Source organism: Eublepharis macularius, chromosome 18 (assembly GCF_028583425.1).
Source record: "Eublepharis macularius isolate TG4126 chromosome 18, MPM_Emac_v1.0, whole genome shotgun sequence".
Classification (NCBI taxonomy): domain Eukaryota; kingdom Metazoa; phylum Chordata; class Lepidosauria; order Squamata; family Eublepharidae; genus Eublepharis; species Eublepharis macularius.
Window position 1 is genome coordinate 11,063,582 of NC_072807.1, and position 142,625 is coordinate 11,206,206.

At 46.3% G+C, this 142,625-nt stretch overlaps 4 protein-coding genes across 6 annotated transcripts; 2 read left to right on the forward strand and 2 right to left on the reverse strand.

Annotated features, from left to right (window-relative positions):
• Positions 1-1,340: 1,340 nt before the first annotated feature.
• PHC1 (polyhomeotic homolog 1) lies at positions 1,341-36,345 on the reverse strand. Of its 2 annotated transcripts, XM_055002811.1 has the most exons (15): positions 36,141-36,345; positions 25,496-25,654; positions 24,516-24,626; positions 21,954-22,031; positions 17,420-17,569; positions 16,388-16,543; positions 14,895-15,396; positions 13,613-14,358; positions 12,749-12,911; positions 11,068-11,276; positions 7,845-7,959; positions 7,025-7,133; positions 6,430-6,577; positions 2,860-3,091; positions 1,341-2,362 (listed from the first exon to the last, which is right to left on the reverse strand). In XM_055002811.1, exons 2-15 carry the CDS (start codon positions 25,607-25,609, stop codon positions 2,208-2,210), a joined length of 2,988 nt encoding a protein of 995 aa, XP_054858786.1. In that variant the 5' UTR covers positions 25,610-25,654; positions 36,141-36,345; the 3' UTR covers positions 1,341-2,207. The 2 variants fall into 2 exon arrangements, with proteins under 2 accessions (XP_054858786.1, XP_054858787.1); XM_055002812.1 differs by lacking the exon at positions 16,388-16,543.
• Positions 36,346-43,094: 6,749 nt separating this feature from the next.
• On the forward strand, positions 43,095-117,504 carry CARM1 (coactivator associated arginine methyltransferase 1). Of its 2 annotated transcripts, XM_055002698.1 has the most exons (16): positions 43,095-43,267; positions 61,894-62,019; positions 64,886-64,992; positions 65,701-65,805; positions 67,233-67,343; positions 70,299-70,476; positions 72,198-72,288; positions 75,847-75,928; positions 80,910-80,995; positions 89,417-89,506; positions 91,133-91,270; positions 93,658-93,747; positions 104,381-104,493; positions 106,767-106,844; positions 115,227-115,295; positions 116,033-117,504. In XM_055002698.1, the coding sequence occupies exons 1-16, from the start codon at positions 43,117-43,119 to the stop codon at positions 116,167-116,169; spliced, it is 1,752 nt and encodes a 583-aa protein (XP_054858673.1). In that variant the 5' UTR covers positions 43,095-43,116; the 3' UTR covers positions 116,170-117,504. The 2 variants fall into 2 exon arrangements, with proteins under 2 accessions (XP_054858673.1, XP_054858674.1); XM_055002699.1 differs by lacking the exon at positions 115,227-115,295.
• A 6,817-nt stretch (positions 117,505-124,321) lies between these two features.
• TIMM29 (translocase of inner mitochondrial membrane 29) lies at positions 124,322-125,529 on the forward strand. The gene is made up of 2 exons (XM_055002683.1): positions 124,322-124,589; positions 124,688-125,529. Exons 1-2 carry the CDS (start codon positions 124,499-124,501, stop codon positions 125,296-125,298), a joined length of 702 nt encoding a protein of 233 aa, XP_054858658.1. The 5' UTR covers positions 124,322-124,498; the 3' UTR covers positions 125,299-125,529.
• Positions 125,530-129,594: 4,065 nt separating this feature from the next.
• On the reverse strand, positions 129,595-135,525 carry LOC129345713 (homeobox protein NANOG-like). Its single transcript, XM_055002938.1, has 4 exons — positions 135,360-135,525; positions 133,913-134,187; positions 133,139-133,228; positions 129,595-130,056 (listed from the first exon to the last, which is right to left on the reverse strand). The coding sequence occupies exons 1-4, from the start codon at positions 135,523-135,525 to the stop codon at positions 129,595-129,597; spliced, it is 993 nt and encodes a 330-aa protein (XP_054858913.1).
• Positions 135,526-142,625: the final 7,100 nt, after the last annotated feature.

The following is a 142,625-nucleotide window of genomic DNA, read 5'->3' on the forward strand; positions in this document are numbered from 1 at the left end:
AATTTCCTCTTTGCCTCCCAAAAGGCTCTGTCAATTATTAACAAACCCTCTGAGAACCAATCTTTGCCGGCTCTGTCGAAAGAGGTGAAATTCAAACTACGCTTCCTGGCTAACATTGCATCTCCCTTCACTTGAGCGTCCTCATGTAATTCATCTCTTAGAAGAGGCATCGGACATCCTTTGGGAAGCATTCAATGTTCCTGTAAGGCAGTATGAAGCAGCTTTGTATTTGGTGAGGTCTGCGCCTCTTGAGCATCCACAGGTGTTCCTGTCCTCCATACAGCTGCCCTCTTGTTGATGCCACAGAACCAGTCCCACCCCCAGCACCTAACCTCATGCATGTACAACACAACATTTTCCTCCCCTCCCTTGCAGCCCATATCACTGTAATCTAGGTCCAGTGAACTAGAACGCCAGGACACTGGATTTCAGTACATACCATCATTGAAAGCACTTTTTGCCTTCAGTTCCTTGGTAGATAAGACAACTGGAAGGGGGAGGGGGCAGTCAAGCAACAATTCTGTCCTATAAATGATTATCTCTGTAAGCTACTAGTAGTAATGGGCTATAGCTTGTTCTGCAAGCTATAGGCCCAGTCCAATTTCTAGAGTATCGTTTCTGGCCCCATCTAAAATATAGTTCAAGCAACCCTTTTGACTGTTGACTGTTATTTAAGGATTACAGCCCACGCTCTTGTAAAGTGCACTTCCTCTGCTGTAAAACAGTCTTGCCTTTGTCACAAAAGGAGAAGTGCTGTAAAGGTGGTAAGACAACATGGAAAATCTGTATAGTGGATCCAGTTACCTTTGGTTTAAACTTCCTTACTGCAAGAATCAATGAATCTTCCTTTGAAGTTAAATTATTAGTAGATTTCAGTGTGAAGACACTACAGTTGATTTTCTAACTACAGATACTAATCCTATTCTTTATTCTAGACAGCCAGCACACCTCCTCTCAAGTTACATCAGGTCTTAAGTATTTACATGATGATTAAGGAGTAAAATAACCCATCCTCAGCCAGAAAACTTGGCTAGCAAGCAACTGTATGTAACCTTTGCCAGTCCCCTGCCATGTCGTTCTTTATTTTCTTACATTCCTCACAGATTACGGTGACAGTAATGGGCATACTTATTTGATTGATTCAAAACAAAAAATGAATGGCACTACCTTTGGCAGAGCTTATAGAGGCCGAGCACGCTCTGCAAAGCTGTCGCTATTTTGGATAAGCAGTGCCTTTGTTTTGAACATGCCTTTCGAAGTGAGTGCGGGCTTCTGTAGAGCTGCTTTTTGAGTAACAGTTGAGACACATTGCACGAGCATCATGTAACACAGCGACAGAATGAGGACGAACAGCTTATTTTTAATGATTCTTTTTACTGAGGGTATATTTCTATAAAACAAGCCCCTGCCAAAAGGATACAAACCTGCTTGCAGAAGCTTTGTCTCGTATGCTCTCTTGTAGGGAGGACAAGATGCAAAACTGAAAAAGGGAACTGTAAAATGCTAGACAAAACAGTTGCTGCCGCAGTATGTGTGTATTCACCTTCGGATCTTAATGGGTAGATCCTAGCCCCAGAAGACACACGTGGAATTAAAGACCTTTTTTAAAAAAGGTGGCCAGACATACATACCCTTGATGTGCTCAGGTTATCTGAGGAAGGCTCCAACTGGGCACAAGCAAGCCCCAATGTTCTTTCTGTAACATCTTTCCCCTTCAGTGTTTGAGATGGAGGCTTATGGCTACTCTCCATTCAACATAAAACCATGAACTGGAGCACTGTAGTGTGTGCATTTGTGTTGTGTGTGTGGTTGGGGGAAGGGGAGATGGTCAACTTCTCCCTATTTATTAAGACAAAGTCTGACCAATGTCGATTGACCACTCCCTCCTCCCTGGGAATCTAACGCTACAGAGGTGGGGGAAAAGGCAGCGCAGGTCAGAGAAGAGAGAAGGTTCTCCTTGCCCCTTTCCCTCAGGAGCCTCCAGAGCCTATTGCAGGAAAATGCTCTCTGTGTAGCCATGTTAGCCTCCCAACAGTTTGGAGGCCAGAGAACGTGCAGGCAAGCACAAGGTGTTCTTCAAGAGAGATGCTTTCCCCTTACAGCACTGACACAGGCTTACAAGAAAGGTCTGTTTCCCTCCATTCAGTGCCAAGAGCTTGAAGAAACGGCCTCAGCACGGAGAGGATGCAAGCGGGCTTTGCATGCTATTAGGTCTCTTTGAGGACGTTGATCTTGGCACAGATCTTGAGGGCAGGGCCGAGCTTGATGTTCATGGCAGTCATGAGGTGCTCTTCCTTCAGCAGGAGCAGGGCCTGGCCATCAATCTCCTGTGATCGAAACTCCTCTGCAATCTCCTGGCACCCTGCGGGGTTTTAGAAATTGATCACACAAGGTGGTGTTCGAGCAGCCTACATTTTAATGCCATTTGAGCAAAGGATGCATGCATAAGAAACACTATTGTTCACTACTATCAAGGGTAGAAAATGTTCCTCAATCCCCAGGCCTTTGTGCTATGGTTGCATTATCATATGGCAGATGGGGGCTATTTATTAGAGAAAATAAATCAGTTGTAAGCACCAGCGGCTGTGCACCAGTTGTGGAGGTAGGGATGCCACTATCAGAAGGCTACCAACTGAATCCTTGGACATGCCAATATACCTGGCTGTCCAAAGGACAAACAATCACTGAGCTTGGGCTGGTGCGTTCACACCTAGAATGCTTCCCTTTACAGGCTGGCTGCGATAAACTGGGGGAAGAGAAAACAGGAGACCATGTCCAGATTTCCTTGGTGGAAGGGCATGATAGGCAGAGGCATGCCAGGAAAAGCAGGAGGACGTGTTGACAGAGTGCTAGCCTTACCTTGCAGGGATGCAATGAATTCATACACTTCCTCTACACTCCAGCGGCTGGGGTTGCTGGACAGGAAGACTGGGTTGATGCCATGAAGATCAGTGGTAGGCAGAATAATGCTTGAACTGGTCAGGTCTCTTTCTCCGTGAGCTGCTCTGACCGAGAGGGATCCAGGAGATGTGGGGGACAGCGCTTCATCGTAACTGGAGTTATCAGAACCTCGGCTGGAGTCTTCTTGCCCCTGCAAAATCCAGGCACCCAGAAATGAAGCAATAGGAGAAAATGTTTAGGACAGAATGCCCATTCACTGAGAAGTTTGACAGTGAACGGGATACAGTCTACAACACCACCGTCACTTGTACTTGGAATGCTGGAAAGTCACCACTGTGTATGCTGGACCTCAGAGGTATCTGCTTAGAGAATCCAGCTCCCCAAAGGAATGGTTTCTGGGCCACTGGAAGCCTCTGGTTGAAACAGAGCCCCCCGCCCCTGGGTTCGAGTTTCTAGAGACACATCTCATGCCAACCAACATTCTGGACAAGCACACCTGACCGTCTCCAGGTCAGCTATGACAACTCTGCAGCTTCGAACAAGGGGAAGAAGCTGAAATCCAGCACCAGGGCTGTATGCGCAGGCATAGTTGCGTGTTGCCACAAACAAAAACGTGACCTAGAATTCATCATCCCATAATACTTGGTTTCAAAAAACAAAAGCAAACTTTCCAGCCACAAGTTTCAAAATTATGTTCAAGAATGAATGGGCAAAATCATGCAAGACAGAACAGTAGCCTGAAACAAGATCCTCACAGGCTGAGGAGGAGGCTGCAAAGGCTGACCTGGATTCTTGTCCTTCACACCAGGGCTCTTTTCGAGGGGGAACGCACTGGAACAGCATTCTGGCAGTTCCAGTGCCCCGCTCACCAGACTTTAGGGCCGTTTAGGCCTGGATTGGGGCCAAAATGGCATGGATCGGGTCGGTGCCAGACAAGGGAACCTTCCCCCACCCGACACCAACCCAATCCCAGCTGTTTTGTCCCCAATCCAGGCCGAAACGGACCCCAAATGGCAATTTCCAGCCATTTTGGGCCCATTTTGGCCTGGTGCCAGTTGGGGGAAGCTGCCCCTGCTGGCACCGACCTGGTCTGGGCCCCTTCGGCCCTGATCCAGGCCAAAACAGACCCAAAATTGCCATTTTGGGCCCATTTCAGGGCCAAAGGGGCCTGGATCAGGGCTGAGCGGGGGAAGCCTCCCCCGCTGGGCACCGACCCGGTCCTGGCCATTTTGGCCCCCATCAGGGCCAAACTGGGCCCAAAGTGGCCATTTTGGGCCCATTTCGGGGCCGAAGGGTCCTGGACCAGGTCGGTGCCTGGCGAGGGAAGCCTGCCCTGTCAGGCACCGACCTGATCCTGGCCATTTCAGCCCCGATCTGGGCCAAAATGGGCCCAAAATGGCCATTTTTGGCGCTTTTGGGTCCAGATCTGGGCCGAAAGAGCCCTGACTGGGTCAGTGCCAGGCAGGGGAGGGTTCCCCTACCCAGCACCTACCCGATCTGTGCCGATTCGGCCCAGATCTGGGCCTGAAAGGCCCGAAATGGCCACTTTTGGCCATTTGGGGCCATTTTCTGCTGGAATTGGGGCCAAAACAGCTGGGATTGGGTTGGTGCTGGGCCGGAGGAACCCTCCTCCTCCCGGCACCGACCCAGTCCTGGCCCATTTCAGCCCTGATCCAGGCCCAAACAGCCATTTTTGGCCCGTTTTGGCCGGGATCAGCACCAAAACTGCCAGGATTGGATCGGTGCCTGGTGGGGGGGCCCCTCCCCTGCCCAGCACTGATCCGATCTGGGCTGTTTTGGGCCCGATCCAGGCTAAAATGTGCCCAAAATGGCTATTTTGGGCCTGTTTCAGCCTGGATTGGGGCCAAAAGGGCCATGACTGGGCCACTGCCAGGTGGGGGAACACTCCCCCATCTGGCAGCAGTCAAATTCCGGCCATTTTGGCTCGATCAATGGGCGTGGCACATGCTAATGAGTTCCTACAGCTCTTTTTCTATGAAATGACCCGTTCACAACTATCAAAATACGCACAAACTACATACCGGTTAAAGAAATTAGTTTTTCTTGCTAAAAACGGTGAGCTGTGAATTTTGTTGTTTTTACTTGTTTAGCTCCATGAGGCCACACACCTAGTTTTTATTTTACATCCAAAGGAAACAACATAGGTAGATTTGAGCCTCACAATCTCTCATCAGAGTTCCCTCTCTTCTGGTTTTCCACAATCGATGCAAAACTGAATTGTTTAAAAGGGCTTTTTACTCAAGACAGGAAGGCTGTTTTGTATGGAAGTGGGTCTCAGAGAGATCCATCACTAAAGGAACAGAAAGGGACCATAGACTATTGCTGTAAGTATGAACCTACCAGGTAGTTCCTATGTTTAATATAGTCTTAGAATTGCTTATGCTCAGTTTCAGCATTTCTTCAACTCTTTAATGGATTCTTGCTGGTTTTAAATCTTTGCAAATTTGCATGTATATACCCTTATTTTTGCCCTGACCTGGATAGCCCAGGTGAGCCTGATCTCGTCAGATCCCAGAAGCTAAGCAGGGTCGGCCTTGGTTAGTAACTGGATGGGAGACCTCCAACAAAGACCAGGCCTGCAGAGGCAGGCAATGGCAAACCACCTCTGATAGTCTCTTGCCATGAAAACCCCACCAGGGGGCACCATAAGTCAGCTACGACTTGAGAGCACCACACACATATACCCTATTTTTATTGACATGACTTTGAAACTGTACTGATTCTTGCTGTGTAATCCACCTTGAGTCTCACTGAGGAAAAAAATTAATTCACATAATATAAACAAAAACAAGACAGGTGTTGCTTATTACATCTGAGGCTATTGGAAAAGTGGATTACCACACACTAAGAGGTTGAGGAAGAATGCTGAGAAAAGTTCAGAGTGGTGCTGAGCAAAGAAGAGCCCAGGAGAAGCCAAGAAGCATTTGGTGCTTGTACAAGGCACAACGGTTCCTTATATTTATATTGCTGCTTGACACGGGGTGACGGTGGGTCACCCAAAGTGACACCCAAAGTGTCACCCACTGGCTCATCTTCTATTCCTGTGTTGTTTACCTGATCTTTGCAAATGGCTCAATACTCCCATTATACATACTGCAGAACAAGGATATTTATTTGCCGCCAGCAACTGCCCCTGGCTTCTGGTTGAGAGGACTGACTTTAGTGGGGTGGAACACGGAAACAGAAAGGAAGCCCGGAACGAAGCAGCCTCTTCCAGTCTTGATGCTAACTACCACCTATTCAAGAATATCCCATTTTAAAGGAATGAGCTTCTGTTGTTAGAGCAACACGTTAGGGTACATGTTTATATACGACATACCTAAATAATAATAATGGATATGTTTTAACTCAGCGATCAATAGATGGACCTTTTTATTTTGCTCACTGGCTTCATTTAAATGGCCTTGTCTTAAATCAAGTCCACCTTGGTACAGAAAGGGTTAGAATAACGGCCGAAGGTCTTCACTGGCTCAGGCGTTAAGCAACTGGGCAGGATGCCATCCTCACCCGATGGCGCTTGCCCTGAATCTTGGCTCGGGCAATCTCTGAACTGCTGCGCCGGGGCCCACGCCGTCGACGGGCGTAGTTTGCTTCCTGGATCTCCTTCATCTTTTTCCTTTGCAAGCGAAGCTGGTGGCTGCATCCCACGTTGTACCTGAGAGAGGGGAGTACCAAGTCATACCCCTCCACAAAAATGAGTGGAGAAATCTTTTACAGGCAGCAAGTTCTGAAACCTTCATCTTTTCTCAGTAAAATGGTTTGAAAGGTGGAGCACTAAGACCCCATACATTTGCATAAAGGATACAGCCGTTTACCCGGGCACACCAACCCGTCATAGACATAACATCTGTCCTAACTGACCACATTTACAACCCATTCACATCTTGGCATGAGGAAGCCTGAACATAAAAGCAAACATTAATACCAGCCAAATCCCTTTGTCCTACCCACTTTACTGCTGCTGCTAGGGCCATGTTTCATTTCCAAGAGAAATCACCTTGGATGTGCCTCCGTGACAGTATCACAACAGCCCGTTTGAACTCTAGTCCGCTGATCTTATGCCTCTTCAATGTAAATCTCAAGGATGCCCCACCACCATTACCTCTTGGCACACGTTACAGAACAGAATCTCTTAGAACCACGGAACTGACTGGCGGGGCCGTATTTCCCACAGAATTCGCACTTCAGCAGGTTCCCTTTTTTGTCTTGCTCTAAGGAGATGAAATGCACAGGGAACACTTATAGCAACCAAAGAAACCTTCAGAAACTAGTCGCAGCACAATGCGTGTTCAAAGTGTTCTGTACAGTGAGTGATCTGGGTATAGAAAAGCCAACTCAAACTGGAATTTGGAACCCTTTTCTGTTCAAAATTATGGCATTCGATTTATACACCACCCTTCAGGACAACTTAATGCCCACTCAGAACATTTTACAAAGTGTATTATTGTTATCCCAACAATAACAATCACCCTGTGAGGCGGGTGGGGCTGAGAGAGCTCTGAGAGAGCTGTGACTGACCCAAGGTCACCCAGCTGGCTTCAAGCAGAGGAGTGGGGAATCAAACCTGGCTCTCCAGATTAGAGTCCTGCCGCTCTTAACCACTACACCAAACTGGGTCCCTGAGAGTCCTGTCAAAAGTTTTGGTTTCCCTTCCTAATTCAACACAAAAGTTGGCAGTTCATTAATAGAAAAACCAAAGGACAACCACCCTCTAACAGTTCCACCAAGACACAGATGCATCTCATCTGTAGTGTTTCTTTCCCCCAGCCACCCACTCGAGAGAGGAAACCAATCTAAGTGCTTAACTCAGCAGTTAAACACACTTAAAACAAGAGAGAAATAGGGTTGGAAGTAACTTAGCGGGGAAGAAATAGTTAACCCTCCCCTGCCCCAGTCTCCTACAGCCCCTCATGATTACTCACCTGTTGTCAAGCTATCCCCTCCTGGGGAATTGCTAGGCTGGCTCTCCGTCTGCCGAGAAGAAGCCCCTCCCTGAAGAGGCTTTTCAAACTCTTTCAGGAGCTGAGAACAACCCACCTGCATGGAAAAGGTAAAGCAAACTTGGAACACAATAAGGAGCCTGACCCAAAGCATTCGTACTCAGCTGGTCAGCATGCACCTCCCTCAGTGCACCTCAGTGCCTGCAAACTCACAAACTTTTCTCCAGATCGTGCCCCCAATTTCATTTGATCTCCAGTTTCCAAATCGGGTTAGGCCATCCAGTTTATGGCATCTTAATGTTTCTTTTCTCAATGATTAAACTTCTCAATGTTGAGAACACAGATGAGAGCTAAGCTTTCAGAGCATTTTAATATTAACCAAGGAACTGCTAGTTTCAAAAGTTTTATTCTTAATAGTATAGTAAGGGCAAAGAACCATTAGAAAAAGACTTGGAAGCATTGCTCTCGCTTGATGTTCCATGTTTAGAGTGGCAGAATGAACCAGAATGGTATAAAGCTTTTTCAAATTTTTTAATTCCAAAATTATATCTACTGTATAATGAGATTTTTGAGTCCCATTTACAGCCAGCATCGCTGCAGGATGTGTATATTACTGTGATTCCAAAGCCTGGCAAAGATCATACTCATTGTGCAAACTTTCAACCCATTTCTTTGATGAACGCAGATGCTAAGATATTAACTGCCATTCTTGCTAACAGTCTTCAAAAGGTTATTCGAACTTTGGTGCATATAGACCATGTAGGATTTATACAAAGTAGGCAAAGATTATCTTCACTCGGTCGCTGAGGTGATTAAACAAAGCAATCTGAGCAAGCTGCTATTCTTTCACTCGATGCTGAAAAAGCTTTTGTCAAAATATACTGGAATATATTACCTCACAGACTAAATCTGATTTCCCTCACAAATTTTTGAAATGGATTAGAATGCTTTATTCATCCCCCCAGCTCTCGCCTACAGACCACGGGTATCTTTTCCGCGCCCTTTCCTCTTGAAAGGGGTATCAAACAACAAGGTTGTTCTCTTTCTCCTTTTTAATTTCTATTTGGAACCACTGGCTTGTATTATTAGATAAAATAATAATATAAATGGCTTTATATATAACTTTAGATTTTAAATATTTTACATGCAGATTATAATTTTTTATTTATTTCAGAACCTCAGTCTTTCATTCCTGTATTAATAAGCTTGATTTATCATTTTGGAGATTTGTCTGGCTATTCAATTAATTGAACAAAATGAGAATTGACATCACAGAGTAATTACTAATGGACATTTTTGATGGTGCCCTGATGTCATTACTTATCCTGGAATATTGATTCCAAGAAATATTAAGAATATGATTTCAACTGAATTTCGACGAGTTGATATCTGATATACAAATGGGCAACTCTTAATCTGTCATTATGGGTGAATATTGTATCTCAAAATATTTTTGTTTTGCATGCAATCCCTTTCTATATACCTTGTACACATGGCTTTTTTTCAGCAGGAACACGGTGGAACGGAGTTCCGGAACCTCTTGAAAATGGTCACATGGCTGGGGGCCCCGCCCCCTGATCTCCAGACAGCGGGGAGTTGAGATTGCCCTCCGTGCCGCTCAGCGGCACGTAGGGCAATCTAAACTCCCCTCTGTCTGGAGATCACGGGGCGGGGCCACCAGCCATGTGACCATTTTCTCCAAGGGCAACCCACTGAGTTCCCAGAAAAAAAAGCCCTGCTTGTACATATGTATAAAATTTATACATATATGTATAAAATTAATACCTGTTACGGAAATTTACATGGAACTCATCACTAGCTCAGATTTCTTTTAAGAGGATGCAGCTTTCAGTTAATGAAAGAGGATTTAGTTTTCCAGACCTTTTTTTTTATCATCAGGCATATCTGTCAATGTGTACAAAATTATTGGGATCACTCCTCTCTGACAGATTATACATATTGGGCTCTATTAGAGGCTTCTTGTTTGGAGCCACTTTTTAAATGAAATGTCTTAGGATCTACTTATGTTTAAAATTCTGCTCCTCCTGCAATTTTGCAGTTGGAGAAGTATGGCACATAGTAACACGATAGTATCAATTTGACCTGTTCTCACATACTAAACTAACATTATAGTCTAATACTGGGAGGAATTTTTTTTTAGGAAGACTTGGACAGACAAGGGAATTTTTACTTTAGATTAACTGATGAGTTTGTCATTTTCTCAGCTGAAGTCTAGATATGATTTGCCAACTTCTGCTGAATGGCAATATTTACAATACTAACATTTATTAGTGTTCCAATATGGCCCAGCAGCTTTGAGTGCTTCAAAATCTCCTCCACTTTTGGAAACTCATTGAATCCACACAGAAAACAAAACCTACAATATTTCTACAAATCTACAATATTCTATAAATATTTGATGTCAGTCAATAAATATTATATACAGAAATTCAGAAATAATGGAATATTATTCTGCCAAAGCAATGGGATAAACCTTTAAGCCTTATACCTGTTGCTGCTATGGTCCTTAAGCTGCAACTTATTCAGCAAAAAATTATGTTTACCATAGTACCCTTTTAGTAAAGGATTAAGTATAGTGTCAAATTGTTGGCGGTGTAACTTACAATATGCGTCTCTTTAAGCATGTGTTTTGGACATGTCCAGTTATTCAGTGATTTTGGTAGGAAGCCATTAACCATACTAATTTTGTATTAGAATCCTAATTTATTTTTGAGGATGTTAATGTACTTTTAAACGATTTACCTGTCTCTCGGAACCTAACCAAAGATTAACAGAGATGGACTCTCTGTGCCCCTGCAGTCACTAAAAGACTTGCAATTACAACACTGGAAAGACAAAAGCTCGTAACTCATTGGACCTTCGACCTTATAAACTTATCAGCATTTGAACATATCACATATAGATGGCAACTGAGTACAGACTTATTTTTTAGAAAGTTGAAAACCTTTTATAGAAGCCTATGTATTGATTTGCCAACACTGATTTTGTTTCTGTTGCCAGCATGTTTTCTCTCCCCCCCCACCCGTTTTTTTGGGGGGGGGAGTTGCAATAATAAATAACAATTTTTAAAATTATTTTGAAAATGAACTTTTCTTCTGGCTGCAGCACACACCTGCACTAATGAGAGCAGAACAGCCACCTGGCAGCACCAAGAGCAAGAAGAGAGGAGTCTCTTGACTCTTACCGGAAACGGTTCTGCCCCTTCCTGGATGACAAACCCCTCTATGATGTGTGTGAGAATCTGGGGTTTGACAATGGCTTGTGGGGGCTTGGAGTCTCCCAAGTGACGGGACACCATGGCCAATGTAGACGAAGGCGTAGATGAAGCCATGACAGAGCCTGGGTCACTTGGAGGTGCGTTTGAGGCGGCACTGGGGGCGGACTCTGATTTCTCTAAAAAGAACAGAAAAAGTGCCAAGAGTTAAATCTACATGAATTCAGTAACCAGGTTGCCTACGTTTGCTGAACAGGTAACATTTGCTGTTGGTGTCATCTGTGGAGTACAGGTGTTCCTGCCCCTTGGAGCCTGCACAAAGAAGAGCAAGTGAAGACCCAAGGCAGCTGCCGAAGTCCATGGAGATGAGAAACAAGAATGGCTTCTCCCGGAAAAACGCTAGCGACCAAAGAGCGGAGACCTACCCGGGAGTAGAAAAACTATCTCAATTAGTCAAAAGAGTGACAAACTCATATAATTATACAATATACACAAAGTCCATGGAGAGGCTGCCTCTGTTGATACAGCTTCTCACCACAGGTGCCACATACTCATAGGCCGTCACAAGAAAAGAGACAAAATTGCTGAAAATTTTGAAGCCATGGGAAAAAACTTTTTATTTTTGGAAAACAATGGAAATTTGAGGGGAAGCTGAAATATATGCAATATTTCCTTTTCAACTGGTTATTGGCTGAACTTAAGATGCATCATTGATAATTTGCATCATTTACAAATTATAAATTGCATTTATAAAAGGCATCATTTATAACGCATTTATATAAAATGCATATGAAATTGAACAATGTGGCCTACTTATGGAATTTAAAAATATAAATGTATTAGATTTCTATAAGAAAAATTACAAGTATGTACAATACTCGATAAAGAGTTGCAAACAGGTGCACCCAATGCTATCCTACCACATGTATCTTTAATTTTCGCTATCTGAGAGGTAGGAAGAAATAAAAGCCGAATGTAGAAAAATTTTACAATAAACAAAAGCAAGCGCGTTATTTGGACAAAGCCTCTCTCAGAGCCCCAGTAGGTAGGACTGCCAGCATGTTTGGGTATTAAGCTAAATTTATAACACTGAAAACTCAGAATTGTTTCCGGGGGGGGGGGAATGTCCCTGCACCCCAAGTTTTCTGATTCTTTTCTGGGCCCTAACACCTCTCTCATCACAGGAAGGCCAGTGGTGGAATATACAGAGCAGGGGCATTCCTGAGCCAAAGAAAGAGCCTGCCTCAATCCCTATCCTATTCCCCCACTTCTGCCGGAACATAAGCTAATCTATTTTATTATTAACTCCCCCCTCCCATGTAGAAAATGAGACACTTTTCGCAGTGGACTCGGGGCCCACCGCAGCTGTAAAAACACAAAAGAAAAAGCTATCAAATCCAACTGTGGCGTCGCAATCCATTCATATCAGTTTCACAAAAGTGCAATTCTATCCTGCCTCCTAAATTCCAGCAAAAAGAGGCCCCTCTAGCCTCCTCTGGAAGGCTATTCCATGAGAGCAGATCCTGAAGGCTTAGTTAAAGAAGTATAGAGCTGTACGTCATCAGCTGTGTGCGGTCACCCATATCCATCTATTCGTCCCACCAGAAGGTCCAAAGAGATGACTGCTCTATTGGAAGTGTGAAGAACTTGCCTCTGTTCCCTTCACCTCCAAGGCCGCTCTTCTCTTCTGTGACTTTGGGACTCTCTGCCACCGGAGAAGACTTGGCGGGCAGGAGCGAAGATAGCATACTGGGATCATCTCTCTCCTCTTCAGATTCTGCCTTGCGCTTGACTGCCAAGGTCTGAGGCTTGCTCTGTGCAGGGAGAAGATGATAACTCAGAAGAGAAAGACAGTCCATGCTAGAGGCTACTTCAGGGAATTGATAATGGGACCCTGCAGGCTTCCTGAGACAAGCAGCCCCCATCCTCACCTAAGCGGGCAAAGGCACCAATGACTAAAATTCCACTAAGCAGAAAAAGAAAGAATATGCTTTAAACAAGCTCCAGAAGAAACTTTACATCTAAGCAAAGTCTGTGGGCAAGCCAGAGCCCAATTCAGGTTGAGACTGTGGCACCAGGACCACGGAGCAAGGGGAGAGGGGGGGCATTCAGCCTCCTCCTCCACCACCATTTTCCTGAGCTGGGGAAGACACTGTGTCCCACTGTGGGGCTGTGCATGCACTGAACACTGCACATGCAACCCCACAATGGTGCAAATGGTACCACCCCAGAAAAATGGCACAGCGGGGAAGGCTGAAGCCCCTCTCCACAGGCGCATGGTCCTGGGCGGAATGAGGCCCCAGAACGCTTGCAACATTTGCTTAAAGATGGCCATGTTGTCGGCAACACTGTCTGAGTCAGGCTGAGGGAGCTCCAACCAAACCTCGTGCCAAGCGTCACATCACCAACATCAGCTTGGCTGTGGGTGAGCTGAGGCACAGCACATCTCAGCCACCGGTGCAGCAAAGTGAGCCTCGCCCTCTTTTCCCCAGCCCGATCCAGTGGAGTCACTTACCGGCAGCTGAACAGGTTGCACATAGTAGGCTGCTGCTGGCGCCTGAGCCACGACAGGAGAGGAAGCCATGCTCTTCACCACCTGCGTGGTGCCTTGGACCTGTGCCACGTTGAGCCCAGGGGTGAGTGGGGGAGGGACTTCTTGAGGAGGAGGAGGAGAAGAAGAAAAAGTGGCTGAAGTGCCTTGGGACAGCAAGGGTGTCGTGTGGGCCTGGGACACCGGCTGGACGACCGCAGGCATTCCCCGGGAAGGCTGGGCAGCCGTGTTCATCTGGGGAAGGCCTAAGGCCTGGGCCTGGGCCGAGCCCTGCTGGCGGCTGCCCACCACCTGCACCGGGATGTGAGGCGGGGGCTGCTGGGAGGCTGACATTTTGGCAGCCCCCAGCTGGGGGGATTTGACAGTGGCTAGAGGGGGCTTGGACTGAATGGGGACGGGCGCCTTGGCCACCGCCTGGCAAGGGCTGTCCTGCTGAAGCGGCGCTTGCTGAGGCTGGGGCTGGAGCATGGGCTGGACGACGAGGGTCTGGGCGGGCTGCGGGCCTTGGGGAGGCGGGGCCGCCTGCTGCTGCTGCTGCTGCTGCTGGGCCAGCTGCAGGTGGGTGGCCGTGTGCAGGAGCTGGGACTGGCGGTGCTGGAACTGCTGCTGGTGGTGGATGGCGATCTGCTGCTGGATCACGACCTGCTTCTGGAGGTGGATCTGCTGCTGCTGCTGGATCAACGAGTGGGGCTGGATCTGAGTGTAGGTGGCTGGAAGCAGCAAGAGGAGGCGATCAGGGCGCGGCGCTCCCGGGGCGCTCGGGGAGGGAGCCTTGGTGGAAGGGGGGGGGGGCGGCAAACCTGGGGAGCTGCGAGTAATTGCCCGTGCGTGCACTTGGGGGGGGGGCGGGGGGGCGGAGTGCAGGGCACACACTTTGCATGCAGGAGGCGCCAGGCCCTGTTGCTCAAACTAACTCAGCCTGCCAGTGATCAGAGAGAGTTCCAAGAAGACCCGCTTCGCTTAGCAGAAGGCAACTTGATATGTCCACAGTCGCTGCTGCAATGACCCATCAGCCCACAATAAAGAAAACAAAGCCGGACAAATTGGTCTTCTCTCCAGGGGAAGAGACTTAAGTGGGGGGAGCCCTTCGCTTCCAAGCCACCAGCCCCAGCAACAAGACAGGCGTGGGCCAGAGTCCCTCCAGCAGAGGGCAGCGGATGGGGCACGCACAAGGGTCGAGGCCACCCGGGGAAGCATGCATGGGACAATGTGCTTTCTGGTTAGCAGAGCCGCAAGAGTTACCTACCAGAACTGATCAAGGTCTGGCTTGGGGCTGGTGTAGCTGTCCGGGTTAAGTTCATGCCCACCGTCTGTGGACTACTGCCATCGGCTTCAGCCTTCTTGGCTGCTGCATTTTCTACTTCTGTCTGGCTCCCCTGGCTCACCGTGACTGCCTGTGCAGCAGAGGCTACTGGCAATGGCTGAACTACACCAGTCCCTTTCCTCTGGCAGCTGCCCCCTGGACCAGATGGCGTTGCCTGGCTCAGACTGGTGGGAGCTTGGTTTCCCACTGAGGACACCACGCCCCCAGAGATGCCGTTACTTCCTGCTGCCCCTTGGCTGAGATTGAGGGACTGGCCTACGTTGCCAGAAGAGGTCTGTGTCACCGTCAATGTCTGGCTGGCATGTGTTGCCTGGGGCTGAGCTGACGCCTGGGAATTCCCAGGCAACGCTGCCTTGGGAGCAGAAGCTTGGAGCTGAACATTGGCAGCTGAAGTCTGCTGACTCCGGACAGCCAGATTTTGCACCTGGAAAAAACAGAGAGAAAAAGCAAACTGTTAGCAAAGGTTGCCAGGATGGAGGCTAACAGAGGCAGGGAGCCCAGGATTACACTCTGGCATAACCGACTGTGACACTGAGTCAGCCGGAAAGCTGTTTGGAAGCTCATCTTTGCTCTTGTCGTGGCTTTTCTTTTTCTCCTGTCAAAAAAAGAGTGTTGGCGAGTATCAAGAGACTCCCCACAGAGACGAGGACCAATCCCTTAGAAGAAATGCCAGCCTCAGCAACTCTCTCGGGTTGAAAATTAAAGATCTCATGGCACTTTCTGGACTCAGCTTTTTATAAAGAAGCTTGGCCTCCCAGTACAGGCTCTAACCTGCCAGCACGGGTTCACTGCCTGTGTCCCAACACACTTCCCCTTCTACTAAACTTTGGGGACTTTCGCCAAAGAAACATCAGTGAAGACGGAAAGAAAGCAGGTGCAGACTGAGGGCAGAGAACCTGACTCTGAAACGCTTCCCAGCGTTCCTGGGGAGAGAAGGAAAGGCTGCGTCACATGCAGCCCGAGTAGCACCACCGAGCCTCACAACCTGGCCAGTCCCACGCCACAGCTATCTGCCCAAGCTTCCCCTGCGCTACCAGATTCCTCTCTCTCTCTCTCTCTCTCTCTCTCTCTCTCTCTCTCTCTCTCTCTGTGACATTCCTAAAATGCAAAAAGCTGTCCAATCGAGGTCTGAATAAGCCTAGCAACCAGGTGCACTTCTTCATTCCATACAAGTTAACAAAAGAATCACAGAAAAGAGGCAGCTGGTCCACGTGAACGGCAGAAACAGGACTCACTCTCGAGAAGAAAAAGGCCGCTGAGTGGAGTGCGCCAAAACGGAACGGGTGTCGCCCTGAATTCCACCTACAGTACAGATTTCATACCCTACTTAAGGGAACATCAATCTGCAAAGAACACACCCCAAGACTGGGCCAGGCTGGTCATGGGGACCCCAGGAAAGGGCGGGCATCACTGACCTGGTCCGTGTCTGCGTGGACCCCAGGAGAATGAGCGGGCGGAACCTCCTGCTGAACAGCAGCCACAGCCCCGTTCGGCATCAGGATGAGCTGAGAGGTAAGAGGCACATTGCGGCCCAAGGTCCGGTTCACCTGCAACAGGTTCCCCAGCTGCGGCTGTCGGGGGGGGGGGGTCGGGGAGCGTGAAGATGGGAAGAGCAGAAGGGAGAGAAAGGAGGAAAGAAAGCGAACCACAAGCAAATCAGGTTACAACGTGACTTGGGGCGCCCTGCAGACACTCAATCCCTTCTCAGCAGCGTCCTCCTCATCACGCCCTCTTTGCCAGAGATGGTGAGGGGGGATTACTTATTTCTAGAGGTTAAATCCCAGCCATCTCTCCATAATAGACCAGCAGCACAGATTAGCGGAGAATGGACAACGGTGGGGGGGGGAGCGGGCAGGAGAGAAGAAACGCTATAGCTTTCCATGCCAGAGAACTACAGCTAAGACTGATCAAGGTCAAAACCTGAGGCCAACTCAGTTAAAAGGAGGCGTACAACTACAACTCAAAGATGACTGGGGAAATAGGGAAATGCTGGAGAGAGTTTTGTTTCTCGTTAAGTCTTCCTAAGAAGACAGAGTTCCCTCCAGACAGAACGTGCCGAGACGAACTGGGCTTTCAAACTGATCCACGTGAGCCATATTTCAAACAGACCTAGATCCAAGGCCCAGGTTTGCCAAGAGAAGGAATCTACATTCCAGCTCGTTACACAAAATCCTACAAAAATGCCATGGGATCTTTAATATTCATGTGAAAGAAAACCTGCAAAGATAGTCACTGAGTATCTTCTATCCCTGTAGCACACCCACATCGAACTGCAGAGCCGAGAATCAAATGGACGCACCATGGGACTCAACTTACGGCTGAACACAGATAGCAGAATAGCAAAACACCAAGTTGAAGATTGGTCCAGAGAAGTGGGGCATCCCCAAAGCAAGCAAGGGCATCCAAGTCTTTACAAGACATGAAATTAGCGTGTGTGCATCACTTACCCGAAGATACATCTGAGCTTGGGACTGGTTAAGAGGTGGTGAGGTGGTGTTCCCCAGAAGCACCGATTGTGTTAGGGTCGTGGCACTAGGTGAACTGACACTTTGTGAACGGCTGATTAACTGTGCAGCTGATGTTGTAGCCAAATTCATCTGTTAGGCAGAAGAATAAGGGGGAGGGGGTGAAGAAGCATATCAATAGAACAATCAAACTGCAGGCGCATGATACCTTGCAGGGAAGGAGAAATCCCACCCACTTCCTCATTGGCTCTTTGCCCCACACTAGCTAGGCACACCCCTCCCATGCCACCCTTACCCCCCCTCCACCCCAACTTTTGCTGGAACCCCACTCTGCTTTGGGGCTCATTGTCCTTCAGTCTGTGTTTTCCCCCTCTTCACTTCTCCTCGCCATCTCGCTATGGCTCTTTTCTTTGCCCCCCCCCGGTCCGCTTTCCAGAAACCCGCTCTTTGGCTCTCTTTACTCAGCTTCCCCCCATGACCCCCACAATTTCATCTCATCTCCCCCAAGATCCACTTCTTATATTTTGATGATAGAGATCTCACAAGGCCTTCTTGGAAGCTTGGTTATCAAAGGACTTGGGGTTTGAGGAGGGCTTTATTTTCTTTTCTTTTTTAATATATGTTTTTTTTATTTTCTAAACAATAAAAAGGAAACAAAACATAAATGGAAGAGAAATACAAATTATACTAAAAGAAGATTAAGGTACCCATTACGAAGATTGTCTAGAATATAATAACCATATATCGTTTAGATATCATCTTTGGATTTATGACAACCAGAAATGTTTCCTCTCTCTATTTTACTATATTTCACTTTAAAATCAAATATTGAAAATATCATATTTTAGAGTACTTGACGATATTCATTGTTTTGGGTTTTTTAAAGTAAGTTAAAGTAGACAGCATTTCTATAACCTCTGTTAGTCAAAGCTCATGTCCAAATTTACACGGATAATTCATATCTTTTATTTCTCATCTTTATCTATAAGAAGAAAAGTAACTTTCCATTTCTTTTCAAATTCTTTAATGGGTCGTCTATTTATATAAGGAGGGCTATATTTTCTAACTGCTCCCCTACATTTTTTAAAAAAAATTTCCTGCAAGCCTGAAGGTCCCTCCGAGTGTGTAGAAACCGCTACACAAACCCTGGGTTTGTGTATTTGTATAGATTTTTTTGATGTGCACAATAATGCCACAAATAAATGTATTTATTTATTAAAATGTTTACATCTTTCCTTTCTATCTGGCTCAAGGTGGCTTAAACACAGTTAAACATCACAACCGAGAACCAAAATAAAATAAAAATAAAACCCGAAATATCCCCTCTCCTCAATTGATGCTTGCAGTTTATATCCCATTAAAAACCCTTGCAAATAAAATGACCCTGCAATGTTGACTGAAGGTGTCTGGCAATGGCATTCCCCTCACCTCCTCAAGGAGCTGATTCTCGAGTGGGAGATACAACAGAAGAACAGGCTCCGGTGGATGCCGGGGCCACCTTCACTCGGGGAACAGCTAGTAGGTGGCTGCCTGACTACTCTAATTGGTGCACAGGGATGCATGACAGGAGACCATCGAGACCACCCATGCTGCAAGGGGCTTTAAAAACCATAACCAGCACTGTGAACAGGCCTCAGAAACAAACTGGCAGCCAATGCGGATGTTTTAAGATGGGTGAGAGATGTTCCCATTGATCAGCCATATCCCGCAATTTTTGAGTTGTCTTCAAGTGCAGCCCAAGGTAGAGCCCATTACAGTAACACAGCTACAAGATCTGGGAGACCCACGTTCGAATCCCCCACTCTGCCATGAAAGCTTTGCTGAGTGACCTTGGGTCAATAACACACACTCAGCCTAACCTACCTCACAGGGTTACAGTGAGGATAAAACGGAGGAGAGCACAGTGTAAGCCACTTTGGGTTCCCACTGGGGAGAACGGTGGGAGATAAATGCAGTCAATGAATAAAAGTATGGATCTATGTGGCTGGGTTGGCTGAGTCTACGAAGAAAGAAAACCTGGTGCGGCTGACAGAAGGCATTCTTGGCTACTGCACCAAGCTGGTTTTCAAACAGCAAGGCTGCGTCCCTGAGCACCCCCCGCCCCACACACACACACAAGCTCTGAACCGGCTTTGCAAAGGCCAACTCCATTCCGCCTGTATAGATACGTGAAAACTCAGTGCTTTCAAAAGGTGCAAATGTGATCTCACACCACTTCGGGCTAGCCCAGCAAATGCCTGTAAGAATTAAAAGGAACCAAACAGTCCAATTTTTCCAGCAGCACCGGCATGCTTCAAAAGGGGCCTAGGGGTAATAACTGCTCTGGCCCAGGACATGGTCAATATGAAATTAACCATTTCCAAAATAGTTAACAAAAAGCAGTCCAGCGCATAAGGTCCAGAACCACCAAGGTATGACTGCCCCTTCCCCACGCCTGCCTGCTTCCCCTTCATGTGCTTCTTCTGCAGGCTACTCAACCTTCAGGACAAGAGAATGAGCTGTTGCCATGAAGCATCAGCCTTTATCGGCTGCCTCTAAGTCTGGCCCAAACGCTCAAGCCTCAGTCTGGCAATTGTGGAAGCTGTGGAGTACTTGCCACATTCGCTCTGCTCTTTGGGAGTGGCACAGACCCCGGCAAAAGACTGGGGCCTGAAAGCAGTCCCTTCAGTGGGCCTCAGACTTTTTGAAAGGGGACTCATGTCTCATTTGTTTTGCTTCTGGGAAGCCACTCCTATTTCTGCCGGAGTCTCACATCAGTGAACACTGAACACGTATACATTTTATTGTTTATCTTGGTGGTGGTGAGTGCCCTCCAATCATAGTTGACTTACGGCGACCCCCAGTGGAGTTTTCATGGCAAGAGACTAACAGAGGTGGTTCACCATTGCCTGCCTCTGCAGCCCTGGTCTGCCTCTGCAGCCCTGGTCTTCCTTGGAGGTCTCCCATCCAATTTCTAACCAAGGCCAACCCTGCTTAGCTTCTGAGATCTGACAAAATCAGGCTCACCTAGGTTATCCAAGTCAGGGTTATCCATTGTTTATCTTAGTCCTTATAAATACATAGCATTACTAGGCAACTGGCGGATTTTCCCGGCATTCTGCATGTCAGAGACGGATACCCAGATTTGCCATCAAGCCTCATCTCTCAGTTTACCCTGTTCTTCCTCCTCCTGTTCCCCTCCCACACCAGGCCTTGCAACCCACTTGCAAAGGGTCTTCACAACCAACTCTGACATCCTGACCCACCACATTTTAAAAAGAAGTTTGCTTTCCAGTTTGCTTTCCATTTAGTAGGAAATAGTTGTTTATTTGGTGGAATTCCAAGTAGATTCCAAATTTTGAATGTGTAGCCACACTGTCAAACTCAAATTAGGAATCTGAATTTTAATCCTGGTGCACATCCCTAATCACTAACAGATTTTGCTCTTTGAATACAAACTTCTACCTTTAGAGCATTTTACCTTCTGCCCACTTCCATCCCCATTTTGGGTCACACATTCCAGCTTTTTCTTGCCCCCTTTCAAGCTCTCTTGTACAGTAAACTATGTTGGTTGCCTGAAAGCATCAAGTGGTAGCTGCCACATCAAGGTTTTACCGGAACTGGGCCCTTGGCTGAGTCTGGGAGTGAAGGAGGTGGTGTTGGAAAGGCACGAACACATTCCCAGGAGCTTTGGTTTTCCACATCTGCCTTACCCAAACAACACTAGATTACTGGTGGAGAATATTTATATCCCACCTGAGCTCCTTACACTCAAGCTAGTTAAAAAAGCAACAACGTGCAGACACATGAAAACAACATAAAAGGCCATCAAAAATTAAAAACAACACAGCCAGCTCTGCCAAAATACTCCACCCTCCACTAAATGCTATTTGAAATAAAACCATTGCACGCGCATTCCTGAAGGCAGAAAGTTGAAAGCACCCTTCCCCACCCACTCGGGTAAGCCAGTCCAAAGGACTGGTCCCACCACAGAAGAGCTCTCCACCTGACTGCCGTTGAATGGACCATCCTAAGACAGGCTGCCAGAAGGATGCTCCTGCCACATGAGGACATGCTGGAAGATGCAGTTCAGTAAGCGGAAAGGCCCCAGGCCACGGAGGGCTTTAAAGGTAGTACCTAGCATTTGGAACTGAGCCCAGAAGCAAACTGGTATCCCAGGGCAGTCGACAAAGCACTGAAGTTTTTGTCTTCCAAGTGACTGTCCCCAGGAGGAGAGCTGCTGCTGCACTTTGTGCCCAACACAACTTCTGAGAGGATGTCAAAGGCTTGTAGAGCGTATTCCAGTGGCCTAATCTGGAGGTCGCGGCAACACAGACCAGCATGGCTAGGCCAGCCGATGAGCAGGAGGTAACTGAAAGGAGGCCCTGCTGACAACGTTTTCTCTGCCCCTGGATATGATTTCTTCATCTCCCCACCAACAAAACATTCAGTTCCCAGTTCGGCCAGGAAACCAGCCCAGGAAGGGCAAGACAGGGGAGGGCCAGGCAATAACAGAAGCCACAAGGCAATGACTTACGGACGCCTGCGTGGTGGTCACTTGCTGCGGGGTGCTTGTGTTGGGAGAGCTTGCCTGTCGGCTGGCTGCGATGGTGGCCTGCAAGAAACAGGGTCAACTGTTAGCCAAGAAGCCTCCATCATTCCCATCCTTCCTGGCCCGAACCAACCACAAGACACTGCCGGTGAGGATATTCCTCAGGTTCCTGAAGCTGCCCTGCTTGCTAGCCACAATCCTTCTTGACACGAGACCGCCAAAGAAGTGAGAAATCAGCCTGTGGATAAGCACATGCTCACTCTTGACGAGGCTGACTTCTGCAACGACTAGGCAGTACAGATCTGGGGATTTGGAGTGAGGGGCCACCAACACACAGGTTGACACCCAGCTCTATTTCTCATTAACGGCTATGTCTGTACAAATCCTGACCAAATGCTGGAATGTGGCAACGGGCAGGATGAGGGCCAGTAAACCAATGCTCAAGCCAGACAACAACTGAGGGTGTGCGATTCTCCATGAACAAGGTGTGTGGCTTTGTGGGGATGGTGGATCTTAGACTTAGATGGAGGCTTGCGGGTCTACTCTGTGGCTGTCCCTTGGAAGCATTACTGGTTCCCAAGCCAAAGAACTCTTTGCGCTGCTCATTCTCCAGGGAGCTTGAGACGACAAACATGATTCCCACCTGCTCCAGCCCCCACCCACCCGATACACCCCCCCCCCCTGTGAACCCAGCACCACAGCAAGGCAGAGCCCATTTTGCTACAGTCCTGATCCATTCTGTGCGCTTTTTTCTAGAACAAACATTTTTAAAGCTGTTTGGCTGCCCCAATTCAATGACTGCTACTGTCAGACCCATTGCTGGCTAGAGATGCCTACGAGGACAGAGCAGAAAGAAAGATGCTTTCCTCAAGAGGCACACCGAACTGACAGGTAGACCATGTTCTATCTATATTTCAGTACTGACCAGCTGTGGAAAAAATATCACAACGCTCTCTGTACAGGGCTCAGCATGAATTATGCACGTTCTTTTCCCAGGGAAAAGCTAAATATCCATACATTTAAGACTGTTTCTGAGCACTGATCTTGGAGTTGCAAGAGCTTCCCCTGAATGTTACCCGTCTAGAATAGAACAGCAGAGAAGGGCAAGGGAGAGATGTATGTGCATGCACGGACAAAGACCCAAACAAGAAATTCTATTCTGAGAGCTCGAGAACACCGGGGGGGGGGGCGGCACAGGAAGCTCTTGCAACTCAAACTGAACTAGCAAAACCGCAATGTTGGTGGGTGGGGTGTCTATGTATGTAAAGAGCGCTTGTGTATTTGGTAGCTAGAGTACAGATTTTCCCTGCCCCACCCTGTGTCCCACAAAGGACCCCTGCTAGGAAATGCCAGGCCACCTAGTTCCAAGGCAGCAAACTACGTTTCAACCTTATAGTGACACCATTTTCAAGAGCAGCACTTTCCTGTTCTTCGGAGGAGTGAGTGGGAATGGCACACGTGTGTCAGGCGATCAAGGGACACCAGTGGGGTGGAAGCTAAACCTGCTCCCTCTTCAGGTGCCTTCCAGCCACTGGTGGAGAACTGTGTCCACGCAAGCCTGCCCTCAACTTGGCCACAGTGGAATGTGACAACAGAGGGGACTGACATACGAACATCCAGATCCACCTTTCAGCCAATCTAGACATCGACTCATCTTTCGGAGGCATATTAAATGATTAAACATAGAATCTTGGATATTGAATTCCACAATCTATACACTATGGCTAACAAAACCTGCTCTTCTTTGAGTTTGGAGAGTCCATTGGCAGTGGGTTGCATGGCCCCATACTTTTATTCCCTGCAAATTCCACAAAAATGCAGAGCTTTTTCTTTAGCTAGATGTAATGCTTTGCCAGCTGTGATTTTATACGGCAGATTTCAAAAGAGAGCATGTGTGGCCAGGCACTGTCTTTGCAATACCAGCGACATTAATTCCACATGTTCTTTTCTATTATCCTTGTGATGACGATATTTGTTTTAAATATTTAAGCTGTATTTTAGCTAATACGACAGGTTCTCCTGATTCCCACAAGGTTTACAGTCTTTTAAATGGTTTCTCCTCTTATATAACTGAGAAAGCAGCAAAGTTTTTACAACTTGCTATAAAGCTGTTTCAGGAGAAGTTTCAGAAATAAACACTGATATCATTCAACTCTTTTATATTATATTTTGTTCTTTTTCCTTTGTACCATCCTGTTTTCTTTGTTATATGCCTATAAAGGCGGATCATATCGGACCCATCTAGTCCAGAACTGCCTACACAGGCTGGCACCAGCTCAGCAGGCTCTCAGGCAGGGAAACGTGTCTTCTAACAGCTGATTCCTAAGATCATTTAACTGTAATTGGGACATTCTGCTTACAGCTTATACACTCAGCCATTGAGCACAGCCAACCTATTCAACCTATGAAACCACAACGCTGACAGGCAATACCATTCCTTCCATCCACCCACCCTCCCACCCCTTACTTGGGAGCTCTCTATCCCAAACCTTGTTTCTCCATCCCAAACTATGTCCCCCGATTTCTCCCCTGGGCAATCCAACTTACCTGCTGAACGGCAGCCAGGCTGTGGAGCTGTGCGCTGTTGAGCTGCTGCTGGAGCATGAACTGGTGGAAATACTGGGCTGCATTGGGCTGCCTCTGCAGTGCCTGGAGAGCCTGCAACAGACAGATGGTGTGAGCCCCTTCAGAGACTCATTCAGGGACCACGGAGGAGGAGCACCCCGATGGCACATAACCAGAGAGGAGCAGAGCTTGGGACTAACGGGCACCACCTTGTATAATAAAAGGACAAGGAGCATGAGAAGAGACACGACAAAGCAGGAACCGCCAGCTAGCAATTGGCAGGGGTTGCTGCTCTACAAACCGATGTCTCTACACCACCCCTTTTAACTGGCAGTTGTTTCCCTCGTTTCCCAGATGGGTCTGTAGAAGAGGCAGTACCATCACAGCCACACCTGGCCCCTCCCACTGGGAGACCTCCAGGACTGCACACACACTAGTGTGACTTTGCTTTGGGGATAAGTTACAGGGAACAGGAGAAGAAATGGTGCTGAAGATGACTGAGCACTATCTTGTGTGATGAGAAAAGGATCAAGACTGAGCGACTGCTTGGTTTAGTGGTTAAGAGTGGCAAGACTAATCTGGAGAGCCGGGTTTGACTCCCCACTCCTCCACTTGAAGCTAGCTGGGTGACCTTGGGTCAGTCACAGCTCTCTCAGAGCTCTCTCAGCCCCACCCACCTAACAGGGTGACTGTCCTGGGGATAATAATAGCATACTTTGTAAACTGCTCTGAGTGGGCGTTACGTTGTCCTGAAGGGCGGTATATAAATCAAACATGATTATTATTGTTATTAGCACAGAAAATACCAAGCACAGCACTGCCTGTTCTGGCAGGGGCTTGAACGTAGTATCTGAGGACTTCTAAGACCAACAGTGGTATGTGAGTTGGCCGTCTCAGCCAGGCTTTGGGGAGATGGATGGATGGATGGCTCTGGCTCAGAGAACGCAGAGGTGGCATCTCACCTGTACTGCCTGCCGTTCATAAAGCGTCATCTGCGATATCTGAGGGCGGGTACTTCCACCAGAGCCCGAGCTTCCGCTGGCTGAGTTAGAGTTCTGCTCACTTTCTGTCTCCATGGTGTCAGGTCCAAGTGAGATACCCCTGACTTTTTATCTTGAGTTCTAGACAAAGGAAATGAGAGGTTATTGCCCTGCAAAGAACCAGGCTCCCTTGTTCCCATAACGTAGCATTAAGGTTACATTATGCATTTATGTATAATATTAATTGTCCATCTTTCTCACTGAGACTCAAGTTGGGATGCGCCGTGTAAGTCAAACACAATCAACGTGATGGGGCATCCCGTCAACAAGTAATAAGGTTCGGATTGCAGAAATCTAAACACACAGGGAGATGAAACAAAACTTAAGGATTAACACAACATATTAAATGAAGCAGGGACTACTCGGTAGAAGCAGGCAAAATCAACAGCTGCCCATAAATGCACATTCTTTGTAGTAGCAGCCACCTTATGGAGCAGCCTGCCTGGAGACTTCACGAAAGCTTCCACTCTCCCGGCTTTCCACAAGTTCTGCTAAACCGAATTATTCAGAAGGGCTCTCTTACTCCAGTAATAGGGTTGTGCTGTGAGGAAATGGTTCAGAGAAATGCTTCAACAGGGGATAGGGACTGTAAACTGTACTACTGTGCAACGGCTGTTACTCTTTATGTAATGTACAATTGTTTATGGTTTGTGTGATGTTTTGCATGCAAATAAATTTGCGTGTATTATTGTGGAGGGTTTTGAATATTGGTTCTTGTGGCTTTAAATGCATGCCTCTGAAGTAAGGGGGAGGGAGGCTGGATGGGTGAACGCAGCGTGACTGGACAGTAGCTGTACTGGGGGGCGGAGTGAACTGCAGCTTTTGGTCAGCGTGTTGAGAGAAAAGTGTTCAGTCTCTCTAGTTCAAGCAATCTCTGTGGGAATCCGACTGTTCTGCTTTGTGGATGAACACAGCCTAAGTGGCAACAGAGGGGAAATCTAGCTCAGTTAGGCAACCTGTATGGGAGCCTGAGAGAGTCTGTGTGGATGAGTCTGCAGATAACCGTTTATTGAATTGAAACCACCAATTTTATGAACCTATTCCAAAACTAATATGCTTTTCAATACTCTGTAACCATCAAATGTATGTACTTATAAATCAATTCTATTTTTGGTTAAGCAAAATGCTTGATTCATCTGATATACTGGTTTAGGTTTGGTTTAGGTTAATTTGATTTTTAGCCCACCCTCCTTGTGAATGGGCTCAGGATCCCTTTTTTTTAACTCACAGCCACCCTCACACGCCGATCATTCTGTCATGCTACCCTCTGTAACTAAATGGTCCTATAATACCAGTTAAACTGAAGAGATCTAAGGCAAAAGCCTTGGACAGCAGTGAAAACCTTCTGGGAATACTGAGGGAGTCAGAGAGGCCAGAAATATATAGGTCATACTGGGTGGGGGGAATGCCGCAGGTGGTGCTAGCAATGGTATTCAAACCCCAAAGGGTCAGTTGGTATTGGCCGTACGCTCCTTTCACTGGGATCTAAAGACAGATTAGATGTTCTGTTTGTTTACCGACCACTCAGGTCCTCAGTAAGCAGCCCTTGTGAGTTGGAGGTGCTTTCAGATGGTGTTGGAGATGCTCAGGACTGATTGTTCTGCGGGACTTCAACATTCATGCTGCATGTTCCGTGTCAGGGCCAGACTATGCCAGAAACTGCCAGTCTAGATGCCGCCTCAGTCATATGATGCAAGTAAAACTAATCTATGTAAACATTATGTGAATTTTCCTAACTATTCATATCTGGCACATTATTTAGCTCTTTTAAAAACCAAGTTAAGAAAGCACGTAAACTAAGCAGGAGGCGTGAAATGTAAGACTGGCTCTGCACTGGGACTGGAAAAATCGTTCACATTCTTAAGCATCAAGGTCAAATGTTTAGGCAGCTCCGATCTTTCCAGCTTGTCACTGCACTTAAAGGGAAAGATTTCATACTCAGCGTCAAGACTGTACACACAGATTGGTTACTTTCGCAACAGCAGCGCTAAAACAAATTCTACATTTGAATTAAAGTATCATATTTACTTCTACTTTTACTCATATTCAAATAAATGGTATGAATATTTGCTTACTGTTAATCTGAGGCTGAAAATTTTGTTTAACATCAGCAGCTGGGTAAGGAATAAGTGACAGACGGGTAGTAGTAGCAGCTAGCTAAGCTCACAGCTTTTCCACTGCAGGTTTATCAAGTCAGAAGCCCCAGGCTCGACTTGCACTTACAGGATTGCATTCTCTCATCCTAGAGCATTTTTACCCCCCCCCTTTCCTCTCCAAGGAGCTCACAGCTGCAAATATGGTGACCACTCCACCATTTCCTTCTCACAATACCAAGAGTGGCTGATCCAAGATCACCCCATCAATATCACGGCAAACATAGCGATCTACAATTCTGGTAAATTGGCTTTAAAGCCAATGGGTGTAGAGGCGTGGGTTTTTTTTCCCCAAGAAAAAAAATGACAAGGGGCGGGGGAGAACTGAAATATACGTAATACTTATTTTTCTATCAAATCTAAACTGATTTTACACCTTTGGCCTAAAATGTGTTGTTTATAACTAACAGTGCAATCCTACGGAGAGTTACTCCAGTCTAAGCCAATTGACTTCAATGGGCTTAGACTGGAGTAACTCTCCATAGGATTGCACTGTTAGTTCATTTATAACAGTATTGTATAGTGGTTACAGTGCTGGACTAAGGTCTGGGAGGGTTAGTTTTGAACCCCTACTCTTGTTACGAAGCTTGTTACGTGACTTTGGGCCAGTTACTCACTCTCAGTCTAACCCACGCCAGAGGATTGCTGTGAGGATAAAATGGAAGCATGGACAGCAATGTGAGCCACTCTGAGTTCCACCCGGGGAAAAGGTGGAGTAGAAATGAAGTAAATAAATACATTTTATTAATGGCATGGTCAGGGAAACACATCTCCAAGCAAAACAGCAAATCCAACCCAGCACTCGCGCGAGAGCCACAAGCTTCTGTACCCTATCCTATCTTAGCACATTTTATTCCAAAAGAAATTATTTATTTCACAGAAGTTCTTTCAGTACTCCCTCAGATATAGAATATGAAAAGTCCTCAGACTCAACTCTTAACTTTTTCATTTGTTCAAAAAGAAAAGTTATTCCAGTAATGGTTTCTTCAGCGCAGCCTCTCAATGTCCTATTTTCTCCCATCAGAAAAAAGAACGGTATACATTGAGTAAAATCTTGCCTTAAAATGCATCTTGTTCATTCCAAAAGAAAAATTTATTTCTTAGGGGAGGTCTCCCTCCCCACCTCCCACCCCTTCGTGCTTCCCAAACTTCCCAAAAGTTTCCACTGGAAAAACTGAAACGGGGAGAACACAGGCTTGTTCTAGTTACATGCACTCAGGTGTGGTGGTGGCAAAGGACAAGACGATGGTGCCAGGGGCTTCATGGGAAATGTAGGCTTTCAGAAAGGTATCTGAAGAAACATATTTATTAATTTGTCATTTATATTCCACATTTCTCACTGAGACTCAAGGAGGATTACCTAGTGTGAGATTAGTACAATTAGTGGCAAGGACAAGGGCAGGCATTTCCACACAGTGTCAAGAACATTTCCATAAACAATGTCATCGGGGAAATGAATACAAGTTTACAAAGACATAGCATTAGCAAGGATCCAATACAAAGTTGAAGAATTGCTGAAACAGAACATAATCAGTTTTAGGACTTACCTTAAACAACATGAAGCTCAGGTAGTATATAGGATACATATTTAAAGCAACAGACAATATGTAAGACAACATAATGGTGACGTCTATGGTTCCTAACTCATTAGCGAAACATCTGGGACCCCTTTCCTACAATACCGCCCTCCTAGCTGAGAAAAAAACCTTTTTGAATAATTTGGTTTTGCATTGTTTGTGGAAAGCCAGGAGCATGGGGGCTCTCTTGACCTCCTCAGGCAGGCTGTTCCATAGGGTAGGGGCCACCACAGAGAAAGCCCATGTATAAACTACTGTTGATTTCACCCATGTGCAGCCTGGCACCTGCAAGAGACCCTGTTCACATGAGCAAAGCAGCCATGGAGGGACATAGGGAGGGAGGCAGGCCTGTAGGTATGCTGGGCCAAGGCCGTGAAGAGCTTTGTATGTAATACCCAAAACCTTGAATTAACCACGGTAACTGATAGGTAGCCAATGGAGTGACTGTAGGATGGGAGTGATGTTCAAGCTCCTGCTCGCTCCTGATAATAGTTGAGCTGCAGCATTTTGCACCAACTGCAGCCTCCTAGTTAACTTAGATGGGAGACCAATGTATAATGCATTACAATAGTTAAGTTTTGATGTTACCATAACATGGATCCAGGCGGCCAGGTCGGCTGTGTCAAGATAAGAAGCCATTTTCCAGGCTAGAGTGAGATTGTAGTAAGCATTTTTTGCAGCTGCAAGTTTTTCTACTAGTAGCACCGGATCCAGAATAACCCCGTGGCTCTTAACTGAGTCTGCAAGGGTCAAATAAACTCCATCGAAAGTGGGGAGTACAATGTCTTTCGGGCATGACTTACAGTCTCTCCACACGAGATACCTCAGCACGTGTTCATCAATGTGCTCATTCATCAACGTGTTCATTCATGTGCAGGGAAATGCAATGTTAGCTGGAAAACCTATTTTTAAAAGACAGAGCCTGCCATCACTCCTCAGAGGGTTTGTTAATTTCATCTTCCAGTCCCAGAAGGCTCTGTCAATTTCCCTTCTCCAGTCTAAAAACTGTGAGGGATGGCAACCAGAGAGCAGCAAGGAATGGAAATGGTTTGGAGCTGCCTTCCAGAGCCGGGCTTGGACTTGGAGGGGTTAGAATGGGCTGAAGTTTCCCTTCTGGCCTTTCACAGCCCCTTCACCCAGTTCCACTGTATAGTGAAGCCTTTACCCTGCTGCCGGCTCTGTCTTTTAAAACCACCTTTCCCAGCTAACATTGCATCTCCCGACGCGTGTTCTTCACGTGTCAGGTGTCTCATGTAGAGAGACTCCAAGGTGGGAGACAGTGCAAAAATCTCTCGATTTGGCAGAGGAGATCATAAGTAATTCTGGTGAGGACACTCAGGTGAGGGGAAAGGGTGGTAGCCATATTGTAAGGGGTAAAGAACAGAGAGAGAATTGAGACACTGGAAACAAACAAGGAATCTGGACTCCCTTTTATGCCTTCTAGCCACTTGACCCCCGCAATGTGCTCATTTCTTATATTACAAACATTCCTGATTCTACCCAACCAAAAAGCAAGCACATATATCAGCCAACCAAGACTTCTGGAGAGGCCTACTACAGCCCTATGGGGCTGCCTACACACTTGTCCCCTGGCCAATCACCAGTGCTCTGCTACCCACAATCTCAATTACCTGTGCAGCCCAGCGCTGCCAGGGAAGAGCGTATGAGCGCTCTTGGCAGCCATGGGTGCAGCACTCACAGCTGCACGTACCACCTAGGGGAAGGGACTGTGGCCTCATGGTCCTTTTTCGCCCACCCTCACCAGACCTACAACTGGTCCTACACATGTACATGTAAGATTTAGTCTTCAAGTAAATTCTCTCTTAACATAATGGCCTATTTACAAAAAGGCAGCGAAACCATCTCTAAGAAGTTTTACTTCTAGACTGCAAAAATGTATGAAAAAAATCGGATTATGCTTTCAGGTTGTATAGAAGCCTTATTTAAGCTACAAACAGCAATTAATTAGTATGCAAGCTTGGAAACAAAGAAGAAAACTTAATGGGACCTTTTTTCTTGTCCATTTAATGATGCAGTCTTAAAGCTTAGTATATCCACTTAGCTCTATGGCCAATATAACTCTTGAGACAGTCTGGCACAGCACCCCACCAATGTAGATGCTAGCATTATCTGTGCAGCTGTATCAGCATGGAGATCAGAAATGGGGTGGGTGGGAATATACTGGGGGATGAGAGGGGTTTAATCAGTGTCATAAATCCCCTCAATCCCAGGCTATGAACTGAAAAAAGACCACACAGAAATGGTGGGTGGGGCAATTTTCTGAGGAATTTTTTTTTCAATTTTTCCAATGGGGGGGGGGGAATACTCACGAAATGCTTTTCTAAGACAAGGTTTTTTCCTCACTCAAAATGTATACCACAAAAAGTCTAAGGACTTTCTCACTGTTTCTAACAGAAAAAAATGAGGAAATTTTGGCAACACTCAAAAAAACACCTGTGACTTGGAACGGGTGCGTTTGGAATAAGTGAAATAAGTTTCACGTGGGCAGTTGTGTTGGTCTGCAGTAGAGGAGCAGTATTTGAGTCCAGTACCCCTTAAAGATTAATGAGATTTTTCCAAGCTTTTACTCAAAATGAAAACATTTATGTAAGGTAGTCTACAGCATTAGATAATGACAATTCTAGAATATACTTAAAGACATATATAACTTCTTCGAAAACACATCTTTGTTTAAATCTAACTAGTTTGGCAACAATTTAATATGCTATAAGAGTCTAACAATAACACATTATTAAAGAGTTTACAGTTTTCAGCGTTATAAAGTTTAAATTAATATCCAGATATACTGCATATTGTGAATCTATGAGTGTTTCAGTCCAAATAACACACACTTTTGTTTACTACAGAATTCTAACTTCAACTTATTTTCCTACCTCTCCAAAAGTAAAGATAAATGTGGTACAGTAGCACAAGGCGCAGCAATTTCGTGAGTACTGCCATTTTTCTTACAGAAAACAAAGAAATGTATACTTTTAAATTCCATAAATATTCAAAATAGTACAATTTTATATGCTAAGTTAGAAATGGTGCATTTAATATTGTTCAATCAGTAAAAGTTTTGATAAGAAAGCAAGTACCGCACACGTTTCAATTTTCCTCAGAAATTTTATACCTCTACTCTCAATACAGATGCAGCACAACTGGAGGTACCAACTAAATTTGCAGCCCATTTCCAAAGTACTCCATAAATCCTAGTTAGAATTTCCTTTTCTCGGGAACAGAGCACAGCGCAGGGACGCATGCCACCCCTTCTGCACTTTGGGGACAGGAACTCTAAAAGAAAGGCAATTTACCCAAACAAGGAATATCTGTACAAACAACCAAGGTGACTAATGAAGCTGGTCAGAGCATATTATTAACTTTGCTCTCCTCAGATCCCTACAGGTACTTTACCTCTGGACAGAAACATTAACCAGGATCTGGGGATACAAGGACAATGCACCCCACACAAGCAGCGGAGAGGAAACCCATGCCTAAACTTAGATTGCAGCAAGTGTCTCCCTCTCACGCCACAACCCTACTGTATATTGGCTTTTCTCTGTCTCCTTCATGGTGAAGAAAAGGGTTCTCCTTGGAGATACGCTGACATATTATCACCGCAATGTTATGCAAGTGTAACCTTACATACGAGTCAGGGAAACAAGAAGCACAACTACACATCTGGGTAAATGCCACTCAATTCTATCACTGCCGCTGCTGACCAGCCACTCATGATGCCTTCTACCTTACCGAATTCAGGCCCCTGAAGGAGCCCCAAGAGACACAACAGAGGTCCCCTACAACAGATAAGCAAGTATTGGCTAAATAGCTACACCATCACTTCTATCCCACGGCCTGGGGACCCTCAAGCTCTACCTGTGACTGCTTTCCTTTCAGAACTTCATTCCTGAGGCTCCTGAATAAAATCTTTGGCTACTTCACAGCTGTCTGATGGTGGTTTGGTCAGCAGGGATCAATTCCCACCCCCTGCTCAGGATTAACCTCAACCTCAATTATATATATTATATAACCTCAATTATACAGAACTCACATAGGAAAGGAGGCAGAGTACATCCACAGCCTGTACAGCCGCACTTCGGCAAGAGGAAGGCTGTTTCCTATATTTATTTATAATATGAGCATTTTTGCCCAGTGGGGAGATTGAAGATGATGGGGATAACTGTCGACAGGCAATTGTGTTTTCCACTGCTGCTGGCCTACTGTCTATGCCTTACTAAACGATGCTTCGAGGGGTAGTCTTTCCCCACCCCTCCCCCAAAACCTAAAGCCTTGCCTAAGTGAGACTCTGGAACTCTGTAGGTGGTTTCCTCTGTTAACTGGATTGCAGAGGCCCTTGGGTGATCTGGCCAGAATGGCCACAATTCCTTCCCAGTGTGCTCGTCTGTCAAAGGGAAATCAACCCCCCCCCCCACCCTTCCCGCAGAGTTGCTGGAAGCAAGTCAGATTTCTTCAAGTCATGCCATAAACTCTTTCTTCCAGTCCAACTTTCCTTCTTGTGTTCTGTTTATAGGTGAATGCAGACTGAGTGACATCAGGGAGGCGCACCAACACACATTGGCTGGCTGCATCCATATATGGCTGACGCCATCCTGTGACTGGTGGATGTCAACAGTGCTGTGCAGTTCATGTGCTTCCAATTCCAACAGGCATTTTAAAAAACAATAAAAAGTGTTCTCTGCCATGTCCGCATGGAGACCTACTAGGCATGATGGCACAGCACTGGCTTTCAGGGCTTAGGCTGGCTCCAGCACCTGTCTTTCTTAATCAATTGGGCTTAACGTGCTACTTAGTGGAAACATGCCAATCTAGGTCTTACCAAGTACTACCTGACCAAACATACACAGGAACATTTCTATTCACTTTTTTATTGTTATTTTTGAAAGTGAACTTTTACAAAACCTGCTGGTTAAAAAGTTAATGACTATGTCAGGACAAACTCTTGGAAGAAAATCATATATATACACAGGGATGTATTGGGTAATGAAAGCTCCTAGAAACATAATGAACTTGGAAAACAATCCTAAACAGGACTACTCAGAATCCTACTCAAGTCTACTCCAAGGGGCTTACCCCAAGGAAAGTGTCCTTAGGATTGCTCTGTTAGTACACGAGGCTGAGTGATCTCTGCCAAGCACTCTGTGCAGAGAGAGAAGTAGAAAGGAGCCTGGCAGAATCTGTGCAGAACATCTCTCAAAGCAAAAGTCAACTCCCAAACTGGAATTTCTTTCAACTCAAAAAAGGGTCATTTCCAGGGTTCCGTGATCGCATGTTGCAATGCGCTGTCAACAGCCCAGACGAGAGGCCGTTTCCTTAAGACACCTCCAGATCAGCCCTTTTGTGACTGGCAGTGGTTGATTCATTGTTCCATATTTTTTTCCCACTGTCCAAATTATTCAACAGCCAGAAAAGAGATTTCTTAGGAAGTGGCTACTGAAGTATTCGGCCATCCCTGACCCTTCAAGATTAAGATTTACTTCTGGGTAGCCAGTGCAAAAGCTGCATTGTGGACATGGCAAACTTCTGTTTTACTGTAACTTTTAGTTCATAAATTGTTTTATAGTGTGTGGCCTATAGGCTGTTAACCGTGAACAAACTTGAAACTTGATCTGTCAGCTCTTGCATAGGAAGAACTGAACCCACTGTAGCAATATAGTTGTCATATCAGAACCCTTGGGATTAGATCAAAGGCCCAGGAGCCTCTCTATACAAGATATCTTACATGAGTATGCTCACATGACATACCATCTGTGTGGTCTTATATTCAATTGCACTCTATCTCCCTGGCAGCGCACGTGTATCCACAATGGGAGAATAAGTGTAAGATCGTTCACTTGATCCGACTGGTGTCAGTGTCTCTCTACACAAGACATCTTACACGGGGACGCCCAAGTGACTTACTTTTCTGTGTGGTCTTATATTCAAGTTTGCTCTGTCTCCCTAGCAGTGCATGTGTATCTACAACGGGAGAACATGTGTCAGATATTTCATTTGAGCATCTCTAGGGCTAGAGACCCCAGGTACTCCAGCATCCAGTTTCCTACAACAGGCAACCAGATACCCTACCAAAGCAGCCAGGCTGAACCTCTAGCCCTCTGCTCCTTAATTTATTTGTTGGATTTCTGTCCTGCCCTCCCCATGAGTTGGCTCAGGGCAGATCACAACATCATAAAACTACAATTTCAATATATAAAATCATAAAACATAATTGGATCCTTGCTAATACTATGTCTTTGTAAACTTATATACATTTACCCTATGACGCTGTTTATGGAAATGTTCTTGACACTGTATGGAAATGCCTGCCCTTGTCCTTGCCACTGATTGTACTGATCTCACACTGTGTAATCCGCTTTGAGTCTCAGTGAGAAAGGCGGACTATAAATGACATAAAACAAACAAACAGATCACTCCGGGTAGGCACCACAGATCTCCTCAGTGTCCTTCGGCCACAGGTATGGAGAGAGCCTCCTTCCTGCAAGAGCGCAAGGCTCGCCCCTGCACACCGTTCAGCCACCTGACATTTTCTGTCACACGGGCGGCCCCAGGCTTGGGGCTGAGAGACCGTCCCGTCAGAAATAAAAGGCGCGTTTGAGGCGCGTTTTCCAAAGCGCGGAGCTTCCCCAGACACGAAGCCCCCGCCACGCCACACGCCCCTTTTGTGCCACACGGGCCCGACTCACAAAGCGGCCAGTCCTTCGGGCCAGCCGGGCCTCCTCCGCGGGGGGCGCGACTGGCTGGCCCGGCGGCCGTTCGCCCCACTCGGGGGACGTCCTGACTGAACGACGCCCCGACCCTCGGCGCGGATCGCTTACTTACTTCCCTCCGCCTGGGCCAGGCCGCTGCCCGGAGGGGGCGCGCCGGAGGGGACTCCCCTCACACCACGGGGCGCCGACGGGAGGAGCCGGGGGCCACCGCCGCAGGCCCCTCCCCGGGCCGCCGCCGCCGCCGCCGCCGCCGCTTTCCGTCCGCACGCGAACCCGCCGGCCCCGCCTCCCTCCCGCCGCCGCGGATTTAATTTCCCCGTCTGCCCGACGCTCCCTCCCTCCGCCACTTCCGGGGCGGGGCGCCCGAAAGCGGCACTTCCGGGAAACGTGATCTCTCCCCTGACCCTGCTTGAGGAGGGGGGCGGGTGTGGCTTGGAGTTGCTATGGCGACGGCAGCGCGGCCTAGTACGGGCCTGTAGGGCGAAGCCGGTTGCGCAGGGGAGGAGGCGATTTTAAAGGAGAGCCGGCGAAGCCCGGGCGTGAGCGACGTGGGAAATGTCCGGCGGAGTCTTAAAATATGTGTCTCTGTCTGTAGTCTCTCTGTCTGTAGCAGTGGAAAAGAGCAAGAGTCCAGTAGCACCTAGAAGACTAACAACATTTGTGTCAGGGTAGGCGCTTTCGTCAGTCACAGCTCACTTCTTCAGGTGTCTCACGACTCATGAAAGCTCATACCCTGCCACAACTTTCGTTAGTCTTAAAGGTGCTACTGGACTCTTGGCAGCTGAAGAACTGATCTGGGATTCACCAAAGCTCCTACCCTGCCACAAATTTTGTTAGTCTTATAGGTGCTACTGGACTCTTGCTCTTTTCCACTAGTATAATTGAACCTTTTTTCTTTTATGGTGATTGACAGCACTAGAAAAACACACAATAGAAATAAACAAATCAAAATAGCAAGTTGTATGTTTGGTTGCCAACTCTGGGTTGGGAAATTCCTGGAAATTTGGGGAGGGGAGTAAGGAGAGGGACCCCAGCAGGGTATAATGTAACACAGTCCATCCTCTAATGCAACTGGTTTCTCCATGGGTACTGCTCTCTACGCTGGAGATCGGTTGCAATTCTGGAAAATTTCCCAACTGCAGGTTTGCAACTGTGGTTATGTGGCCATATAGCTGTAGGGTTGGGAAACTGCAGTTGGTGCAAAACAAAGTTTAGCCATTACTAGGAGCTAGGCGAAGCATGCATATTAGTCCACTTTCACAGTCACTCCATTGGCTGCCCATCTGTTACCAGGTTCAATTCAAAATATTGCCGATCACATAGCAAGCCCTGCATGGCCTCGGTCTAAGGATCCCACGTCCCTGTTCCCCCCCCCCTCACTTGGCCAGCAGGGGAGAAAAGCAAGAGAATAGGCCTCCCCACAAGCGCTCTCCATCAAACTTCCCCAGAAGCACTCCTGTGCTTTCCAGCGGGATGATTTGGTCCCCAAATGGGCTGAATTGGGCCAATTTGGGGCCCAAATTGGCCTGCTGTAAAGCTCAGTAGCGTTCCCAGCTCCTGCACAATAATGTCTCTTCCCGGAAGTGACATCATCAAGTTGTCCCTGGAAGCACTGGCTTGCGCACTTTGCTCACTCATGGAGACATTGAAAAAGGTGAGTGTCAGGTTCCCCCTGCCCCACCAGGAGGGGAAGGGAACCTGGCAATCTTACCTTGGGCCCTCATATCTGTACGACCACCTCTACCCCTATGTGCCTCCTCAACAACTTCACTGTTCAGAGCGAGGTCTTCTACAAGTAGCAACCTGCAAATGGGCAAAATCAACAACCGCCCATACATTCTCTACTGTGGCCCATATCTTATGGAATGGCCATCCCGATGAGGTCACGAAGGTTCACACTCCTAGCTTTCTGCAAACTATGCAAAACTGAATTATTCAAAAGGGTTTTTCTACACAGATAAAGCTGAAATGTAACAAAATGGTTCAGGAAGATATATTAGTAGAGTTTGGGTTGTGTTTCCCAACCTTTTGTCCATGGAGGAATCCCTAATTTTTTTTTCAGACCTTGAGGACCCCTATGAAACCTATGAAAAGTTTTAAAAATACCAGACTCTTGTCTTCTTCTCCCAGGCCCAGCACGATGATGTCACTTCCAGAAGTGACATCATTACTGGCCACTCCTCCAGCAGTCAAGAGATTGGCCCGACTGTCCAGCCACTCCTCCAGAGTTCTGGAGGCCAGACAGGTGAGCTGCTCCTCCGGCACTAGAAGGAGGGAGAGGAGATGGAGGCAGCACAGGGAGGCCTGCTGGCACCGCGGCCAGTTCGGGGATGCCAATGGTCAGCTGCTTCTCCCCCTGCACAAAAATACTGAATATTTATATGTCCTGTATTTTACCCTGTTTTTCCTGGACAATCCCCCAGAAGAAATCGGATGGTCCAGGGGAAAACCAGTGACCCGGCAACCCTATTTACAAACCAGAAGAAGTTGATACAGGGCGAGCGCAATTAAATGAGTGATTAATTATTGTCAAGAAAACTTATTTGCAAAGAGCTGCTATGTGCGTGTGTGTGTGCATGCTTATATTGGAAGAAAAAAGTGAAGCATTTTCCCTGTCGTTTTTGTATTATCTATTCTTTTTTTTCAAATGTAAAAAAATTCAAATAAAAATAAAATTTACTTAAATATCAAAATAACATTCACATCCAATGTTAATATAAGGTTTATTTTCAGTGTGATATTTGGGCTTGTGTCAGGACTGTTCCCCACTGTTCCTCCATTCTTCTTCTACTCTGCACCAGGGCCAATGTGTTGCAATGTGTTTTGCACCTGTCTGACTTTTCCATTCCAGCTTCCGGCGCTCCCAAGGGCTGGGAACTCAGAGTTATCTCCTCTGCCGGCTCTCCGCCGTGGCCTTGAGACATCTACACTGAAGTTACTCCCTTCAGCTTGTTCCTGCTTCTATGCTCTGTGGTCTAGAGGGAAGAGGGAGTGGGGAGGGGGCATTTAGAGTGGGTATTGTAATCAATTCATTCCTAACAAGGGACCTGTGTACAGACAGATGCCTTCTTGTTGCTTCTGATTATTCTATGGACATATATATGGCACAGCCAAGATATCTAAATAAAACCCATTTACTCAAGAGCTTGGATTTCTTGCTGCAAGGGTCTAGAGTCATGGTTCACCGTATCTTGTCTTCCATAGCCTGACAGCTTGTTTTTTTTCAGGGGGGGGGGGTTGTAGAATTCTTGGCCGATATCCTATGGTTGGGAAATACTCTTCTACAGAGTTGATTTAATCTAGAACCCACTTACTTGTCTTTTTTGTGGTCTGTGGTATCTGTAAAACTCTCCTCAAGCACTGCATTTCAAATAAATCAGTTTTCTTCCTGTCAGTTTTCTTCATTGTCCACTTTGCACATCCATACATACTAATGGAGAATACCACAATATGAATTATCTGGATCTCAGTCCCCAGCAACACATCCTTATCCTTAAGGATCTTATCTAGTTCCTTCATGGCTGGACTTCCAAGTCTTGAACTTCTGATTTCTTGGTTGTGGTGTCCCATTTGGTTGACAATTAAGCCATGGAATAGAAAATCTTTACCACTTTCAATTTTTTCATTGTCAAGTTTAAAATTGTGTAATTCCTCAGTAATCATTTTCTGCAGTAAAATGGTATCATTTGCATATCTCAAATTGTTAAAGATCCTTCCACCTATTTTCACTCCAACTTCATCTAAATCTAATCCAGCTTTCTTTATGATATGTTCTGCATACAGATTGAACAAATGGGGAAACAATATACATCCTTGTCTGACACCTTTGACAATTGAAAACCATTCTGTTTCTCAATATTCTGTTCTAACAGTAACCTGTCCAGAGTATAGGTTACACATCAAAACAATCAGGAAACCTATTTTTTTTTTAAAAAATCCAGTTTTTCATCATCCACACAGTCAAAGGCTTTGCTGTAATCTATAAAGCACGAAATGATTTTCTTCTGAAATTCTCTGGTATGCTCCAATAACCATAATAAATTTGCAATATGATCTCTAGTGCTTCCTTTCTTGTTTCCTATATGCTAAAAGTTTTTGTTGCAAAATTTTGAGCATCACTTTGCTTGTGTGGGAAATTAATGCAATGGTCCAATTGTTGCTGCAATCTTTGGCATCTCCTTTTTTCAAAATTAGAATGTAGATTGAGTATTTCCAGGCTGTGGGCCATTGTTTTGTTTTCCATATTAACTGGCACATTCTTGTAAAGATTTTAATGGACTCAGTTTCTGAAGCTTGAAATAGCTCTATTGTTATCTCATTTATTCCAGGTGATTCGTTTCTCCCAATTACATTGAATGCACCTTTCATTTCACTTTTTAAAATTTCAGGTTTTTCATGAAAAGATTATTCTTTCAAAGAATCTCTCACCCTTTTATCTCTTCTGTGCAGTTCTTCAATATATTGTTTCCATCTTTTCTCTATTTTGTCCTGATGAGATAATGTATTTTTATGTTGATCATTCACTATCCCTATCTGAGGTCTGAATTCCTTTTTGATTTTCTCAATGAGTAGAACAGAGCTCTTGTTCTTTTTGTTGTTGTTCTCCTCTATTTCTTTGCACAGTTTGTAATAATAGTTCTCTTTGTCTCTGCTTGCAAGTCACCAAAAAACTGTTCAGAATTTTGACCCCATTTTGGTCAACTTTTACTTTTGCTTCTCATCCATCTTTAGCAATTTTAGGAGTTTCACCAGTCAGCCATCAACATTTTTCCTTTCTTTTGGCTACAGGAATAGACTTTGCACAGTCTGTTAATTTAGAACATTCACTATGTTACAGGACTCCTGCCAGCTTTCCAGGCAGAAAATCTACTGGCTATAAGAGCAGCATAAGAGGCAGCCATTGAGCAGGTATGATTATGCTCCTCTCTTTATTTCTAATGGATCACACTATCTGATTCCTTCTCTTTTAGAAACTGGATTACAGACCTTTTCCCTCTATCATAGGATTGCTGTATTTGACAGGCAGATGCTCAGCTAATGAAGTTTCTTTCAACACTGCCTCACTGCTGTTCTTAAGAGTTCAGGGGCCCTGTCTCTCATGCCCTTGTGCTCATGTGCAGATCAGCTGTGGAGAGGGACTTGTTTCAGCCTCTTGCCTTGATCTAAGGATTCCTTTACTCTCTCCAAATATCCTTCCGCATCATGCCATTTGAATCTTGGTGTCCTTGTGTTCTCCCAATGAGTACACATTTTGGGTGAGTAATGTGCAAAGTGTCCTTTACACATGTAGGGTAGGACCATGTCACCAGGGTAATTATCAAACTGTCTGGTGTATTCCTGGGTCCCAATCAGATAGCGTTCCAATTAGGAAGAGGAAATGAGACAGAGAGAGAGAGAACCTCAAAAAGAAAATATCTTTAGTCCCCTAACAAGATGAAGAATGAAATGCAAGAGAGAGCAAAACATGAAACATGAAATGTAGTGATGGCTGGAGGCTTAGAGTCTCACTACACGAGACATCTTACACGGGGACACTCAAATGTAGGGAGACACAATGTTAGCAGGGAAGCGTAGTTTAAAAAGACAGAGCCAAGGGAGCTCACTGCTCAGAGGGTTTGTTAATTTCATCTTCACCTCCACAAGGGGAGTTGAAATTGACAGAGCCTTTGGGGAGGCGAAGATGAAATTAACAAACCATCTGAGGAGAGCTCCCCCAGCTCTGTCTTTTAAAACTATGCTTCCTGGCTAACTTGCATCTCCCTACACTTGAGCATCCGCATATAGAAGAGACTCATAGATGGCTTTAAAAGAAGATTAGACAGATTCATAGAGGACAGGTCCATCAAGGGCTTTTAGTCAAGGCCACCTCCACATTCAGAGGCATGAAACCTCTGAATACCTGTGATAGGAGGCAACATCAGGGGAAGGCCTTTATATGCCCTGTTATAGCCCTTTAGGGCAGCTGGTTGACCTCTGTGTGAAACAGGATGCTGGACAAGATGGTTTATTGGTCTGATCCAATAAACCAATGATCCAGCAGAACTCTTCCTATGTTCTAACATTTCAATGCAGCAGTGCAATCCTAGCAATGCTGCCCTGGGTTGTTGCTGTTTGGGGCGAATTGAGAGAATCTAAGAGGAAATGATGGGTGAAAAGAAACATCCATTGCCTTATCTGGAAGGGAAGAGTTCCTTGCGCTGAGGTCCAGGGCAGGAGAAGGAAAAACAGACCGGGGATGCAGATTCCAATGGTGGAAGAAGTCCATAACCAAAACCAGCTATGGAGTTGGCGGACCAAGTGAGGAAAAGAAGGTTCGTGAGCCAAAGGATTCAGTAAAAAAGGAGAGATCAGAAGCAAACTTGGGGAAAAGACTCTGGTGTAAAACCAACAAGAAGCTCTTGACAGCAGTTCCCATTTTTCTGTACTTGATGGGTCGGCCACGCAGGCTGGCCTTTGTTTAAATCTGTTTGTTTAAAAATTATAAGTCAACCCAGGGCTTTTTTTCAGCGGGGACACCATGGAACGACGTTCTGGCACCGCTTAAAAATGGTCACATGGCTGGTGGCCCCGCCCCCTGACCTCCAGACAGAGGGGAGTTGAGATTGCCCTCAGTGCCGCTCGGTGATCTGTCTGGAGATCAGGGGGCGGGGCCACCAGCCATGTGACCATTTCATCAAGGGCAGTTTAAACGTTTAAAAACTCCCCCCTTGTTCCAGCTGACCCAAAGTGACATCATTGCGCGGTCTTGAGTTCCACCACGGAGTTCCCCAGAAAAAAACCCCTGGGTCAAGCCAATATATTTAGGAATGGGAAAGAAAGGTGGGCAGCGCCAAAAAGACAGCCACGTCTGTCTCCCATCAGCAGCAGAACCTCTGGAACTTCAAGCGCCGCTCAGCATCGTGGCCCTCTCCCAATTCTCTGCCTGAGGCTGCGTCTGCCAGGCAAGCCGGAGGTCCGCCTGCCGGCAGGGGGCGCCGCCGCCGCTCTGTGCCGCCGCCGCCGCTACGGGGAGGGGCGGGGCTTCCGGCGCGGCGCCTTCCGCCCTCCCTCCCGTGTGCGCCGCCGCGGAGCGGGTCTGGGATGTCAAGATGGCGGCGTCGGTGGTGTCGGTCTTCCCCGGCGTGCGGCTCCTGACCATCGGCGACGCCAACGGCGAGATCCAGCGGCACCAGGAGCAGCAGGCGCTCCGCCTGGAGGCCCGCACCGGGCCCGACGCCGCCTGCCTGGCCCTTTACAGCCGTGAGTGGGGGAGCCTCCGCCGGCGCGCCTGCCGGCCTGGCCCGAGGGGGCCGCTGCCTCGCGCGGGGCATGCGGAGGGGGGAGTGGCTCGCTCTGGCCGCGGGCGGCGCGGAAGGGCGGGCGGCGCGGGCGCGGCCTCCCCTGCCGAGAGGGCTCCTGTCGCCTCAGGGAGGGCCGCCGTCGGAGGGATGGGGCGGGGGTCCCGCCGGGGCGCGCGGCTTTCTCTGGCCCCTCCGGAGTGCCCGCAGGGGGCTGTTCGCTTCGTCCCTCGCGAGGCATGAGAGTGTGCAAACTTTCTTGCGCTCCGTGCCTGGTGGCCGCAGCCCGGCGCTCGGGCTTCCCTTGCCGGAGAGCAGCAGGCGTGTTCCTGAGGCAGAGTTGCAGGGGCGCGACTGCTTGTGGCGTGAGGAGAGTCATCCTGCTTCCTCGCCCCCGAAGTAAACGATGCAAAACCGAGCTAGTCAATAAGGCTTTCTATTCAGATGTGGTGGAGAGGGCCCTCAAGTCATGGCCCACTTATGGCGACTCCGGCAGAGTTTTCATGACAGGTGGCTTGCCATTGCCGGTCTCTGCAACTCTGGTCTTCGATGGGGGTCTCCCATCCAATTACTAATCAAAGCTGACCCTGCTTAGCTTCTGAGATCTGACCAGATCAGGGAAGAGACTAACAGAGGTGGTTCACTATTGCCACCCTCTGCAACCCTGGTCTTCACTGGAGGTCTCCCATCCAATTACTAACCAAGGCTGACTCTGTGGAGCTTCTGAGATCTGACAAGATCAGGCTCTCCTGGGCTATCCAGGTCGGGGCATATGAAATCCTGCCCTCAAGCCACAGCAGACTTATGGCGATCCCTGGTGGGGTTTTCATTGCAAGAGGCTAACAGAAGTGGTTCACCATTGCCTGCCTCTGCAGTCCCGGTCTTCATTGGAGGTCTCCCATCCAATTACTAACCAAGGCCGATCCTGCATAGCTTCTGAGATCTGACGAGATCAGACTCTCCTAGGCTATCCAGGTCAAGGCAAATGAAATCCTGTCCTCAAGTCATAGCTGACTTACAGCGACCCCTGGCAGGATTTTCATGGCAAGAGACCAACAGAAGTGGTTTGCCATTGCCTGCCTCTGCAACCTATCCAGGTCAGGGCTTTTTACTCAGATAGGAGGGCTATATTGTAGGAATGCTTTGCTAATGAATTAGGGACGTAGACTTCATCATTGTGTTGCCTTATGTCCTATCTGTTGCTTCAAGTATGTGCTTCTAGGTACTACCTGTGCTTCAAGTATGACCCTACTGGTTAGTTCTGTGTTGTCTAATGTCAGTCCTATAGTTACTTATGCTCTGTTTCAGCATTTCTTCAACTCTGTATTGGATTCTTGCTAATGCTATTGCCTTTGTAAACTTGTATTTAGAATCATAGGGTTGGAAGGGATCTTCAGGGTCATCTAGTCCAGTCCCCTGCACAATGCAGGAAATTCACAAATACCTCCCCCCACACGCACCCAGTGACCCTGCCCCATGCCCAAAGATGGTAAAACACCATCCAGATCCCTAGCCAAACTGGCCTGGGGAAATTTCTACCTGATCCCAAGGAGACAATTGGCCTTACCCTGGGTAAGTAAGAAGGGGCCATGAGAACTAAGCACTGATGTAACCCTTCCTGACCTCCCTGTTAACCCTATGGCATTGTTTATGGAAATGTCCTTGATATTTGATGTCACAGCTCACTTCTGTGCTATAATGTGTTTAATTATAACACATTATTAAGAAGTCTGCTGTTTTCAGCATTGTAAACTTTAGCTTCAAATGGTAGTAAGCCTGCTGACTAAGACTGTATGACAAAGTTTCTCTCCAATTAATACTCTCTTAAGAGCAAGTTATAAATTATATAATCACATTTTATGTTGTGAAACAAGTACTTCCGTGGGGGCAGGTTTCCCCCTCTCCAGGCAGCTCTCATAGCCTCGCCTCTTTTCTTCTTTCCCTTTCTACCCACTAGCCAACTTACCTTTATCTGCCCCCGTCTTCATCTTTCCCTCCTATCCCCTTGACAGCTGCTACCTGGGAAGACTATGGCCCACTTGTGAAGTGCTGGCTGCCAAGGCCAGTTACACAGTAAGGAACCTGCAAGAACTTGCAGGGGGAATCCCATTTTCCCCATTATTCTCTTACCCACGCTATTTCCTCTTTCTTTCCTCCTGTCAACCCCTATACCCTCACCTTGCCTTGCATCCTTCTCTCTTTCCCACTCACCAAACAACCTGCCTTTTATCGGCTCCCCCATCTTCAGCTATGGTGACTCAAAACAGCTTATGTCATTCTCATCTTTTCCATTTTATTCTCACAACAACCTTGTGAGGTAGGTTACGCTGAGATGGTATGACTGGCTCACGGTCACCCAGTGAGCTTCTGTAGCAGAGTAGTAATTTGAATCTAGGTCTCCCGGATCCTTGCCTGAGACTCTAACCAGTTCACCGCTCTGGCTTTTGTAGAGTGGCTGCTGTCAGTGCTGGGTGATTCATACAAGCCAGAAGGTATCAGTTCATCGGATGGTTGCTGTCATGCCTGGCCCCGATGTTTTTACCTTCAAAGGCCGAAACAGCCTGGGAAAGGGGCCTGGCCCCTCCTCCTGCCTTTTCCTGACAGAAACTGAGCCTTGAACTCTGGCAAGGCTTGAACTTTTGTGGTTGCCTTCTGTGGCCATCAGGGCCATTGCTAGGCATTTGTTTCTTAAAACTACATGGGCTGCTTCTATGGAGGGTGGGGATCAAACCCCTGCATTTTAAAGATTTGCAGATTTCACTGCAAATTTCTGGCTTTTTCAGGTTTGTATAAAGATCTGTCTTCTCTGTTCATGGTTTCAGTCTCTGGATTTAAGTATCCACAGATTTTGACATGTTGAGAAGTAGATATATTGATGATTATAAGTTTACATTTGATAAGAAAGTATGTGATGCCTTATTCCAGTTCCAAGAAAACCTTTTTTCCTGTGACTTCAGCCTTTCAAGAAATGGTACGTCGCTGGAGTGGTGTAAATGACTTTGGAATTCTTGAGTTGTTTCAAGCGCATCTTCCATAAGGAAATGCAGTGATATGGGGCGTGCGATTCAAATGGAATAACAAAAGAGATGTGAACGTTTTGAAAAGATGCTTCTGTTCCAAGATCTTTACAGTTCTTCAATGTGGCATTTGCATCATTTAATGTGCATCATTTAATGTGTAACTGACAGCCTTGAAAAGGATATTTGGTACCCTTCTATAAACGGCTACTGCTAGTCCTAAGGAAGAACACCACCAGAGCTTATTGCATGAATGTGGTTCATACACATTGAAATGTGCTTTTGAACGTATGAAGCTGCCTAGACAGTAAGTCAGTACTGTCTACTCATACTGTCAGCGGCTCTCTAGGGTCTCAGGCTGAGGTCTTATACATCATCTACTACCTGACCATTAAAAAAAACCCTGGAGGCTCTGGGGATTGAACCTGGGACCTTTTGCTTACCAACCGATGCTCTACCACTGAGCCATGGCAACCCCCCCCATAAGTAATACCAACTGTTATTACTACTTGGTGATGACTTTCAAATGTTAGGTGGGAAATGGGCACAGTTGTGGGAGAGGCTTGAACTCATTGCATTTATAGCTGAGAGGCTGTGTAATGTAAATGTTAGAATATTTACTAGTGATGTGATCCCGCATGTCTGTGTACCTCTTGTACCATCTAGGGACTCCTCGGTAGGAGCTGTGCAAGGTTCATTAGAGCAAATCTAGGTGCATCTGAAGAGCTGAGCCCTTCCTGACTCACAAAAGCACATGCTGTAATGATAGTCTTTAAGGTTCCACTGGATTCCTGTTTTAGAAATTGGTGTAATGCCCTTTATTAGAACTTGTCAAAACGTCTAATTAGTGAGCAGAGCTCTTGAGTTTTCACCTTGCTGGATTTTAAAGAAAAACAAATGGCAAACTTTAGCCTTTCCTCCCTGTTTTGGTTTTGTTCAACAGGAGGATATCTGAGCAACTGGAAAACTTCATCATTAATTCGATACTGTGGTCCTAATAGGGGTTTTGCTGTTGGTGTCTATGAATTTGTGTTTCAGCTTTACTTTGAAGCACCTACCCCTCTGTGCCAGTGGTTCCTTAATCAAAAAGAGTCCAGTAGCACCTTTAAGACTAACCAATTTTATTGTAGCATAAGCTTTCGAGAATCACAGTTCTCTTCGTCAGATGCATAGTACAGAAACCAGTTTCTGTACCATGCATCTGACGAAGAGAACTTGATTCTCGAAAGCTTATGCTACAATAAAGTTGGTTAGTCTTAAAGGTGCTACTGGACTCTTTTTGATTTTGCTACCACAGACTAACACGGCTAACTCCTCTGCATCTATGACAGTGGTTCCTTTCTTTCTCCAAATATTGTAGTCTGTGAACACAAGTCATCAGCTGAGCACTCAAGAATGCTCTTTTCCCTTCTGTAGATGACCCAGGCCATCTCTGGAGGGAATTGCATCTCCCTGATCCAGTCTATTGTACTGAATAATGCAAAAGTCCAGTAGCACCTATAAGGCTAACTAAATTGGTGGTAGGGTATGAGATGTTTGAATAGAAGAGCGCATAACGCTGTGATCTTTTCAGATCTTTCTGTTCCTGGAATCTGCCTTTTTGAAACTGAACCTCAGACTGATGCTCATTTTTCCAAAATGGAAAAAAATGAGTAAAAAATACACACACAAAAATCGCTGGTTCAGTTTCTTAAATCAGTTCCGGAAGGTATTTATTGGGAGCACTTCGCTCTTAATTTCGAAGCCTGGAAGGAGCTGTATGTTCCATGCTCTTTCCAGGCTTTTTGGTTCCGGAGTTGAATCGGAGCAGAGCTCGATCCGCGGGGGCCCTCTCGTGAGCGTGGAAAGGATTCACCCCTCATTGTGGGACAGGAAAACAGCTACAAAGTGCAGGGAAACATGGCATCAACAGGCAACAGTGAGATACAAAGATAATTGATTGGCACTATCATAAAGCAGGATTTTTTAAAAAAAAAATTGCTGTGCTGTGGTTGGCAGTGGAGCACTCTCCTGGTTGGGTGTCGGCCTGCCGCCACTTTGCCAACCTATTTTCCACCATTGCGTGTGCCCGCTGACACTCGTTTTCTTTGAGACCCATTACAGTGTGTGCGTTTTGTGCTTGAGGAGAAACTCATCGGATTGATAGGGTTTTGAACTAAGAGCAGGGACTAATGGTTGGTGACGAATTTGCGTTTTTTTGCTGGGTTAAGCATGAATGAAGGCTTCCTCCCCTACGCAACCCCCTTGAAAAGAACAGTGTGTACCTGTGCAGCTGCCCAACACTCCCCTTGATGCCTTTCCTCAAGCATGTGGTTACCCATTTTGGAGTAGGCGGTAGAACATGCAGTGGCGGAGCAGCTCCAAGGGTTCCAGGATGAGGCATCTGGTCTAACCCGTTTCACCTTGGCTTCAGATCTGAGACAGCAGCAGTAGTTGCACTGGTAGATCTTTATTTGAAGCTGCACAGGGGCATTGCTAGACCTAACCATGGACTACCCCATTCTCATTAATCGGCCGCTTTGGAGGGCCTGGACCTGGTTGTGGTAGATGGAGTGGTATCGGCATTTGCAGAGCAGGTTAGGAGGGAGGAGGGACTCAGGGACCCAGCCTTCGTGTAGTTGTCAAGAGTGCTTTCTTTCAGCTGCCTTTGGTTTGCCAGTGTGGCCGCACTAACTTTTGCTATTTGTAATCTTAAGTGCTTTATGTTAGGATGCCTTTGAAAACAGCCCTGTAATTTCAGATGATTCAGAAGGTGGCAGACCAGTTATTCTCTCATTCGCACGTTCTGGTCTCCCAGCAGTATTTTTCACAAGAACTTAGCATGCTATCCTTTCAGGATTAGTTGTCCTGAACTGGAGGCTCCACAGCTCCTATCAGCTTCCCTCCAGGAGTTAGTTTAAAAGCTACTGCTGTGCAATTTTTTAAATACTAAGCACCAGCAAACCCGGTTCCCTTTAGGTTCAAACGATGCCCTCTTTGTACAGTTTCAGCTTGACCCAGAGAATTCCCCAGTGCCTAACAAATCTAAACCTGACCTTTTCCATACAACTTTCTCATCCACACATTGAGACCTTAATCTTTGCTCTCTTGTAGATGGAACAGATAGTAATTCTGAGAATGCTACCTTGAAATTCCTGCTCTTTATCCTTCTGCCTAATAACCTTTTCCTCCAGGACCACACAACTAAATTTCCCAGTGTTGGTAATCCCAACGAGCACCATGACCACTGACTTCTGCCCAGCACTAGCTGTGAGCACATGATCTTCATCCTTTGCATTAGGCAGGCAATGTGTCCCAAATGCCCACTGCAGACCCTGTTCTCTACATTCCTGATGACTCAATCTCCCACTACCAAAAGCCCACCTCCTTCCCAGCCACAGAGGAGTATCCTCCATTCCAGAGGATATTTGTCATGCAAGGAAGGCGTCCCTTCTAAGGGATTATTTCTGCCCTCCTTGGTTTGATGCCATCTGACCTTGAGACCCACAATCTCCATGAGAGTAGGTGTGTTATCAGCACTGGAGGGGAACAGTTTTAATAGATCCCTGAAGGTCTTGTTCACACATCTCTCTGTTCTTTCCAGCTTCTCCAAGTCAGCAACCCTAGCCTCATGGGAATGAACCAGTTCCCTGAGACCCAAGAGCTCCATACATTGAGCACACATCTACAGTTTCTGTCCCATGGGCAGATAATCACACATGTATCACTTTTTACAAAACACTGGATAGGTCCCATCTCCCTGCTGTTATTCTGCCTTCATTGCTAGTTTGATTATTGCTAGTATTAAAGTTAGGAAAGGGTGCATCCCTGAAACTGCTGAATCCTATACTAAGTAGGTTAACATGCAGTACTTTGTCTTGCTCCAGCTCTAAACTTGCAGTTATGTGTTCTCATGACTCCTTGAACTGCAGTCTTATTATCACACGTTGTACCACTTGAGACTTCTGAAACATCTTTAAAGGCAGCTCCATGTAGAGTACATTACAGTAGTCCAGTCTGGAAGTTTCACTAACATGGATCAATGTGGCTAGATTAGCAGTCTGAATAAGGGTCCATATTAGAAACCAGATAAAGTTAAAGGAAGATGCTCTTATTAAAAGCATCAACCCACCATCCATTGACAGAGTTGGGACCAAGAGCTGTCCCTAAGCAATTTACTTGATCTGCTAAAGAAAGATGAACCCATATGGACCTCCATTTGTCACTGACACCTTTCAACAGTACCTCTGTCAATGTAAGTGAATTATAGTAAGTGTGCAGATTGAACAACGCACTCACCAAGAATTAGATATAGTATTTATCACAGATGAAGGGCATGGGCTATAGATTTCCAGTTTTCAAATAATGAAGGCATGCAAGCAAATCTGGGAATGCCAAGGGGCCAAACCTAGCTCCCGGGACCGGCTCAGTAATCAAGAACAGATAAATACGTAACTTAAAGACAAATTTATTATAGCTCACCAGTTAGAAATATTCACTGTGCACAGTGCAAAAATTATTTCATATTAAATATGTTCAGTCTCATTGGAAACATGGGCATAAATGGGGAGCGGGGAGAGGTTGAACTCTTTACAGAAATTTGTTTTAGCTTGATAGGTGTGGAGGTGGGTGGGGATTTGGGTCAGGAGATTTATTTATTTACTTACTTAATTTGTACCTCGCATTTTCTCCCCACTGGGGACCCAAAAAGGCTTACATCATTCTCCTCTCCTGCATTTTATCCTCAGAACAACCCTGTGAGGTAGGCTAGGCTGAGAGAATATGACTGACCCAGGGTTGCCCAGTGAGCTTCCATGGCAGAGCAGGGATTTGGAATTGGATCTCCCAGATCATAGCACACTTCTCTAACCACTATTCCACACTAGCTCACTGGAGATGCCTGTGAATGTACAAAAATCCTTATCTTGCCCATGGACAGTCTTGTTTCACTGCCATGCTGATACATGCAGGGTCATAATTTGGTACTGGGAGTAATAATGAATTAGTCGCTTCTTGGCCATTTGGCTAAGATCAAGTATAGCGTGTGAACTAGTATGTACAATCAGAGGCTGATACAAAGAAGAACATTGCTTCTTAATTATTATTCGGTTGCTTAGTTCTGTGTTATGCCTTCTGTTGAATTATAGAAATGTGGGCACCTTCCTGACCTCCTTAGGCAGGCCATTCCACAAAGTAGGAGCCACAACAAAATGTGGGCAGCTCGTGATCTGCAGAGTGGAGCCTGCAGAAGACTTTGGTCAGATAGAGGCCCAAGCGTCATCTAGGTCAGATAGAGGCCCAAGGGTCGTCTAGAGGCCCAAGCGTCATCTAGATCTTCTAGAGGCCCAAGGATCATCTAGGTCAGATAGAGGCCCAAGGGTCATCTAGATCATCTAGAGGTCCAAGGGTTATCTAGGTCAGATAGAGGCCCAAGAGTCATCTAGACTTTGGTCAGATAGAGGCCCAAGGGCCATCTAGTCTAACTGCCCACTCAATGCAGGAAATTCACAGCTACCTCCCCCTCTCACCCCCTCCCCCGACCCCTGCTCTATGCCCAGAGGAAGGCAAAAAACCTGCAGGATCCCTGGCCAGTTTGGCCTGGAGGAAAATTCCTTCCTGACCCCAAAGTGGCAATCAGCGTTACCTTGGACATATAAGAAAGGGCCACGAAAGCCTAGCAGTGGCCAGTTCCTCCGTGTCCTCCCTCTCCCAGTCTGCATACATTTGTATTGAGTCATAGAATCATCATTGCTGTGAGGTGGTCATCTAGCTTCTTCTTAAATACCTCCAAGGAAGAAGAGCCCACCACCTCCCGAGGAAGCCTGTTCCACTGAGCAACTGTTCTAACTGTCAGGAAGTTCTTCCTAAAGTTTAGCCAAAAACTGTTTTGATTTAATTTTAATTTGTTGCTTCTGGTCCGACCATCTGGGTCAACAGAAAATAGCTCCATTCCATGCTCTGTGTGACGTCAGCTCTTTCAGTCTTTCCTCATAGGACTTGGTCTTCAGACCCCTCACCATCTTTTGTGGCCCTCCTTTGGGCTCGTTCCAGCTTGTCAACGTCCTTCTTAAGCGGTGGTGCCCCAAAACTGAACACAGTACTCCAAGTGAGGTCTGCCTAAGGCAGAGTAAAGCAATACCATCACATTGTGAGATCTGGACACTATACTTCTGTTGCCACAGCTTAAAATCACAATTGCCTTTTAAGCTACTGAATCACACCGCTGACTCATGTTCAGTGTATGATCTACTAAGACCTCCAGAGCCTTTTCATATGTAATACTGCCAAGACAAGTCTCCCCTGTCCTATACTTATGCTTTTGATTTTCCAGCCTAAATGGAGAATTTTATGTTTATCTCTGTTGAAATTCGCTTTGTTAGTTTTTCCAGCCTGTCAAGATCATCCTGAATCTTGATTCTGTCTTCTACTGTATTTGCTACCCCTCCCAATTTAGTATCATCTGCAAATTTAAGGAGCATCCCCTCTATTCCTTTATCCAAGTCACTTATAAAGATGTCGAACAACACAGGGTCCAGGACAGATCTCTGAGGCACTCCACTTGTCACTCCTTTCCAAGAGGATAAGGGACCATTTACAAGCATTCTTTGGGTATGACCTAAAAGTAGTAGGATCAAGACATTTTACCAATCTGTCAGCAAGAATATAATGTGGAGCTTTATCAAATGCCTTACTGAAATCAAGATGAACTATGTCGACAGCATTTCCCTGATCCAACAAAGTAACTCTCAAAAATGGAGATAAGATTAGTCTGACATGAGGAACCTGTGTTGGCTCTTAGTAATCACAGCTGTCTTTTCTATATGCTCAAGGACTGTTTGATGGTGTGTTCCAAAACCTTTCCAGTAGGATGTTCTTGTATTAATCAGTACGAGCCAACTTCCAGTTGGTGATCAGAGGACCTGTATCCCCAGTTTTTAAAATTTTCTGTACATTAGCAATTGCCTCTTTGAAATAAAACCTGCCTGGTCTTCCAGGGTACATCTTGATGTAATTGTTTTTAATCTGCTGGCTACAATTAATGCTAAGATTTTATAATCCAAGTTAAAGTAAACATGTTGGGTAATAGGAATTTATAGAGGTTTTGTTTTTACTAATCTTCAACATAAAACCAGCCTTGCTCTCGAAGCAAGAGGTTAGAAATGCTTTTAACGTGTATTTAACTTATGCTATCAGTATTTGACATCAAGAAAAAGAGTTTCCAAGCTCTTGATTAGAGACCAAGATCGTTCTTATCTTGAAGCCTAGTAAAGATAAAATGTCTATAAATTCCTTTATAGGAATTTGTCTTTAGAACAGTTTTAAGTTTTTCTTAAGAACCAAGAGCTTGGAATTTTTTCTTGATGTCAGATATTGATAGCATAAATTAAATGCCAACTTATACTATCTATAAAGCATTAATAGAACTCGGAAATATGATGAGCTGTCTCCAAAAAGCCTTCTTTAAGGAATATGTTTTGCACCCTCTACAGAGAGAGCCGTGTCCATATTCTTCATCTGCTATTTGTTGTCCTTCTCCCTCTTCCAACAATGGAAATGCCCTTTCCTTATCTGAAACAAGTGGTGGAATACAAACCATTGCATTACAGTCATTTAATCATGATGACCCCAAATAAGATCTCTTTTTTGGCCTAACTATAGGCTTATCTAACTATGGACGTCCAACATGAGGCCCATGGGCCAGATTTAGCTTGCCAGAGATTTTTAGTGGAAAGTTTGTTGAGCTGTTCAGTTTTAACATTCTTGACTCCTGCACTGCTCAAGCAGTTTTTCCCCATGGCAGATAATTGTAGATGGGTACTGGTTGGATTCAGCTCTGAAAAGTGGAAATACAGAGCCACTCGTAGAGATTGAACATAAAGTAAGAATAAGAGATCCCCCAATATTTCATTTTTCTTTAACAGTTTTTATCCCATTTCTTCTGTGCATGGATTGTCTTCCAGAAATATAACACTCAATATATTTGAGAAATATAACACTCAGTAGAACAGGTAAGATATTGCAGAATCAATGAGGAGGCGCCTTTGCATGCTCCGCTGCTGGGATCCAATCATAGTACGAGTGCATGAATTATGGTGCTGTATAATATAGACATTTCCTTCACTTGTTTTTTTTATTATATGGGAAAGCATCCTATTGTAAATTCATAAGCTTTTAAGATGTTACGTGCCTGCATTAACTTCAGGTTTAATTTTAAATCAGGTTATTCTAAAACTGAAACTAATAATCAGGTTATTCTAAAACTGAAACTAATAAAACAATCCAATTTTGAAAGAATCAATTTAACCCCTCTCTCATTTTCCTGTCTTCTCCTCCCACCACTCATTCTTCCAATGGTCTTTTGAGGAATGTGGTCTGAAAAGATGGTGACTAGCCCAGTGCTGCCCTGGTGGGACTTTTTATGACTGAGTAGGGAATCTAAACATGTGGAACTCAAGCCGAAGTATACCTATGACATGCATCAGCTAGCTAGAGATGCTGCTACTTCCTTAGTGCTATGGCTGAAGGATATGTTTAATGTTAAATCTTGGGATTCCTAAAAGGATGGAGCTGGCTCAGATGGTGGGCTTGACTTAGACGTTGCCAGGTAGAGAGATCTGTACATGTTTGTACCTGTAGTCTTGTATGGCTGAAGAGCCCTTGCTTCTGCCTTTAAAGATCAGATGATACCATGATGCAGTTAAAAACGGTAAACTGTGGCTTACAGTAGGCTGTTCTTGTATTAATCGGTATGAGCCAACTTCCAGTTGGTGATCAGAGGACCTGTATCCCCGCTGAGGCTATAATTGTTAGCGCAGTATCTTGCCTTGAGAAGTCCCTCAATTCTGTGCCGTCAAACCAAGCTGCCAAATGCATGCTTAACTGAGATAAAATTCTGCCATTGTAAAATATTTTGAGCATAGTTTCAGCATTTTAAAAGTCAATTTTAATATGCAAATTGTGGTAGTTTTACATTAAAATGTCACATTTAGGTTACTAAATATTATAATTGACATCAGACTAATTTGTAACATCTGTATTTTGTATGTGTTCAATATGCATGCTGTATGAAGTTTTTATATAACATACGTCTCTTCCCTCTCATTTTTTCTTTTTGGTAGACTAGTGTCAAGAGGGGAGGGATGCATCTGGAACCGACTGTTCTGGTGGAGAGAGCTAAGAGAAGCAGCTTAGAGCCACTGGTCATTTCTGCGGATGGTTTCCAGTCTGCACTGTACAAATTCTTTATCTCCACCCTCACTGCTGCCCCAGATGTCCCCAAAATGCTGCTCCTGGGGGACAGGGGACTCCTGGGATCAGCATAAGGGGAGTCGGAGGTCTGTAATGAGAGAGGGGGTAAAATCGATGATCCCTTCTGTCTGTGGAAGTCCTATGGTGGATCTAAGCGCGAAACTCTCCCCCTGAATGTGGAAACTAGAATTAATATTTAAGTGAGACAGTGAAAAGTTTTAAACAAACAAAAAAAGACATCTAGCCACCACTGATACTTCTTAATAGAAAAGAGCAAGAGACCAGTAGCACTTACAAGACTAACAACATTTATTTTTCAGGTATGAGCTTTCTTGAGACATCTAAAGAAGTGAGCTGTGTCACGAAAGCTCATACCTTACAATAAATGTTGTTAGTCTCGTAGGTGCTACCGGTCTCTTGCTCTTTTCTGCTGCTACAGTCAGACTAACATGGCTACGCATCTTGATACTTCTTAGGCTGGGAAGAAAGGCTGACTCAACAGTTTGTCCGAAGTTACTCAGTAGGTCAGCGGTACAAACCCAGACTGTCATGGGATAGCATTAAGTCCTGTTTAGGGGAGCAGAGTGCATGGCCCATCCCTTGATGGCACTACATGAGGAGAGCCTAAAGGATCGGAGGCACAGTTAAGTATTTTAAGATGTGCGTTTCAGGGGACAATCCTAAACAGGTCTATGCAGAAGTTAATCTTATGTTACTTATTTAATTAAAACATTATGCTGCTTTTCCACCCACCTTTGCGTGGCAAACAATCACAACATTAAAATGAGCATTATATATACACCTATATGTGTACAGGAGGGTCAGAGACGTAATGCCAAACAAAAAGACGGTGCCATGGGATTACTCCCAAGTGCCCTTTGAGTTGTGGCCTTAAAGCAGCTTTTGTAATGTAAATGAAACATCTCGGTTGGCCAGAAACCTCTCTGTCCTGGCTAGTGTTTCTGCCCAAGATGCTGGCCAGGAATCAGGAGGGAGTGATCAGCTTTTAAAATGTTCTTACAGTATTGGCACCTTTAATATGAAGCTGCCTGCGAAATGTACTACCCCAGCAGCCTTTTTTCCAGCTTCCTTGAAATCTGGGGTGGGGGAAGGGAGTGCAAGCTGCACAGTTGAAAGAAGCCACCCAGGGGACGGGTGCCAACTTCGGAGGGCAGGGTGGGGACACTCGTCTCAGCTGGTGTATCCAGCCCCGATGTGACACAACTTTGGCGGCCTTTTTGAATGTCTTTGAATCCATCCAGCATTGAGCTCTTTGTGCGCCGAAGCTCAAGGCACATCTGCTGCTCTTTTATCACGCACAAAGGACTTAGAGGCCCAGCTTGACAGCCTAATTAATGTGCATGGGAGACATTTGTTCAGAATTGCTTTCAGAAGCAGCCTCTTGAAAAGGCTGAGCTCTCTTTTCTAAGTCTTGAATTATGTTCTTTGCAAGGTCCTCAAGTGTGTGTGTGTGTGTGTGTAAGTGTCTACACCCCATCCTTCCAATCAGATTCTGTCCGAGGCATTCTTTGTGTCCTGTCATGGCTGCTTGAGGCTTCAGGAGACAAAGCCTCATTGTGTGGATTCTCGGTAATGAAATAACTCCCCCTGAGCTCATGGACTTGATCTATCTCTTTCTTGAACTGGCAGCTCTGTGGCTGGAGGATGGGAAGGTTGCTGAGTGGAATCCTGAGTCTGTTTCTTCATCTGCTGGGTCTTCCTCTTCAGGAGATGTCTCTACCCAGCATTGCATGTCTTACTCTGTTGAAAGGAATGTGAAAAGGAACGGATCTCAGAGTCTGAAGAAAGGGTTTCTTGGGGAACTCTGCTTCATTTGTGTTGTATTCAACGTGCTTGCTTAGTTTTTTAGGTCTTTGCATTCTGTGCGAGAGCTTACAGAGAGTTTGGAAAACTTGCGCAAGAAGGCAAGGTTAACAGGCAGGGGGGGCAGCGGGGGGCGGGGCGCACTGGCTAGCAAGAGGGATGCAACATTCTCCTCCTGAACACTGTCTGTAGGTTCTTATGAACACAATCTTATGTTGTGATAGGTTAGTCAGTCCATTCCCAGTGCAGAACATTCCCACATACAAATTGTCTGCTCAAGGCCTTAAGTACGCCTGTGGCTATTAAGGGCCTGGCCTATTTAAAAAGAACCAGTGCTTCCTATACAGAGCCAGCTTTCATTTTATTTAGGACATACAAGGGGAAGTGTGCCAGTAGTATTCCATTCCTTCACCAAGGGATGGTTGAAGGGAATCTGCAAGATGGCTCTCAAATTGGCTCCAGTTCAGCATCTGTTACCCCTTATTGACTTAGTTCACTCTTATCTAGTAAAGAGTCCAGTAGCACCTTTAAGACCAACCAACTTTATTGTAGCATAACCTTTCAAGAACTACAGTCAGATGCATTTGACAAAGAGAGCTGTGGTTCTCGAAAGCATATGCTACAATAAAGTTGGTTAGTCTTAAAGGTGCTACTGGACTCTACTATTTTGCAACTACAGACTAACACGGCTAACTCCTCTGGATCTATATGACTCATTCTTATCTGTCTTCTTTCCACTGTCGTCTCAACCTTTCCATGGAGATAGATCAAGATTGGTAGCCATGTTTGTCTTTAGCAGTAGAAAAGAGCAGAGAACACAGTAGCACCTAGAAGACTAACAAAATTTGTGGTAGGATATGAGCTTTCGTGAGTCACAGCTCACTTCTCCACATATCTTCTTTCCATGTTCCTGTGGAGCTATTATGGCTTAATAGAAGATCACATGCTTCACATGCAGAAGGTCCCAGTGTGGCACCTGCTCCATGTTTCAGGAAAGTGGGCAAGGCCTTTGGCTGGTGTAACTTGTGGTTCCCAGCATGAAGCAGCTAGCTGCCAGAGCAATGGGGAAGTTGTGAGCCTCTCCGAGGTGCAGGCCTGGTGCCAGGGATGAAATTCAGTGTGGCTCTTTTGGCTGATGGTAATGGTGAATGAGGCTCTCCGCGAGCCATGGAATGAGTACCACCAGTTCGAAGTATAAGTGATGTTTGGGTTAAAGCTGTACAATACATTTAGTCTTGATCAGAAAGTAAATATTGTATACATTCATTCGTTTGGGTCTCTGCGTCACACAGATGGGCTTTGCTGGCGCATAGTGCTTTCAGAAACATCTAGAACTGATTTTTAGAAGCAGAAATCCTCTCCCATCAGACATGGCCACAACTGTGCAGACTTAAAGGGGAAGAATAATTCCTTCTTGCTCAGTTCTCTGCTACACTGGTAGCAGCACAAGGGAACATCTCACCAGAGCTGCTTTGTCACTTTTTAAAAAAAGTGATCAACGTTGTCACTTCAGCCCTTTCAGTTTTCACCACCTTTTATTCTGGCACTCCAGAACTTATGGAACATAAGACTACCTTCAAGAAGCGAAGTCTTTGAAGGAAAGCTACCATCAACGGATGACTGTGGTCAGTACTTGCTGTGTCTGGCAGAGCATCGCACAGTTGAGGCTTGCAACTACTGCCTGAAGTTTATGAAGCGGATAAGGTGCCACTTTTGCATTAGGGCCTGTGCCAGCTTTTAAGAAAGAGATACTTGCTACAAGTACGAGATGCTTCGCTTTGGCTTCTCCAGCACCCCGAGAGTGTTCACTAAAGCACGGCAGTGGTAGTAACACATTTTTGGCCTCAAGGAACAACCATTTTCCGTATATGATTGGCTCTTCACTGCTTTCTGTCCCTCTTCCTTTATGTGCAAACAACTGTACATGCTGTGTCTACTCTGGGGTCTTTGTGTCAGTGGGTAGAAGTGTACCTTTACCATAAATATGCAGTTTGGGACATTTTGCTGGACTCGTATCTCTTTCAGTAGCCAGAAAACAGAGATTCTCTGTGATAATATTAGTTGTGCTCTTTACCCAGTAACAAACCTTAAACGTTATCTGTGGTGTACTGCTTGCCGGCAGTTAAATGATTTGATATACTGAAAGCTAACTAGACACTTAGGACTTCTTAAGTGCCCACCTATATCTAAATCAGGTCTGACTAGAGTCATCCAGAACACGTTGATTATGTTGCGGACTCATTGCGACTAGTAAGCAAGCAATTCTCCCTATGTTGGTTGTATTTAGAATGGATGTTGATTCGTTTCATGTTTATTACTGCGTGTCTTTGGCATACTGGAATCTTCTTCCCCACTGTGTTGCTTTACATACTGTGTTGTTTTCAATATGTGCCCTAACAGCTACTTGTGCTTTATGCTGTCTAATGTCAGCCCAGAATTTGCTTATGTTCTGTTTCAGCATTTCTTCAACTCTGCATTGGATTCTTGCTAAAGTGATGTCTTCGTAATCTTGCATTTATTTACCCTGTGGCATTGTCCTTGATATTGACTGTACTAATCTCACACTGTGTAATCCTCGAGTCTCCGTGAGAAAGGCGGACTGTAAATCTATATATATAAAGACAAGTGTTCTGACTGACTCATCAAAACCCAGCCCAAACCCCTGGACCGAGAAACATGAACTTTGGGGAGAACATTCCTTTCATGATGTAAACACCCACTAAGAAGGGATTTTAAGAAATTTGCCTCCTAAGAGGGTAAAAAGGGGTAAAATGTGTTTTCCCATAGGGATACAGCTTCCTTGTATGGCTGGCAGGCTCTTGCCTGTTTGCTCCCCCCCCTCTCTGATTGGTCAGCTGTGGAACTCTGTGTTCTGAGGTAAAAATCAGGTCAAGGAAACTGCTGACAGTTGAAGAAAGGAGGTACAAGACTCTTGAACAGGGATTTTATATACAAGTCAGTATGGCAACTGAGTTTTTAAATGTTCATGGGGATATGGTGCATGAAATTCTCTTCATCGGTTTTCAGCATCAACACCTTTGTGAAGCTTGGGTACTATGCTATTATACTTCAAGACCCACTTAAAAAAATATAAACCCCAAAAATGTTACATACCCATAAGTATTATAACTGGATTTAAAGTAGTTAAATACCGTAGTGAAGCACGGGTATCAAGCTAGTGTATATATATAAAGACAAGTGTCCTGACTGACTCATCAACGCCAAGCCTAAACCCCTGGACCTAGAAACATGAAATTTGGGAAGAGTATTCTATTCATGATGTAAACACCCATTAAGAAGGGATTTTAAGAAATTCGTCCCCTAAGGGGGTAAAAAGAGGTAAAATGTGTTTTCCCAAAGGGATACAGCTTCCTTGTATGGCTGGCTGACAGCTTGTGCCCCCGTCCACTGCCAGCTCAGCCACCCTTCCCTGATTGGGCCAGCCTTTCAAAGTCATTTGCATATGTGGGCTGATTGGGGCTCACAACATTCCATACCTCACCCCCCCCCCCAAGACAGTTGGAACACAGAGGTCATTTGCATATGCGGCCTGATTGGTCCTCACCCCCCACTTTCTTAACAGGATGCAGTTGCTATTGGGAATCATTGACCGTGTCCTGAGGTAAAATGCACCTCCCAGTCTTCCCCTCTAAGTTCACTAGGGTTACCAACTCAAAAAAAAAAAGTTACATACTCATAAGTATTATAACTGGATTTAACATTGTTAAATATCATAGCAAAGCACAGGTATCAAGCTAGTAAATAAATAAATAAAATTCTTAGCTGTGTATCTCAGGAGAAAATGGGGTATAAATACTTCTTATAAATTAACTAGTAACAAAGGCAGTTGTGAGAAAAAATATGATGGCTGCGTGCGCGCGTGTGCGCGTTCGCATGCGCGCTTGCCAGCTGGCTGTGAACACCACAAACCCTTGCGCTGCCCCTGAGGTGGTGGGCATAGACTTCTGCTCTGTGCCTGATTCCATCAGTGTGAAGGGGGCAGGCATTGCTGTCTTCTCCGCTCCTGATCCCAGTGGGGTGAAGGGGGGAATGGGCATTGTCTCCTGCTCCGCACCTGATCCTGGCTGGATGATGGCGGGGAGTGAGCATTGCAACCTGCTCCGATCCTGATCCCAGCTGGGTGATGGTGGGGTGGTCATTGCCACCTGCTCTGCTCCTGATCCCAGCTGGGTGATGGTGGGGGGTGGGCTTTGCCACCTGCTCCACTCCTGATCCCAGCTGGGTGAAGGCAAGGGGGCAGGCAATTTTTCCTGCTCCGTGCCTGATCCCAGCCTAGGCTTCCCACTGCAGTGCACTCTTGGAGGGACGGGCTTCATTTTCTGGGCTTCCCTCTGCAACAGCGCCCTCTGGAGTTGCACCACAGTAGGAAGTGAGTTGTCTGGAACATGGTTAGCCTTATATATAGTAGGATTTGATAAATGTGTGTGAAACGTGTCATGTGAAATTCTGAAAATTATCAGAGCTTGACTTCTGTTTTCTTCTTCTTTTCTCTCCGCAGAAGATGATGTTTGTGTATTCAAGTGTTCTATATCAAAGGAGACGGAATGCAGTCGAGTCGGCAAACAGTCCTTCATTATCACGCTGGGATGTAATAGTGTCCTTATACAGTTTGCAACGCCAAGTGGTATGTTACCAGTCAATTTGCATTTGCTTTGCTCAAATACGCAGGGCTAGTAGCATTGCTGCGGTGGAGATGCTGTGTGGTCCATCCCCTCTTGATGTCTCATCCTCAAGGTGGAAGAATTCTTTCTGGTACTGAATTGTTGATTCTAACCCCTTGCCCCAGGGCAGGACTGCCTCTGTCCTCTTCAAACAAAGGAGATTCCATAGAGCTGAATGGCGCTTGGAGTTAGAACAGCAAAGTGACTTGAGGCATTTTAAAGTTTTTATTGTGGAATAAGCTTTTGTGAGCCTAAACACAGTTTGTCAGGTGCAGTAATGTCTGGTGCAAACCTTTATTGGGAGGTGCTATTACAAAATGAGGCCAGAGGGTCTGCAACTCATGAGTTAAATATCCAGAATAGCTAGGCCACTTCTACCTGGTGACAAATTGGTACCATTAAATGAATAGTGGACATAAATGGCTAAAGGAGAACTATTACTTTTGTGATGCTCTGGCTACCACCTGTTAAATCTCCGTTAGGTCCATGTCTGGTGGCCCCAAAGCTCCATATGAAATCCAGTTCAGCAGCTTCCATTCGAGACTCCTTTTAAAGGTTTTTTGGTTGAACTGTGGCTGAATGCCCACAGAAATTAAGATGCTCTTGCTTCTAAGCATTACCATTTTTCATGTCTGCTTTATGTCCGTTTATTCTCTTGCATAGAATCCCACTTGGCTGATGTAAACGCAGAAGGACATAGCATAGGTCATGTTAAAAGATGTGCTGGTGAATGAGCCTTTGTGAGATGGTTTCTGGGTGATATTGGATATGTGATAGACTGCACTGTCTACAAGGGTTAAATCTGAGCTAATTTAAACCCACTGCTGCCTGTTTCCAGGTGATGCAGAGATCAAATATGTGATTCAAAGGGCATCATCATCATCATCGTTAACAACAACAATAATAATAAATAATAACATTCGATTTATATACCGCCCTTCAGGACAACTTAATACCCACTCAGAGCAGTTTACAAAGTATGTTATTATCCCCACAACAAAACACCCTGTGAGGTGGGTGGGGCTGAGAGAGCTCCAGAGAGTCGTGACTGACCCAAGGTCACCCAGCTGGCTACAAATGGAGGAGTGGGGAATCAAACCTAGCTCTCCAGATTAGAGTCTCATGCTCTTAACCACTACACCAAACTGGCTCCCATTACGATGGTGTAAGAAGGAATCAAAACTAAATGTGTAGCATTCCTAGAAATGATGAAACCATAGGGAAGAAAATCATTTTATTTAGACACCTGTGGTGAAAAATAGAAATTTATGTCATATTTTATGCATAATGTAGGTAATCTTTATAATGCAACCAGGCATGTTAGAAATTGTGATATGAAGTTATAGCAAGCAACAATTACAAACCTATCCAGTGTTAGAGATGAAGCTGCAAGCAGTTTTGCCACAAAAAGTTTTACTTGGTTTAAGATGTTAGCCCTCTTTTATCCTCAAAACAACTTTTGGAGGGTTACAATGATTTTAAAATAAGACAGTTCAGTAGCTCAACCTTGCTCTGCCATCGAAGTGCCACTGAAATGATCTGCTACGAAAGGCTGTCCTGCCACAGGAGCCACCACTGAAAAAGCTGTGAAGTAGGTAAATGCTGATCTAGTCAGCTTGCAGGATGGCGCTCTTAAGTGAACCTTGGCCTGAGGAGTGAAGCAGCGCTGAAGAGTTGTGGGCCTTCCGCCATGAAAGATTATGTAATAACCAGCACCTTCTGTTGGATCTAGAAACAAAAATTAAGTATTTTAATATTAACAGGTCCTCTCTCTTCACTTCAGTCCAAAATCGAGAGAAGGGCCATTTTCTGGTAGCTGTGCTCCCCTTCCCACAAATTCTTCTGGTACTCCCCCCCCCCCCCCCCCGCCGACAGTGTAACAATTCGTGCACATCCAGTTTATTTATATTTGTTTAACTCTGCTTTCAAGATCTGAGTATTCAAAAATTTGGAAGTAGGAGAGGGGAAAGATCAGTATTGGCAAATACTACATTTCTATAGAATTTGAATCTCTTTAGAACACTGAAAGAAGTCTCTATAGACTTTTGTGTGCCATATTGAAGGCTAGAAACTGGGAGATTGTTTTAAAATAGCAGCTGAAGTTTGCAAGATTAATTATTAATAGAGCAAAATATTCCCCCCTAATAATGAGATTTCACTCACCAGTGCTACTTCTGTTTTATTACTATTGTCCTTGTGTGGTGGACTCGTATGTTGGTGAAATAAGTGTAGGCATTGTGGCTACTAAGAGTTAATAATGTCTGCAAACTAGCCATGAAGAAACTTTAGATTGGAAGCAGAGCTGTGAAATTCCTTAGTATTCTCCTAGGAACGGCTGTAGGTCTTAACATGGGCTGGGTAAATTTTCTGACTTGGTGTACTAGCTGTGGCCCACTTGGAGGCTGCATGCCTACTGGATCTCTAATTTTGGTGCTAAGGTATTAATAGGCGTAGGTACCTCATGCTACAGTCATGAGGACTAGACACTGTTAACAGTCCTTCTGTAAAGCTGAGAGTATGAGAAGAGAGCCCTAGTCGTCCCCCTGAATCTGTGTGTTGCTACTGAGCTCTTTCTACCCCGCCTTCCCCTTCCCCTCATCTGCTTCATTTTTTAAACCAGAAAGCATATTGCCTGCTAGCCAGAGGTTCTGGGTTGGATCTCAGCAATGACATTTGAATGCTAATAGATATTTGTCTATCTGTAGCAGTAGAAAAGAGCAAGAGTCCAGTAGCACCCATAAGACTAACAACATTTGTGGTCACAAGGTTGATGGTTTTCCATTTTGTACGCCTAAATGCTGAAGTGGCAATGCTTGGTTCTGTTTTTAGACTTCTGCTCTTTTTATAATATCTTAAAAAACTGCCGAGGCCACAATGTGGAGCAGTCTGTATTCAGTGAGCGTACAGAGGAGTCGTCTGCTGTGCAGTACTTCCAGGTAGGTTGGGATCGATGCTGCTCTTTTGCTTAGGGGGAGGTACTGAGTAAAGACCGAATGTTTTTGTGTACATTCAGAATGACCGAGAAAGGACTGTCCAATAAGAATAGTTTTGCAAATTGAGAGAGTTTGAGTGTCCACTGCTGGTAAACTGCTGATTAATGTTTTGACATTTAGGGAAGAGGGTTGGAATTCTGAGGACAGAGTGTGAAAGAAGTTTGTTAAGGACTGGGAGAATAGTGGATTTCGCTTGTTTGTAATCTCATGCTCCTTTGGTGTGCTGTGAAGCGTTAGAGAAAGTTTTCAGTGTATGTGCAAGGCTTTCCCCACAGTGGTAACATCATAGGCCTCAGCTGCAGGTGTATGAATTTGCAGGGCCAAGCCTTGGTCACCAGGAAGACACCAGGCCGTGTGAACTAGCTCTTGTATGTTGCCAGTGCAGGGGTATGCCATCTTTCTGGGTGGCTTCCCCTGTACAGTGTGGAATGGAGTATCAGAGAGAGAGAGAGAGAGAGAGAGAGAAAATGGGTGAGAATTTCTCTTGGCATCTTTTGGAGCGATTAGTCACAGCCTGGTTAGCATTTGGGATATTTCACGCATGTGTTCAGTGAGCATTTTCTAAAATACAGACTTATTTGCCCTCCTTTCTCAGTGGTGGTGGTGGTAGGATTTATTGGTTTTAACAGGGTCTCTTGGGTTTCTTCCTAGTTTTATGGATACTTGTCCCAGCAACAAAATATGATGCAGGATTACGTTAGAACGGGCACCTACCAACGGGCAATCCTGCAAAACCACAGTGACTTTAAAGACAAGGTAAGGGGGTGCACTCTGATGGCCCTTTTGAGGTCATTCAGTAGCAGGTCTCTGATTTTGTTCTGTGTTATTGACTGGGTTTTATTCTTTTTGTTTTACATTTCCATTAATTTATATATACACAAACACATATTTTAGTGTATTGGATATTTTCCCATGGTCCTCTCTGTTTACATTAATTGTGGATGCCAATCTGAAAGGTTGATGAGGCCAACGTAATGTACTGAGATGCAGCGTTGGCTGGCTGAAGATCAGAGTGATCCACCAGGACCTTCTTGTTCTCGTACACAGAGTGAGCGGTTTCCACATTACTTGCACGGCAGCAGCATGAACTGCTTTGAGTAAGATGGCCACGGCCTTTATGCTGTCACTGGGGTGGGGCTGGTGTTTCTGGTTGTATTATGTGGCTTTATTGTGTTTCCCCTTTTTGTCAAGCTCTACCTAGAAATATAGGAGCACTCTTCCTGAGTCACTTTTAAAAGGGTGATCATTGCTGGTTTGGATGCAACTCTGCACTAATTTGTTTCAAACTGTAGGAAAATCTCCCTGACACTGTAGTGTGTCGCTCCAATAGGCTACTAACTTGCAGCTACTTCCAAGATTCTCTTCTTTGGAGGGAGGGGGTAGAAATACGCAAGCTGATTGCCTGAGCTAGCAGGATGAGTTGGGGGTTTGCGTTGTGTGTTTCAGGAAATATTGGGTATCGGTGGTGGACGTTTCCTCTGCAAGAGAACTTTCTGGGAGCGTAGATTGTAGGGCTTCCAAATGGTCATTCTTCCATACCTTCTTGATGCAGTGCAGGATCACTTTCGTTATCTGCAGAGGCTGTCTAGCTTGCCGCCATGCCTTCTGTCCCCTTGGACGGCCCCTTATTAGCATCCAGGGTTGACTGGTCTGCTGAACAAGAAAATGAATGAAATCCGGCCCTTAAGTCAGAGTGGCGACCCCTGGTGGGGTTTTCATGGCAAGAAACTAACAGAGGTGGTTTGCCATTGCCTGCCTCTGCAACCCTGGTCTTCCTTGGAGGTCTCCCATCCAGTTAATAGCCAAGGCTGACCCTGCTCAGCTTCTGAGATCTGACGGGATCAGGCTCTCCTGGCCTATCCAGGTCAGAGCACTGAACAAGAAGCACTCACAAATAAAGCCAGTATTCTCAGGTTGTTGATACTGACTTTCTGGGGGTGTTTCTGACTGGGGGAGGAGAAGGCTTGGTACCCTTCCTACCGTGGAGCATTGAAACAGAGGCTTTCAAGGGTGGAAGAAGTCTGTTCAGTCTTTAGAACGTTGCAGTTGCCAGTAAAGATGGCTTGGCGGTAGCACATCTGGGGGAAAAACCTGGATAATGCGGAGAGGTTGCTTGGAAAAAATGCAGCTTGCTTTTGTTCATTGTCTGGCTGTTTTGCCTACTTACTTTTTCTTTCCCCCAGATTGTATTAGATGTCGGCTGTGGTTCTGGCATCCTGTCCTTTTTTGCAGCCCAAGCCGGAGCAAGGAAAATCTACGCAGTGGAAGCCAGCACGATGGCTCAGCATGCAGAGGTGTGTAAAGTCTTAGGGCTGAGGGGAACACAAAGGCTCAGGTTCTGAGACGGGGGTACCTGGGGATGTTGGTTCCCTTCTTGCTTTTAGGTACTGCAGCTCTGTAGATGGAAGGGAAGTCTGGGTCAGGCGCTCGGCTTTGATGGAAGGGTGAAATCAGTAACTTCCCCCCACATGTTGTCTCGAGAGATTTTGAGAAAATGTGTTCAGTTTGGACATTTTTGAGTAAAAGCTGACAAAACGTATTTTTTAAATGATTATGGAGACAGTTTCTAGTTTATGGCAAGCTTTGTCTATGACGCTTAAACCTAAAAATTCCAAAATCTTAATGGCTACGAGGAAAACGAGCAAAACCCCCATATTGGCACGTTGCTTCTGGAGACTCACTTTAGTGGTTAATCCATGAAATGCATCTGCAGTGGCCTTAGCAAAGTTATTTCTCTGCAATGCACAGTTAGAATAAGGTGTATTCGTGCACACTTAGTGAGAAAAAGACATATTAAAGCACTAGGGAATTTCCATACTACTTTAATAGTGAGATTTTCAGACACTGTTTTCTGAATGAGTAGGATGCCAAATCCTGCCATCTTGTGCCCTAGAAGTTCACATCTGCAGAATGTGCCTACAAAGAACGGCTCTCAAAAGGGAGGATTAGTTATGTCTGTGGAACATGGCAATGCCACATAATTTTCAGGGCCACTTTATTACAATTACAAGCGATCCAAGAAACATAGTAGAAGGATGTTCCAGATGACTTTCTCCCATAAAAAATTAAATGATATGTTGCTACATCTGTCACCAGGTATAACAATACAGTACAGTCTTTTCATCTTTGATTGATATCGAATCAGTATTTCCCTTTCCCTTCAGTATTGAGAAGCCCAGTTCCGTTGTTACCAATTGCTCTGCATTTGCTCTCTAGAGGTGTGCACCAAAAAAAAATCTGTTTCGTTTTTGGATCCAGGGATTCCAAACCAATCATGGACCATTACTGTTTTTTTCCAGATGGGGCCTTGCCGGCTCGAGTCTAATCCATTTGTTTTTTTTGTCATTATCGTGAGTTTTGGCCCCATTCTTTGAAATGAGGGTGCTCCAGGCTTGTGTGGCGGGGGCAGCTATTTTTGCACTTGATAGCAGCAGAAAAAGAGTAACAAGTGGTATTACAAAATAGATATAACAGCAAAAACCACGTGATGTGCCTACTAACAACCACAATGATGTATTTAATCATACAAATACATAAACCACATTACACAGTAAAACACATATACAGTAAAACGACTATTCATACAAATGATTCCACACCTCACATATGGAAAACCATTAATACAGTTGCTAAAATACAGGTACCACAGAATAATAAAGTGCTGGTGCTACAATTTGCTACATGAATTCATTGCACATATAATTATTAAAGTGCAAGTGCATAGTAACAACTCAGCATATTATACAACAAGAATTGACTTTATTTTACTGGATATTCTCACTCACTAATTGGACTGTTGCTATCCAGGACCTGTGAAATAGAACATGCTGAGATGTTACTATGCACTTGCACTTTAATAATTATATTAAAGAAATTGTCTTAAGAAGTGGTCAGTAGGGACAGTAACACATTAGTACTCACAGCTTTGCTTTCAGGCTGCAGCATCTCTTCGGTCTTAGCTTGCCTTCTCAGCTTCCTCTAGCCACAATCTAGTTTTGTCTAGGAGAAGAAGGAGGGCTCCTCTTATTTCAGGCACATTTGGGAGACGTAGCCTTTAAATCCAGCAGATTCAGTATTCATAAAATTATGTGGTAGCACAAACTCCTGGCTTTTGTAATGTTAAGGGGTAATTGTTAGAGACATAGCTTGTCCAGCCACAGAATTGTATTCAGCGCCCCCAGATCCTTTAAAGAAACCTGTTTGTCAGCTTTTAATATATAAACTCTGAACTTTCTCAAATAAGTGCCTTTTCCTAGATTTCTCACTAGACTAATAATTGTTTTTACTTCCTATTGCTTTCTTGCCCAGACTGTCTCTTGGTTCCTGGGCATGGCCTCTGAATTCCTCAGTCATTAATTGCACTTTGGATTGGGAATTCAGAGGCCATGCCCAGGAACCAACAATTATTAGTCTAGTGAGAAATCTAGGAAAAGGCACAGCGATAAAGCTCATGAGGGCAGAGCACTGGCTCTGGTTGTTTTAGCTGGGAGAGATGCCGCATTGCAGGTGAGCCAAATACTCAAGTACCTTGAGTATGCCCATGTTCAGAATACTGGTGGCTTACTAGAGCAACTTTCTTTGGCACACTGCTTCTCTGATGGGGCAATCCTTACTTGGCAGAGTTACACTGTGAGCCACCTTAGTCTTTGCTTCCATGTAGTGTAGCTGATGGGCCAGGACAGAAACTAATTCCGATTAGCCCCGCAGTTTATTTGGAACACCTAGAACTTGATAGGCTGTTTGGCTCTGCTGGGTCATTTTCATCTTGAAATATTTAGGAATGCTTTTTGTGCTTTACGCACGCATGAACCACGTGCCAGATCTGGATGCTTGCTTGTTTTATTTTAAAGAGGCAAGTTGCAAATTATGCACACATGTTTTTGTTGCACTTGGAAATCGGTTCCCAAATATTTAACATAACTGTAGGACGGCATGAATCTTGAGTCTTCCTGGCATCTTATCCCTAAACCACTATGGCAGATTACCAGGAGAGGGAGCCCTCATAGCAAGTGCTGGAGTGTTGTACTGCATCTACTGGTTCAACTGCGATCGGGTCACACAAAAAAACATTTGGCCCTGTGAAGCTGTTGACTCTGGTGTGGCCTACTGAAAACGTGAAAAAATGACTGTAAGTGCATCGTGGGCATACCAGAACATAAAACATCCATCCCCTTTGAGAAGAGCAAACAAATAGAGTGGCCGTGGGTTGCTAGTCCTTTTCTAACTCTCCCTCTCCCCTTCCTGGACAGGTTCTAGTGAAGAGTAACAACCTCACTGATCGTATTGTAGTAATTCCTGGGAAAGTGGAGGAGGTCTCACTTCCTGAACAGGTGGACATCATTATCTCTGAGCCAATGGGTTACATGCTTTTCAATGAACGGATGCTGGAGAGTTATCTACACGCCAAGAAGTATTTAAAACCCAGCGGTAAGCGACTTCTGCTCAGGGTGGTGGTGAACTGGGACGTATGGGTTGGGATGGGGGTCTTTTTCAGGCTTCTTCTGACACAGCAAGCCAATATAGGCATTGCGTTCTCTGTAAGCTGGCAGGTTTCAGGTGCTTAAACCACAGGACATGGTAGCAGTTTTGCTGGCTAGAGGGAGTCACTCCAACTTTCCTAGTTTTCTCCATTTTGCTAATCTCCATGATTTATGCACAGCAGCTGCAGTCCATCTGCCTTTATAGTCTAGTGAAGAAAGACTTGATGCATGGCAGTGTGTGTCCTGGGGCAGGACCTTGTGTTTCCATTGAAGGTTTTAGCACTTCAGAACAAGTGAAAAGTAAATAAGTAGGCTTTGGACAGCAGGCAGGGTTACTGTTGAGGCATTTGGAGGCAGAAATTGGTATCAGGGAATATGCCTCGGACTGGTTTAAATATTTCCTCATGGAATAGATTCAGAGGGTTGCTGATGGAGACCAGCTTTTTTCAGTGTGGGAATTGACCTGTGGGGTTCCACAGGGCACAGTCCTACCCCCCATGTTATTCAACCTTTGCATAAAGCCTTTAGGAGAAATCATTCACAGCTTGGAAATCCCCAGGTTTGCAGAAAAAACATGAAAACTTTAAAATCCTTAATTTTTAAGCCAAGATCTCACGATGTTTAATTAATAATATCTCGGATGCCAAGATGCATTGGAAGAGGTGGGGGGAAGACAGCTGGATAGAACAGAAGGCAGTGGGGAAGTGGGCGCTGAGCTGTGGCGGTGTTTGGGGTGGGAGGGTGCCTTGGTGGCTGCCGCTTCCCACACAGCCCAGACGTTGCCAGTGCTCAGCAGCCCTCACTATCCAGGGCGGGAGGGAGAACAGATTTCTGGGGCGGGGGTAGCTGCTGAACACTGTTTGTGATTAGCAGCAGAAGAAAAAAGATGTGTCGAGTACCAGGCGTTATAATCATTTATAGCCATGCCATGTTTATTTGGTTGTGGTATCACTGATGCCACTGTATACTGAAGTTATAATGCCTTAATGCTAACTTGTTGTATTCTGTCAGTAATCTATCCTCTAGCCATATTAACCATGTTCTCTCCAGTGTATAATTATTGCTCTCCAGGCCCCAAGACAGGGCCTCTCACCTTATCTTTCCAAAAGTATGCATCTCCTAGTTAGACATGACCTTCAGTGTCTAGATGCCAGTTTTGCTACTTTGCCAGATGCTGAGAATGTACTGATTGTTTACTCATAACTATAAGAGGTTCTTACAGAACCCGTGTAATCTTGTGTGCCAAAAACCTAACCGTTGCTGGGGTGCGGGAGTTTTCAAGTATATCATAGCCTCTATGTTTTGATTCCTCACTTCTACCAAGCTCTGTGATGGAGTGCAGACCTGAACTGTAAAATCCTGAATAAAACCTTTTCTATTGGAACAAATGCGTGTTCACTGGAGAGGGACTAAGGGGACTGCCAGGGACTGACCTGCCAGGGACTGACAGCTATGTATATGCATGAAGGCAGAGTTTCATTCGCCCCTTAAAGAAGTGCTAAGGAAATTAAAGCTTTAGGGCTCCTTTTAATACAAAGTGACATTTCTTGACCACAAAGCAAGAACTTTGATTGTAGTAGTAAGCCTGTCATACCAGTACTGAAACATCTGTTCTTTTAAAAAAAAGTAGTTCCGAGCCTACAATTTCTGCTTTTCCTTCTATTTCAGGAAATATGTTCCCAACCATTGGGGATGTCCACCTAGCTCCGTTCACAGATGAGCAGCTCTACATGGAACAATTCACAAAGGCAAACTTCTGGTGAGTCTCTTTTCTTCCATTAGTTCCAAAACCTGTTTGGTTCTGATTACTGACTTCAACAGTTTATCTCACCCTGACATGGGTAGCACAGGTGAGCCTAATCTCGTCAGATCTCAGAAGCTAAGCAGGGTCGGCCTTGGTTAGTAATTGGATGGGAGACAACCAACGAATACCAGGGTTGAGAGGCAGGCAATGACAAACCACCTCTCTTGGTCTCTTGCCCATGAAAATCCCTCCAGGGGTTGCCACAGCTATGACTTGATGGTACTCTCCACCACCACAGTTCATTTCATAGAAGAAGAGTCCACAAATTGGTAGCCAACAGATGCTTTCTGTTAGCCTGCTATAAAATCCAGTGCCAAAATTACCCGTAACAGTAAAATAATTCCTATTTTGATTAGATGTCATACTGTGTTATAAAAGTGGAAACAGTTCTTTAAACATGAAAAATGAAACACTCCAGTTCTCTCACTATCTCCAGTCTTATTTACATTAAATAACACATTTTATTTTTAATTTTAGTTTTCAACATTTGACCTGTTTACCTTACTTTAAATTATGTTCTTGCAGACAAAAAGAAAATCACAACAAGCTGCAATGCTGTACTGCATGTGTGTTTTCTGAGGAAGGTAACTTCTTTCACAAAACAGAAACAAATGCCCTTAACTTCTTTGCGTCCAAGGTTTTGTTTGTTCTGCAAAAACATATGCGCAAACTCCAGTGGTCCATCCATCTAGGCCCAGCATCCTGTTTCCCACAGGGAGCGACCAGTAGCCCTGAACGGGTAGTGAAGACAGCATAGAGGCGAAAGCCTTCCTGCAGTGTAGCCTCCTAAAACTTGTATGCAGAGGTTTAGTGCCTCTAAACATGGAGGTTCTCTTTAGTCATTGTAGGCAGTAACCACTAGGGTGTGAGTAAATGAAGTGCTAAGCCGTAAAAGTCACGGGAAAAGCTGTTTTCAAGCCTTGCGAGTTACTCTCCAGAATGGAGATTCTCATCTGGGCTGCTTTGTAGTCCCAGAAACTCCTCCTCCAAATATTCCACGATATTTTTCAATTTCGAGTCTCGGCTGGTGCCACTTGCTTCATCACAGCAGCTTGCAGGCGTTTCTTGGTTTTAACATTTTCCCCCTCCAAATTATTTTCCCAGCGCAAGCAACCAGCATACCCATCCATTGACCATTGTGGCCAGCAGTCCCTTTCTGTACGCTTTTATACACAGAAAGGAAAGAGGCACCGGTGGCATCTCTGTGTGCCATGAGGCGTCTGCAGGGGGTGGCCATGGCCTGGGACTAGAAGAGCCTTGTTGGGGAAGTGGGCCAGATACACAGGGGACAGAGCAGATGCTTGATTGGCCGCCAGTCCCATCTTTCTTTTTTTTATATATAAATTTTTATTTTTAATTACTAGCCACAAAAACTACAAAGAAGGGAAAAAGGGAACAGGGGGAAGGGGAAGAAACAACATATAAAAAACACACACTACATCTACAAGTATTGCATTCCCTTCATAATACAATTATTTAAAGTTAAACTTTCTAATATGCTATTAGATTGGTAGATCTTATAAAGTACGAACTACAGTCAGGATCAGGTCTTCTCCCCCCCCCCCGGCGTCTCGGTCGCAACTCTCTCTGAACAGCTACAGTAGCTGCGCTCACTCCCTCCTCCCCATTCCCCCCTTCAGATCCTAAATCTTCTCCTTTCTGAAACTCTTGATGATTAAACAAAAAGTCCCTCAGCTGTGCTTCCGATGTTATCTTGTAGGCTTGGTCTTTATAACTGAACCAGATGCCTTCCGGAAATAACCATTTGTATTTTATTTCACGCTTCCTCAGAAGAACTGCAAACCTTTTATATTTGAATCTTCTTTTCCAAGCCAAAAATGGAACGTCCTTCAATATCTTAACCTTGTTACCCAGAAAGTCCAAGTCCACATTGTACGAATTATATAAGATGGTGTCCCGAGTCTTCTTAGATGAAAAGTCAATAATAATCTCGCGAGGCAGCTGACGCTTCGTTGCATATTTTGAAGATGTCCGGTGGATTTCCAGAATATCACTTTTTAACTCTTCTTTAGTTGCCTTTGTGAATGACGCCAAAAGTTCCGACACCAAATCCTTTAAGTTTTCACTTTCCTCCTCCTTCACATTCTGAAGACGCAATACCATCTGAGCACGATCCACTTGTAACCCTATCAATTGATTCTCCAAAAGCTTTACTTCTTTGGTTGTTGCTTTCATGAGTACTGCGTTTTCCCAAGCAGACTGCTCTGCCCCAGACGCTACGTCTTTAATGGTTTTCACCTCGTTTTCAACTAAACCAACCCTTTGACCGATTTCATTTAGCTTATCAGCAAAGGGCTTCATAGCTTCAACGACTGACCGCTTAACCACCTCTTCAAGAGACTCTCCTTTCCCCTGCAAAGCAGCCGAAACAGATTTGCCCAGAGCAGGGCTCTGCTTTTTCGTCGCCATCTTGGGGGGGGGGGGAGTCCGCCAACTAAGTTCCAAAACTCAATGAAGGGGAAGATATCCAAACCTTCTTAGCTTCAACTCCCCCCAATCCTTCGCATACGCTTAGAATAACAGAAGGGATTCGCTTACTTCCAGGTTTTCACCTTAAATCTGCTTGTTGCCGTTCTCCATGGCCCGGCAGCACGTGATGTGCTGCGCAAGTCTGCCGGCCTCCGTAGGAGCAAACGGGCAATTTACCCCCTGCATCGACTTCAGGGGGCTCTTCCCGCAGAGCTCCGGACCCTGACCCCCTCACTGGGAGTCCTGGGGGTTAACCCTCGCAGGTCAACCACCCGGTCAGGCTGCTCGGGCGCTTCCTCCCGGACGTGCGGAGAGGAGCGTCCGACATGGCCGGGAAAACGAAACCGAATCCCCAGTCCCGTCTTTCTGGCAGGGAAGACCTTGGGAAGAGATTGGTGGGAGGAGCCTGGGGAGAGCCCTTCCCTAGAGGAGCCTTTGAAAAACAGGGCCAGGAGAAGCTGAGGAAGAGGAAGGGCAAGGCAGCTCCCATGTCACAGGTGGGAGAGCCAAGCTCAGCAGGGAGAGGGATGCAGTCGAAACCCCTCCTTTCCCCCATTTCTGAGGCCCCACCCTCAACTTCAGGCTGGAGAAAGTGCCCCAGGATGGGACTGGCACCCTGAGACTTGACCCTGATGCTAGAGGGGTGGACTGAAGTACTTCCTTTACTCTATTCTGAATCTATTGCACATCAACGTAATTAGGAAAGTTATCCCCTCCCCCCCCCCATTCTGATATGTGGGAAAGGGAGAAAAAGTCCGCCCTGTATATACGTTGGCATGTCCAGATTCAAAGCTCTCATACCAAAAAGGGTTGCAGTTGGGGATACCTTAGGAACATTTGTTTTCTGGACTTACCTGGTTAGTCTTCCGTGATGCCACTGACTTTCTAGAATGAGCTCTCTCAAATGGAGGCTGATAGACTTGAAGGTATCCATTCTAGAACAGCTCAGCAATAGGTTTCTTTCTTGGTACTTGGCAGACCACCCAGCCATCTGCGTGTGTGTGTGTTTTCCCTGTCTTGCAGGTATCAGCCGTCCTTTCATGGTGTTGATTTGTCAGCACTTCGGGGTGCAGCAGTAGATGAATATTTCAGGCAACCTGTTGTGGTGAGTTTGATTTTCTTACAATTGACGATTGAGTGCAGAACCCAATATTCTTTAGTGTGATGGCAGAAAGAAATTGAAAAAAGCAGGAGTGGATTAGAATCATAGGGTTGGAAGGGACCTTTAGGGTCATCTAGTCCAACCCCCTGGACCATGCAGGAAATTCACAGATACTGCCCCCCCCGACTGCCCCAGTGACCCCTGCTCCATGTCCAGAAGATAGTGAAACACCTCCAGGATTGTTAGCCAAACCAGCCTGTGGGAAACCGCCTCCCAACCCCAAGGTGGCAATCGGCACCCTGGGCACGTAAGAAGGGCCATGAAAACCAAGTGCTGATGCAACCCCTTCTGCCCTCCCCCTCACGATCTGCCCAGGCTCACCGAATCAGCATTACTGTCAGATGGCCATTTAGCCTCTGCTTTAAAACTTCCAAACAAGGAGAGCCCACCACCTCCCGAGGAAGCCTGTTCCACTGAGGGACCACTCTAACTGTCAGGATTATGATGGAAAGGTTTAAAAGGAGAAGGTTGATAATTGCGTGTGGACCGAATGGCTTCACTCACACCCCTTCCTTACCCATAAGGTCAAGAACTGGGCTTGTGTCAGAGCCATCCTCTATCTAAAGAGCTCATTCAGCAGTTACCTTGTGGCATGTTGTCCGGGAACAAGCCTGCTCCCCCTGGACTTACTGCTGATGCTGTCATCGCCCCCAGTGAGTCCAGGACAGCCTAGGGAGTAGGCAGGAGAAGGTGCAGCCAGTAGCCAGAGCCAGGGGCAAGACGGGCTTGACACAGAGGCTGCCACGCTCCCGAAGGAGCAGAAGTGGGTGGAGCCAATGTCCAGCAAGCCAAGCTTTGGCGGGGCTTCCCCCATGGGGGCTTGTCCTGAAGACCTAGGCCGCACCATGGGAGCCTCTGTGGAGGCTGCAGCTCACCCCACCGATGGCCAATACATCCCAGCCTGTGGGACACTCCTGGCTGGGCCGGCAATGCCAGCAGTTGGGGCTAAGCCTGCGGGAGGAGACACCAGTGCTGTGCCTGGACTGATGCGGCATCCTACAGGGCCCAGCCAGCCCCACTCTGCAGGGATACCAAGATTGGATGGGAGGAGAGTTGGTGGAGGGAGGCCAGGGCCTTGGAGGGATCCCAATTGGGCCTGTGGCCCTTCCGTTGCTGAGGGAGAGGAGCCATGTGTTAGAGCCTGGGGGAGGGGAATCCCCCTAAGTGGCCTCTTTGGAGGTGGACAGCTGCCCAGCCTGCCCTCACTGTGTCTTCCAGGGCAACATTCTCCTTTCCCAGTCATTTAGACCATTTCCTGTCCTCCAAGAGGCCATGAAAGTAATGGATAATGGCTCTGACAGCTCCCCAGCAAGTTCTTTAAGCAATCTCAGGTGGACACCATCCTGCCCAGACTACCTAGAGCCATCCAGAGTGTCCAGACTTTTCTAGCCAACCTCTCTACCCATATCCACCTGCAAAACTTGACTCAGACTAATTTCTTGTATGAAACACAGACGCCTACATTTGAAAGAATGTCTAGCTGTTTCAAACCATTGCACAGGTGGACTTTGCATGTCCAGTTTGTAAAGGAGACATAGATTAATATTATGGATTTGTTGCAGCAATGACAGGTTGTGTTATTACACTGGGCCAGTTTGGTGTAGTGGTTAAGAGCGCAGGACTCTAATCTGGAAAGCTGGGTTTGATTCCCCACTCCTCCGCTTGAAGCCAGCTGGGTGACCTTGGGCTAGTCACGGCTCTCTCAGAGCTCTCTCAGCCCCATCCACCTCACAGGGTGTTTTGTTGTGGGGATAATAATAACATACTTCATAAACCGCTCTGAGTGGGTGTTAAATCATCCTGAAGGGCGGTATATAAATCGAATGTTGTTGTTGTTAACACTCAATTGAGAATAAAAAAGTTTTAGGAATTAACGGCTTTCCTCATGAAGCCATTTGCTTTGGGTACATTTCACATCCGCAGAAGTGGAATTGAATATCTATCATGTGACATCTTCTATTGCTGTTTATTCCTTTTTTGCATTTTTCTGTAAAAACCTTAAAGGGAAGTTCAGAAAAGCAAACAACTATACATCTCCAAACAGTATCAGCCACTGAATGTCCAAAGAGTGCTTTGAAGCTTACTTTTCAGAATATGAGAACTCTGATTCCAATTCTGTGTCAATCAGTTCACCTGTCATGCACTGGGATTCATTATTTTTAAATTTAATTTATTAGATGTGTATTCCACCCTCCCCACAACAGCAGGCTCAAGGCGGATCACAATTTACACACAAAGTTAAAATTGCGTCTCTCTCTCTCTCTCTCCCCCTCCCCCTCCTCTCCTCTCCCCCCCACACATATGCACAGTGGGCACTATACATAGGCACAAAATCAAAAAGAGTCCAGTAGCACCTTTAAGACTAACCAATTTTATTGTAGCATAAGCTTTCGAGAATCACCGTTCTCTTCGTCAGATGCACTATACATAGGCACAGAGCCCAACCCTTTAGTCAGCACCAGAGCATTCTAGTGGATGATTAGGACACTCTTGATTATGGTCTCTAAGCCAAGTGGTGGTAAAGCTGGATGACTGAGGCAAGAATCACAATGCTGGAGGTAGCTCCCTTGAGCTGCAACCAAGTTTATTATGCTGTCTGGACATATCGGGAGCTGCATGTTTTCACTTATCAGCCCACTTCCCAGACATGGAGCAAACACTGGCTTCCGTATCAAGGGTTCTCGCTTCACTGTAGGAGTTTTGTTGATCTGCATCTACACGGCGCTGCTTCATCTGCTGGCTCTCCACAAAAGGGCGACTGTTCCTTAAAATCAAAATCTGGGAAAAGCAAACGTCTGTAGTTGTTGATGAAAATTTGAGTTCGTCCTGCTGGTGTTTCTGTGTCCACTTGCCATGGGCGTCATTTTGCTTTTTGTAGCTTCAACGTGCTGCCTTCTCTTATCTGCCTGAATTTCCTCAAAGTTTCTGGTTCTTTTTTCAAACCGTGTTGGGTTTGGCCACCCTGTGCTTTTTCAGAATAACACGTATCAAGGACTCTCTTATGATCAATGACTGATATTTATTCAGTTATACTTCTCTGCTATACCACAGACTGCTGCCTCTCTGAATAAATAGAGCCAGCATTAGTGCCTGTACAAAACACAATAAAATATTTGCTGTTCTAGAGATGTAGATACTTTTAGATAAGCGGAGAGAAATCTGCCATTTCCCAATATAGCAGCTTTTCCTCAAGTTAGATTTTACAGACTTTATTTGTCCTGACTATTGAATCCCCGGTAATGTCAGCTTTCTATTAAACGTTTCGGTCAAATGCTAATTTCACTGGACTGAGGGGTTTATAAAATTATGCATGAAGTGAAGAAAGTGGGCAAAAAAAGTGCTTTTTTCCCTTTTTCTCATAATATTAGAACTTGTGGGCACCCAAGAAAGGTGATGGGCAATAGATTCAAGATGGACAAAAGGAAGTCATTTGTTACAATATGAGTAATCAGCTTGTGAAGTTCACTGAACTAAGTTGATGACCACTGTCTTAGATGGCTTTTAAAAGGTATTTAAAAATTCATGGAATAATAGTCCCATCAGCTTCTGTCAGCCATGATGATTAAACAGAGCTTCAGTATTCAGAGGGGAAATATTTGAATATTCCCCTGAGAGCCAGTTTGGTGTAGTGGTTAAGAGAGACTCTAATCTGGAGAGCTGGGTTTGATTCCCCACTCCTCCACGTGAAGCCAGCTGGGTGTCCTTGGGCTAGTCACGGCTCTCTGGAGCTCTCTCAGCCCCACCCACCTCACAGGGTGTTTTTTTGTGGGGATAATAATGGCATACTTTGTAAACCGCTCTGAGTGGGCATTAAGTTGTCCTGAAGGGCGGTATATAAATCGAATATTGTTATTATTATTATTTTGAATAACAGTTGTGAGGGGAGGCAACAGGCAGAGATGGTTGTGGAGTGTTTGTAGGCATTCCAAGGGCACCTGGTTGGGCGTTGTTCATGCTATAATAATAATAACATTTGATTTATATACCACCCTTCAGGACAATTTAACACCCACTCAAAGTGGCTTACAAAGTATGTTGTTATTGGCTTTGAGGCTAAACATTCTGTACCAAGTTATCTTCACGACAATCACCCTGTGAGGTGGGTGGGGCTGAGAGACCTCCAAGAAGCGTGACTGACCCAAGGTCACCCAGCTGGCTTCAAGTGGAGGAGTGAGGAATCAAACCCGGCTCTCCAGATTACAGTCCTGCCGCTCTTCATCACAACATCAAACTGGCTCTGTACTAGATGGGCCAACAGCTTGTTCCAGACAGGCTGTTCGTATGTAAAGTGTGGTCTGACAACCCTGGTATATGCTCCCATTTTTATCCCAGACTGAAAATGAAATGATACCATGGCAGAGATGTCAAGATTTGTAAATAACAACTTTATACACAGGAAAAAAAGAAGTAAATGGTGCCCTCACTTCTTTCACTGACTAAAATTTGGTCCGATGATACCTCCTGGAAAGGAGATTCACCATGCCCAGGTGTATAGGAAAGGTGTTCCGACCCCGTTAATTGCCTTGATTGCCCTCTTCTGCACCTTCTCCACCTCAGCAATATCCTTTTAGAGATATGGAATGCTTCACACAGTATTCCAAACAAGATGACAACCATTGATCTGTACAGGAACATTACAGTGTTGGCTGTTTTATTCCAATCCCTTTCCTAATAATCTCCAGGACTGAGTTTGTCTTTTTCACTGCTGCTAGTAATCTGTTGTGTAACATAACCCTTCAGTTCTGTGCAAATTGCTTAGAAACCTGGCAGCGTGCTGCCTGCCTGCCTCATTTACTCTTGGCCAGGAGCGGTGGCAGGGGGCGGGCAGTTCCCCCCCAGATCTTGCTTCCCTTACCCACCCCTGTGTCTGCCCTTGCCTACCCTCAGCCAGTGGTTTTCATTAGTGTGCTTTTTGTCTTCACAGGATACCTTTGATATCAGGATTTTAATGGCCAAATCTGTTAAATATACAGTGAACTTCTTAGATGCCAAAGAAGCAGATTTGCACAGGTAACTTTTTTATCAGTGGCTGTATCATGGGATAGCGGGGAGAGGAATGACCAGCCTGGCTCTTCCGTTTCCTGGTACTGTGGGTTGGGAGGAGCCAAAAGGTATTTTTTCGCCTTCTTTATAGTAGAGGTAATCCATGCCTGGGTTGTATTCCGCCATACCAAGCCTTCAGCCCTCTGCACTTAGTGGTGTGTACCAGAGGCACGTGAGAGCACACGAGCAGTCCTTTGTCAGCCACTTTTGGCAATTCACATCCCCAACCTTACCTCCCATCTCTTTAATGAGTGCAGGTGAGTCAGGCCTATAGTCCGGTGGTCCAACCTGTTCTTTTCCTTCTCTTGCATGGTCTGTCTCTGACCTGTGGAAGAATCCAAACTGAGCCTTCCCCAAACAATTAGCCTTTGGATTTAGGGAGCTTATAAGGTGAAGTAGCCGGTGCCCACGTGAGGCTGGCGGTGCTTCTCGGCAGCCTTTCTCTTGGTTCCTTTCTGCTCAGGTGTGTGTCTTGTGCTCACCGTTTAACTTGATGCAGTAGAGAAGCATCAAAATGATTGCCATATATCCATGGGCCAGGCTTTGTTTGCAAGAGGCCATAGCTTCAGTTCTCCCAACAAGTCACTTAACACACCTGCAGTTGAAACTGCTTTATACTGTATAAGGCTGTTGGTCTGTCAGGGTCAGGCTTGTCTCCTTTGACTGCTAGCGGCTCTCCGTGGTGTCTGGCGGAGGTCTTCTGCATCACCTGTTACCTGATCCTTTTAACTGGAGGTGCCAGAGGTGGAACCTGGGACATGCAGCATGCAAGGCTGATGCTCTGCCACTGAGCCGTAGCGTCTCCCTAATGCTGAGTGTTAGGACTGCGGGAAATCTCTGCCTAAGGCTCTGAAGCGCTGCTGAGGGTCAGAGAAGTCAGTGCTGGGTTGACTCAGTGTAAGTCCATGTTCAAAAGAGTCCACAAGCTTCTCCCTCGTTCTTTTCCTTACCTGTTTTTTAAACATCGTAGATCAAGATGGGTAGCCATGTTAATCTGTAGCAGCAGAAAACAGCAAGAATTCAGACTAACAAAATTTGTAGTAGGGTATGAGCTTTCATGAGTCCCAGCTCTGAAGAATTGAGCTGCGACTCACGAAAGCTCCTACCCTACCACAAATATTGTTAGTCTTATAGGTGCTAATGCACTCTTGCTCTTTTCTGTGTAAATGTCACAATGACAGTTGTAATTTCTGATGTGTCCATAGTGATATATTGCTCTGTTCTTCCCACCAGCCATCACTGCCCTGGTTTGATATTAGTGTCAAGAACTCAAAAGGTTCACGGAGTCAGAGGGGCCTTTGGAAAAGACCACGTGTCTCCAAATTCATTCGGTGCCACTGGTTCTCCTATTTAGACCTAGCCAGAAGCTGGGGGATGAGGTCTTATTGGACCGTACCAGGGAGTCAGCTGTGCTGAGTCCAGCCGAAAAGTTGCAAAGGTAGCAGGGGGATACGCTGGCCTAGCCACTGTTTTCAGATTGAAGCACAAAGCAACGGAACACCACACAGATGTGAAATACATTCATCAAGAAGGTGAATAAAATACTAATTTTAGAGAGTGCTGAAAGAAAAAGTAAAATACGGAGCTAAATAACCTAATAACGAAACATACACAGCCATCTTACGCCAGTCTAACAGAGCTTCCAGTGTCAACATTTCCAGGTTTCAAGACATGTTTGTAGATCCAGGTGGCCAAGGTAGGGATCCAGGATGGAGCCCAAACAAAGGCATAACCGAACGGACGTTTCTATCCCATATAGCCCAGGAATATGGGGCCACCTGGTTGACCAGTCGGAGCTTGGCAATGATGTAAGAGGGTGTGTCACTTCCAAAGATCATTAGGCCATCTTCTTCCCGGGAACTGAAACAGAGCAGATGAGCTTAATCTGGCGGCCTGCCCTGGCCTTGGCTCTCCCCATCCTGCTGCTGTAACGGTTTCAGACTTGTGCTTGGAGCAGGTAACAAGTCTCAGCATATCTCTGGAAATAAGCCCACCCACCCACCCCTTCAAGTCATCCGGTCAGTTCCCTGCCCCTTCGTCGGGCTTCTTTCTGGTACGGACAGCCAAAATTGTAATCCTGTTAGGGGACTGAACGATTAATGGATTGAATGATTAATGGATATAGCACCTGGCATAGAATAACTTAGCAGCAAGCCTGCAAAATTACTCCCTTTTTTTACTGTTTAGAAATGTGACGTGCAGATTTTATGAAGTTAAAATTAAACTCTCCCTATAAAAAAAAGCAGTTGTCTTCACCAAAGACTTTACATGAAGTTTTACTTTTTAGGGATTCGTGAGCCACAATGAGACCTCGCAGGGTGCCCTGAGAGGGGCCCTGGTGTATGAGAAATGTGTGGTTTGTGGAACAGCTCCAAAGTGTTTGGCAGCGACACTGTTTCCTATCCAGAGGAGTTAGCCGTGTTAGTCTGTAGTAGCAAAATCAAAAAGAGTCCAGTAGCACCTTTAAGACTAACCAATTTTATTATAGCATTAGCTTTCGAGAACCACCACTCTCTTCATTGGATGCATGCATCTGACAAAGAGAGCTGTGGTTCTCGAAAGCTTATGCTACAATAAAATTGGTTAGTCTTAAAGGTGCCACTGGACTCTTTTTGATTTTACTGTCTCCTATCCAGACCCTCATGGAGGTTGCTGTGGCTGGGCAGTTTCCTCTTCGGGGACAGCAAGCAGGACGGAGTGAACTCCTCTTCCGAATCGGAGGCAGAACCAACAAAACGAACCCCAGCTCTGGCCGTAGGCTTCAGCCAACTGGTTCAGGGGACAAGCAACAAGTCCGGAAATATGCAATTAATGCTGACTTTTATATAAATGTTTCAATAGTGCAAACGTGCAAAGTGCAAATAAATAACATGCAATGAATACAATAAATATAGTTAATACAATTCAGTTGTCCAAGTCATAATATAAATGTCCGAATGAATTTCACCCATGTCCGTCATCCATTTGGAAATGTAATAGGTCCTGAGCAGTCACGTTGGAGTGGATTGGCAACCTTCCAGTTGTACTTGTGCCCAAGAAGAAGTACGTTTCATACGAAACGGGGATTGTATAAGATGCCTGCGTAATCCCGTCGGCACCCGTGGATTGTACATCTCATTGGACTTGAGCCGCCACCATAAGACTGCCTTGCGACTTCCTCTTTAGTATATCCCCATTGTGGGTCTGTTTCGGACATTTATATTATGACTTGGACAACTGAATTGTATTAACTATATTTATTGTATTCATTGCATGTTATTTATTTGCACTTTGCACGTTTGCACTATTGAAACATTTATATAAAAGTCAGCATTAATTGCATATTTCCGGACTTGTTGCTTGTACTCCTCACTATCCGGTTTTCTCCCCTTGTTTGGCTTAACTGGTTCAGGGGAAGCAGGGAAAGATTTTGCCTTGGATTCTCCTTTCATCGATAGAATAAGAGAGGCAGGGTGCGCTATTCAGTGGGCCCGGACTGCTTCCACGTGCGTGCATGATCACGTCAATGCACCCAGCTGGCCTCCAAATCCGTCCCCTACTGTAACTCGCTCTACGCAGGGCTTCCCTTGGGTCTGACCTGGAAATGACAGCGGGTCCAGAACGCTGCTGCAAGTATCCCGATGGGCATGCCATACAGGGCACATATTACTCCCATCCTGCAGCAGCTGCACGGGCTCCCCATCGCATTCCACATTAGGTTCAAGATTTTGGTTTTAACCTTTAAAGCCCTAAACGGACTGGGACCAGCATACCTGCGGGACCGTCTCTCCCCGTATGTACCCCAGAGAGCATTAAGATTAGCAAACAAGAACTTACTGGTGGCCCCAGGCCCCAGGGAGGCCCGGCTGGCCTCGACCAGGGCCAGGGCATTTTCAGTCCTGACCCCTGCCTGGTGGGACTCTCTTGTCAGAGGACACCCGGGCCTGCCAGGACCTTATATCTTTTCGGCGGGCCTGTAAGACAGAGATGTTCTACCAGGCATACGGTTGAGGCCAGTCTTTGATTGTTTAGGAGCCTTTCTACTGGTCTCCCGCCAGGGGGGCAACATAATCATCTGCCTCCTTATAAGCGCAATCACCAGTTTATTATAAACTGTGCCCCCACCCCTTTGTTCTGCTTTGTTTATATCATGATTGGGGAAATTGGAGGGGGGGTACCATCTGTTTTTGTATGTATTTGTGGTGTTTCTTGGTTTTAAATGTAATGTATATGTTTTAATGCTCATTGAGCATTTTATTGTAACCCGCCCTGAGCCCGTTCACAGGGAGGGAGGGCTAGAAATAGAATCAATCAATAGATAATAAATAAAGGAGGATGCGCAGCCAGGCCCTGGCTTGGTTTCTTCCCTTCTCCTCCTGTCCTTTGGCAAGAACGAGTCGCAGATTCAGAAGCCTTTTCTAAGCAGAGTGTTTGTGCCTCAGTCTTGGTGTCAAACGCAGCCTCACAGAGGGAAGGAGAACTCCGTTCTCTGTGCTGCACCAGGAGTCTCAGCCTATTTCGCTCTTTCCTGTCTCCTTTTCCCATTCATGGGGCTGATTTTCATCTACAGCTATCTGTTGACCTTTCTGTTGGAAGCCTGGTATAGCCACTGCCTTTTTCTGGCATGTAGCAAAAAGAAGAGCCAGTGATTGTCGGGATCCCTCCTTAGCAGAGACGAAGCCCAAGTGGTTTTTGTTGCCTGCTCAATGCAAGCCCCTCTCCCCCTTTCAGGGCTTTCTGGCTCCTGCATCCACATAGTCAGGTGAAGCATAGGGACTGCGTGAAAATTAGCAGCCTTCAACACCTGTTCTAGGCCTAGCTTTCTATTAAAAAGCCATTTAATAATAATAATAATACAACAACAACATTTGATTTATATACTGCCCTTTCAGGACAACTTAACGTCCACTCAGAGCAATATACAAAATGTTATATTATTATCCCCACGACGCTCACCCTGTGAGGTGGGTGGGGCTGAGAGAGCTCAGGAGAGCTATGACTGACCCAAGGTCAGCTGGCTTCAGGAGGAGGAGTGGGGAATCAAACCCGGCTCTCCAGATTAGAGTCCTGCCGCTCTTAACCACTACCCCAAATAGGCTCTCTTGTCTTGCTGATGGCAAAAAAGTATCTAATGTTGCACCTCCTGAGGCCAGGGATCCCCCTTTACTCATCTAGCTTGGGGGCAGATCTTGCAACTTACTTAAATGCATCAGCTATATATTGCTCAACAAAGAATCAGTCACTGTGTGAAGAGAAGACGTAGCAACAAGCCCATGAGTGCCAAAAGGAATTATTCTAAGTCCATCAGAGGACTCCTATTCTTTGAGTCCTCACTGTGGGAGATGCTGTAAATGTGTTAGGGCCTCACAAGCTTTTCTAGCTCAGTCTGTGGTTCCATTGACCCCTTACATGCTACAAGGGGCGACCCCCTCTGAAGACCAGGCTTTACCGTCTGTTCCTCCTATGCCAGCAGGGCAGCTGGAGAGAAGGCTCAGGAGAGAAAAGCAGGGGGAAGGTGAAACAGGGACAGCGAGAGTTCCCCTAACGCTCCAAGATCCTTTGTGTGCATTTGAACCAGAAGAAGAGAAGCTGCAGGATGGCCACTTTCCACCCTTGCTCCTGGGAGGCTGTGTAGGGCTGAAACTTTTCCTATGCGTCTTTCCAAGACAGTTTGCATCCAGTGTTTTAAAGGAGGAGGTCCTAGAGGACACCCTAGAGACAGACACTGGAGAACTACCTCAAAGAGCCCCAGAGGTATTTCCCAGTTTCACTGCTTCTGAGCCCCCCTTATTGTTTCCTTCAGTTTTCCAAAGGATCTTGGATCAGGAATGGTGTGGTCTCCCCAGAGCCTACCCCCTTCCCCAAGAAAACATAGCCAGGAATCCTGGTGGCAAGCCTAACCTCCCAGGGCTGGGGAGGAGATAGATGTCAGGGGATCCCTAGGATTGCATGAGCCCTCTATCATATCCCTGAAGATGTGGCAGTGGCCATCGGACTTTTCACGGCTATTTCCTTGTTTAAGGGGCTTTGGTCCTGTGCTCTCGCGGTCTCGTTGCCAGAGCTGCAACATTGATGGCAGAACTTTCTGTGTGCCGTGTAATACTCAGCCTGAGCTGCTCTTGCTGGGATCTGTAGTTCGAGCACTGGAATGTACATTTATAGTCCCATGCCAGCCTTCTTAGGCAGCAAGACTTGCCCAAGGACAATTTGAGGAGGCAAAGGAGAAGAAAAGCTCCACTCATAAACCTCCCAAATATGGCCATAGTCCTTTTGTCGTCATGTGTCGTCATACTTGGATTCCAGGCACTCCAGATCTATTTCGTCTGGATTCTGTGCCCTCTCAGTCCGGGGCTCAGACACAGGGAAACCCTCTGGCAGGCGGGGAGTCGGTAACATGGCATGGCACCAATCTACCAGTCTGAGGTTTGTTTTAATACTCATATAATAATATAGGCCATATAATAATACAATAACAGTTCATTTGTTTTATGACGTCATCGCGCCACGAGAGTGGCATTATGGTGCGATGACATCATAAATCACACCAGAAAGACGCTCTCACTCCGCCTGCTTAGCGCTGTGCTGGCAAGTGTGGATTCGGCCATGGATACTCACTAGAACTGGAGAAGCTTCTGTGAGGAATGCATTTTGTTGCACATTTTTGCAATCTCAGAGAAGAACCTGAGAGTTTAGGCAAACCTCCACGTAAGAGTGTGTGTCACTGCTAGAATGACCCTCAGGTGTCTCCTTGATACTCTTCACCATGCCGAAAAAGAATGGGGACCAGAGAGCAAGTTTGGATCTCAAGACCCTTGGTTGGTATCTCCAGAAGTAGTTATTCCAAATGGAAGCACCCAAATCCATTTCACAGGCAATTCAAATGGGAGGGTCTATCATTCCTGAACTGGCTGCATCTCCATATTCCAATTCTTCTCAACCTCCACTGATTTCTCAAGTTTCTATGTTGAAGGCATCACTTTGCATCCCAGTTTCTCGTCACTCTGATTTGAGCACCATGTGTCTTTACAAAGTCTTGGTAGCTGCGATAGCAGTTCTTTTACCTCAGGTAGTCCGTTTTTTATCCTTATCTGGGCAGTTCCCTCGTGTGCGTGCGTGTGTGTGTGGATAGATATAGATACGTATAGATTACTCCTGGGACCCAGGTTGTGCTGTTTGCAACACAACATTTCCAGTACTCGAGAGCAGTGCTGGCAAGAGGTTTCCCAGTGCCCTCCCATCAGTTGTCTCTGGGAGAGCTGCTGTTCTTACCCTCCTTTCATACGTACTTTTCCATCTTGGGACTTGCCCCTGGTTTTCAAGGGCCCTCACCAAAGACTCTTTATTGAAGGTCTCCTCCTTAAAGAAGATTTCCTTCATCTTTTCCGGAGAAGTTTGTGAAATGAGCGCTCAGTCCGAAGTTACGTCTTTTGCATAGTGCAGAGTTCCACCCTGCCTCAGATCTTTCCTTCATGAACAAGGTGAAATCTGAGGTCGGTAAATCTACCAGAGCTGGCCCTTTCAAATCTTGGACTATCCTATCCTGTTGCTTCCAAGCAAGTATCATCTAGGCATTAGGAGAGCCCCCAGGACGAGCTGTAACAGGGGGCTGGCACCACAGGACCTGGGAGACATTCCGGCGTGCCGAGCAGTTCCGCATGCCAGCACCACATCAAGGGGCCAACCTGGTCTCTGTTGCCGGTTTTCATCAGTCCCTAAAAGATTGTAGATGCTGCAAGTGGGTTCAGGAGCAGGGGCTCTGATTGAATATATAGAAGGTCTGTCCACTCAATTCTCACCCGGGATGTGGAGCAATGTTTGTATTCCTCTTTCCTGCTGGCTGTGCTTCCAGGAACTGAGAAGGGACAGTTGGAATGGCCTTTGGGTTAATGGTAAGACAGCAGGCAGACCCACCAATCAGGGAGAGCCCTGTGCACATGTGCAGTGCCTTCAGCTCTTGGCTTGAGGGCTTCCTGGGCCGCCTTTCTTTTCTGTCCGCCACTTTTGTGAGGCCTGCAGGCCGAATCTGTGCCTTGGCTCGCCATTTTATTCAACAGTTTCAACAGCCTCCAAGATCTCGGCGGAACCCCAGCAGGGCATAGGCTTTGGTTGGTGATGCCTCCTGAACTGGAAGAGAGTTACCCATTTTCTGCTTGCTGTCCTACTGCTTATCAAACAGGATCTTCGCAGTAAGCCCAGTTGACACTTGAATGACAGTGACAAAGCAGGCAAGGATACAGTACAAAATGGTAGCCGCCACCTGCTTTTACTGACTTGGAGAGAGTCTCTAGGTGGGAAGGTTGGGCTTTATTAACAGGGCCTTGTGGCAGCCGCTGGCATGGTGGGCTCAGAGAGAAGCTGTGGGGCAGGAAGGCAGAATGAGGAGCTGACGTCTTCTCTCTTGTTTTCCAGGATAGAGATCCCCTTCAAGTTCCACATGCTGCATTCAGGTCTGGTCCATGGGCTGGCTTTCTGGTTCGATGTAGCTTTCATTGGTACAATGTAAGTGGTGGAGGAAAGACCCCTTTTTTCATCCTGTATATCGCTCCTATACCATCTTGTGGTGAAACAGGAGAGCAGTGACACACGTTTAGCAAATATCTATTCAGAATGGAGTTCTCCAGTGCTTTTGTCAATCAGAATTGTACTTGATGGGGGAGACACTATTTAGAAGGAGAGCTGGCTTTCTGTGGGGGTGGGAGGCAGGGTGCTTCATTTAATAGACTGGAATTGTGGAACTAAGTTTCAAGCTCGTTTGGTTAGATTCAAAGAAGAAAAAAGCTTGCAGATGTGGTCAAAGTCTCATTCTAGGAATTTTCAAGATAACGGAAAAATCATTTCTGAATGCTCAGCATCATGTTGAAGTAATGGGGGTTGCGAAAGAGCCTTTTTTGTCAGTGTTTTTGGGGAAAAAATTATTTACTTCATTTATACCCCACTTCTGTCTCCAGTGGAGAACCACTTTTACAGCATTCTCCTCTGTTTTATCCTCGCAGTAACCTGTGAGGTAGATTATCCTGAGTGTGTGACTGGCCCAAGGTCAACCAGCAGGCTGCTGTGGGAAAATGGGGATTATTCAGACTTAGTTCTCTTAGATCCTAGTCCGACACCAGATCCTAGTTCAACGCACTAACCAGTTAAACTGGAGAGTCTCCTTGCTGGAGCTTTGTCCAGCAGACAACCTTCAAAGGACTTTAAAGCAGGCATAGAAGGGCGGGCTGAGCTTGTTGCAAAATATGCATGCCTTAAAGAGGGTTAGGGAGGGAATACCCTTGCCAGGTTTTGGTATTTCTCTTTTTAAAGAGCTTCACGTGTGCTTCTATGATACAAATGTGAGTATTTGTTCTGTACAGAAGTGGGAAAAGTTGGGGGTCGCAAGAGAGTTTGCCTGGGTAACAATGTAAAGAATATTACATGGTCACCCATGGTTACCCATTAGTGATACCATGTAAAGAATATTACTCCTTTCCCATGATGTCATAACCATATGCTGTCTAGCCATTTGTAGTCCAGGCTGGCACGCGTTTTTAAAATGTCGCTTAACAAATCCAATATTCCATAAAATGGAGCTTTTAAAATAAAAAATGAAATCAAGAAAAATTGGAGAGGAGAAGTTAGGCTAGGGTTAGAGGTTCGCTTTTTTGTTGTGGTGATGACAACTAGGATTGCCCCGGTATTTATTTATTTATATCCTACCATACTTCTGTCATAAAATTACAAGAAAGTGTGAATAGATTAGGGTTTATGGTAGCAATAACTAGTAAGTTTGATCATTAAAATATGGAACCCTGAAGGTTGAAAAAGGAGTCCTAAATTTTGGTGCTGATTCCTTGAGCCAAAGGAAATGTGTCAAGGCCTGCATTAAGTCCAGCAGTCAGAACCGAGGTGCTTTCAGACAGAATGGGGATCAACCCAAAAGGGGAAAACCAAGAGCCTCTAGTGCTGTTGAGGGAAATCTGAGCCACGTATAGTAGGCCAGACCTGGTGACAGCCAAAGTTTATGTCTGCAAATTGTACTAATGCTGAAAAGACCGAGCTACCAGAAAAGGATGGGCTAAAGACTTGTGAAACCGCCAGGACTGTTGTTCTTTTTAATAATGTCTCTTGTTGTCTCCTTCCTTCCACTAGAATGACCGTTTGGCTCTCGACCGCTCCCACAGAACCTCTGACCCATTGGTACCAAGTTCGGTGCCTCTTTCAGTCTCCGCTTTTTGCTAAGGCTGGTGACACACTCTCAGGGACGTGCCTTCTCATTGCCAACAAGCGGTAAGCTGGCTGGGACCGTTCCTTCGAGACCGAGAAAGTAATGATTGTAACCGGATGGGCCTCCCTGTAATATAACCCCGTCTTATCGCTGTTCTTGTTCACTTTGTTCTGCCTTTGAAGACATTCAGAAAATTAGCCCAGCTCCCTGGATGGCTTCAATCCTCTCTGGGCTTGATTGATCTGGTTCTTTCAGCCTCTCTTATTTACCCATTTATAATCCTCAAGATTCTGTTCTGTGTCCAGGGACTTCGCTGTGGCAGAATGGCCCCGCAGGTGAAGAGGGGGTTTGCTTTGGATGAGCGGCTTTATTTTCTCCCTTGCTAACAGAACAGAACATTCCCTGGAAGGGCCTCGGTCCCTTTCTCTCTCAGTTGAGAACAGTAGAAGTGTGAACCTCAGCGGGCTAATTTTCTGTAGATCCCTTGCATGTGGCTGCCTTCTTCTCATCTCCGAGTGGACTTAACTGCTTGACATGGAAGATATCAAAGAAGAGTTCTAGAGATGGGCAGAAAAATATATGCTTATATATCTGTATACGTGTAAAAAGGGGGAGAATGATGTAAGCTGTTTTGGGTCCCCATTGGGGACAAAGGCAGTATATAAATGAAGTTAAAAAAATTTAACATCTCTTTTCCTGCCCATGAGGAACTAATAGATTGGGGGAGAGGGTCTTTTAAATAAAGTTAAGGAGGAAAGAGGTGGACATATTTCACTCATCCTGCTTCCAGTGGCACACTCTTGTTCTTCAGAGCATTGCTTGGGGCTAGGGGGAGAATCCTGTTTATCCAAAGGTAGTTCCAAAGAGAGTTTATTGTCTGTAGTCATAGGTCGTCACAATTTACGAAACATCGACTAATAAAAAAGTTAAATCCATTATCACAATTTGTAAAGGTTAATTAAAACTAATCAAAACAGTACAGTATGCCAAACTATCCCAGGAGTCACGAAACAGCCTCATTCAGTACCACTTTAGATCTTGTATCTTTTTGGCTGCGAGTGCAAACTGAGAGACTCTATAGGACACACGATTATCAGTGTCAGGTAACAAAAACACAGTCTTCTCAATTTCAGAGTATGTGTTTGTCACTGATAGGGTTCTGGCCAAAAATTTAGCTCTGGGTACACTATATAATGGACAATAAAGTAGGTAGCGGGAAAGGTTCTCCGCTGTAGGTAATCCACAAATGCAGGTGCGATGTTCCATAGGGGTGTGAGAATAACGCCCTGCCAAAATAGCTGTGTGCGTCATCTGAAAGCGCAGAGCAGTGAAAGACACTCTTGAGGTTGTAATGAGAAGTACTGGCTAGGTAGGGAGATCTTCAATGGTCAAATTTGTTTAGTTTATACCAAGGAGCTGCCTTAGTAATTAATATTGATAGCCGATCCATCACTGCGTCTGACTTGTAGATCCACTCCTTAAGTGGGAGGTTTCGTGTTTATCCCTAACCACATCTTGGGTTCAAAGCCTTGGTGATTGGAATCCCAGCCCTGCTCACTTGGCTGCAGGCTCTGTTGGCTGCTCTTTGGATGTTCACAGATTCATTGCAAACAGCCTGTCTTCTTCTGCACACTCCCCTTGGCCACCGCATTCTGCCCGGTATTCAGCACGGTTTCTTGGGCTCTTGTATCTTAGGCAGATTCAGTCTTGAGGTTTGCCTGCCCTTTTGCTGATTCTCACCTTTGGATTGTGATAACAAGGCTGATGTTGAATCCTCACCAGAGATCACTGCACTGGCTCCCCTGCTTGTTTATTTCCCATAGACGAGTTGCCGAAGGTTCAGGGCCATGGGGCAGGGGTCACTGCGGCAGTCGAGGGGGAGGGTAGTTGTGAATTTCCTGCATTGTGCAGGGGGTTGGACTAGATGACCCTAGAGGTCCCTTCCAACCCTGTGACTCTATGAGTGGTGTTGTCCAGATGTGGCTGGCACAGCAGAAGATGAGCTGCTTATTGCCCACTGGAGCATTAGGAAGGAGAGAAGGGCTTGGATTCCACTAACTGGATTTCCTTGGGTGGAGGAGTAGGACTTCCTCACTTCTCCCCTCCCACTGCAGCCAAAATGCACACCCCTGTCAGAACAGCATGAGGGGGAAGTCTGCAGCGAGGGAAGGAGCTCAGTGGGACTTCTCCCCAGAAACCAAGCCCCGGGGATGGGATTTCTGCCTATGTCTGCTCCAGCAGTACTTTTTTCTGGCATTTGTGTTGGAGGGGTGTTAACTCTGTTGCCCAAACCAGTCCTAAAACTACAAGCACACCATCCGAGGTACCGTCTCCTTACCTGAATAAGCAAATGAGAGCAGCAGCTGCTGCTCACCTTCTCTTTGTTCCTGGGATCCATGGGGTAGAAAGGACTGGTGGCTCATAGGCACCCCCTTTTTTTGTCTTCCAGGCAGAGTTACGACATCAGTATTGTTGCTCAAGTGGACCAGACAGGCTCCAAGTCCAGCAACCTCCTTGATCTGAAAAACCCATTTTTCAGGTAGGTCAGGTCCCCGGGTTTCTGGCCTGATAGCGTGGGACGTTTGTATTTCGCGCTCTGCTTAGAGGCTGCAAATTTTAACTCTAGAGGCTTTTAAACATTCGTTTTTAGTTTCTTCTTCTCTCTCTTCCTTCTCTCTTATCCTCTGCTTAGTTTTTCTGTCTTTGTTTAGGGCTAAATACCTATATAAGTCTTCGCAGTTGGGTACTAAGATGAGTCAACAAACCTTGATTTTTAAACTGAACAAAATTATCCTTGATATCTTCCCTTACCAAGGCAGAGATATAAGCTGGCAGAACAGGTGGCAAGCGAAAAGACATCTCAGCTACTTATTAGGAATATCAATTAGATTTTTGAAAATTGGAACGCTTAGGTGGTCCGATATATCACCAATCAGTCCTGTTAACTTTCCACCCTAGATATGTTCCACAATTATTATGGTCTACAAGATTAGAAATGAAGACTTTTGGCCTGTGTATTAAAAGACATTTCCGCAACTCCAAGCTGGGCTCCCTTTTGGAGAACAAGGAAATAAGATCAAGGTGGGAGGTAAAGCAACCAGAGAGGAGTCAAGCTGCTGTCCACCATCCATGAGAAGATCAGAGGAAGGCCCCTACATCATCCAAGGAGACAATGGTAGAGAGAGGAAAATCCTCTAGAGCTAATTTTAATTTATTAGAAATGGGAGACCAGACCACTAAATCTCAATGGATTGATCTCACTTCACTTTTGAAACCCCAGAAAATACAACAACTAACTCCAGGTGATCTAGAACAGCATCTTGTAGACCCCCTCTAAGAATGACCCTTTTCTAATGGAGGCTGAGCTAATAGATCCCTTTGGTTTGGTAACAGAAGAAGTCCCAAAAAGTGTTCTTTTACGACTACAAACTCTTCAGTGTATATTAAGAGTAATTAGAAATAAAACCCACCCCACTCAATTGAATGTTGAGGGGCTAGAGAGGGAAGATAAAAGAACATTAGCCCCAGAGGACAGAAAAATGGAACCTGTCTCATGATCTAACCAAGATGCCATCTCCTCTCCCCCAATTAGTGGTACTATAGAGGAAAAGGCCCATGTGAATTGTATAAACCTTTGGCCAGAAGTAATAGTGTCTAGCTTGAATAAGGTACAGGAGGTTACAAATATCAATGGACTAGAGGAAAGCCTAACATTAAATTTTTTTCATGGATCAGTTCAGGATGGTCCTCGAAAATACAGATTCTATCCCCAGCCTGTTGGAAGAAATGTGGTGAACAAGGCTCATACTCACATTGCTGGTGGAAATGTAAAATTGTGGAGAAGTTTTGGCATTCAGTTCTACATCAAATCTTCTTAATCACATCAGTTAAGGTACCATTCAGACCGGAATTAATATTTCTGGATATATGGAAAGAACAACATATGCTGTGCCTGCATAAAGAATTAACATCTTCGTTATTGGCAGCAGCTAAAAACGCCATAGAGTCAAGATGGAAATCGCAGTTTCCTTCAAATTTGGACATATGGTACCTTAAGGTTTGAGAGCAACTTTCTATGGAAAAAATTACAGAGAGATTACAAATAACAGTAGACCCCCTTAAACCAACACAGTTTTATGAGAAGTGGTACCCCTTTTTGGACTTTCTTTCTAGAAATGAGCTCTTAGTCACTAAGCTACCTTATTATAATATCATTAATCCTGAAATTTGAACGTTTGTATTTAAGCTTAATATAGATACGACTTTACTAATTAGCATAACTACTTTGGAACCAGTTAAAACTAAAGAGACCCAATAGAACTGGATTTTGTTTGCTACTAAATACTTTGATAGTGAAGTCTCATAACAATATTACACTTCGTAAATGTTGAATGTTGTTGTTTGTTAGTTAAAAATCTTTAATAAAAAATTTTTAAAAAGAAAGAAAATACAGATTCTAGAAATTTACACCCAGATTAAGAAATTTCACAACCTGCTGATTCAGGAATCATGGGTTCCCGAAGAAATCTTGGTAGAAGAGTATGTTCTCTTCTCAGTTAGTGCTGAAAGATATAACAAAAAGGGGTGCTTTTGTGGAGGATTAGCATGTCTAATTGCAAACTCTTTAAATATAAAGGAGGTGAGAGCAGTGGCTCCTTCCTCTCCAACAATTGCAGTCCTTTTGGTCCTCCCAACAATCTCCTTAGTATTGATAACAGCATATTTACCCCCTGCCCTAAGGAAAGAAGAATTAGTAAGAAACTGGGACAATTTGGATGAATTCATCTCAGAAGCAAGAGAAGGGCTACCGAAACATTATTTAATTATAACAGGGGACTTTAATGCCCGAATTGGTGCAAATGGATCTAATATAATTTCAGAGATGTTTGACCCAGGCAAGGAAGACTTTGCATGTAGTGACCTTCTTTTAAACAGAGTAGAAAAGGACCAAGGGATAAATCCCGCTGGTAGACAATTAATAAATCTGGTACTCTCCCACAACCTTGTAATAGTAAATGGAAATAAACGGGTGGATCCTGAAGGGACACTTACATGTTTTACCCATAAAGGTGCCCGTACAGTAGATTACTGCCTGGCACTGGAAGAGGTGCTAACTAGGAACTGCAATACTTTACCAGCATATTTAAAGTCCATGACAATACCTCAATACAGAGATATTTTCTTGGCTGCTAGATTGAACGCTGTATTAACTCCAGAAATGAAAGGTCACTTTTTGAGAATTCCCTTTTCAGAACACGTTTCTGTAATACAGGGAAGATAGGCACCTTGGCTCATCTAGTTAGTGAATGCCCACATTTTGGTTTTTGTTTGTTAAGGCGGGATCAGGCTTAAGGCTGTGACCAAAAGAGCTGTACAATGATGTAGGGTGATGTAGGGGCCTTCCTCTGATCTTCTCATGGATGGTGGACAGCAGCTTGACTCTTCTCCGGTTGCTTTACAGGAGCCTGAGTCCTCTCTGGTTGCTTTACCTCCCACCTTGATCTTATTTCCTTGTTCTCCAAAAGGGAGCCCAGCTTGGAGTTGCGAAAATGTCTTTTAATACGCAGGCCGAAAGTCTTCATTTCTAATCTTGTAGACCATAATAATTGTGGAACATATCTAGGGTGGAAAGTTAACAGGACTGATTGGTGATATATCGGACCACCTAAGTGTTCCAATTTTCAAAAATCTAATTGATATTTCTAATAAGTAGCCGAGATGTCTTTTCGCTTGCCACCAAGAAAGGGAAGGTCAGAATGAATCCGTGAAGGGGTTTCCCAAGCCTGTAATCAGAACTTCTTTGGCGTTTGAGGGAGGAGGATGTCTGGGGAGCATTTGTGGCAACATGTGCAACAGCAAAAACATATTGACTGAATCCATCACATTTTCGTCCCTCTCTTCTTCCAGAGATCTATGATTTCATACATGTTTGCATTTGTTTTGCTTCTTAAGTTGAATGTGATTATCAGGTCCAGATGCTGAAAGAGCTCCTGGTGTGCCTAGGAAAGTCCAGCCACTGCAGTCCTATGGCAGAAGAAGTCTTATGAGAATATTGGGGGCGGGGGGGGGGCGTGGTTCATTGTGCCCCAGGCTTCCCCAAAGAGAAAAATAATCGCCCTTCTAGGGGAACAGCTTTATGGTTCTAAAGGAGCCGTAGTCCCGCTGACTAATAAAAGGTAGGGTCACCTAATGTGGGGTATTTAAAAAAAACACTCAGAAAAGACAGGCAGCCAGGCTGTTCTGTGGAGACAGCCTCACCCATCTGTGCTGCACAAAGACATTAATTGGCATCTCGCATTCAGAATCAATGTACAGATTCTGCCATTTTTTAAAAAATAGTTTTGTACCCAAAAATTCCTTTTCCTCACCATTGGTTTCTTCTTTCTGGTGTTTGTATGGATAAACCGATGGGCTCCATGCCTTCACAGAGCAAACTATGGAGGCTTTTTAGCACAAAGTTCTTGGTGTCGCCGCCCCCCCCCCCCCGCCCCTTGAGATGAAGAGTTATTCGTCTACCTCCCTGGAGTTGCAGAACCACACCTTCCTGCTCGGCTGTTGGTCATCCACAGCATTGCCGTTAAAAACTTCTGCAGTCATGAGCTAGATGTGTATTTATGCAGTCTTCCTTTCCTTCTTGTCCATCTTTCAGTTGTGTGGTTTTGCTTCACAGATTCACAGCAGGTCACCTTTAAAAAAACACCTCCACTGTGATAGCAGATTTCCTTCTTCATAGTTATGATGACCGCTGCATGTTCTATCTGAGCAAATGCCAGTAGGTTAAATCCTGATTGCATTGCCAGAGATTCACCAAACAGGCATACTATAGTCATGCCACTTGCTTTTGAGCTACTCAGTGGGAGTGTGCTTTATTGGTTTTAGACACCCTGGCCCAGACTTTTAAAGAGTTACCCTCCACCAGATCTTATTCCAATACTGCTGTTGACCCCAGACCTTCCCAGTACTGACATTTCAGTTCCCAAGCATCAGCTGAGCTGTGAGCCATGAGCTGAAAATGCTGAGCTCAAAGCACTTGGACCTCTTTTCCCCTTGGAACTAAGGAGGAAGAAAAAGAAAGGCACCTGGAACTTTGGACACACATGTAGGTATGACTGATTGTCCCATTGCTGACATTCACCCTTCCTGAAGCTTGACTAGGCTAGGATCACCGGAGCACCTGCCATGCCAGGCTCCAGTGTCAGCCTGGACTCAGGGCACCCATAGTCCGAAGCCGTCTTCACAGCTAATGCTGTGCGAGATCAAACAGCTGGTTTCAGTTCCCAGGTTATCTTCAGCAGATCAAGATGCACTTTCAGACATACTGGGGGTGGGCTTGTTATCTGAGGCCTCCAAGACGACTCATTTCACAAAGTCTTCCTGACTTCAGCATCTCAAATCTGTGCGTCTTCAAGGGGCCATCCGTCTTCCAGGTAGCCATGATTAGCTTGACATTATTCCACTACACTCGAGGGGGTCGGTTACCTCGAGGCCCTCAGATGTGAAGCCCCAAGTCTCTCACTCAGAATGAGACTGTCTAGAAAGCCAGAGGAGTGGGTAGTCAGGAGCTCTCCAGTTGGACTTCCAAACCTGCAACCCCACCCCAACTACACAAGTGGAAAATATGACGGGCCCCAGCAGAATCCTGGGCCAGAAGGCCAAGTGTATGCCTGGTAGCCCAGGGAATCCTGTTTCCCAGCCCCTATACTGGGATTATAGGTATGTCAGTGTCTACTAGTCACGTTCAGAAGCAGTAAACCTCTGATTACCAGCTCCAGGAGGCAACATCAAGGGAAGGCCTCAGCCTCTGTGCCCTGTTGTCGGCCTTCCACAGTAGCTGTTTGATCACTTTGTGAGACAGACCGATGGACTAGATGGGCCACTGGCCCCATGCGACAGGCCTCTTCCTATGTACGTGGGAGGAGAGAGCTTGAGCTCCTAAGTCTGGACAAGGTCAGGATTCCCACGTTTGCAGCAGAGGTTGAAAGGAGTGCCAGGCAGGTGCAGTGTGTAGAGTCTGACTAGCAGCCAGGAGCTCTGCCATGGAAGTTCACTGGGTGACCTTGGGCCAATCGCCCAGCCTCAGTAGAAACTACCCTGCAGGGTTGTTTGGGGGATAAATTGGAGAATGATGTGAGCTGCATTGAGTCCCCATTGAGGAGAAAGGCCGGGTATAAATAAAACAAGAGTCCTCAGTTCTATAGTGCTGTAAATGCTATAAGACAATGCAGCGCTCTCTCTGTTCATCTTCATGGCCCTCTGTCCAGGCACACATTGGGACTGTGCACGCCAGCCATGGGGAAGATTTCCGTAGCTTTGTTGAAGATTAGGAGTGCCCCTACTCCCTTTGGCACTTGCCTGCCAGAAACGACCAGGAGGAGAGGTGCTATTCCCTCAGTTCTCTTTTTGCCACCGCAAAGAGAAGATCTCCATTACTGTTTCTGCTTTTCCCTCACCTCATCCTTGAAGCTGAGGAGAATTCTTTCTTTTAAAGAGTTTTTAACCCTCAATAGACATCCTAGTGAAAAATACAATTACATTTAAAGAAGAAAAGTTTCTGTCTTTCCCTTTGTCGTTATGGCTCAAGAAAGGCCCTCTTCAAGATGCTGGGAAATGCCAGCCTGATTAAAGACACCTGCTCCCTCCCTGGCGTCCTTGAATACCAAGTCCAGAGGGTGTAGCTTGTCAGCCCCCCACCCACAGTGGTTCCTCTGAAGGCTGTGGCTTCGTGCCAACTTGATTGCTTTCCTGGCACCCTTAAGTACCAAGGGCTGAGTCAGAGGTTCGGCCCGTCAGAGCCTCCTTACAATGGCTGTTCTCCAAGACTGTGGCTTGGTGCCAGCCTGATTGCTTCCTCGGCTCCCTTGGGTGCAGTATTTTGTCAGAAGCCTTTTAGAAGACAAAGCTGTACAATAACTGCTGAATCACCTGTATCTACCTGCTTGTTCATTGTTGGTCTTCTGTGCAGTCCCACATGGGCCTGCGCATGCGCAGGCCTGTCGACCGGACGGATTTCACAGCTTTTTTCTCTTCTAGAGGGGGCGCTCTCCTCCCAGAGCGCCTGCGCGGCAGTTTCCCGCCAAAGACGCCCGCGCTCTGGGGAAGCGCCACCCCACCCCACCCTCAGTTCCTTCTTTGCTGCCGACTAGTTAGGATCGCCAGTGAGAGCTCCTCCTCTTTCGTGAGTTGCTGATCTCCTTCTGTGGAGAAATGGAAGGAGAAAGAGTGCAAAGTAACTTGCTCATGGCTGATAGAGCCCTACTTATTAAAAACAAACAAACCAAGAATGCATTGGTTGGAGCTTTTCATATTCGGGAGCTCCACCGTCGTCTATCCCCTTTTGTAGGGGAATAGAATGGGAAAGAGGGCGATGCCCCTAATTTGCTCATGGCTGATGAAGCCCTAGTTAAAGAAAAACATGCCCAGCATGCAGCAAATGTCAAGGATAGTCGATAAGAGCTTCTGCTTTGTGAGCTCTCCTTCTGCGGAGAGGAGAGTGAGAGCGAAGTCTCTGACTTTCTCACAGCTGACAAAGCCCTACTAGAATGCACCCAGTGTGCACCAAAAATGACAAGGATCGTAGGTAGTAGTTTTCCTGTTCAAGAGCTCCATCGTCGCTGTTTCCCTTCTGCGGAGGAACGGAGAGAGAGAGAGAGGGAGAGAAAACAAAGTTTCTAACTTGCTCATGGTGCACCCCGTGTGCAATAAAATAACGAGGATGGATAGACACTCGCTCTGCCTCGTTTGCCTGGGGAAGACTGCCGTGTGAATTCCTCCAAGGTGGAGCCGAAAGAGCTGCCAGGCTCAAGGCTATATTGTGGAAGCGGGCGTTGGTGATAACGACCAGCCCAACAGCAAATACCTCTGCACTCGCAGAGCGTGCTGACATACGGATCCAACTTTGACAGCAATTTCGGTGCCAACCGAACAAATTGTTGTTCTTGTCTAAAGGGAAAGGCATGATTATACATCCCTGCTTAGGCTTGGTGCATCCAGGGGTTTGTAAACCACCTATCAGGAGTAATGCTTTACGGGGGTTTCTTCCTGGGTCCTGTGAGAGAGGCTTCCAGCACCATTGGGGGAGATACGTATCGCACAAAGTCGATCGAATCCGTGCTTAAGCATCGGGCTCTGACGCATCCCTGACCTCATTTGATACCTGAATCAGCAAGGAAAAGGAGCCCACGGTACCCCTTCTGGCTCCTTGCCAACACATGCAGAGCAAAAGAACTGAGGATGTCAAATCCTTAAATGTCGGGAAGGCAGCTAACGTTGCCTTCCCGTGGTTGAAGGGCTTTATATGGATGTAGTGACCACCCTGCTTGAGTAACCAGCTCCAGTCCTTTTTGCTTATACGTTTGAGGGACTGTATGTGACAGAGGAGTACACTTATGCTCCCCTCCTAATGGAACTTTCAATTGACATTAGGACCAGGTACTGTTAGACAAGACGACAGTGTCTGTAGAGGCCACACTGTAGGCAGGAATGCATATGAGACTGCAACTTTGGTTTCTGTCCCCTTGTAACACATACTATAAGTCATTGAACGAGTGGCTTGCTGACTCCTATTTTTCAAGGGAATTGAACTTGGCCGTGGGCCGATGGATACCTCTGTCACCCCTGATGCTTCCTTAGGAGACTGCGGGAATGTATTGCCAAAACTTCAAAGTCACGGCATGTAACTATGGAAGAATGAAAAACTACACACCTAGGTTTGAAACTGAGGGTGGCTCGAGATGTGCTTCTCCCTTGCGGACAGGTTAGGGAATGAAGTGTACAGACACCCACGCATGGTGAGGATTCTCAGAGAGAAATCTCCTCATTTGAAAAGACAGCACGGCTTCCATATCCTGCTGCAGAAGGGAGTAGGACACAGCCCCCCCAGGAACAATCCTTCCGATCCAGTTGGTTAGGATACCGAATTATGTATTTCCGCCTATTCCGGTGTTATTGGTGGTGGGGAAAATGCAAGCAGAATGAACCACGTATATTATAATAGTACCTTTCTGACCACAGCATCATGATACCATCAACTGTTGGGGAGGGCCAAGGCCAATATCTTTTGCTTCTCTAGGTACTAGATCTCCTTTTATTATGAAGGAACCAAGTACCATCTTGTCCCCAGAATTAATCTTACAACAAAACTAATGCTTTATTAGTTGACCTGCCTAATGAGATCACGGAGCTTACGCTCTATGTAAACTTGTCCTACCAGGAATGATCTAGGCTTAGGACTTGGGAGGAGCTACAGGAGTTAATCCTTATGCCTGTGCACTGACTATCGTATTAGAATACCTTGTGGTTTTTCCAACAGGGGAAGGTTTATCCAACTTCTCTGTTAGGTTCACAGGGCAGCTATTTTCTGCCTCCCACTTCGCAGCGGACAGAAAACTGTGTTTCGCATTACATGCATACTGTCCCTGTATGAATTGAGCACATGTCCACCACTCACTTCAATAGTACCACAGTGGTCACTACAGTTGTTATTAGCTAACAAATGGAGAGATCTTTGCGCCTTCAGCCAAATGTCCATTGAGAATGTTGTCTTGCAAGGTAACTTTTAGTGATGACTACACCAGCTAAAGGTGAGTGAGCTAGCAAATCTGAGGATAGACCAGCCAGTCCTGGACACATATCAGGAGGAAATACTCCTCAGGCCTAGCCTTAAGTTTCTTACTGCAGGGTTTTAAATTCCACCTGATACAAGAGATGATACCGCTGGTTCCCTTCATATCAGCTATTTAGAGGGATATAAGAGAACTTCATACACTGAAGATTAGAAGACCTTGCTTCATTCTATTTAGATAATACAACAGTTAGAACTATTTTTGCATTCTTGTGAGTGGAGTGATATAAATTGTCACTTTGTCATGTAAATTCCGTGTCTTGTCCATTGGGGATCCATACACAGACCACTGGGTCTCAAGAAACATCGACAACACTTCTTAAGGTGCTCCATTACACAAGATCGGCAAGTTGCCATAGGGCATCTGCTGATCATAGAATCATAGAGTTGGAAGGGGCCGTACAGACCATCTAGTCTAACCCCCTGCCTAGTGCAGGATCAGCCTAAAGCATCTCTGTCAAATATTCATCCAGCCTCTTCTTGAAAACTTGATGCTGTGATGAAGCACTATGCCCTGGATACTCATCACAATGAGCAGTTTGGCAAGCATTGTTTCAGTGAAGAGTCAACCCTCCTCCTTGTGATAGCTTGTTAAGCTCCCATGTGGGACTGCACAGAAGACCGACAATGAAAACGTTGGTTGTTGTGGATTTTCCGGGCTGTATAGCCGTGGTCTTGGCATTGTAGTTCCTGACGTTTCGCCAGCAGCTGTGACTGGCATCTTTGCAGGTGTAGCACCAAAAGACAGAGATCTCTCAGTGTCACAGTGTGGAAAAGATGTTGGCAGGTAATTTATATCTACTCAGGAAGGTGAGGTTGGGCTGAGTCAACCCCACCTTCCTGAGTAGATACAAATGACCTGCCAACATCTTTTCCACTCTGTGACACTGAGAGATCTCTGTCTTTTGGTGCTACACCTGTGAAGATGCCAGTCACAGCTGCTGGTGAAACGTCAGGAACTACAATGCCAAGACCATGGCTATACAGCCCTGAAAATCCACAACAACCAACGTTCTCCGGCCGTGAAAGCCTTCGACAATACAGCCTGGAAAATCCACAACAACCAACGTTCTCCAGCCGTGAAAGCCTTCAACAATACAACAATGAAAACAGTTGCACTTACCTGTAACTGCTGTTCATTGAGGTCTTCTGTGCAGGCACACATGCCCTCCCTCCTACCCTGCTATATACTCTTCACTGCTCACATGGAGAGTCTAGCAGCAAAGGAGAAACTGAGGGTAAGAGGGGTGGCGCTTCCCCACAGCGTGGGCGTCTTTGGCAGGAAACTGCCGCGCAGGCGCTGTGGGAGGAGAGTGCCCCCTCTAGAGGAGAAAAAAGCTGTGAAATCCGTCCGGTCGGCATACCCATGTGTGCCTGCACAGAAGACCACAATGAACGGTAGTTACAGGTAAGTGCGACTCCGCTTTAAGTTTCTCAAAGAACTCTGAAAGGTCGGTGACGCAGGACTTCACTTTGCAGAAGCTGCACTGATTTCTCCTCAGTAGGTTGTACTAGATGGGGCTGGTATTGAGTTCGTGTGTCTGCCTTTCAGGTACACAGGTACAACTCCTTCACCCCCGCCAGGCTCGCACTACACCTCTCCTTCAGAGAACATGTGGAACACGGGCAGCACCTACAACATGGGCACCGGGATGGCTGTTGCTGGTATTGTGCTTTCTTATCTGTTACTCCTGAGCAAAGCAGGTCACCATTTCCCAGCCCTTGTGAGAATAACTGAGGACATCTGCCTGCAGCTTAGGAGCCCTGAGGACCACAGGACTCTTGAACCTGAACATTCCTGTGATGGTTTGGCTGTGGTGTTTCCTTTGTGGATTGAGAAGGCTTGTGGCAGTTACCTGGCTTTGCTTGCCAGTGGTTTCTTAAACTTCACCTAGAAGCCCAAGAGCACCCCTTTATCTGTGTGTCTTGCATTGTCTTCTGGGTGGCCCAGCAGGTAACTTCATGGCCTCGTTCCCCTAGGAGGGAGGGCTCTCTGTCTGTCCCAGGGTCTTAGTGGCCTACAAAGGCAACAAGTATGCTAAGATTTTGAGCAGCTACCCTGACTCAGGGGTGATGACTAGGGGTGTGCACCCCCCCAAAAAAGATTTGGTTTTCCGGCTTCGGATTTACCAAAGCAGGGAAAAGATTCGTGAAAACCCAGGTATTTAAGCTTCTTCAGAAAGCTTTGGGGAGAGCGGCAGCAGCTGCAGCACTTTTCTTGGTGTTTGCAAACAGCAAGAAAAGTGCTGCTTTCAAGCTTCCTGCCTTTTTTTACCCAATGGGAGGGGGGGAGGAGGGGGTTGTAGTGAGTGACTCGCTACAGCCCCCTCCTCCCCCTCCCATCACGTAAAAAAAGGCCTTGGAAAGCTCAAAGCATCATTTTTCTTGCTGTTTGCAAACACCAAGAAAAGTGCTGCAGCTGCTGCCGCTCTCCCCAAAGCTTTCAGAAATGCTCTGAAGCTTTTGGAAAGCTTTGCTTCGGAATTTCCGAATCAGTTCAGCGATACTGGGGCCAGTTTGGAAATACCGAATCATTCCTCATCAGGCCCTATTTGAGTTTAAACCCCGAATCGAAAACCTGAAGTGTGCACCCCTAGAGATGACACTTTCAAGCAGTGACCCTGCTGACATTATATTGCTTTGGCATTGATGAAGTTAATCATTGGCAGTAAAGGGAACATGTCACCTGCTATTTTTTGCCCTATTTTTGATAGATTTTAGTAGTAAGCTACTTGAGCAGCCAATTTGGCTGAAAAATTGGATTTTAAATACATCGCAAGCAAGGGACCCACAAGGACTTCCATGGGGCATCTTATTCTCCCTTCCCTCCCCTTGCCACCCCCTATCAGTTACATGTATTATTTTTACTACATTTATGCCCCACCACAGCATGAATCCTAAACAGCTTACATCATTCTCTTCCATTTTATCCTCACAACAACCCTACAAGGTAGGCTAGGCTGAGTGTGTGTGACTGGCCGAAGGTCAGCCAGCAAGCTTCCGTGGCAGGGTGAGGGTTCCAGCCTGGAGGCTGTGTTTCAGCTGCTGCTGCTTGCAGATGCCAGTTGCCAAGAAAATTCTAAAGGGCTGTCCTCCTTTTTCGAGAGAGTTGGAGAGGGGGCCTTTCTCACACAGGCAGGTGAGTATGTAGCCAGTGCGATGTGGCGGTTAGAGTGTCGGACTAGGATCTGGGAGACCCAGGTTCAGGTTCCTTCTCAGCCATGGAAGCTTGCTGGGTGACCTCGGGCCAGTCACACACACTCAGCCTAACTTACCTTGCAGGACTGTTGTTATGACTACACAGTGGAGATGGGGAGAATGACGTAAGCGACTTTGGGTCCCCATTGGGGAGAAAGGTGGCGTATTAATGAAGTAAATGAATAAAATAAATTAGAGCTGCTGTAGCAGAGTGGTTAAGTGGTTCAGCTGCGAATCAGCACTCTACTGGTTCGAATCCCACTACTTCCATGAGCTTAGTAGGTGGCCTTGGGTAAGCCCCTCCTCTCAGCCTCAGTTCCCCAGCTGCATTGTGGGGATAATAACAACACTAACTTGTTAACCGCTCTAGATGGGGCGCTAATCTGTCTAGAAGAGCAGTGTATAAGCGCTGTTGTTGTTGTTGTTGTTGTTGTTGTTGTTAATAGCCACACTGCAGAGAAAGGGGGACTTCCAGGCAGGAAAGTAGTGCAGCCAGCCTCTTGCCCATCTAAGGTTGGCATTCACACAGCAGCAGCATCTGGCTGGGAGAACTTCTGTGGGAAATTACCTGTCTCTTCCAGAGAGTTTAACACACCCTGCGAGCAAACAGTGCTAGTATATCTGGTTTATGAGGATGCTTTCCACGTAATGTTCTCAGCAGTCGAGGCAGAGCCCTCGAACGTGTAGGAATAAGCACCTCCTTCATGCCTCACCCTTTTCTCTTCTGTCCCATGCTGCAGGGATGCCCACAGCCTATGATCTCAGCAGCGTGATTGCTGGGGGCACCAATGTTGGCCACAACAACCTTATTCCTCTAGGTGAGTTTGTCTGCCTTGTGAAGCAGATTGTGTCTTGATGGGGAAATCCCAGGAAGCACGAGGGGTCAGTGGCTGAGAAGCCGTCTTCTGAGTGACCGGGATTACGGACTGTGCTTCAGACTCGGGGCTTGTCAGAGGGCCCTTTGAAAGATTGACATGCCCTGCGACGTCCGAGAGCCCAGCGAGGTATGCATGCCCTTAACCACACAATGATCCCCTTGCTGTCTCGCCTTGAGGTTGTGGAGTTTATGACTTGTAAGGTGTGGGAGACGGGTGCCTTGGCTGGGGCTGGGAAAGGGGTTGGACTATTAAAATTTTGCATTCAGTTCGACTTCATTGGCATTTCCTGATCTAGGTACCAACTTTAAAAAAGGGTTCAAAACCTGGTTTGAACAAGTGTCAACTATACTTCATACAAATTAATGTTGTTTTCAGTTTACTTCTTTTATAAGGAATAATAACATGCTTATTAAAATAAGGTTTTTATCATCATCTAAATATAGTGGCATATCATCATCTAAATATAGTGGCATATTTAAAATTTGACCTTATGTGGTCTTAAGCTGCTTGCGTGCAGTAACTGTCAGGACTGTGACAATCACATTTGACTGCTGCTGAGGGAACAGAATGAATTTCTGTCTCCAAAATGCTGTTTCTGTCTTGACTTCTGTAGTGGGAACAAGAAGTGCTGTTTGAGTTCATTTATATTCTAAGATCAAAAGGTGTGTGGTTTAAGAGTGAAGGTTGATTCACTGCCCAGAAAGCATGTTGCTTGTAAGTGAAGAGGCTGGCCCTAACTTCCAACGCTGCATAAGCTGTGAATGTGTAACGTTATCTGCTGTGTTGTGCTGACTTCCAACCTGGCCAAGCTTCCTCTTCACCTTTCAGTTCCAAATCTCCATAGGATTGGGCAGGGCTTTTTTTCAGCTGGAACACGGTGGAATGGAGTTCCGGCACCTCTTGAAAATGGTCACGTGGCTGGTGACCCTGCCTCTTGATCTCCAGACAGAGGGGGGTTTAGATTGCCCTCCATACCGCCGAGGGCAATCTCAACTCCCCTCTGCCTGGAGATCAGGGGGCGGGGCCACCAGCCATGTGACCATTTTCTCCAAGCGCAACCCACTGAGTTCCACCACCTCTTTTCCCAGAACAAAAGCCCTGGGATTGGGGCAACAGGAAAAGCTTGTCTGCCCGTGCTCATTCAGAGCATATCCCAAGCCTGGTAAGAACTCCAGTGTACAAAACCCTCTCTAGATATTTGCCTGGAGACAATCCTTACTTACCACAAGTGAGTGCCTGTTTACAAGCCTCTTATGAGATGTGTGGCGAGAGTGGATCACAAGACATTTTCCACCCTTTGGAGGTCCAAGTGCTGGAAGGGCAGATGGCCAGAGGGGCTCATCAGTGGTGGCAGATGCCAGGTGCCTGGATGCCGAGACCAGTGAGCGCTGCTGCCCAGAGGCTTTGGAGGAGGGGCTGAGTTGGTCTTCCGTTGTTGTCAGGCCTTGAGAATAGAAGCAGTGAGAGGAACTTGCCTGCAGTTGTTTTTTGGTGAACGGTCACCTGTACAGGTTTTGCACCTATGCAGAGTTAGCTTTGGGAAGATTTCAGAACAAGAAGCTTTGCTCAATCCCGGTTTCCTCCTATCAGAGGGAACTGATAACTCGCTGTGCATGCCTTGACCCATGAAGGAAGCGACCACCTTCCTTGATCTCTGAATTCACTTGCTTAGCAAGCTGCCAGGGCCTGCGCGTGCGTGCTGGTGTACCCTGTCAAATGTTTTATGCTCTCGTTCAAACATTGAGAGTGCAGGGTCCTACAAAAACAGAGATGTGCCATGCAGACTGCAGCACATAGAGACAGAGCAGCGGTCTTCATCTGTTCCAGACCCGGGGATGGATCCAGACAGCCAGCAGTTGTTCCACCTTCCCTTCCTCCCAGTCCTGTTCCTGGGGGCATTTTGGGCTGCTGTGCAAAAAATGTTGCTCTGTGGGTAGAAATATTTAAACATGATATGAGGGAGGGGCTGTGGCATAGTGGTGGAGCATCTGTTTGGCACATAGAAGGTCCCCAGTTCAGTCCCTGGCGTCTCCAGCTTACAAAAAAGGGTGGGATCTGGTAGGTGACATGAAAGGCATCCCCCGATACCTTGGTGAGTCGCTGCCAGTCTGAGTAGGCATTACTGACCTTGATAGATGCGTGGCCTGGTTCCATATAAGACAGCTTCATGTAAAAAGTTCGTCTGGATCTAAGCCCCACTTTTAGCCCTTAAACGACAGCATGAGCCCCCCTAACCTGCAACCGCATGACATCACAGTCATGTAAGAGGGCAAGGGAAGCCGGAGTTATGACTTTACCTGCATCAAGGCCCGAAGAGGGAGCAACAGACCAAGAAAGCCAGGGCAGGAGACACAGGCTGCTGACTGAGATGAGCGAGCCCCAAAGGTTTAAGCTTTGGAGCAATCCTCTCCCACACAGAGCAGCCTCCATCGTGGGCTGTCCTGCTATCCCCTCTCTGCAAGCAGGCAAAGGAGAGCCTTGATTTCTGCACACACCTATGAGCAGCAAGGATGACGTTTGTAGTTATTTCAAACTGCTGGGGCTCTTTAACCATTGCAGTGAATGAGCAAAAAAAAAAGAGAAATCAGATACAGCTTCAATTATTTACTATTCCCTCAGTGCAAGAAAAGAAAATCATCTTGAAATAGTAATGCGGTACTACAATGCTAACCTTGCATAATTTTTTTTAAAAAACCCTAAAGTTAATCTTACCCATTTCGAAGAAGAAAATAACAGACAAAATGGGTTGGCTGAGTCTCATCTCAGAGCAGTCAGGCTGCAAGTCTTTCAGCAGTGAGCCTACCTTCTCAGGCAAGGAGGAGAGCAGCAGTGGAAAATATAATTGATGGAAACACAGAGAATAACAGGTACAGCGAGGCAAGGATTCTTTCTCGGGTTCTTGTATATTTCATAAAGTACAGTCCTCCCCTCCTAGTTTGTGATGTAATACTCCTATCCAGTCAAAGACAAATCTCTCCTTATTGGATTGGGTTGTAGATACCTCTGAAACCTTCTGGAAAGTCCCTCCAGAGGGCCCTTTTTGTTTACCACTAAAACCAACTTGAACCTGTTCAGGACTTCCCAGATCCGAGTCACGTATCCCTCAGCTCAGAATGACCTGCTTGTAACGAAGCTCCAAGTGGACAGAGAGGGAACAAGCCCACGGGAAGCACACACAAAACTAATCAAAGAATGTGCAAAATTGTATTCAAAGTGCAAGTACTATAAATAGTGGTAATTCATACATATATCAATTTCATTCACGTTATCTCATTCCATATCCATAACAAACTGTACAGGGAAAACCTTCACAATTGTACAGCCAACAATCGGGCATAAACACAAACAGAGTCTATTGTAGATTCCTGTGCAAAATCTTGTGTCGAACAAGCAAATTCCTGGAACTTCCCAGGAATGAGGAACAAACTCTCAAACCACGCCCAATCTGGGGCTGGCTAAACGCTGCAGATTTCGTAGCACCTTCATCAGGAGCCTGTTGTTCGCTTCATTATGGGAGGAACAAGCTTTGGCACAAGCAAGTAAACTTAGCCATTGTGCTCCGGGCTTCAAAGATTGATGATGAATTAACATTGGATTAAGCTTGTTCCTCCCATAATGAAGCGAACAACACGCTCCTGATGAAGGTGCTACGAAATCTGCAGCGTTTAGCCGGCCCCAGATTGGGCGTGGTTTGAGAGTTTGTTCCTCATTTCAAATGGTGACGCTCCCTTTTCATCTGGGAGGTTCCAGGAATTTGCTTGTTCGACACAAGATTTTGCATAGGAATCTACAATAGACTCTGTTTGTGTTTATGCCCGATTGTTGGCTGTACAATTGTGAAGGTTTTCGCTGTACAGTTTGTTATGGATATGGAATGAGATAATGTGAATGAAATTGATATATGTATGAATTACCACTATTTATAGCACTTGCACTTTGAATACAATTTTGTACATTCTTTGATTAGTTTTGCGTGTGCTTCCCGTGGGCTTGTTCCCTCTCTGTCCACTTGTATATACGGGGGCAGCCAGCTGCTTTTTTCTGTAACGAAGCTCCAGCTGCATCAGCTAAAATATCAGAGATGGCAAAAGCCCAGTAGCTTCCATAGGCACTTAATGGGGCCAGTGCTTGACAGCTTAAAAGCAGTGTTTAATATTGAAGGCTGGGGAGCTTGTAAAGTGTAACATGGCGTCTTTCCAAAAAGCTGGAAAGAATGGCTTGAATCCCCACAGGTCTTTGACCCACTTGAGGCTCCTGTCCCAGGTGATGAGTATCACTGCTGTACCCAATGTGGAGGAAGTAGCAAAGTCCTCTGGTAGAGTGCCATTCCTATTACTTGGAATATACTGTTGAGCTGGTTGATAGCAGAAGTTGATAATAGAAAGCAGTTTATGCTCACACATCTGAATGCTGCCCCTTCAGCAGTTTTATATGGGAGATACCGTAATATGCCTTACTCGGATAGACTTTGTCAATGCAACTTGGAAAAAGTCGACTCTTTGTGCCATATGATGTTGGAATGCCCGCATTACAATTCTTACTGTGAACAGTGGATTGCTTGTATATTGACTAAACTTCCTCCTGCTGCATCAAAAGATAATATAGTTCCTTATTTGCGGGTGGATAGAGAGACCCAAGGATCAGATTTGCTTTGGCCAAGTACCTTTCCACCATATTTTCCTTGAAGAAATAAAGACTCCTTATCCGCTGCTCAAGATCATTGGATCAAAGGAGCTTGAAAGAAAGGAAAGGAATAGAAAGCAGCCAATGGGATATTCCTCAGGGGGTGGGGGGTGATGCCTTTGAGACTGTCTATTGATGATCTTGAAGGTCTTAAAGTCTGTCCACAGTTATCTTCGGGGTCAGGAAAGAATAGTGGCAGGGTGATATCTTGAGAGGGGTGTGGAATCCTGGGAGTAGTAGCAAATACCCTTGAAGATAGAGAATTCAACAAGATTCAACACTTGAAGAGTAGGCAGATTTGAATAAGATGCGATTTAACAAGGATAAGTGCTGAGTTCTGCACCTGGGTAACAAAAATGCAAAGCAGGCACACTGCATGAGAGAGACACTTCTGGGTAGCAGTGTGTGAGAACAGGATCTTGGGATACAGGTGGATGGGAAGCTAACTATGATCAGTGTGTGTGATACAGCACCAAAAAAGGTGAATGCAGTCTTGGGGTATATAAATATTGGCATAATATCCAGTTCTCAGGATGTCACTGTCCCATTATGTACCGCATTGGTCAGGCCCCACTGGACTATCGTGTGCCGTTCTGGAGGCCTCACTTCAAAAAGGATTTGGACAACTTGGAACAGGTATAAAGGGGAGAGCAACCAGGATGGTCAGAGCCTGGAGACCAAACCCTACCAGGAAAGACTGAGGGACCTGGGAACGTTCAGTCTGGAGAAGAGGAGGTTGAGGGGAGACACGATTGCTCTCTAAGCATTTAAAAGGCTGTCACTTAGAGGAGGGAAGGGAGTTGTTCCTGTTGGCAGCAGAGGCTAGGACTTGAAACAAGGGGTTTAAACTCCAGGAGAGAAGGTGCTGGGTGGACATGAGGAAAAACTTTTTCATATTAAGAGTAATCTAGCTGTAGAGTTGGCTGCCTAGGCATGTGGTGGGCTCCCCCCTCACCAGCATTCTTCAAGGAGCAGCTGGACAAATACATGTCAGGGATGCTTTAGGCTGTTCCTGCATTGGGCAAGGGGGTTGGACTGGAGGGTTTGTAAGGCCCCCTCCTGCTCTCTGATTCTATGATCATTTTTGCTCTTGGAGAGCGAGTCCTTGAACATCAAGAATAGCTTCTGGATCCTGGTTGAGGGCAAGTTGGAGTTGGGCTACTTTCCCACGGAATAAACGTTGATGGAAGTCATGGAGATGGACTGGCATTAAGTCCAGAGCTTGAGGGTAGTGGTCTCGTTGAGACCACCTCCTTACAGTACAGCCCTCTTATCTGACAAAAAGCTCTCTTAAATAATTCAGTTTGGCATTGTTTGCTGAAAGAGTAGGGCTTTCCTGACTTCTTCAGGCAGGCCGTTTCATAAGGCCACAGAGAAAGCACTTGCCACCCTGCCCATGAGCAGGGTGGCACCTGCAGGAGACCTTGTTCAGATGAGCGAAGCTGCTGAGAAGGAACATAGAGGAGAGAGGTGGTCCTGTAGGCATACCGGGCAAAGGCCATGAAGAGCTTTGTAGGTGATAGCCAATACCATGTATTGAGCCTGGTAACCAAGTGGAGTGACTGCAGAATGGGAGTAATATTCATGCTCCTGCTTGCTCCCTATAATAACCGAGCTGCAACATTCTGCATCAGCTGGAGTCTCTGAGTTAACTTAGATGGAAGACCTATGTATAGTGCATTACAGTAGTCAAGTCTTAATGTAACTATAGCATGGATTCACGTGGCCGGATTGACCATGTTGAGATAGGGTGCCATCTTCCGAGCTAGAGTGAGGTTGTGGTAAAGCATTTTTTTGCAGCTGCCTTTCTTGTGTTTCTAGCAGCAGCACTGGATCCAGTATAACCTCCTAGGCTCTTAATTGAGTCTCTGAGGGTCAGCCAAGAAGGGCCACTTGAAACTCAGTTCCTTAGAAGTGGTCCTCTCCTCAGGATCAGAGGGGGGATCTGCTGGGAAGCAGATAATCTTCCTGAAGTGTCTATTTTCACTGTAACAAGCAGCCTTGGATGCTATTAAATGCCCAGGTAGTCTCTTCCCACAATGGGGGATGTATACCCTACTAAATGAGGACACAAGGAGATAAAAGGCTAACTAAAAAACGAGACACAAAGAATCAGTAAAGCTCCTAGAGCTTCCTTTGAGAGGAGAGGAACTTTCCTGAGCTGCTGGTAAGATGGCAACTGAAGAGCTCTGCTGAATAGTCAGAAGGTGGCTGCGTGCCCCAGGTACGAGCAGTTTAGAAGTTTCATTTCAAGAAGATGCGAATGCCGCAGCTTTGAGCAAAATCTGGCTCTGCGAAGACCCATGTGTGAACCTGTGCATATTGTAATAACTTGTTGCTTTTGTAGAGGGGCACAGAGTCCGTTTCACCACCAGCATGACTCATGAGATCCCTTCCCCAGCAACGCTTGAAGGATTTGGGGGGAGAAGAGCCATTTTTTCCTTTGTACCCAGCATCCTGATTGATGGTTGGCAGCCTTTGTGACAGCCACAATTGTGGATCACTCAACGAAGTTCATTGGTGTTAGATTCAAGACAAACTAAAAGAAATACTTGTGGCGCAGCAGATAATTTAGCCTAAGAAAATGCCCATCAGTTGAAGTAGTGAATTGCAGGATACTTTTAAAGAAATCATTAGAAACCTTCGTGGAGTGGTCTGTTGCTGGCGGGTAGACATAATAATTAAATGCAGCCTCTGTATTTGAAAGCATTGTTTTTAGCAAAATACCCATTGTGACAGGTGTAGCATGTGAAAGAGGGAGGGCTCGGACAGTCCTAAGACCTCAGAAGATGCAATACTCTGGATATTGAGAGCTATGCCGGATTTTGCCCTCACTTGATAGGTTCGTTTGGGAGCACGGCTGGACTAAGAAGTAAGCCTGCCTCTGGTGGTGACTTCTTTTTCCCATCCCACAAATTATACTAAGAGATTGGACCTGCTCCCGCCATGTCTAATCCTGCATCTGTTTCTTGCTCATATCAGAATATGAAGAGATTTGGAAATAATATGATGGAAGATGAGAACTGGGTGTAGCTGAGTAGATAAGTACAGACAGTGACTATCTGCAAAAGTTACTTTCCCTAAGGAAATGCATTTTATATTTAGATAGAACAGGGAGGGAAAGGTATAGTTCCTAGGAAATCATCCAGTTGTTTAGAATATAAAATTTTAGAAATTCTCACCTGGCCCCCATTTGAGTGAGTTTCGCATTTTCTTCACCCACCTGGGGGAGGAGAACCTTTCTGCCTGGATCCAAAGTAAATGCAGGGACTGATGTATGAATCTTGCAACTGCCAGTGCCCCCGACAGCTTTCTGGAGCATAGAGCCTCCTCGTTTTTCTTTCCAGAGGCAGGGAGCAGCCCTTTCTCTCAATCAACAGAATCACCTGAGTATAGAACAGTATTTTGAACTGCCTGCCTCAAGTTCAGCTTCAAGGCTCCGTTTTGCTTCCACTGTTCAGAACCCTTCTGCTTCCAGATTTAGAGTCAGACTTGTTTTGACTTTCTGCTAAGGTCACAGCCTCTACCTTCCCTGTTTTGTTTGACTAGTAGTAGGGTCAAAGTAGCTTGACAATTGAGTTTAAGTAGTTGGGTGCAGAGACTGGGCCTGTTTGAGCATTTTTCTTTCTTCCCAAGCAGCCAACACTGGGATTGTCAACCATACCCATTCCCGGATGGGATCCATCATGAGCACAGGGATTGTCCAAGGTAAACCTGCCCTGGCCTGACCCCACTTGAAGTTGAGGGGGAGAGAGGAGTCCGTGTGCATGGTTGGCTGTGGTGGTAGCAGGCCCCTCACTGGGATAGAGGAAGGAATGTCAATTTTGGGGGCTTATATTATCCTGGAAGCTGAAATTAAGGTTGGAATTCCAAGAATGCAAGTGTTGCAAGAGCCAGATATATCTGCAGCAGCAGCGTTTTTGGTATAAAAATCAGTTGGCATCATGATTCGGCGGCTTCTAATTTGCCCTTTTAACAGCCGAGCATGGGGTATCTTAGTGACTTACTGCGACAGGAGCTTCCGCAGGCAAGATTCTACTGCCTACGATGAATGAAGTGGTAGGAAAAGGTGGTGTATTCTCTCCATATGCCTTTTGTATCCATTTAGCTAAACTCACCAGCTCCTCCGTTGTTCTCAGGCATCCAAACTGGGACCTGTTGCCTTCAGAAGCTCCTTCCGCAATAAGACAAAGTGCCACAGCACCTCGTCTCTCTCAAGTCTTTGGACTGTTACAGACATGCATGGTTATCCAGGGATAAGCAATTTGATATAGAAATGCATTGTTCAAATTTATTTGCCGGTAGGATATCAGAGTACAAGGGAGTTTTTGAATTCTGCACATTCTTTAAAAAGTCTCCTTTTGTGCCAAAAGTAGATTCTCTGCTGAAAAACTCCACCGATTCCACCTGCGGTACGAAACTGATGGCTCTTCTCTCCCCTGCAGGCTCATCTAGCGGTCAAAGCGGAGGAACCTCAAGCTCCCACTACCCTGTCAACAGTCAGTTCACTATGGGAGGCCCAGCGATCTCCATGGCCTCGCCCATGTCCATCACCACCAACACAATGCATTACGGGAGCTAAGAGCCCCTCGTCCCTGATCTCTGAACTCACAGCACCAGGAAACCAAATGAAGAAAAAGTTTCATCTGCCTGCTGCGCCTCAACAGTTTGGCAATCACTTCTCGGGATCTGTCCTCTCACCCAACTCCCATTAGGCTTGCCCTTGTACAATAGAAGACACCCCCCAGTGGCCCTTTGATAGTGGACTTGTACACTTTTTTTAACGAAATGTTGGAAAATTCAACATACTCAACCATGACTTGAGTCCCTGTGCTCACAGTGTCTTACAACCAATCATGTTGCTAATGGGGTGACTCTTCAGCCTTCGATACCAGATCGGCTGTAGACACAGGTTGTAGAGCAGAACCGCAACAGGGCCTTCGGCAGTATTTTGAGCAGCTCAGCTGGGGCAACTTGAGCCATTTTTTTTTGTGCCCAGCATTTTGAAAGAAGAAGCAGCGGCTAGCTGTAAAATGGGCAAAGGTGAACGTCCAGCTGCACATCCTCGATTTCCCACCCACCCCAGCCTCTGGGCTAGTGTTTACTGCTTTAATAAGACTTAGGAAGTGTCCCTCCCACAGCAGGGAACCAGCCTCCCTGGTTGTTTGGAGGGGGTTCTCACTGCTGTCGGTCTTGAGCCTTCAGAAGCACATCCGAGATGAGGTGCATTGTTGGGGTACAAGCATCTAGTCAGCAGGTCTGATAAATGTTTGTCTCTGGGGGAAACCTTGCTGTGGCATCAAGAGGTTAAAAATTTAGAACAAGTATTTACCAAAAATGGTTGCTGGCTGAAAGTGAATGGATGGTGTATTGGTTTCCTGATGCTCATCTGGATGGGCTGCTCGGTGGCGGCCCCCCATTATCTGCTCTGTGTCCTCTAGGCTGTCTCAGCTGCCTTTGGCCCCTCTCCCCTCTCCCGAGCAGGCAGTGGGGGCTGGATGGCAAATGGCTTCTTACGTAGACTGACTTGCCCGCTGCACTAGCCACCAGGGACTCTAGCATAGATTGTTCTGGCATCTGTTATGGAAGCCCCTGTTCCTTTGTAGTCTTTGTATGTGTAACCTGTAGCCATGTATGGTATTCCCACCCACCCCCCTTTTCAAGAGCCACTAGCTGGCATTTTTGAAAGGACTTGGCAGGGACCCTTTTTACGGAGAGAGAGAAGTGTGTTTCACTTTGGCATTTTTCTTTTGCCTCCCAATATGGGCTTGCTGGGATGATTTGTGGGGAGGAGGGAGGGGCATTGTGCAAAAGCTCCGTAAGTGGCTGAATTGTGTGGAGTCTGCACAGAGCCAATTGTGAAGTCTGGATGATCAATGATTTTGTGACTGTTAAATAAAACTGGGAAGGTTTTGAAGATTTGTTTGCAGCGACTGGTTTTCCCCCATCACAGGTTGGGATGCAGCAACTACACAGCTCTTGCTCTCAGCTCAGGCCTTCTTTACAAGCCAAGCTTCTGCGGGCCCTCTAGCCCCAAGCAGTTGCTGCCACACCTTTGCCTGCTCCCCTCTAAGGCTTCCTCTGGGCCTTTGCTGCTCCCGGAAGCCCTTCAAGATTCCGCAGGTAGGAATCCAAAACACACACCAGCTGTTCCTTTTCCTTGCTAGTTTCAACCAGATTCTGTCGCCACTTCCCAGGGGCAAGATTGGACCGCTTGGATGGAGAACAGCAGTCATAGTTGTCATCTGTCTTATTCAGAAGGGCAGTTCTGCTGGAGTGCTTGGGAAACTGCCAGTCTGCTGTCACAAGGTGGGTAGTTGATTTCAATCAAGTTTGTACAGAAAGTGCTATAAAGTGGTTGACCCAGATCACTGTCCTTCAGGGAACACCTCTGCAGGGAAGGTCCCTTAACAGATGTTAATCGTCTTGCCATTAGTTTAGGATCTAAACAGCTCTGCCTAATCTTTCTGTTCAACCCATGAAAACGCTAAAGTTAGCAAAAAGGTGGCAAACTCTCCGTGCCCAGCAAGGCCCGTCCCCACCTTTGGGGTGGGGAAGGTTCTCCCCACCACTGCACCTTGTTAATTTGTTTTATTATTTGTATATTGATTTTAGTTTTGTTTTTATCAATTTTAACTGTTCACCGCCCAGAGCCCCTGGGATGGGCGGTATATAACTTGAATAAATAAATAAATAAATAAATAACCAGGGCTTTTTTTCAGCAGGAATGCGGGGGAACAGAGTTCCGGAACCTCTTGAAAACGGCCACATGGTTGGTGGCCCCGCCCCCCTGATCTCCAGACAGAGGGGAGCTTGGCGGCGCGGAGGGCAATCTCAACTCCCCTCTGTCTGGAGATCAGGGGCGGGGCCACCAGCCATGTGACCATTTTCTCCGAGGGCAACCCACTGAGTTCCACCACCTCTTTTCCCAGAAAAAAAGCCCATAACAATCCCTCTTTTAAAAAATACCTGTTCACACAGAAGGGAGTGTAGTACAGGACAGTTCGAAAGGGCAGTGCAGCCAGGAAGGGCCGAGGTGTGACCACCGATCAAGTGGCCCTCCTCATCGCTTCTGCCTTCCAACTGCAGCACTTCCATTCTCTTCAAAACCAGGAATGTTGCCACCAACTAGACCTTAGAAATGACTGGAGGATAACATGAAATGCTGGAAAACTCTGGCTGACAATGGCCTGCTACCATTGATACTTTCTCGAGTGCAAACAAGTTGACACTAGTTGTTTGTCCCAGCTTGTGGTGCTTAAAAATACCACCCTGACCTGGATAATCTAAGCATCATCATACCTTGAAAGCTAAGCAGGGTCAGCCTTGGTTAGTAAGGGGATGGGAGACTTCCAAAGACAACCAGGGTCACTATGCAGAGGCAAGCAATTGCAAACCACCTGTTAGTCTCTTTGCCTTGAAAACTCAAGTCTCTTTGCCTTGAAAACTCCAACAGGGGTCACCATAAATCAGCTATGACTTGACAGCACTCTGCAACACTCCTCCCCAACCACCCTGTGCCTCACTGATGATGTCAATGCCTCAGGCCACTCCACAAAGGCGCTAGAGGCAGCTGCAGCCCTCCAAACAGCTCTTCATGATCTGAACAGGCAGACTTCTTGATTTATTTTCAGATTTGAGCTCCTTTCCAAGTCAGACATTTTGCTGATGAGTGTGATGCTGGTTCCACACGTTGGATAATGCACTTCCAATCCTCTTTATAGATCATTTGGAACTGATTTTTTCGTGTACGGAACAAAAAATCCACCTCGAACAATTGATAAAGTGCATTGAAAGTGCGTTATCCAACGTGTGCGGAATCAGCCGTTCTCTGGCAGGCAAGGGTGACGAACTGTCTTGCAAGAGAGTTCTGACACAGCTAGGCCCAGCAGGGGGAGCTAGGCCCAGCAAGGGGCTACCAATTTCACATCCTCATGCCTTGTGGGCTACAAGAGTTCAATTTCACGTGTTTCTTTGCAATCGGGTGGGGGTGACTTTTGTGCCTCTGGATTTACTTTAATGGCCGCTGTATGTGCCTATGGTGCTTAATGCAGCCAACAGACCATGTTCAACAGATGCTAAATGCACAGGTGCTTCGCAGCCTCTGTTGACATTGCTTGGAGGTTCCTCGTGAACAGTTCTAAAAATAAGTACATAAGATGGATGGTGGGGAGGGTTTTGAGGACAGAAATCCTACTGTGTCTGCTACTCCCCATAGGTCTCTGCCATTCAGTCAGCAAGGAAGTAAGGCAGCAACTTCAGCAAGCAGTTGGAAAGCCCAGTGTCTGACACCCATTTAATGCCATTTATGCTCTTATCCACTCTACACGTGCAGGGATGCTGGAGTGTTGGTTGGATGTAATTAACTGCCTTTGCTTGCCTGGGCTTTGATACTGAGGCATGAAAGATGAGAGGAGGAGGGGGCAGGCTAGTTTCTGGAAGAAACAAATGCCTGAATTCTGCAGTTTGCATGCATTTAAAAAAAATCTATGGACAAATATGTTCATTTTCCACTTCATAGAGTCAATACCTTTATTGGCATAAAATTAAATCAAACAAGCCTGTATTTCGATATATAAAGTAGAATCAGAACTTGTATCTTATAATCCCTAATTCTCATAGCAATCAAAAGAAATCTCGCTGCTAAGAGGGTAATATGGGGACACTGATCCCAATAAAGAGACAAGCCTCACTTCTGACAGGCTGTGCCGGTTATGCAAAATACTTCCCATATTTGGGTATAAAATTCGCATTGGAGCAAAATATGAGCGATTGACTCTGGTTCCCTGTTATTGCATGTGCAGGTTCTTTCATGACAGGGCAATATGGCAAATCTTCCATAAAGAACTGCAGACGAGAAAACATTGAATCTTGCTAATATAAAAGCACAACATAAATGGGCAGTGAGCTGTGTAAAATAATTAGCTGGAAGCCCGTGTCTCAATGTTATAATATACTGCAGGGGAGAGCAAGTTTTGTCTGCATGAGACCAGAGTTTGTTTTAGAAAAACAATATTCAGCACCTGCTTGTGAAATCAGTGGGTGCGCTTGTTGAGTGTCCTTGCATGTGTACACATCCATATGTAAAAACACCATTTGTTATGCTGGTGTTTAATTTAGTCACTGCTTAATGTGGCTTAATACAAACTGTGGATGAAGCAACTTGCAAACTATGGGTTGGATCCGGTGGTAGATTTCTAAAGGAAGGGGGTGATTTCTTGCTGACTTGCCCCTTCCGCTGTTCCTGGAGGCCCCCCATTCTGAGCAGCAGTTGGATGGGGGAGGCAAGAAAGCCCCTTCTGCTGGTAGAAAATTCCTTCCATCATCAGAAGTATCCTGAATTCAAACTAACATCAACATATGGAATTAAGTATACTTTTTTTAATTTTAAGAACTGTCAAATGCCAATGGGGGCCTGAATCTTGGGGCTAACAGCTCCAGGGCCATGTCCTGTGTACCTGCAGCAACCTGCTTCTATGGAGAGCTGTGGCCGTTTCCCATGCCTACAGCCTGGTCAGCAGAGACTGCACATCCTCTCTTGGAAGTGCCCAGATAGGCTGAAGAATGCAATCAGACCTGGCCAAGCTGCTGGATGGGCTTCCAGAGGCCTTTCACAATTCATCCACATGCTCTGATGTCTACAAAATGGACAACGAGATGGACCCTGCTCTGGAAACAGCACTCTGGTCAAACTGTAGATGAGTAGAAGGGCAGTGCTTATGTCTTGGAAGAAGAGGCTTCAAGCTGGCGCTTTTTAGAAGGCTGCAGTCTGCTTTTGAGGCACTAGATGAACAAGATGTTTGCTGCACTTACATATCTTCTCTGGGGCAGTGGGTAGGGTGGGCATTCTTCTCATCCTTACTTTCAACCATGACGCCCATCAAGAGGGCTGCAAAAGATTTTGCCACTGAAAAGCTGCACACCTGCCATCCAAATGTGGGCATCTTTCCACATCCCCAAACTAGAACCAGAGCTTGCATGGAAAATTGTGCGGCATCCTGAGGAGTCTGGAAGGAAGGCTGCTGTAAGAGCTTCCACCAAGGCAGTTCTGAATCCTTTAGATTCAGTTCTCTTTCTGCCCCTCTTTAGTCCATTTTCTTTAGTCCACAAAAGAGAAAGCAGAGAAAGCATAGGACAAGGTGCAGCAAAACTCTGTCCCCTAAACCCCTAGTTTCAAGATTCCCCCAACCTGCATAGGAGGGGGACTGGCACTGAGAAAAAAGCGAACAGAAGACACAGAAGTGTGGGACATATATTATGGCATGAGGCAGGCCCAGCTTCACTGTTTTTGGCGCATGGGTGAATTTATAGGTACCTGAATTTAACAGAAAAAAGCCAAACCTTCAGTTAATCCTAGAATTTCCTTCTGCATCAGGTCAGAGGAGGAAGTAAGGCGTTGCCAAAATACTTTGCCTCTCTACTGCATTTTCTTGTCTTGAAATCACTCACACAATCTCAGTCCTTTTATCAACCATGCAAGGTTCTTATCAACAGGTTCGAGTCGTGTATTAATCACAAAAACAAAGGAGCAAGCATTATGTGAAACAAAACAGTAATCAAGTATTGACCCCCTACCTTGAGGCTAGACTACGAGTCTGGCCTTGAAGACCACTTAGAAACTCCAACTTGTACAGGATGTGGCTGCTCATTTACTCTCAGGAGCTAGGTAGAATGTGCATCACTTACTCCGCTGGTTAGCTATCAGGTAGTAGATGTAATTCAAGGTACTGGTCATCATCTACAAAGCCCTTCACAGCTTTGGACCCATGTTCTATGTAGATATGCTGCACCACAGCCGCTTTACTCATTTGAAGGTGCCACCCTACGGGACGGTAAATTTATACCTCAGCATTCTTTGCTGTGGCTCCCGCCTACTGAAAGGAGATCCGAGAGGCTCCCACACTTCTATCATTCTGCAGGTTTGTGTAAAACAGCTATTTAGGAAAGTAGTTACTATAAACAGAACAGGGTTGTACTTTTAATGTATGAAAAAGACAGTTTTTTCCATTATTTTCTAACTTTGTAATCCAGTTTATTGCATGTATTATACACTGTTTTCTGTCATTTGCCTTGAGGTCCAATGGGAAAGCAAGACTACAGATGAAATAAATAAAAAAGGAGAAGTCAATCAGTGAGCCCCATGGGACTTCCCACCAAAGGTATCAATGCAGTTGATTGACATATCAGATCGAACTCAATGGGATTTATTTCTCAGTATACATTCAGAGGAGCAAGCTGGGATTCTCAAGTATACTTGCTTACCAATGTGCTCTTTTGGAGTGCACAATAGGGTTGAATTATGTACAAAGATTTCTAACAAACTTTAAAGTCTCATTAATCTTTCCTAATATTCATATAAATAATCTAATTTAGGGAAAGGATGCTAAAGGTATCTTAGCAGCTTTTTATCAAAAACTAACCACTCAGTCTGGGTCACCACCTGGCCACTGTGTCTATAAGGCTACAAAGGGTGGCTGTTGGGGCTTTTCTGTCATTTTCTGCAACATCTTTTTCTTCCCTCACTGTTATTTTTAGCTAGTGTGATGTAGCGGGTAAAGTGCTGGTCTAGGCTCTGAGATACCCAAGTTTGAATCCCCCCTCTCCTGTGGAAATTTTCTGGGTGAATTGGCTCGGTCACATTCTCAGTCTATCCTACCTCGCAGGGTTGTTAGGTTTTAAGACAGTGGTGGGGAGAACTAGGAACAGAGCCTCCAGTCCCTTGGAAGAAGAGTGGATCAGTATGTACTACACAATACATAGTCCTTAGTCATGGGGAAACTGGAAACATGATCACCTCTTTATGACAGTGGAGGGTATTCTCACCAAAGTCCCAATATAGGGGGACCCCAACAAGACACTGGCCTTTAACTAAACCAAGGCTGATAATAATTGGCAATAAAAAGTTTATTGGGGAAAACACTCAAATAAATTGATGCACTTTAAACGATTCAGCTTAACAAGGTAGGCACCCACATTTATATCTTCTTACAAACAGAATCAAACTAAAAAGGGTTTACAATAACAAGATAGTCTACATAAGGCAAACAAGCTTAAGTCCGTAAAATCCTGAAGAGTTACCAGTAATTTCTAAAATTTGGCAGGTCATATAAATTGCAAAAAAGTGAGTTAACACTTCTTTGGCACCTCTTGTTATCTTTTGCAAAACTAGACGGACAGAATTGTGAACTGATGAGAGGGGTGCTAAGAAAACAAGACTACAACATCCAAGGTTTTCTTAGTCGTTTGTCAACTCAAAACACTTCCCTGTCTCACTATCTTTACCTGCCTTGCAATTTCTAAAGAGATGGTAGCGTGAAAGGCAGGCCAGACTAACTTCCGTAACACTCTTTCCAGAAAATCAAGCTTATAGGGGATTTAAAAGCAAAACTATACCCAGACAAGAAAATTTCCTAACAGGCAGATCAAAATGGGTAGCCGTCTGTCTAGCAGTAGAAAAGAGCAGGAGTCCAGTAACACCTGTAAGACTTAACAAAACTGGTGGTAGGGGATGAGCTTTCATAAATCACAGCTCACTTCTTCAGGTGTCTAGGTATTCAGGTATCTGAAGAAGTGAGCTGTGGCTCACAAAAGTTCACACCCTACCACCACTTTTGTTAGTCTTGTAGGTGCCACTGGACTCTTGCCCTTAACAGTTGTTTCTGGTCCACAGAAAAAGCAGCTTATTGACATGATGGCGTTGCTGCCCCCCCCCCCCCGCCCCTCAACGCAATCCTGGCGAACCGGGGAACTGGTCAAATGCAGCGGCCCGCGCGAGGGATCCCGCCACCGCCGGGCCTCCCGCTTGCCCCGCCTGAGGGACCCCCGGGCCGGCCGCCTCCTTCCCCGCAGGTTCCCCTCAGGCCGAGGCCGGCCGCGCATGCGCCCTCCTGCCCGTTCCTCCTGCAGCCGGGATGGCGGCGTCGGCGCCTCCGGAGAGCCCGGCCGGGGCGGCGGCGGCGGGAAAGCGGCCTCTGTGGGAGCGGCTCCGCCAGGGGCGCCTGGGTGAGTGAGCGGGCGAAGAGAGGGCCGGGCCGGGCCGGGCCGGGCCGGGCCTGACCGACTGACTGACCGCCTCTCCCTTCCCTTCCTTCCCCCGGCAGCGTGCTGGTGGCGGAGCCTGCTGCGCGACTACGCCGAGGCCTGCCTGGAGGCGGCGCGGGAGGCGCGGCGGCGGCCGGGGCGCGCGGCGCTGTACGCGGGGCTGGCGGCGGGGCTGGCCGGGTGCGCGCGGCGCAGCCCCGGCGAGGCCTCCTTCGAGGCGGCGCTGCTGGAGGCCTCGGGCCGCCTGTTGCTCCTCTCGCCGCAGACGCGGAGCGGCGCGGCCGAGGCCCACGTGCGGCGGCTGCTGGGGCTGCGGGCGGAGGGGCGGCTGCGCGTGCGCGGGCTGCTCTTCGCCGCGCTGGTCTACGAGGCGCCCTGCGACGCCGAGGCCGCGCTCTACCGCGCGCGCTGCCGCCACCTGGCGCCCGCCTGGGCCGAGCTGCCGGGCCGCCTGCTGGACGTGGGCTTCTGGGGCCGCTGGTGGGGGCTGCGCGCCCGCATGCGCGACTGCGACGTCAACGCCGAGGAGTTCCGCGCCCTCCCGCCGCGCCTGCGCAACGTCGACTTCCACCACCTGCACTCGGCCCGCAACGAGCGCCTCTTCGAGCAGAAGTACCGGCCCGTCGAGCTGGGCCCGGAGCACCTCGGCCCGGAGGAGGGCCGGCCCTGACGGAGGCCTCCCGCCCGCCCCAGGACCGTTTCTCCCGCCGCAGCTGAATAACGAACCGGCCTCCCCTCACAAAATGGACTCCCAAATTGTGCTTGTCCCCGAGGAGGGCTCGAGCTCCGTATCTGCCTTTCCTCGACATACTGTTACCCACCACTGAGTATTGCCTCCAAATATTGACACGCACCACAGGCAAACATCTCCAGGCAAATAAAAATGCGTGTTGGGAAGGTGGATGTTGTGAGTACGTCTGTTACCACCCTCCTCACTCAACCTCTGACTTCGACAGCAAAGCTTAGAGGAGCTTTCACTCTTGTTGCCAAAACTGCGAGGTTCCTGACTTGGTGCTTTGCCCAGTGATTTACACCAAGACTTGGAGAACTTGCAAGTTATTTCATGAACTTTACTTCATGAAATAAGGGGACAGGGTTTCTGCAAGTACAGACTCTGAGCCTGCCCAAATATGGCAAGGAGGGTCTTATATTTTTCTCCTTGGAAGAAAGGCTTTCTTCTGAAGAGAGCCCACCACCTCCTGCTCCAGTGGAACTTTCTCTTCCCTCAGCAGTTTTGGAGGGTAGATACAAGAAAGTAGCATATACTGGCAGAACATAAAAGATGCTCATATGATAAACTTGAACACATGATTATAGTGTCCCATATTTAATGAGCTGAGGGCTAGCTTAATTACCCCTCTACTTAAAAATATGGAATTATATAATAGGAGAGCCCAGGTGATCTGTAGATATGATTCCATTACTCTTTCTGTGGCAAAATATATAGGGGCAATAATTAAATAACAGAAATAAGGTTTTCCCATTTTAATTTCTGTTTAAGGCCATAGCTGTATGAGCACTGAGATAGCCCTAAGCAGCCCCTAAAAAAAAATTCCAGCGGGAAAGGGAGGGCAGCCGCCTTTGCCAGTTCCGAGGGGAGGAACTTGGACTTTTGGGTTCCCTTCTAAGGTGCAGGATAGTAAATAGCTTTAATACACTTGGGTTTTCATTGACCCCCTTGGAAAGAAACATCGTTAAGGTTTTCATGAATTTCCAGTTAAATAACCAATTCTTCAAACTTACATTGAAGGCCTCATAGTTTGTTCTGTAGCTGAGGATTTGAAACTTCTGACATCTAGTTTCACACAGGTTGTTGTGAATAATAATCCTGTACTAGAATACGCAAGGATTTCTCTGTCCCTCCTTCCTTGAACCCTTTTGGAAGGTTAGTTGAAGCCTCCCTCAAAATACCAGCCAACAACCCCTCCCAGGACCACTTACCTACTACATTGGTATAAACTGATAATGATGGCTGGGGAGAGTTTTTCTCCCTCCTCTTCCCCCCCACTTTGCCATGAACACTGGCTTGACTTTGACAGCCCTGAAGGCTGCATTGCCCAGCATTCATGTACTCCCTAGAAGCTAAAATGACAAAATTGAGGCTATCATACTTTGGTCACATAATGAGAAGACAACTCTCTGAAAAATACAATAATGCCAGGGAAAGTGGAAGGCAGTAAGAAAGGAGGAAGACCTAACATCTTGACTAAATAAAAGCAGCCAAGTCCTCCAGTTTGCAGGATCTGAGCAAGTCTGTTATTGACAAGACATTTTGGAGATCTTTCATTCATAGGGTCGCCATAGGCTGAAGATAACTTGATGGCACATAAACACACACAACATTTAAATTATTGCCAGCATTATTTAAACAAAAAACCCTTAAAATGTTAGTATGTTTATATTCTAAAAGCTTTTTTTTTCAGCGCTCCCCCAAATTTCCCTTTCCACTGGTAAGTCCTTAGCTTTTTGCATGTTGCACATTTGGAATTTTTCTCACTCAAAAGATTAAATAATTCATAGGGTTTTATTTCAGTGTAGTGCTCCCAAAAATGTTTCATGCGAAACATTTTAAATGTGAATAACTTTGCCTTAAGAAGCATGTCACGCATTCTGAAAGAGAAAACATTTTTCCCAGTCCCCCCCCCCCAAATTTCCAGCAAGCCTTCACAGCTGAGCTCTAACAGGACTCAAGAGTAGCATGTACCAGATAAGCCACCATCAATCCCATGCTACTCAGATAGTCATTCTGTGTATATAAATGACAGGTTAGGGTCAGATATTTAAGCGATGAAGGGGGAGAAGCAGCAGGTTGTGGCACAAGCGTGTGAAGAGATGTTCAGCTGGCCCCTGTGAAGATCAAGCTTTTCTGTGGGGAAAAGAGACAAGCTCCTTTCTCTTAGGCTGCCAAGTAACACAGCATAGAAATGCTTAAGATACACATTTGTCTGTTTTATGCTATTTAATGAGGTAGCTGTGTGCAGATTGTTACAACACAGTAAAGATTGTACATTAACTGAAAAGTATATCTATTGTGGTGAATCTAAACTAGTTATAACAAACATTTAATGACTCCAGGATTTAATGGCCGTTTCCCCACTACCACCACCTCATACACACTTTGTTCGCAGAGTGTGGATCTCATCTAATCTGGACAGAGTTTTCTCCATTTCAAATCAGTTCCAGAAGAATGCCGCTGGGTGGCTGGCGTTTCTCACTGCTGTGAAAGACCCCCCTGTCCCAATCACTGCTTCCTTATTCAGAGCATGATTTGCTAAGTAAAGCTAACTGAAAGCAAAAAACAATCAAAAGAACATACCAGAAATAAGCTTCACCGGCCAACAGCTGCCACAGATGGTACAGGAAGCCAGCACGCTTCATACAGACTCATCCCTGCGCAGTAAACGGGGGGAACTCAGTATGACGACTATCTGTGAAATCCTAAGCAGAGTTACTCCAGTCTAATCCCCTTGAAATCAATGGGCTTAGACTGGAATAACTGTTAAGGATTCCACCGCAAGTCTTGTCTCCAGTTTCGACAGGAGAGATGAGGCTGGCCACAGCTCTGCCCCTTCAGCACAAACAATGGCGTGTTACTTACCAGGTGATGTTAGTTATACCTTCACATCATGAAAAGCTTTAAAAAGAACAGGACATTTTTTTCCCTCCTGGTGGTTGGCAACCCTGGCCACAGCTGCTGAGTCCAGTCCTGTTAAAAGTGTATTTTGGGGGGCCTTCAAACAGGGAATAACTATTAATGATCGCTCTGGCCATCCCACACCCCTGCCAGGTGTGCCTGTGGGGGAACAAGAGCGGAAGGCTTTGCTTACGCATCAAACTAGGGTTGCCAACCGGCCTGGAGAAGAATGTCCCTCCCTTTAAAAGAGGCTTTTATAATGGAAATGGGCAGGTGAACCTTCTCAGGGTATGAAAGTAAATAACATCCCCTGGTACATAAAATCCCATTAAGCCTTTGTTAATTAGACAAGACTTTTTTCCCCACTCCAGGCAGTCAGCATCCCTACTTCAAAATCCTCTTTCACAACAGGTGACAGTGGCAGGGAAAGAACCCTTGTCGTGGGACAAATCTGGAATACTTCCCTTGCCCATTCCCAGCCTTGCGGTTTGTGAAGTGCTCCTAAAAGGTCATCTACACGCAAAAGGAGGCATTATGAAACACAACTAGTTCTTTGCAATTCAGCCAACCAAGACCTAACCAGCTATTCAGCAGGTGAAGAAATCTAAAACAGTCACCTTCGAAACCTTTTACGGCTTTTGTTTGGAGCCATAAAACTAAAGAGTCCTGTGACTTCTGCAAAGCAGCTTCTCAAATATGGGTCAAAGAAATGGCCCCAGTTTAAAATCCATCCCTTACAAGATATTAAAAGCACACAATAATCTGAATAAGTATACAGTTCCAAAATCAAGAACCAGAAGAAAGGAGGTATTTTGGGATCACCAAAAGAGAAAAAAATCTAAAATAATTTTCCTTTCCAGAAATGGAACAAGGCGTTTCAATGAACAAGGCATAGACCCAAAACGAGGAGGCTGGCATGAAAAAGGAAAATAAAGGAGTTTTAACCGTGTGTCCAAGCACCTCCCCAGCTTTTGCACTGTGTGTGGGTACATATATCAGCGTGTCAGATTTCTGAGCTCTCACAGACCGAGCTACACAGCATCCTACCAGGGTCAGGTTGAGTTGTAACATTCCCCTTCCTGAAAATGGCCCTTGCAAGGGTTGATCTAGTGAAAGCTGCATTCAGAATCCAGAGATCTGCAGGCACATCCCTCTGGAATGAAGAAAGGGACTGGGAAGTAGGCAGCCTTCAAAAATACAAAGAGGTGGAAGAGGCGGCCGAGATGATTTGGCATTTTTCAGCTGTTCAGAGTCTTCACTTTGAAAGGCTGACAGAGACAGAAGCAACAGAAGCAACAGAACAGAGAGCCTAGGACTGGGCGAGCCGGATGCCTATGGGTTACAGCTGCCCTGTGTTCCCTGAGTTTGCAAAGGTGTCTGGTAATGCTGGACGACGGAGGAACTCGGGAATGCAGCTGTAGAGGCCGATCCATTTGAGAAAGGGTAGCCATCTTCCATTTTCACAGCGGCGTATTCCACACTTGCAGAGAAACCATGATAGAAGTTCATTTTTTGCTGGCTGACGTAGCTGATCGCCTGTTGGCCGTAACAGGTGCCAGCGGCTTTCCCGTAGAAACCCCCATTCTCACCAGCCACAACTGGGTAGAAGCTCTGAGGGCTGCCATACAGCGAACTGTAGTCATTGGGGTAGTTCTGGCTGCTGCCGTAGCTTTGGTTGCTGACACTTCCCTCGTGCACGTTGGACAAGGAATGAATGCTCCGAGCAGGATTCATGGAGTAGTCTTGGGGGGGAGGAGGGAGGAGGTCCAAGCAGCCAGCTTGCTGGAACCCGTTCTATTGGGAGACAGACAAACAGTAGCAATACTGGCCATTAATGTGTGTGCCTGTATGAAAGGTCCTTCCCCGTCACACCCATTTCCTCTGCAATCTTTAGACCAACTCGTCAGATAGGCCAGGATTGTTATATTGAAGGAGCCTATCTATGGACAGCTGGGAGGGCACCCGGTCTGTTTGTGGCAGGTGATATTTCTTTGGGAGTACGAAACAGCACAAACTACAAACAGTACAAATTTAACCTTGGAAATAACCAAAATCTGACCTTTGAACTTCACTTTATTTATCATTTATATCCCTTCCTCCCTGGTGGGGGCCTAATGCAGCTTACATCATTCTCCTCTGCTCCATTTTGCCCTTGTAACAACCATGTGAGGTAAGTCATCACTAAAATCAGCCACTGTATCAGAAGACTGGAGAGTAGCGTATGTTACAGATTTTTTAAAAGGGGTCCAGAGGGGAACCTGGACATTACAGGTCAGTTAGCCTAATATCTGTCCCAGGCAATTTAATAGAAACTAATCGAAGATAGAATTATTAGACACACAGAGGGAACAAAGGCTGTTGAGGGAAAATCAGCATGGCTTCTGTGGAAGGAAATCCTGCCTCATCAATCTCTTGAAATGCTTTAAGTGAACAAACACGTAATGGTGATCCAGTAGATGTTATATACTTGGACATTCAAAAGGTTTTTGTCAAGGTACCTCACCAAAGGCTCCCGAGTAAGCTTAGCACGCATGGGATAAGAGGATGGGTTCTCTTATGGATTAAACATTGGTTATATGGGAGATACTGTAATTTACCTTACTTGGATAGACTCTACCAATATGTTTTGAAAAAGGCTGACTCACTATCCCATGTTATATTGGAATGCCCTCATTATAAATTCTATTGCAAATTATGGAGTGCCCTTATTTTAACTAAATTATCAAAAGATAATATAGCCCCCTATCTGTTGGTGGAGTATGTTGGCTGTGGCCAAGTATCTTTCCACCATATTTTCCTTAAGGAAAAAAATAATAGTAACATTCGATTTATATACTGCCCTTCAGGACAACTTAATGCCCACTCAGAGCAGTTTACAAAGTATGCCATTATTATCCCCACAACAAAACACCCTGTGAGGTGGGTGGGGCTGAGAGAGCTCCAGAGAGCTGTGACTAGCCCAAGGTCACCCAGCTGGCTTCAAATGGAGGAGTGGGGAATCAAACCTGGCTCTCCAGATTAGAGTCCTGTCACTCTTAACCACTACACCAAACTGGCTCTCCTAAAGACTCCTTAGCCACTGCTCAAGACTGTTGGATCAAAGGAGCTCAAAAGAAAAGGATATGGAAAGTAACACTGGTTAAATGACAGGAAGCAGCAAGTAGAAATAAATGGACTGCTTATGTAGTGGAGGGGGGAATAAGCAGTGTGGTTCTACAAGAATCGGTATTGGGGGCAGTGACGTGTAAGGTGATACACATTAGAACAAAATATTCCAACCAGGTATATGCTAATGGCGTCTGAACTTGCTGAAATATAGTGGAATAACTAGGAGACTGAGAGGGAAGGGTTCATAGTGGAATAACTCGATGAAAGCGTCAGTGGGTCAACCCAGTGTGCCACAGTAGTGAAAAAGGCAAACTGGACTCTGGGGATTATTAGGAAAGGATTGAAAATAAAACTACCAATATTATAAGGTCTTCGTATAGATCAATGGTGCGGCCTCATCTGGAATACTGTGTGCTGTTCATATTTGAAAACAGACAATGCAAAACTGGACAAAGTACAGAAGAGGGCAATCGAGGTCTGAAGCTCCTTTCCTAGGAAGAAGGGCTGAAGAGTGGGACTTTTTAGTTTAGAAAAAGAGACAGTTAAGGTGGGACATGATAGATGTTTATAAAATTATGCAGAGGGTAGACAGAGAACTTTTTCTCCCCCTCCTGAAATCTTAGAATTTGAGGGCATCCAATGAAGCTGAGGGGCAGTAGATTCAGGCCAGACAAAAAGGAAATAATGCTTTACACACTGTGTAAACAAGAATTCCACAAGATGTGGAATTCACCACCAGAGGATGTAGTGATGGCCTTAAGCATAAAAGGGGACTAGACAGATTCAGGGAGGATAGGTCTATCTCTGGCTACTAGTCATGGTGACTAAAGGGAACCTCCACCTTCAGCAGCAGTAAACCTTTGAGTATCAGTAATAAGAGGCAACTTCAAGGGAAGGCTTCGACATCTAGGCCTTATTGTTGGCCCTTAGTAGGCCACTGAGAGCCAGTGTGGTGTCGTGGATAGTGATGGACTGAGATGTGGGTGACCCAGGTTCAACTCCCCGCTCTGCCATAAAAGCTCATTGGGTGACTTTGGGCCAGCCGCACAGTCTCAGCCTAACCTACCTCACAGGGTTGTTGTGGGGGGGGGAAATGGAGACGAAAATGATGAAACAATTTTTGGGTTCCCACTGGGGAGAAAGGGAGGGTATAAATGAAGTAAAATAGACTATGAAATATACTATGTGAGACAGGATCATAGAATCATAGGGCTGGAAAAGACCTCCAGGGTCATCTAGTCCAACCCCCTGCACAATGCACGAAATTCACAACTACCTCCCCCTGCCCCCCCCCCCCATAACCCCCTGCTCCATGCCCAGAAGATGGCAAAACACCGTCAGGATCTCTAGCTGAACCGGCCTGGGGGGAATTGCTTCGTGACCACAAAGTGGCAATTGGCCTTACTCTGGGCAAGTAGAGTCACGAGAACTAAACACTAATGTAACCCTTCCTGCCCTCCCTCTCACAATCTGCCTAGGTTCACAGATGGACCACTGGGGATTTGAACTTGGGGTCTCCCAGATCCTATTCTGACACTCGTAACCACTACAATACACTGGCTCCCTTTAAACCTTTTCCCCATTTCTGAAATGTGGCATTTCAAGCACTTGAAACATAAAAGAGCCATGCTGGCATGCCACCTACTGAGCCCTATCTAACTCCTTTGGGTCAGAAGCTCATCTCTCAACCTGAGGCTGCCCCCTGCCCCCATGAGGACCTCAACTCTCTTCTCAGTGGAACAGAAGCTGGAGAACCCTCCAAGCTTACCTGAGGCGGGCACATCCCTTTCTTCATCCACAGAGTTTCTTTCTGGGTTCGCTTAAACTTCATCCGTTGATTCTGAAACCAAGTCTTCACCTGAAACAACAGCACAAAGTGGTACCACTTCTTCATGCGTTCCATGCAAATACGTCTTTGCACCCCTCAAATAAATGCTAGGATTGCTCAGGTCATGCCCGCATATATCAAATAACAGGCCAAGAACACTGCAGTCATGTCAGCCCCACAGACATAAATGCCCCCTCCTTAAGAAACCTGGGAAGGAAGCTGTGGGGTGGAGACAGAGATTTCCAATGCAATCCTCAGCACTCTTCAAATAGCTACCAGAATTTGGGAAAGTAGGTAGCTGCAGACTTCCAAGTGGCATGATTAGGTTTTAAACTGCGGCTGTAATTTTAATGTATACCAATGCGATCCACACTGAGCCTGCCGGTGCAATAAATAAATAAAATAAAACCAGTGCCAATTTTGCAGTGCAGATGTGCCAAGAAAAGCTAAAGATACAGGGAGGGAAGAAGAGGGGGAGGAAAAGAAAATGCGCCCTTGAAAAAGACTGGGCAGAAGCAAGTCTTGCGCTAAAGCGCCTGCAAAGGTTGTGGAAGAGCCTCCAGCAGCCTGAGCAGCTTACTGAATAGTGGACTTAAAAGGAATAGTTAATACAATAGATCTCTAACAAAGGCAAGCCGACAAAATCGGATGCTGCTGGTCTGCTTGCCAGCCTCCGCTCAGCCCATGCTTTGCTGGCCTGGACCAATAGCTTACTTGTTTGTAGGTGAGCCCCAGGGCGGACCCCAACTCCCGGATCTGCTGCGGGCTGAGGTACTTCTGACTCTGGAAGCGAAGGTGGAGGACTTGGAGCTGCTCTTGGGAGAAGGTGGTCCGGCTTTTGCTCTTCTTGGCCGCCCTTTCACTGTCCGCCTTGGATCTCTGGGAGACGGAAGCCGGGTGCGGGGAAGAGGGGTGCCTGTTGGGGCTGGAGGCTGAGTCTGGGGCGTAATGGGTGAGGAGTCCAGAGGTGGAGGTCACCGGGGAGACATCTATAGAAGACATCACATTTCAGCATGCGCGCTCCACAGCTGGGCCTATTTCCTGCCCGCTGAACTGGCCACCCTGCTTGTCCTCACGAAATGTCATTGGCATGAGTTCTGCCCGGACTAGCATACAAAAAGAGGGGCTTCTCCAGAAAACAGCAAAAAGCAAAGGGAGAGGCAGCACCCCCACCCCAATTCCACCAGTAGCACAAAGGGGGCCACGGGAGGGGAGGTCTCTTACACACCTAAGAGGGGGAGCTTTGCAAAAAAAAACCCCAAAAGACTTTGTAAACTAACCGAAGGTGAAAAGGACTGAATATGGAGGTCCAAATATGCTCCAGGAGACAAATAATGGACATGAACGGAAGGATGCCAAACCCTTAGGCACTCTTCCTTCTGAGTAAACATGCACAAAATTGTGCTGTAATTACTACCATTCCAAAGCATGCTTATTTCGGAACTGGTCCCTAAAAATCATGCCCTAACCTGGATAACCCAGGTGAACCTGATCTGGTCAGATCTCAGAAGCTAAGCAAATGGCAAACCACCTCTGTTAAGTCTCTTGCCTTGAAAACCCTGCCGGGGTCGCCATCAGTCAGCTATGACTTGAGGGCACTCTCCACCACCACCCCTAAAAATCAACAGGGTTTAACTTCCACCTAAACAAATAAACGGGGAGTAGTATGCAAGCTTTCCAGCCACACAGCACGCTGTCTCAGGCAGGAGAGAAAAGTATTAAAATTCATTCAGCCGCGCAGGTTGGGAGAGTCCTGGAGATTTGGGGGTGGATACTGGGGAGAGCAGGATTTGGGGAGAAGAGGGGCCTCAACGGGGCATAACCGCATCCTCCACACCAGCCATATCCTCCAGGGGGACTGATGTCTGTGGCCTGGAGATTAGTTTCCATTCCGGGAGAGCTTCAGCCACCGCCTGGAGGCCGGCAACCCTCGTCCGCCTTGCCTCGCCCCCTCCCGCCGTCCTAAGCCTTCCCTGTCGCTTTGCCCTGGGCCGCCGCCCGCCGCCCGCCGCCCTGGGCTCTGCGCTCCAGTCTCCCCGCTGGGAAGCGTCCCGTCGCCGAGAGGCTGCCGCGGAGAGGCGCCTTGGCGCGGCCGTCGGGGGAAGGAAGGGGCGCCGGGCGCCGGGCGCCGCGCACGCCGGGGCCGGGCCGGGGAGGCTACCTGGGTCCTGCAGGGTCCCGCTTTCCTCCTGGGAGTAGCGCCCCGCCTCGGGCTCCTCGTCGTCCTCCTCCGGGGAGTGCCAGTAGTACTCCTGGAAGCCCAGGCCGGCCGCCACCCCGGCGGGGTAGGCCTGGTAGGCGGCGCTGATGGTCAGCGGGGCGCTCATGCTGAGGCTGGCGGCCCCCAGCTGGGCCGGGCTTTTATGGGCCCCCGCGCAGCCGCCGGGCCTTTGTCATGGAAAGGGGCTGCAGGGGCGGGGGGCGGGCGGGCGGCGTCGAGCCTCTCAGCCCGGCGTGCTCGACGGCGCCGCTGCGGAGCCGGGCCGGGGCGAGAGGAAAAAGCGCCCTTCGGGGGCAGAGGCGCAAGGAGGAGGCCCCGGCCGTCGAAGAAACGAGCCCCGTCCCGGTGGGAGAGGCAGCCGAGCCTTCCCGTGGCTGTTGCAGCGAGGCCTGCTAGCAGGAGCCGAAGGCAGACCCGGGTCGAAGGGTTGCCAGCCTCCAGGTGGTGGCTGGAGATCTTCAGGAATTGACAACTGATCTCCAAAGATTAGTTCCCCTGGGCGGTGGACTCTGGGGCATAACACCTCGCTGAGACCTCTCCCTTCACCAACCTGCTCCCTCCAGGCGCTATCCCCCCCCCCAAATCTCCAGGAATTTCCCAACCTGGACCTGGCAACTGAGTCGGGCAGGTGTATTGCAAGCCCCTGCAGGCCTCCTGCGTGGTTGGCGCCGCAGTTCCGATCCTTTCTGGAGAAAGGTACTCGGTCACACCCTCAGAGAGCTGGATTTTGGAAGGTGGCCTGGATACTTCAGCTGTGTCAGGCGAGGGGAAGCTGCTCTCAAAGGTGCAAGTCGCCCTGTGTGAGCAAGACCAAGGGAGTGGGGACTGGTCTTGAAATATTTTATATTTTATATACATCCGTTGGGATGTAGTGGCAGTGTTCTCCTGTGCAACCCCCTGCACTTCAGTGGGCTGAGCCATGTGCAGGGGGACATCTTGGGGAAAGCGGAGTATAATATAATTAAATAAATAAAATTGAGCTCAGCACGGACAACAGTTCTGAAGGAATCAGCCTGGCTGAAGAGATGGCTCCGAACAGGACAGCAGATAGAACATTCTGGCAAAGTTTAGGTGGATTTCTACCCTGGGCTGCCCTAGGATTTCTTCCCATAGCAGAAAAGCTTCTAATAAGGTTGGCCTCCAATCAGGGCAGTTTGCAATTTAGTATTGTCCAGGGGTCTGTACCACAAAATACAAGTACAACAGAAAGTACCACAGAAATCAGATTGATATGGAATGCCTGGTGAATTGAGATGTACCTCTCCTGACATCTCCTTTTATACTCAAAAGCTGGTGGAAGGAGTGGCTCTGTGTGCCGCTAGGCTGGAATTTCTGACTCCCTGTGTCCAGGCTTGCCCACGGGCCCTTTGGGCTACAGTCCCTCCAGTGGGACTCCAGACATGTTATTTCTTTGACCCTAAGAAGCAGCAAAGCCCCTACCCCCTAGGAGTTACGGTTTTAAAAACCCTTTCCCTGATTTGGTGTTTAACTAATCCATTTCACACCTATCTTCTTTCTTCTACAGATACTTGGTGGGGGGAGTTAACAGCAGTGCTCCAGACCAGACCCCCTAAGGCTGCTATTTAAACTACATGCCCGGCATTCTGGAACGTGGTCCTTGGCCTTCTGATACCCTCTTCAGCAGGGCGTTTTTTCTGGGAAAAGAGGTGGTGGAACTCAAGACCACACAATGATGTCGCTTTGGGTCAGCTGGAACAAGGGGGGAGTTTTTTAAAGTTTAAATTGCCCTAGTTAAAAATGGTCACATGGCGGTGCAGAGGGCAATCAAAACTCCCCTCTCTCTGGAGATCAGGGGGCGGGGCCACTGGCCATGTGACCATTTTTAAGAGGTGCCGGAACTCCATTCCACTGCGTTCCCACTGAAAAAAAAGTCCTGCTCTTCCATCAGGATTCAACCCACCCCCACCCCATTTTTTCTGGATTGAAATTAGAGCCCTCCATTCTACATCTTGGTAGGAGAGAGCCCCCTTCCTCTCCCCTTAGAGGCAAGCTCGCAGGTCAACGTGAGCCAGGTGTGGCTAGAAGAAAGTCTTTTCCTTATGGACTGATCCAAAAAATGAGTTTATATCTGTTTTACTGACCTAATTATAATATGAGCATCTATCTCTCAGGTGATGAGGCAGTATGCAATAATAATAATAATAATAATAATAATAATAATAATAATAATAATAATAATAAACTGTGCTTATATACCGCTCTTCTAGACAGATTAGTGCCCCACCCAGAGCAGTGAACAAGTTAGTGTTATTACTATCCTCAAATCCAACTTGAGGAGCTGGGGCTGAGAGGAGGGGCTTACCCAAGGCCACCTACTGAGCTCAGGGTAGTAGTGGGATTCGAACCAGTAGAGTGCTGATTCGTAGCTGAACCACTGTGCGGCTCCTGTAGCACAAGCCAAGTTCCCTCCACCTAAGTCCACTGAAGCATTCAAATCTGCCACTGGAGCTGTGCAATATTTCTTTTAAAAAATAGCCAGGAGGTAATTGGTCCTTATGCACAGGGTAGAGAGGGTAGAAAGAGTTTCAGGACTGACAAAAGGAAAGATTTCTTTACAAGAGTTTTTAACATGTGGAATTTATTGATAGAGGATGTAGTGATGGCCACAAGCAAAGACCGCTTTAAAAGGAGATTAGACAGATTCTTGGAGGAGAGGTTTATCTGTGGCTACTACTAGCCATGGTGACTGAAGGGAACCCCCACATTCAGAGGCAGTATTTTTTGTTTGTTTGTTTGTTTGTTTATGTCCTTTATAGTCCGCCTTTCTCACTGAGACTCAAGCCAGATTACATAGTGTGAGATTAGTATAATCAGTATCAGGACATTTCCATACAGTGTCAAGGACATTTCCATAGACAATGTCATAGGATTTTACAAAGACACAGCATTAGCAAGGATCCAATACAAAGTTGAAGAATTGCTGAAACAGAACAAAACAAATAATATGCAAGGCAACATAGTGGTGAAGTCTATGGTCCTTAACTCATTAGCGAAGCACCTGAGAACTCCCTACAAAACAAAAGCATTTTTGAATAATTCGGTTTTGCATTGTTTGCGGAAAGCTAGGAGAGTGGGGGCTCTCCTGACCTCCTCAGGCAGGCCGTTCCACAGGGTAGGAGCCACCACAGAGAAAGCCCGTGCACGGGCTGCTGTTGATTTCAACAATGTATATAGGCTGGCACCTGCAAGAGACCCTGTTCAGATGAATGAAGCTGCTGTGGAGGGACACGGAGGAAGGCGGTCCGGTAGGTATGCTGGACCAAGGCCGTGAAGAGCTTTGTATGTAGGTAGCCAATGGAGTGACTGTAGGAGGGGCGTGATGTTAATGCTCCTGCTCGCTCCTCAGTGCCAGGAGGCGACTTCAAGGAAAGGTTTCAACTTCTACGCCCTGTGGTTGGCCCCCCAGAGTAACTGGTTGGACAGTGTGTGTGAGAGAGAGTTTGGTATAGTGGTTAAGATCAGCAGGACTCTAATCTGGAGAACCGGGTTTGATTCCCCCCACTGCCAGTTAAAGCCAGCTGGGTGACCTTGAGTCAGTCACAGCTCTCTCGGAGTTCTCTCAGCCCCACCCACCTCACAGGGTGATTGTGGTGAGGATAATAACAACACGCTTTGTAACTGCTCTGAGTGCGGCATTAAGTTGTCCTGAAGGGCAGTATATAAACTGAATGTTGTTGTTAAGGTCATCAGGGTTCTTCTGATGTCCTCAAGGGTCAGCTGCAGGGAGCTTTCCATGTTAGGAGAAGGGAAACTGCCCTTGTTTTGTCTACGACACAGCAATGAAAGATGCAGGAGCCTGGCTAGCTTTTTGAGCATCTCGTGTACTTACCTGAGACACTGCAACAGAGTTGTGGCCTTTGGCACCCACTTACTTCAGTGGACTGAGAAGATGGTAACTCTTCTTAGGATAGCACTGTGAGTCCCTCTGGGATTTAAAGAAAGCACCGTTCGATTGTAGCCTTACAACAGAATTGTGAGCAAATGTACTTCGAAATTCGTGTCAGTGTTTTAAATGAGACGGTACTCTCGGGTAAGAAAACACGGGGTTTTAGCCTTAGGCACAGATGGCATGAGAGCATCTTTCACCCGCTTAATGTTCCTCTGTGTGTGTGTGTCAAGTTATTTTATATTTCCAGGAAGCAAATGGAACTTTCCATTGACTGTGGGAAACAATGGCAAACTGTATTATTCTGCAAAGCAACAGATTCCCGAATTTGTAAAGCTGTTAAGATCAATGCCTGGAGGGAAATCAGGGTAGAGTCTTTTGTTTTCAAGGGTGCTCTTTGGGGCTTCAGGTAACATCTAGGTGGGTTCAGTACAGACCCTGAGCTTTTATGCATCTGCTCCAGAGGAGGTAAGTGGTCATGCAGCACTTTTTGCAGTGCCTGTGGCATGTTCTGTGCAACAGCAACAAAGCAACAACAACAACAACAACATCAGATTGGAGGGAGGTGTCCGGTGGGGTGCCGCAGGGCTCGGTTTTGGGCTCGGTACTTTTCAATATTTTTATCAATGATCTGGATGAAGGAGTGGAAGGGCAGCTCATTAAATTTGCTGATACTAAATTGGGAGGAGTAGCAAACACCCAAGAAGATAGAATTAAAATTCAACAAGACCTGAATACTCTGGAGAAGTGGGCAGCTGTGAATAGGATGCAATTCAACAAAGACAAGTGCACAGTATTACATCTGGGCGACAAGAATTGGAAGCACAAATACTGGATGGGGGATACACTTCTGGGCAGTAGTATATGTGAAAGAGATCTTGGGGTAAGAGTGGACTGTAAACTAAATATGAGCTGTCAGTGTGATGCGGTGGCAAAAAAGGCCAATCCTGGGTTGTATCAAAGGGGCCATAGTGTCAAAATCGCAGGAGGTCACAGCCCCTCTCTATACTGCCTTGGTCAGGCCACACCTGGAGTATTGTGTGCAGTTCTGGAGTCCTCACTTCAAAAAGGATGTGGCCAAAATTGAGAGGGTGCAGAGGAGAGCAACGAGGATGATCAGGGGTCTGGAGACAGCCCTATGAAGAAAGGCTGCCTTGGGAATGTTTAGTTTGGAGAAGAGGAGATTGAGGGGGGACATGATTGCTCTCTTTAAATATTTGAAAGGCTGTCATTTGGAGGAGGGCAGGGAGCTGTTCCAGTTGGCAGCAAAAGGGTAGGCCCCGAAACAATGGGCTTAAATTACATGCACAAAGGTGGATATTAGGAAGAACGTTTTCATGGTCAGAGTAGTTCAAAAGTGGAATCAGCTGCCTAGGGAGGTGGTGAGCTCCCCCTCACTGGCAGTTTTCAAGAAGAGGCTGGATGAATATTCCTCAGAGATGTTTTAGGCTGATCCTGCACTGCGCAGGGGGTTGGACTAGATGGTCTGTATGGCCCCTTCCAACTCTTATGATTCTATAACTTGTTCAAATTGCAGAGAAAGGGGCAAAGAGGCAAGGAAAACATCTATATACCAACTGCAAGAAGAGACATTAGGCAGGAACTCTGCTGGAGAGCAAAAGAGGCCACTGACGATTTTATGCAGATGTTCTGCTCTCTCCCGGGGCTTGTCTCCGACTCGCCTAAGAATATTAAGAGGGGAGGGAGTGATTCACTCAGCAGGTTTGAAAGTTCCCCTCCCATCTTACAAGGCAGCCACCCCACCGCTGGACAAAGTCAAGGAGGCTGGCCGTATGATTTCTGCCACCCTGTGTGTGAAAGGTAGGGAAGCCACAAATGACCTTGCTTAAGCGCTCGACTAGGAGTTATTTAGGGGTAAAGATGTGCTTGCAAGTTATGACTTCTGCACCAAGGGATCTTGCTTGGGACCAGCGCATGTACCTGGAATATCTCTGCTGCTGAACACTTGAAGGATAATAATAACAACAGCAACATTTGTTTGATTTATATACCACCCTTCAGGACAGCTTAACATCCTCTCAGAGAAGTTTACAAAGTATGTTGTTATCCCCACAACAATCACCCTGTGAGGTGGGTGGGGCTGAGAGAGCTCTGAGAGAGCTGTGACTGACCCAAGGTCACCCAGTTGGCTTCAAACCCAGTTCTCCAGAGTCCCACTGCTCTTAACCACTACACCAAACTGGCAATGTTGGTGGCCACAGATCAACTTCAGGGAACGCTGACTGAGGTCTTGCATGCCTGAAAATGCCATCATAGAGGCTATACAGAGAACCTCCTTTGCCCCCAGTGCAATGTTTTTAAGTGGAGTGCGTTCCTACATTCCACTGCAAACCTCAAAGAATAGAAGAGGGAAAGGAAGGGGTACATGAAGATTCGACAGCAAGCACAACAGGGGATGGGCGAATGTGTTTACTGTGTATGTGGCACAGAAATTAAGGGAGCCCTTGAACTTGAACACTACTGTGCTTCTCTGAAACTGAAGGGGGTCTTGATCTTAAAATATAACAATACATTAAACCTCTTTTCTGCTTCTTCAAGGGAGTAGCTGCAGGCCTTTGTAAGGAGCTAGCCAAGGGCAGCCAGTCTCCTTTCCACCTTGAAATTCCCTATTGCTCCTGTTCCTCACTGCAGAGCACCCCGTGCTTCCCCCCCCCCCAAGTTGAGAGGTCCCCACACACTCGTTACAGGAAAGGGGCAGGGGCTGGCAGGTAGTGGCTCGACTGCAAATCAGCACTCTGCTGGTTCGAATCCCACTCCTGCCATGAGCTCAGTAGGTGGCTTTGAGTCAGCCACTCCTCTCAGCCCCAGCTGCATTGTGGGGATAATAATAACACTAACTTGTTCACCGCTCTGGGTGAGGCACTAATCTGTCTAGAAGAGCAGTATATAAGCGCAGTTATTAAATACTGACAATTACCCCAAGGCTTTATTTATTTTCAAATTCGCTGTTCAAGTACTCTGAGCCTTGAAGGTAGTTTGCTGCAACAGACTTACAAGGCTGTTCCTCTCCCATGATATCTTGGTCATCCTGGAAGGGTTTTGGTTTGCAGACGGGGGAAAAAGGAACTTGCCCAACCGGTAACCTGGGGGCATGCACTTTCTGGCTGCTATAAGAGGACCCATAAGTAAAGATGGTAGCTGATTCATCCACGTAAAATCATTCCGTTACAGTGAAAAGCATTCCGTCTTGGTAAACCGGCAAATCCCTCATCCAGATCCCATTTCAATCCTAAATTGGCCAAGCGGTTTTAGGAAAGCTGCCGTCTCTTACATAGCTG

Excerpts from the sequence above, each read along its gene's own strand:
- PHC1 (XM_055002811.1), bottom strand. The coding sequence starts at position 25,609 with ATGGAGACAGAAAGTGAGCAGAACTCTAACTCAGCCAGCGGAAGCTCG. Across the intron at positions 14,359-14,894 it reads CCAGACCTTGATCAGTTCTG|CCACCTACACTCAGATCCAG; the intron begins GTAGGTAACTCT and ends TGCTGCTTCCAG. Across the intron at positions 3,092-6,429 it reads TTCAGGGCAAGCGCCATCGG|GGGCAAGAAGACTCCAGCCG; the intron begins GTGAGGATGGCA and ends TGGATTTTGCAG.
- CARM1 (XM_055002698.1), top strand. The coding sequence starts at position 43,117 with ATGGCGGCGTCGGTGGTGTCGGTCTTCCCCGGCGTGCGGCTCCTGACC. Across the intron at positions 65,806-67,232 it reads ACAGTGACTTTAAAGACAAG|ATTGTATTAGATGTCGGCTG; the intron begins GTAAGGGGGTGC and ends TCTTTCCCCCAG. Across the intron at positions 72,289-75,846 it reads TTCACAAAGGCAAACTTCTG|GTATCAGCCGTCCTTTCATG; the intron begins GTGAGTCTCTTT and ends CCTGTCTTGCAG.
- TIMM29 (XM_055002683.1), top strand. The coding sequence starts at position 124,499 with ATGGCGGCGTCGGCGCCTCCGGAGAGCCCGGCCGGGGCGGCGGCGGCG. Across the intron at positions 124,590-124,687 it reads GCTCCGCCAGGGGCGCCTGG|CGTGCTGGTGGCGGAGCCTG; the intron begins GTGAGTGAGCGG and ends TTCCCCCGGCAG.
- LOC129345713 (XM_055002938.1), bottom strand. The coding sequence starts at position 135,525 with ATGAGCGCCCCGCTGACCATCAGCGCCGCCTACCAGGCCTACCCCGCC. Across the intron at positions 134,188-135,359 it reads CGGGACCCTGCAGGACCCAG|ATGTCTCCCCGGTGACCTCC; the intron begins GTAGCCTCCCCG and ends TGTCTTCTATAG. Across the intron at positions 130,057-133,138 it reads AAGGGATGTGCCCGCCTCAG|AACGGGTTCCAGCAAGCTGG; the intron begins GTAAGCTTGGAG and ends GTCTCCCAATAG.